Source organism: Scleropages formosus, chromosome 25 (assembly GCF_900964775.1).
Source record: "Scleropages formosus chromosome 25, fSclFor1.1, whole genome shotgun sequence".
Taxonomy (NCBI): Eukaryota; Metazoa; Chordata; class Actinopteri; order Osteoglossiformes; family Osteoglossidae; genus Scleropages; species Scleropages formosus.
The window spans coordinates 13,060,942-13,182,837 of NC_041830.1; the positions used below are offsets into that span (position 1 = coordinate 13,060,942).

Consider the following 121,896-nt stretch of genomic DNA (forward strand, 5'->3'; position numbering starts at 1 on the left):
CCTTCCTTTGATTATTACTCGTTTATGGCGACCGTCCTTGACGAACGCATTTTGCTTATTGAAAATTAGAGGAAACGCAATTACAGGCGTGGAGAGAAAAGCCGCCGCGGCGAAACTAGGCCGGCACTTGTGGCGTCTCCGTGATGCGGCAGGACAGGGAGCCAGGTGCGCGCGCCTCTCGCGATGCCGAAAAAGAGCGCCAGGGAGATGTGTCCGGCCACTCGCACCCCCCCACCCCACTTCCCTTCCCATCCTGACAGCTCTTTATTCAAGCCCTAATTAGAAAAATTAGATCCGTGAAAGGGCGCGAGTGCTGCCGGCCCTGAAGCAGGCCTCCGTCTTGCACAAACAAAGAGGAGGACAACAATGGGAGGGGGGGGGAATAAATGGTTCCATCCGCTGTCTGGTCTTCAAGCTCAACGAAGCAGCTCCGCCACGCTGCGATACAATTGCCGATTACATCGCACCATTACATTATTTAGCTGCTTCGCACATGCTGTCATCCCAAGCGACTTACAGCATAGAGCTCCTATATGTCTATACACATTAACATACTGTATATTTAATAAGTGCACATTTTTACAGTAAAAACTCTGGTTCGGTAGCGTTCGGTCGCCAGAACAGGTTCATAATCATTCACTGCACTGCGGTCACTCTGAGACCACCTGACCCCAATGAGCACCTGGGAACCAAACGGCTTTAGGGTCGCTGCTGTGCCGTGTTTGGGCACAGGTTCGAGGCACCTCCCTGAAATGGGTTCCCTCCAAGGGATCTCTCTCAGCGGTTCCGTGCATCTACTGAACGTTCACCGCGCCTTCGTTTTCAAGAGCAGAAGATGCGCGTATGTTTCTCATGGCACAACTCTACTACTTGCGTATGAGTACTTTGTGTAAAGAGCACACAGAGGCACCATGTGTGCAGGACATGTGTGCCAAAAGTAGTGTGGAAGTAAATGGAAACTGGATGAATGTTAACATCTAACCTGCAGTGGAGGGAAAAAAATTTATATAGATTATACATATACATATATACATATATATATAATATATATATATACATACACACACACACATACACACACAGAGTAATATTCATTACTTTCCTTATAAAGCATTAAATCAGCTGTTGAACTGGAAGCAAATCCAAAATAATAAGTACTACTGGCATTTCTATATCATAGTAGTCAGAGCAGCCACCTTGCAACAGAAGCACCCAGGTTCAAGTCCCACTTCCTGCTGAAGTGATAGTGAAAATTACCCCGCTGTACAAATGAGTAAATTAATGTAAAGGGCTTAGTGCACAAACCTCAGACGCACACCTTGGAGAAAAGAAACATCTAAAGGAATAAAACGGAGCATCGCAGAAAGAACAGCACGGAATATTTTCTTATTTTTCGGACTTTTAGCACCGCGGACACAGGATTTATACTTTTCTTTTATTGGCCTCCATCTGTCCCACGGAGCTGCACAGAGGGAGAGGGAGAGACAGGCCAACACACCAGCCTGTCCATTTCCACCAGCAGCATCATTAGTACCATACACTCTTGTCCTTGAGCGATGCTGGGGCCCTTCAGGTTACCTTCTGTGAATTGTCCCTATTCAAGCATCCTGGACACACGGGATGTGTATTTCTCTTACCGGGACTCAAAACTATATATAGCCACGTTGGTTCCAAAAGCGTCGAGCATGCAGCACCTAATGGTGTAATTTGTATTCTTAATGAGCATTCGAGATCATTTGTTTAATTTTGTGTCACGCAGACACAAGTGGGATGATTTTAATTAGTCCCAGCTACTCAGAGAGTAAGCCAAGCAGGGTTCTGGGTGCAAAGGAAACTGCTGGTACAACAGCGCCCTCTAGAGGAGAACCCACTGAATGTCAGTCGAAACTAACTGGGAAAATTGTGCTCGTCCAGAGCACGGCACGTGTTCTAGTCCCATGTACAGTTGCACTTGGTCAGGGAATTAGTCATTCAAATATACACCAAATTTGTTTAAGTTTTAAATATTTGTTTCTTAATTTAGAACACCATTCATATTTTTTTTTAAATTGTGAATTAAAGAAAGCTTGCAGCTGTTGATCCTGATTTTGCCTGCAAGGAAAGACACGTTCGACTCTGAACACCAGCCCTCCAACATGTAAACAAACAACAGGAAAAAAAAGAAAAAGAAAAATCAAGCTAAAGTGCAGACAGATGGAGGCCTGCGATGCTGGAATTTTTCCACACTTCTCAATTAACCTTGAAGCTCATCGATCCGAATCAATATGGAGTGGACTCTTCTTTTTAATTGAGAGGAGGTAATTATTAGCCTGAATCGGGCTCATTAATGGAGCGACGCTGAAATACGCCTCTGGCTAGAAGATAATTGAGTTTGTGCTTTGTAGTGTTTTTTTCTCTTTTGTTTTTTTTATTTTTTTTTTTTTTTTTTATTTTGTAGAGGCAGTTCCTCGAACTAGATGAAGCTGCTGGACAGTAAATGAATTATGTGGAATCTACTGCAGGGAGTAATCTGACCCTTAATAACTAGAGGGAGAATACGCAAAGTTATCCAATTGCAGCATTGGGGGTGGTGGGGCAGCAACCTCCGCCAAGATCACTCACGCAGAACGATGCTTAATGGTATGTGTTACTTGGAGAGGAACTTGGGAAGTCTACAGCTGCAAGAGGAAGACTGGAGTGTGTCCTTCCCTCAACCAGCCTGAGACTCCAGAGAGGCCCACCCCCCGGTTTCAGGAAATTAAGCACATAAATTAAAAAAAAAAAAAAATTTTGCAATCCCTGTAGCAGCAGCAGTCTTGACCACCAGGTGGCATAGCGGCTAGAAATGATGCCTTACAACTGAACAAGAGTTCAGCTTGCTGCTCCCTCTGCACTTGCCTTTATCAAGGTACTTACCCTGAATTGATACGGTAAAATTCAGCCACGTATGAAGTATACTAATCAGCGGAAGTAGCAGAGTACAACCCTAACACTGTGTCTTGCTGTGGAGTACCATGCCAGATACATGAATAACTAATCTGAGATCCAAGGCCTTCTGTCTTCCTAGAGGAAACGGAAACGCGGTAAAGTAGGAATTATTGTTTACACTCGCGGACCGATTAGACCTTATGCAAAGTTCAAATTTTCAGCTTCACCATTCTTGACCTGCCGGAGGCAAAAGCAAGAGTGTGAAGATGCTGTGTTAGTTCCTGACACACACCCCTCCTTCCCCCCTGTGACCTGTAGGGGGCAGCATTGAGATGACAAGAACACATTTTTGGAGAAAAGAAGGTAAAACCTGTTCGGACATGGTAAATTACAACCTGCTGCCCAGTGAAACGGACACTTTAGCATTATAAAAGGAGAGTAAGACACATAAATTCATTTATCAAACCCAAAACCGGAAAACAAGGCGCTGAACAGCAGTAAAGATCATTTTCAGTATTTCATAATACAGAAAAATTAGACATTGGTGTAAGAAAATGAGGCCAAGACACTCATTTCAGTTTGGTATGTATTTAAAACAGTTTCAGGCAACCAAAAACAGAATGAAGACTTTCAGAGGAGATAAACTAACAGTGGGAGGGTCTGGCAGTCAGACAGGTGGAGCGGAACCTGATGGGAAAGGGGGACGACCTGCACACGGGGGTCCCGAGCCTCACTGACGGCTGCGATGAAGGCACTATCGGGTGGCTCGCGCTTTGCTGAACCCTCCACCCCACCCACGATGCACTGCGAATGGACACATTCGATGCCTGCTGTGGCCTGGGTGGGCCACGCAGCCAGGTGATTCTAAAGTACAGGGGTAAAAGTCATCAGAAAGACTCCTCGTGGGTCCCAAACACACAAACACTGATTGGTGAATTTATGATGGTATGAAGGGAAAACACCAGAAGAAGCATACTGGACCTGTACTTGTCTCAGAGATGTTCCTGATTCCTGCTGTTGTACCGTTTTATATATATAGCCCCTCTTAAGAGACTGCAAGAACAACAACAACAACAATAATAGTAAGAGACCTTAAAAGGGATGGCCCATATTAGTTATTATTCTCTATTGTTCCATATTGTGTCAAACATAGCAGGATTAAACAGGGAGCCAACTGTACCATTTCTTAAAGTACCTTCGCATTGTGTCATTTATCTTCCATAAAAGTAACTAATGTATAAAACGCATACATAAAACATAGGAAAACAACAAAACACCTTCCGCAACTAACCGGTCAACCTAATTTAGTGGAGCAAATCAATGTACATATCGTTTTCCTGTAGGAAATATTTATGGTTTTTCAGCCTGTTTTGCCTGGAAAACCTCGGTGTGTGTGTATGTATGTATATATGTGTGTGTGTGTGTGTGTGTGTGTGTGTGTGTGTGTGTGTCTTACCAGCAGGCTTCAGGGACAGCAGTAGCCCCAATCCCCAGCTTCTACTGTGCGCTTCAGTAACATGCTGCACTGAAAGAGCCGAACTAAACCCACAACAGCTAAACTGTGTGTACTTATTCTCTGTTGCGTGTCTGTTTTTATTGTCTTGTACTCATCGTTTTGATTGTAGCCCTGAAACACACGTGTGGTGCAGTCATAGTTTTTGTTCAAACTGCAAAAAAAAAAAAAAAATTCCCCCTTCATCGCGAAAGAAAGGTAACTTAGCCACAAAAACAAAATCATCAAGGAAACTAGATTAGCTTTAAAAGAAAAACAACAAAAAATTAAGAATCACAAAGAAAAAAGAAAGGAAAGAAACACAACGGACCGCTATTTATGGCTCGAAATATGTGAGCTACGAGAGGCCAGACCCATCAAAGCAGCAACATCTGCAAACTCATCTCTCCTGTAAGGAGTGCCGCTCGAGACGTGATTATGAAAAACAAGGCAACGTCCTGAGGATCATGGGTATGCAGTGGCCTCTTACATCGAGAAAAAAAACAATACTTTCGAAATTGAAAGTTGTGGGACAACAAAGAGAACACATGGTTAGCTCAGCCAATGGCAAAAAACCGAAAGAAAAATGCATGTAAACCGGTCAACAATAGGGGCAGCGTTGAGTTTCCTCCGAAATGTTCAACAAAGTGATTCATGAAGTACAAACAGTCAGAAACATTTCGCCTCATATACAGTACAGCACAAAACTGAATATTCTTGAACCCCTATTCCTTTTATATATAACCATTTGGTCCAAATACATAAAATAAGCAATATTTACAGCGGTAGGTTCAATTTAATCTTTTTCCCCTTTCGTTCTAGATACAACGCTTGTAAACACTTTACAAAGCACCTAGCAAAAATACATCTAAGGGTAAAAGTGTACAAGATGCAGGAAAAAAACTAACGAAACAAACAAAAACAGTCCAGTAAATGTACAATAGCACAGATGTGAGAACGGGAGGCCTCCTCCAGCATCACCCTGCTAAATAATGTCAGTCACCCACTCAATAAGCATGGGATTGTTTTAGTTGTGTTCCTGATTATCTACTGCTGTATCATTTTTCATGAGAGGATTAGGGAGAAAGAGAAAAAAAGAAAAATTCTCCAGTGGTGCCAAAGTTGGTATGATTTCAGATTGAGTGTCGTCTTTTCCCTCGATCCACTGCTTCCTCTCCTATAAACGCAATCAAACCAACCAATTATTAAGACAAAATAAAATCAAAATGAAAACGACAACAAATGGGGAAAACAAAGTAAAAAGAATATCCCTGGTGAGGTGACAAAAACCATATTGGTGTAAAAAAAAAAAAAAAAAAATATGGAGGCGAGATATTAACACGGCGGCATGGGCTGTGACCTCGCACCCTGCCTGTGTGTCCTTGGAGGATGCCACTGCTGCGACCTTTCACCCCAAAGTGGCGAGGAAAAACAAAGAGAAACAGCAGGTCGCAGCGCGGACCCTCAACTCGTTACAGGAGTTCCACACACCGCCCCCTTCAGGTGGCAGTGAGATCCTACAGCCGCGTTCACTAGAGCGCTAGAGAAATGGGGGTTAGGGAAACAGCCGGCAGTCGAATGGGGGGGTGGCTCCTGGCCCCTGGGCTACTGGGGGTCGGTACGGAGAGGAACCCCGCCGAGCCGCCCGTCTCGGTCCCGTCCCGTAGTCAGTGTCCTTCCCGTTGGGAAGGTGGGGCTGAGACCTAGCACACACCTAAGATCCAGTTCCCCCTGCCCACGGCTCTAGTTCATTTTGGGGTAGATCTTCTCGTAGAAGAAGTTTTGGGCCAGGATGTAGAGCTCGCCGTCCTTCTCCCTCACGGCATGGGCACGCACAAACTGGAACTGCTCCAGCGCGAACTCGTAGAATTCGCTCTCCATCTTCCAGATGTCCGACTGCTGGAGCTTGGCGATAGACTCCTTGGTGGGCGGCTTCTTCTCGCTCGTCTTCCTCAGGTGGGACTTCTTCCCTAGAAACAGGTGCCGTTGAGCAGTTACAGCAAGAGGCGTGAGGTGACAGCAATAAAATGCTTACATTAATAATAATAATACGTTTGTCTAAAACATGCAATGATGCACGTCAAGTACAGCCTAATAACAGTGCACACAAAAACAATTACGAAGTAACAATATAACTCTGCAAATTACTGTGGACTGAAGTTATACAAAGAAATTAAAGCACGTTAAAAAAGTGAATTACAGTCAATAGAAGAGAATTAAGAACTTTCACAGCTATAGAGAGGAGGAGGCAATGGAGGGGGTGGATTTTATTGGCAGCAGGAAGTGCAGTGATGAGAGCTTGTGCTTTTGGACATGGAAGTCATAGGTAAATAGTTCTAGGGCCCTTTGGAGAGAAGTGTCTGGCACGTGAATAAATGTAAATTAATTACATTATTATTAACTGATAATAAATTGTATTTATTATTAACTGTTATTCTGCCCATTCATTTGTCCAAAGAAATTTACAATGACAGAAGATCAACTTCACAATCATCTACCCATTTATGCAAGGGACAGCTGATAGCGTAATGGATAGAGCTGCTGCTCTGCTTTGGACCCAAAGGTCACAGGTTCGAGTCACCTCCAGCTGTAGTACTCTTGGGTAAGGTACTTACCCTAAAAACTACTCCAATAAAATTACCCAGCTGGAGGTGAATAAGTCGCTTTGGAGAAAAACATCAGCCAAATGAGTAAATTATGTATACAGCAGAATATTCTTACCGTTTCAATTCAGGATATCCCGATCAAGGGATTTGAACCAAGGATCTTAAGCAACACTGCTGTACCTGCTGCCCCAGAGTGGATGCACATTGTCTGAGAGAGGACACTGAGGGGGCAGTTAGGGGTAAGAGGGGGTTAACTGGGGAATGACCCCCCACCCGACAGCATACCAGTGCGGTAGAGTTCCGTGGCACCGCGGAAGTAACGTGGCAGCGCCGCCTCGAGGATCATGACGAAATCCTCCAGCTCCTCCGTCACACCCACCAGCAGGTACTCGTTCACCAGGTTGTACTTGGCCTGCTCCAGGGCCCAGCGGCTGCCCACATTCCTAACAAAAGGGGCGGAGTCATCAGGTTCACGATGCGATGGGACACTTGCAGCATCAGCGATGACTGGCAGTCATCTCAGCTGCACCATCGCACACCCTTAGATCAGTGAGCGAGGCCTTGAACCCACTACACTGCATCATGCTTCCAGCCGCAGCAGCGCCAATTCAATTTATTCAGCGGATCAGATGGGCCGCAGGTGCATCTCCTGTCAAACTCCTTGCCTCTTCCCATTTGATGTAGAACCCGAAAGGTGTCGCAGCACCCCGGAGACTGGAGACCAGCACTCACCAGCACTCGGAGTAGTGCCCGCAGAAGAACGGGATCTGGAGCCAGAGCTTCTCTGCGGCGCAGTCGGAGCCGCCCGCCGACACGCACTCGTCGAAAGTCTGGAACACAGCATGCACAGAGGTGCCAGGTCAACGCACAAGGACACCTGACTCTGACGCTCCACGTGGGGGTCGGAAACACACACCCTACCAGCAGCTGAACAATGGATACGGATTACCTTCTTGTCACCCTGTTTCCTTCTCCTCAGGCCCGGTCTGTAATCGTCCCCGAAGCGCAGGAAGTAGTAATAGGACACCAGGCGCTCGATGGGGTCCCGGATCACGTTGATGTAGATGGGCTTTCTCTTGACGCCAAACCTGGAGTGGGAGGGGCCAGTGACCCCGTCAGTCATCATTTAGCAGGAAGTCTATCGAGAGCGGAACCAGACCGGCGACCAGAGGAGCGCAGATTTAGTAATCCCTGCAGAAGGGAACAGCTACTGCACCCTTGACAAAACTGACCTGATGTAAAAAACTGTCATAAAATTTTGCTTTGATTAGAAGAATCCTCTAATGCAATGGTGGTGGGCCTAATTTCGAAAACTGTCACATTACCGCAGAAATATGGTATTTCTGTCTTTCTCATCTGGGAAAAATGTTCCTTTCCAAAGAAGCACCTTCATGTGGGGATTTTTTTCACCAGTCGCCATGGTTTTATAAGTGCACACATACCGCACGGAAAATGGATAAGGATCATCTTTAACTCTATAGACGTGGGGAAAAAGTTTTGAAGCCGTTTCACCCTAGGGACACTGCTATGCAATCCAAGCACCCGGGTTCAAATCCCAGTTCCAACTTTAATACCCTAGATAAACATACTTACCCTGAAGTGAAAGAGTGAAAAAAAAATTACCCAGCTCTATAAATGTAATAAGTAAAAGTAATTCTCAGCAGCATAGTATAGTATTCCATTTTAGACTAAGCCATCAGCTAAAAAAACAACTACAATTAATAAACAAACAACAATAATAATGTTTTATGGCAACAAAAGTATGTTTATAAGTGGATGCAGTGCTTCTGTCTGCCATTAGGGGGCAACACCAGCACTGCCCATTTTGAATCTATCCAACTGGGACACAGGTCTGTTATTGTGTGGCGCGCCGCAGAATACCAATGTGTTTCCCTTGTCCGGAATACCAAGGCAGATCAACATGAATAATACCGAGTCCTGCTGTCAGTCTAGAGAAGCCGCAGCAGCAAACCAAACATACGTTTCAGCGCATAGGCACACGCCGCTACCACGGGCAGCCAGACACTGAAACAACGATGTCCGTGAAACACTCTGATCAACGGCGCTCACTTGGAGAAGTCGAGGAAGGACACGTGTCCGTGGTAAAACGCAGGCTTCATCTCCCTCCAGGACGTCACGTTCCTCACAAATCGCACCTATGAAGGAGAGAGTGGCACATCAGCTCCTGGAAGGGTCCCCGCCAGGCCCCCACCCCCTGACACCCACCGGATCTGTACCCCACCGGGAGGTGTGGAGAGCGGGAGCGTCGTGCAGCTGTGTTGACTGGGGGGGGGGGGGAGGCGGGGGTGCCACACATGGAGATGGACCGCCGTTGCTAGGGTACGCTCGCTCACGCGCTCACTCCACAGACGACTGAGTGGGAGGCGTTCGGCCACAGCCAGAGCAATACAAAGAGACACAGACGAAGGTCCGACAGCATCACACTCGCATATAGACTCTAAAACCAGAGCCACTTACTGCTGTAGGGATATTTAATTATTAAAAAAAATGAAAAAGGAGAAAGTTATTAGGGTGTGCCTAAAGATGTAGGTCTCAGTTGGAGCAATGAGTGGGCAGCGTGAGAAGTTCCCAGAATCCCATTCGCGTGAACTTCCTTTCGTTACGTAAACCCAGTTCATTAATGCTCCTTCAAAGTGCGGTTAATTGTATGTTTACGCTGTATGGAGGAAATGTAAAAAAGAAAAAAAGAAAAGAAAAAAAAAAAGATTTAAATGCAGCACTTACATACAAGCCAAATGGACATGGAAAAAAGTCAGTTCCCCTTTAGGCCTCTGATGTCAGAATGTGCCAGACTGTCTTCCCACTTCAATCTTACCCTCCAGCTGTATTCACCTTCACATTTGTTTTACCGCGAGGAGTTTGCTGTGGCAACCGGTGGGGGCGACGGGCGCATGCTGATCACCCCACATGCATTATGGATGACAGGCCACAAGACAGGTAGCAGCAAATTTTCACTGTGATGCGGAGGGACAGCTCATTAGAAGGACCAACTTGGGCCACTGGGACAGAATTCACCCTCACTGAGGTTGGGGGCAGGAAGGCACAACCTCCCTGGACCAATGCCTGTCAATCATAGCGATGACAGCTCCGCTGATGGGACCTTTCTGACAGGACAGTAGCTCGGCATTAAACTAAACAGACGTGACCGAATGGGCAGCGCTAATTTGAAGGGGCGGAGTTAATGCAAAGCAGCTGGGCTTTCACTCATTAGAAAACTAGGAAGCACAGAAAGGAAAGACACCCTCACCTGGTCCTGCAACGACATCACCGGGTTGTTCTTGGTGGTGTTGATGTGCAGGACGTGGTACTTGTTCTTGCCACAGAGGTCGTAGGCGAGGTTGGTGAAGGACGTGCTCGCCGTCTTGGGAACACGGTTGTAGATAACGACCACATCTTCACTCTCGTCGAGCGGCATCTCTCTGGAGCCGTCCAGAGTATGGCGCTGCTCGATCTCCCGCACCTCGTGCCTGGCGATGGCGCGCTCTGCCAGGACAACAAACATAGGACGTTTATCTTGGTTATCCATATTACCAGTGACTGGACAGGAAGTGGCATCATTTACAAGACGTGAAAACATCTATCCAGGAAAAATCCTGATGGTTGTATAATTCCCTCTACTGGTAAAGCTACACCATCAGTAGCAGAATAAAATAACTGAATAAAATTAATTTTCAGATTTATGAGTTAATGAATTCACTGAACGGATGATTAAAAATGCAACGACTGATTTGCAACAAAATTTACTTCAATAATCATTTCCTGTACAATCCCCAGTTTCACCCAAAAACTGACAATGCGTTTGACTGAATCTTTCCCGCCAAATCATTCTCAACCAATGGGGAAGCTGCATTTCCAGGTGAAGAAACTTTATTAAAACCGTCCCCGCTTCGTTGCCGCGGCACCCGGCCAATGGGATGCAGGAGCTCCGCCTCTCGTCAGACCTGATTGGCTGTCCTCAACGCCGCTGCACCTCAGCTTTGCAGTCACCACAGAAAAACAAAACAAAAGCTGCGCAATGACAAGCCCTAATGATGCTGTTTGGATTTGCTTAAAAAAAATAAATAAATAAAGAAAAATTTATGTGACCCAAAAAAAAAAAAACCCCAAAGACAGAAGGACGTTACCGCACTGTTTACGTGACTGACATAATTCCTCCATTGACATTATTCCAAGTGCTCTTGACATAACACTTGAGTGGAAAACAGGAACACAAAGGGCCCCAATTGTACAAACAGAAAAACACCACAGTCCTAAAGTTATATCTTGAAATAGCAAACCAAGGGGTAGCCTTGGCTTTGACACATTTTCCACTACAGATATTACTGAATTGCCTCTGAAACCAGGGATGCCATTTAAGTGACTCTTGCACAGATAAAAATTAAGTGCTATGTGAAGAGCCATTTCCTCTGTTAGCTTCCTTTCAGAGAACGACGTTGTCCGAGTGAGAAATTTGACCAAAATTCACAGGTAACCAAATGTAAAAAAGTATCTTCCCTTAGACGACGGGTGGCTCTAGAACCTTCCGGAACGATCCGCTGCCAGTGCCCCCAAACACAACGTGGTGGCACAGTGCAGCTGGTATAGGGGTTAGTGTTGCAGCCTTGCAATCAAAGGGTGCAGGTTTGAATCCCACCTCCTGCTGCAGTGCCCTTGATCGAGGTACTTGCCCTGAACTGATACAGTAGGAATTACCCGGGTGTAAAAATGGGTAAATCGCTGTATATTGCTTAGAGTGAAAACAAACTTTTTGACTGAATTTGGCCAACTCAGCTCAATTAATTAACAACATTACAATATTTGTTTGACCTGAATGCACACTGAAATATCAGGTGGGATTTTTCACTTCAGCAGTTTCCCCGCAATTGCATGTGTGCAAAGACTTCTTGAGTTATTTGTTTTAATCCCTGGGTCATTTCCACACCTGGCGGGTGTCAGCGATGGGCCCTGACCTTCACTGACACAGGACCCGCTCCACACTGCAGCTGCTGGGGAAACGCACACAAAGAAAAGCCGGAGCGTGCAATTCAGACGACAAAAGCCAGGAACAAACCCGTCGAGCAGCGAACAAAAACCGTCTCGAGCGCAGCCCACGGAGGTTAACGTGACGACCGACGGCCGCTATTCCGAGCTTTCCGAAACTCGGAAAATGAACCTCTTCTGAACTTCGCAGCCTGTACGTGAGAAATGCAAAAAATGTAACAGAACAAAAATCTAAAAATCATCAGCAATCCTTTGTAGCTCAGCTCAGCTCCTCCCTGCTGTTATAATGCACATATAAAAATGCATTGTGGAAAGGGCTCGTAAGTCTTCTAAGCCCTCCTAAGAAGTCAAAGTAATTGCTGAGTACAGGCACAGCCAGCCTAGGCCTTTAATTAAATACTTTTCTGTTATTTTTTTCCCCTCCCAAAGCTGTCAGGGATGCTGTCGAAAGAGGAACAAATAAAACAGGGTTTCAGGGGCCTGGCATGTACAGCAAGATCAATGAGAAGGCACCTCCTAAATAAATAAAAATGAAGAAGTAGGAATAAAATCACACACAAAAACACACTGAGAGGACGTGTCATTCGCACTCTCTGCAGGAAGGAACCGCTGCCCGCTGTGCGCCCCGCTCACCGCCGACGGCCTGCAAAGGACTGACAGCCCGCAGCCGTCCTCGGTGACACGCCACGCTGCCGCCACTGATCCTCATACGATGCGACCTTTCCGACGGCTCTGATCGCCTTCCGCCGAAGCTGTCAGAACTGAAACGAAGAGGACCGTGGGAGCTACTCGGGGTGCGCCCAGCGGTGGGCCCGGCTGCGCTTCTGCAGCTCACTTCCTAAAGGGTGTCCCTTGGTGGCGGACCCCTACAGAGTTGCTGCCTCGCTATGATACAAGACCTAGGGTGGGGGGTGGTGGGGGGGGGACTTCTCAGACTGTCACCTTTCATTCTCATCAAAGCAGCTCATCATGCCAGTCAATAACACAGGAGAAACGGGGTTTTTACAGCTCCGGAGTGAGGGGCAGATCAGGGCTGGTCGCCTTTCTTGAAGATTTAACACACAGTGCACCTGGGAGTCACGCAAAATGGGCACTGCGGTTGAACGTGGTAATAGGAAACGCGTCTAACGTCCACCCCGGCTCGATCGGTGGCGAACACACCTTAAGGGGACTATTTGCAACATGGGGTACGCCACACATAGAAGGGAGACGGTGGTATGGACACGCACATTTACATGGCCCTGACGCACACTATGGCGGTAATTACACAAAGATCACTTTGTTAACTGACCTATCCCTGTCACCTGGCAGGTGACCACTGGCGCATAAAATGACCGTCCTTAAATATTGATCATAGTCCAGTAGGATGCATGGCACAACCGGGGATCATCACCTCACACATCATCTACGGACGGTGGTCTCATGGCGGGTGTTTAACAGCACAGCTACTTGAGCTCTTAATGACTCCTGCGTAACATGAACACACACGTTGCTGCATTCTGCACCTAATGACAGTGTGCATGGTCTTAAATATGACACATAATTCAGATTTTTTTTTTTAATAGACTGATGCTGCATTGTATTCAGATGGTGTAAATGCAGCCCAAGGAGCTTCACACCATCGAAGCCAGGATCTCCATCCAGAGCGAAACCAAATTTCCAAAATCAGCTCCTCCACTGAGTTCACTCAGCTCAAGCAACTCCAATCCTGACGTGAGGAGACATAACCCAACGCTGTTTTTTCCTTTGGTAAATTTAGCCATGGAGATGTTGCAGGTGGCTCTTCATTCCTTATTCCAAACCTGGAGAACATCTCCACTCTTCCCCCGCATCGCCCGACGTGCCTGTAACCTGGGATGTGCGCGCAAGCATTTGCATACATTAATCAGCTGGAGCCTCCTGGTCCTTCACAAAGCACAAACACATTTCCAGGTGATTAAGCCTTTAACGATGATCCTGAGCTGCGGGGGCGTAATTGCTCGTGCCGTTTCTTTTTTTTCCCCCCGTTCAAATCATCATCTGCATCACAAGCAACGGGGGGGGAGAGAGGATGATGACCCAGGAAGCAGCAGACCTCCCCGGACCAGAGACTAAACGCAGCATGTCGTCATGGAGACAAGGTTGTCATCTGGCCGTGGAGACGGCAGGGTAGACATGATTGCGGAACAGCTTAAGAGGGCAGGTGAAGGTCCCTAAAGCATCTCGGTTGGTGGTGCAACAAGTAGGGTGTCACATATGGGGAGTTTAGAATTAGATGTTCTGCTTTTGTCGATTCCTGACACTTAAGGACAAGCAACACCCCCCACTCACCAGCTTGCCTTTCCACCATCCTCCTTACACCACCCCCCAGTGTCTTTTACCACTACAGTTGCAGTGAACTTACAAGCATCTTGATCAATGTGAGGAAATGAGACCACACTCTGACCCCAGAGTGCATCACACAAATGGGCATCATGTCCAAGTGTACCGGGGTTTAAATTAGGGCTTGGGGAGGAAGGTAAGCACACGGGGGCTTCAGAAAATACCCTCTCCTGGACAAATTTACTCATCCATGCTCGCTCCAGCCAAGTCACTGTCAAGTTTACAGACAGCCCTCTAACCCCTGCAGGCTTTGCTCCTCAGCCAGCAGTAGATTAGAGTTATTGATCCCTCATCCTTACTCTCCTTTTCCAAAAGGTCGAAGTGAATGGTGCATGTCCAGGCCTTTAGTCACACCGAGCAGGGGCTAATTCACTGCCACAACTGTTACTTTCAAACACACTTAAGAGATTTCTGTTAAAAGGAATTACAGCCTCTTCAACTCCCGCACATACACTTCTCCTGGGTTATTTACAGTAAATGCAGAATTTTGATCCTCGCTGCAGTTCCGTTACCGAAACGCTAACAGAATAATGGCATAATAGTGGAGTGCCTCATCCATCAAGGTTTGAGTTGTGGAAATGAAGAGGAGCCTGAAAGAGCACTGCTCAGATGTTACTCCACCCCATCCTGAGGAAGGATTACCGGCAACCACCCTGGCTCCTACACTTTGCTTCATAGATCCCCAGCTGTCTGGCAACACTCAAGTTCTGCATATATCGATGGAATCGTGAATAAGTTTGGCAGAAAAATCCAATCGCGAGCAGAAAATATGTACTCCAGATGCACTCAGAGTACTGTGGGCGCCTTTTGAACCTGCCGTCATTTAAAGAGTCACGGGATCAGCTGTTTCAGCATGCATGGAAAACAGCGATAGTGTCAAAGGCTGAGCGACCGGGGAATAGAAGGTGTCAAGTCAATAGAGTGGAGGGGAGACATGCTTGCAAAGGATATTGAGTTTGGTAAGATGTGGAAAACAAGATGGCAAGAGAACATGGCCTGCCCGGTCCCCCCCCAGGTGCCCAATTTACTGCCTTCTGTTACTCCGAGTAAGAGAAGAGGTGTGGTTTTCACACGGCGCGGCCATGCAGCCGCCCCCGCTGCGGGCAGGAGACCTAGGTTTCTGCTTACTGGTACTATTTGCACGGCTGTTAACACGGAAGGAGCAGTGGCTCCAGTTACCCAGCTGAAGGAAAGGGTCGACACGGGGTCACGGTGCCCCAGAGAGGAACACGGTCAGACATCTCGCCTCCGCCGGAGGGGTTGTGTATATTGGAAAGAAATGGCGGCATTGTTGGATGAAAATGTCAAAAACCAAGACGACTACATTTTGCTGGTTTTCAGTCTGTTAGCACTCCTTCCCTCAGCAGACTTACCACAGCTTCACCCAGGTCCAGACCAATCAAGTAGAAACGGTTGCCAGCCCACAGCATACTCACCAACCTCTTCCCAAGTTGATGAAGTGATGAGGAAGCGTCTGCTGGAGAGAGGGGTCGCTCAGCTACGGCCACCGCTAACAAGCCGCCTTGTTATTTTCGTTGTGACACAATGCAGCTTCGGGCGGGCAATTATGGCAGTCCGTGGGCGCCTTTGTCTGATCGTCACATTCTAAGTGCGGCAGAAGTGCGCCTCCCAGACCGAGGTATCCCAGCGTTGTACATAACAAAGACCCTCCCTGCTGCCAAAGGACGAGGACCCCTGGAGATGAGGGACCTGCTGGTGGAACTGCGGATGGATGCTGATCGTTAAGGTTAAAGCTCCTTTTTTGTGTTCCATTCTTTGCTTTCGAGAAAGTTTTGCGGCCATAAGGAGTGTTTTAAGGGCGGCCGAGCTGATACGTTTCCCCTCCAAATCGATGAAAAGCAATTTGGGACAAAACGCTCCAAATTCTAAGAGAGAGATTATGCCAGGATGGAAACCACACAAAAATGACACGCATCGATTTTACTTCTTATTGATTCGCTCTTTCAGATGATGCATTTACCAATAAAACCAGGAAATGGCCTCTCAAGTATCAGATACTAAATGTTTATGACCAGCTAGGGGCCTGACTGAAAATACAAAGCAAGCAATTTAAAGCACATCCAAACTCTTTTTTCTTTTTTTTTGGTTTGACTTCCCGGAAAACGCAGAACAAATAACTGAGTCAAACTTGACTGTGTTTTATATGAACTGTTTTTGCAGTTATTTATATGACCTGATGGGTTGTATCAGGGGAACAAACTCTGTTCCTGGAGTTCTCAAGATGCCTCTTGCGGCTGCTATACTCACACCCATAATCACATAATACCCAGATTTACGTTTTGGTCCACAGGCGTTTGAAGGAAAAAAAAAAAAAGATGATAAAAAAAGAAAGTGGCACTTTTTTGTGTTCGCTGTTGGATGAAAAGTGGCGAGGCTATTGTGACTCAACCCTAGATCCCTACAACATCACCCTTAACCCCCTCAACCCTACAGAAACACATACTGGAAACTCCCTTGAGAGAAGGGCATAGCTGCTGAAATAAGGCCATTATGAAGAAACCAAAGCAGTGATTGACCAGGAAAATTCTTGGGCAGAAGAATCCTCCATTGGGTTTTTGAAGATATGTGGTCAAGAAAAAGAGCGAGAGAGAGAAGAAGTGTATCAGCCCAATTGGCCCAATTAAGATCTGCTGGAGACACTGGATATTTCACCTACCAGAACATAGGACTGACCAGGAGTGAAAGCCTTACGGAGAAATCAGAACTTCTGACCAGCTGCCTTTATTAACCCGATTTGGTAGCCTGCAGCATGTAATGGGGCAAGAGTCACTATCTGTCAAGAATATGTTTTAATTCCATAGCTGAAAGCAGGGAAGAATAATTACACATGAATACTGTAAAGGAAAGTGTCTGCCACCGCAAGGTGGTGGTCTGGAGATCCATAGGGGCAGAGAGGAGGCACATCCGTGACTTCGCTCCACATGGCACCCCTCCACCTCACCATGGGATGGTGTAAAGTGGATTTGTTCTCCATGTATTATCTACTGGCACAGGGGTGGCTCACAAACTTCTGCAGGGATTCTAGTCGGCAAAACCCATTCGGCGAGTGACCCCATTTGAGCAGTAGTGACTGTCTACGCTTCATACTGAAGGGGTGGACCCACGCTCAGCAAGAGCCCGCAGCCAATCAGGATCCGTTCCGGCGTCACGGACAGCGTGACAGCTGTTTTCAGACCAACATGAAAGCACTAGGTGCCAAAGTAATATCTAGTTGTGAAATAAGGTCGGTTACAGGAAACACATGCAGTTGTACTTCATCTGAAAATGGTACAAGACTTTTTTTTTAAAGTCAATTTTTAAAACTAAAATTATAAATAATCACACAACGGATAACTATGCTGGATGATCAGAGTGTCAGCACGATGCAGCTCACCTCCCCGTAACCATGCTTAGACATTGGAAGCCCCATGGCTGAACTCAGATTTGCAAATGTGAGCCAGTCTTGAGGAAACCCTACTCATTATGAACATACCCAACTCAACACTACATGTGCTGTATGTCTAGCTGACATGGAGACCATGGTGCCCAAGGGAGACTGAAAACCATGCTTCCCAGAAGTGTATGGGAGTTGCTGGGTGGCGGTACAGGAACAGCACAGATGGAACCGCTGGTGCCTGTTAAATACCCTGGGGACCGGTAAACACCTTACCTCTGCAAGCATCTCATACAAAAGAAGCTGGTTAAAAGAGAAAAAAAAAAAAAAAAACTGTGGCTTTTAAACAAATAGTGAGAAAATAGCACCCAACCACTGACTCTTCTGCACACTAAGACATACATGGGGTTGAGATCAGAAGTTGGAGAATGCTGACTAATACAGAGCTGAGACAGACAAAATAACCACTGCCACTATAGTAGGACCGATTCTGTCAGCAGGGTTCCTGAGCTCGTTCACCATCCTGGCTCCGCATCAACACGCTTTAGAGGGGCCACGGTAATGGAGCCTTCTCGTTTCGAGCAAACCGCATTGCTGTGCGGGAGGTGGGGGCTTAACTGGTAATGGATCCAGCGACTCCACTTGCTCTAAAGGTTTCTTTTTTTAAACCAAGGACGAGAGATAAGAGTTCAACTCATGGCCCAGCAGTGGCAAAGCGCCGGGCAACTCGTATCGAATATTAATACACAATCCCACCCAAAGCGCAATGACGCACCTTGACTACTTAACGAGGAAACAAAAGCTTAAGAAATCAGTTGTGTCTGTAGTTGAATCCACAACAATAAGGCAATAAATTCTGCATTATGCACTCTTAGTTTTATCCTTTGAACTGCGTTGTATACTTTCATATTAACATAGCAATTTGTTCCGAATAAGGCCATCAATTAAACCTCAAGGAGAATGCTTTGCAGAAAGCAGAACACAGAAAAGATGCACAGATGTCAAGAACAAAGAGGTTCTCATTCTCTGTTGTGAAGGCAAAGCTGAAACGTTACTATAATTTATCTGATGCCAAAGCAGCTTACAAAAGATTTGAGCAGGAGGCTACTTATAATAATTTTTATACAGCTCTTTAATTTTTACCGTATAAATTCAAGGTAAGTAGCTAGATCAAGGGTACAACAGTCTGAGTGGGGATTTGAACCAGGGCGTTTGAGTGAAAGGTGACTGCTCTAACCATTACTCCACCTGTGGTCCATCACCATCACATCTCCTACTGTCTGTTTCAATGTTCAGTTCCATTGTGGAACGTGCAATTCATAAATAGTAGCTTTTCTACCTATTTTGTGGGAGAATTTCCTAGCGCATGCCTACAAACACCAATCCCATCTTTACCACGATTGCACAGCAGCATAATTTCTCTATGCAACTCTAGCTGATAAGCTCTGTATCTGACATATGTAGGCTGCGTGTGTGCGCTTTCGCCGGACACACCAATCCACAACACATTCCAGGCTGATGAATGGAGACCTGACGAGAGGGCGGAAACTTGCCAACGCTTGTTAGCGCAGTGAAAACGCAGTGAGAGGGGAATGTGTGACACCACCTCTGCAGCTGAAACGTCAGTCAACCCCGACACAGAAGAGAATAAAAACGGCATTTTCCCACCTGAGATGACCTCACTGGTTTGTCAAGACTAACTGTACAGAGAAGGAACATTGGTTCACACACTGTCTTCTAACGGAAACAGGTGAGATACACAATTAATGAAGAAATCTTGTTGTATGGGGTATTTCCATAGCAGCACAAAAATTAATATTGAGTTTATTATTATTTTTTACACTGGGGGAAGCATGTCTTAAAAGCATCTTTCTAAAGCCTTACGCCCTCACCCATTTTTCTGAGGCTACCTAATTTCTAGGACACAACAATGGACCAACCACTCAGGCAATAAGAATACTTCCAGGACGATTCTTGAAACGATTATTACACCTGTGGTGAAATAACATGAAATGGCAAAAGTCTTTCAGAACTCTCACGGCTACAAAAATCTGACATTTCAATTAAATTAAGATAAAAGAACACCACGAAATGGGAATGAAAGGCCCAGAAGAGATGCGCACATGAATAAATATGGATGTTAAACACATAAATCTGTAAATACCATTTTGACCTTTCCCACTCACCCACCCTACACTGCTTATTGGAGAAATAAAGTTCAAGAATTAGCTTAATCACACACTTCCATCAACATGCAGGGAAGAAGAAAAAAAAAAAGAAAAAGAAACAATAAGTAAAAAGGCCCTATGTCTGAAATTCAGAAGGAGAGGCAGCACTTCGGCCGTTTTGCAGACTACAGCGAGAAACGAGGCTGGGGGAGCAAGAGAAGTGCCTGACTAAACAAGTTAGCCTCCCCAGCGGTATTAATAAGGCTCAAGGAGGACTCTCAAATCGTTCCGGGCCTTCTCTAGGCTGCCATGACGGCATTTCCCGCAACATGACTAAGATATATCAGGACGCAAAAGCCCCGCAGAAAATATGCTTTCTGTTCTCCAATTTGCTGTCAGCCAAGAAAATTCTAAAGCCATGCTGTGAGACTAATAACTACTCGACTGATGGGTCTGATGGGTGTGTCATTGTTTGTAACAATGACACAGTCACACATGTATAGGAACCAAAAAAAAACAAACAAACAAAAAAAGGTGTTTGATAGAAGAGAACAAGCTGTGGACAAACTGAATAAATATTGGGAGAGCAAAAACTGAGCAAGTTCTGCAAAGAACTGCATTGAGGGCTGGCAAACAGCCAGCTCCAAAAGCATAGCTACAGTCTTTCTCGATTTTTTTTTTTTTATTATACAAGTCATTTTTGTTTACTGGCTGCAAAAAGAAATATACACCCACCATAAAAAAAAAATAGTGGGGAAAGAAATAAATAGACGATTGGACATATTTTGTCATTTAGTCTAGCAGTGGATGTAAACACAATGTTCACAAATAAATAAAACGTTGCTAAGAAAGCTGGAGAAAATCTGCCATTTCAAAGGGTAAAATCTGCAAGGGAGGAGATAAAACATATAGCCGAAGACAACAAAAACCAAAATGGTGCTTGAAAAGGTTACCCAGACTCTCAAGCTTCCTTGACTCCTGTCAGACAGAAGAAATCAAGAGACAAAGAACTTCACTCAAACGGACAACTAAGGTTGAACCAGTCAGTGTCTTTCATTGCATTTAAGATTGTCGTTTCAATATCCTCACGATAAATTGCAGCTATTTCCACCATCTTATTCACCAACCACAACACCAAAATTCTCCCCTTCCTTTAAACCCACCCCCGATTCCTTATTTAATATTAATGTGATGGTGAGCAGCACTGCTATGCAGCTCTCACTATCCTTCGGAGATTACAAAAATTCATTGTATTGCTGTGTACCGAAAGGAGGGCCTTGAGTACATAATCCTCACTGTTTAGTATGAGGGTGAAAACAAGGGAACAAAGGGGTTCCGATGGCATGACGCGTCACTGAGCTGAAACAAATTAAAACAGCCGTTGCTTCCTTTTATTGGCTTTTTAACAGACATCAAGCCACCCCAACCCCCTCAGCCTTCATGGTGCACCAGAGGAGCCGAACGGCAGCGGCGAACACTGAATATTGCCGACGTTCGCTTTGTGTCATCTGCCTCCCTGCACCACTACAAACATTACCGAGAGGCTTAAGAAAGGTCACTGTGCAGTCAGAGCACAGCTAGGAAGCTAGTACAACACAGGGCACAGAGCCTAAAAAGAGGATAAAAGCCGAAGACACGGTTTTGTGCTCCCTTCCATTCCTACGAAAATGAGATTGCCCTTACATTATTTACAATTTAGTAGTTGATTTTTATTTTTTTTTTTTTAAACATACTAGCCAACTTTCCTAGCTTACAATTTGACCTATTAATGGAGCTGGATGTTTATGAATAACTGCAGGTTAAGTACCTTCCCACACTTCACAACAGCACGGCTCCTCTGGGCTTTAAACGCCTCAGTCAAATTCTTAACCTACACACCGCGTGCGACACTTTCGCTGCTACATTTCTGCTTTCCTCACAAATTAGCCTGGATTGTGTGCACTGGGTCCCATAGGCTGAGTGCACTTTTCAAACGTGCTTCATTTGAATCAATGAGTAGCACTTTTAACTGGGCTTCTCTCTTCAGAAATGTGTTGAAGAGCACTGGGGTAGCACCAAGAGTTCATTCCTAATGCATTTCAAACTACTCTCTAATGCACCCAGGCACGAGCTTCTCTTTAATGTCACCCACACTTTCCTACGGTCTATGTCGGGAGGGCAAACATGCAAATGAGGCACAAATGAAAGATATAAACCGTTCATATGACTCGCTCAACGTTTGCTGGCCCCTAAACTTAAACTTAAATCACATAAGCTTTCATCTAAAAAGAACTCTCCAACAACTCCACGCAGTGAAGGTAAGCCTGGAAGCAACAGCTAAGAAGTCACTCAAGATGCCCCAATGCAAGTTTCATTGGACAAGCTGACAAGAAGATCAGAGATCTGAATGAAAACTGAACTTTATACGATGCCTTAGTCATACCGGTGGATGAATTATGGCTGAACGGACAAAAGCAGCAGGAATTTATCACCAGAAATTAAGGCCAACATCACCCGAGGCGGGGACGTGAAAACAAAGGGTGTGAGAATGTTAAAGATCCCGTACGAGGCACTGTTCATCATGTCAGCATTACCAATCCCTACAGCAGCTGTCCCTGTAGTAAGCCTCCTCGATCAAAAGCGGCTAACCCCTGACAGTTTGCAAGCGGTTGCACGTTAATTGGAGTCTCCCACTGCACTGACAGCAAAGCAAAGTCATTACTGCGAAGGGACAGGCTTCCTAAAACTACATAGGTGGTGCTCGTGCGACCAAGTCCTCGGACATTAATATTTAAAAACATACAAAGTCCGTGACGCTTCACAGTCAATTTAGAAACTGGCGAGTTCTGTAAAACTCTCTGGATCATTTATAAGTCAGACCCAAAAATAAAATGTAAGGCTAGATAAATAAAATGCTCCTAGATATCTTCCCCACTCCCATGAATTTACATTCACTTTTACTTATTCAGCTGAAGCTTTTCTCCAAAATGACTAGCGATGGAAAGCTGCTTGCAATGATTCACCCATTATTACTAGTGCAATTTTACAGTAAGTACCTTGAGCAAGAGAACTACGGCAGAAGGTGAGAGTCAAACATGAGTCCTTGTGCAAAGTATCAGCTTTTATTTAGGCGGAAAGTCAATAAATTTCTCTCTTTAACTCAGTGTGAAAAAAACATCACATTGAAGTTTTAGCAGTCAAGGCAGCAGAGGTGGAGAGGACAAGTTGTTCCTAGATTTCAGCTTTGGCCTAGTTTCTCATCCTTACTCATCGATCCCTGCCATGGCGCTTGTCTGCACTACAGCAGGATAATCTACTTAACCATTCCCCATATGAAGGTAACAGCATGCCACGCATGGGCAGCATCTGGAACTTAGCTCCTTCTCAAGAATAAACACGGCAGTATTGCTCTACAAGTGCTAGTAGATGGCACCTCTGTAAAACGGGGGCTTCGTCAAACAAGTGATCTCCAAGTATCTCATCGGTACCCACAAATCCCACAAATATATCCTTTGCATCCTTTTGCGTGCAGCCCATGTGGCAAAAGAATGTTTCATACACCGCCTCGCAACCTGCACTCGTGGTCACCTCCAGCTGTCGCAGCTCGCACCCGACCTGCAGCAAACATGTGGCCCCATCCCCTCCCTACCGTAACCACTCTGCTGTGCTACATCAAGGTGCGACAGACTACTAAAACGTCAAAGCCTGAAGCAGCGAAAGGGCATGTGGGGAATACAAACAGTTCTCCTACGGGAGACAAGTCTAAGTGCTGGAGAAACATGCTGGAACATTCCGTGCAGACCAAATTAACCATGCAGTGCTGCACGCATGCTTCAAACCAGATTCTTCCACTGGAGCTGAACAGGGTAATGGTTACCAATGCGCAACAATGCGTGTGAAAGGAGCACCTGCAACATGCTGAGAACAAGCCAAGCATAGGGTATCCTTTAAATGAGCTGGTCCGAAGCAATGTTAGCCAAACGGAAACAACCATAACAGATAAATCAAAGAACTTTAAGTTAGACAGCAAATGGAGAGAACACACCTGACTGCCTACAGCCCTCATTGTGACTAATAGGCTGTAATATCTCCTTCCCCGATCTTAATTTTCCCAGCATCGAACTGCAGATACCCCTTATCGTACATCTCATTCGACAGCAATATTCCTCAACCGGAATTCACGGAGAGCGCCTTGCTTTGCCACTTAGTCGTTGGTTCAGATCAACACGGCTTCTTCTAGCCACAGCGCATTCAGTGCGAAGGGCTCAAAATGCCCGGGTAAGTTTATCGAAAATGATGACGCCGAGGCCGTACAAGGAATCGACCGCCTGAGCTTTTCAGCATATCCGAGACACGAACGACTGCAAGGTTTGCCGGATAAAGAGACTCGTCACCCGTCATTTAACAGGGCACCGTAAACCACACCGTTTGTTTTGTTACGCCCCACGGAGAATTTCGGAAAACAAGCATCGAGGAAAACCGGAGGCGCCACTCTGTTATGGCGATATGCATCTGAGAAAGTTTGTACAAGATGAGAACATTGTTAGCTGGACAGGTCTTTGCTTATCCTCTCCCTCGAGATGGAATTTAATTCTTTGAAAAACAATGTGTGAGAGGGAGAGATCATGGGAAGAATGAAATTCCAACTGGAATAAAATGCACATTTATGCCAAGCTGGAAGGGGGGTCTAGGAATAAGCCTCACAGAGGGTGGCCTAAGAGCAGCTGTCTGCGCATGTCAAAGTCCGTGTCCTAAGGATCAGTTACATCACCGAGTGACCCAACAGTTCTGTTAGTGCTAGCTGGTTGAGTGTTAATCCTGTCGAGTTTTGCGTAGGGGGAGGGGAGAACTCAAACCTGCTGCTATGAACAGGCGAGTAGCACTCCCATCCACTCAAATCTTAGTATGCACAGGGGCCAGGACAAACCCGTCTTAGTCTATCCCCAGCACCGTCAGTTGCACGTTTGTCTCCAAGTTTATAATGCGGCTTACGAGAACTCTACTTCGGCTGCTTTTAGTAACGATCCGCATAAGTACAGGGACGGACTCGCCTGACAGATTAACTATTTGAGAAGATAACATCTGCTTTAAAAACGGAAGAGAGAGCGAAACAAATTCGGCCGAGAGGACAAGATGCCACGCAAAAATGGTCAGATGTCCATAATAACGGCAGTTGTGTTATTGTGATAAGATTTCAGGCTACTGTGCTGCACAGTGTCAGTCTGTCTATTTATCACCCTAAACACACAGTTCACAGGGCATCTCCACGGTATCTCAGTCTGTCTGGTGACCGTTGAGCCTAAATCAAGTCTTTGTCTCAAGGCAGCAGGTTAAAACAAGAGACTCGGGGTGACCTTCTTGGTGACCTCTGTTGTCTTCAGGGGATAATGAAGATGTTGTCCCCCATATCCACCCCTCCCCTAATTGCCCTCTGGTCAAATGTTGCATTCCAGTGTTCACACGAGACCTGCAGCTGACACTGGGGCTCCTCTGGCACTCCTCCAAGCCTTCCGATTCCATCATTCTCACCCGCCGTCACCGTAGACGGCTCCTCAATGACCATGCTGAGAAGAGGCCAAGTGGCCACGGTTGTCCCTGGCCACGGGAGCCAATGCGCGGCCAACGGCAACGCCACTAAGACCCAGGCGCAGCGGAACAAAGAGGTCCTTTCGTAGGCTTGCTCCGGAGCCCTCTATGTGACGCATCCTCACCGCAGGGACGGATTCAGAACAACGAAGATGTTCAGAAGCACTGGAACTGATGAATAACAGTCCTTCTAACACGGGTAGCTTTCACACTATATTCAAGATTGGCAGCAGGATGCGACGCAATGCCCTTTATGGGTTGACCTGCTCAGAAGATGGAGCTGAGTCAGAGCATCCAGGGAAGCTCTTAGGATTCTCAGGGTACGAGGAACTAAAGCTCTCTGTCTGTCTCTCTCTCTCTCACACACACACACACACACACACACACACACACACGCAAATGCACATGCATACACTCCACATGCCTTGAGAAAAGGGAAGGGGGGCAGAGACAGAGTAGACGTTCCTGGAGTTGGACTGCGAAGACAAAGACCTTGCAAATCTGACAGAAATACTAACTTATGATTTGAATTTGGTTAAATAGAAATGTATTTCCATTTTCATACAGAAAGAGTGTTCCCAGTTCCTCTAAAGCAGCCCCCTTACACACTGAGAAAAAGACCTATGCAGCAGAATCCAGTGTGAAGAGTGCATATTTTAAATCTTTTTCTAACCACAGCTGGTAACTTAATTTTAATTATTTAATCTTAAACACATACATATACATAAGGTGAAATTTAAACAAATACATCACCTAGGAAGAATCTAGAAAACACATGATTATGTACTAAATAACGTACAAAAATAGTATAACCGACAGTCATTGCGGAGTGAGAAAGATTGTATTTTACTGACTGCTTAAAAATGCTCCCTTATTTTCAGTCCTGAACGGAGGCAGCTTCTGCTTTCGCTGTCGAGTGAAAATACGCTAACTCGGAAATTGGGGCCACTAAGGGCTCCCTATTAGTTTTATCCAGAGGACCGCAATAAAGGACCTAATGCCAGTCGGGGCCCTCGCGAGGGGCCCTCCGAGACCGGGACATCAGACAACGGCAGCTGCGGCCAATGGGCCCCTGCCGACACCCCTTTATTACGGGACAAAAGCCCAATCTTCGACAATTAATCTCTCCCGCCAAACAGCGGATTTCCATTCTCTTCGATTTCCCATTTAGCTCCCACACAAGCTTGTCTTTTGAGTGCGACTGGTAATTACAGCCTATTAGGACAACACATGCTTAGCACGGTTATTATGGAAATTCAAATTTTTAAAAACTGTTCACAGAGATAACTGCGGCAGGGGGAGACCATTGCACGCTGACCACGGAAATCCACTCTCCGCACCCCCATAGGCGACGATTCGTATTCACAGCGCGTTGGTTCTCAGCGGTTCGCCAAAAGACAACGCCACGCAAAAACGGACACCGCGTCAAGAGCACGACGGGCAGATGCTAGACGCTCGGCAGGAGGCAAATTAGTCAAATGCGACAGGCTTAAAAGATGATGCCGTTTTTGCTGCTGAAGTCAAGTCAGCTGTAGCTGGGTTGATTTTTCCCCCCATTAGCTGACTAAACATATGCAGGTCACATACCTGACTGGAGAGACTACTCATCACTGAATAGATACTTATTGCCTGTATGCCTTCCGCCCCTGCCGCCATCATAATGGCCCATCTATTGTGTCTTTTTTATGTATGCACTGCAAAGAAGGACCTCACCGAGAGCTATAAAACAATCTAATCTATTCTTCATTATGGCACCATGCCATTCATTTACATTCAAGGGCCTTTAACACCATTCAGTAGCGTTAAAGTAGGATTTATAAATGGTGCGACACATTCAAATGAACAAAACAAGGACTTTTTTTTTATACAAGCCAACGGTCAAAAATTCCTTACAGGAGGAAAAAGGCTGAGTGTAAAATTTTAGTGGTGATGAGCAGTAAAAAAAAATAGCATGGTATAAAGTATAATGGTGTTAAAAAAAAAAAAAAAAATTTATAGCTACAGACAGTAAAGAAAAAACAGAATCCACTTTATGATGACTGAGGAAAAACACACAAACGTCAAACCCTTCAGAGAGGCTGAGATATTCTTACACAAGAAAATGCCCACGTAGGAATGTTTCGATAACAGGCTGCCAAAACAGCTCAACTACAGAGCTCTGCGCCAAGCCCACAGTCCACCAGTAAGACTTATAATTCCGAAGTCTGAGGTCAGCGATCATTAATAACCCATTAAGGATGTTGCCACTCCCTCACTGTGCCCACAGAGACCCTGGAACATGCTGTGACCCCCAGCGACAGCGAGCGATTCTGCCATCCAGCACAATATGGGAAGACCTTAACCTCAGAGATCCGATTGAAGGGCGTGAGAGCTCTGATGTGTGGCGGCAAAGTGATTAAATCCTTCCCTTCTATGAGCCCCACGGGTCTGAAATGGAGTCGAGCCCACCTGGGAGAAGGAGGGAATCGCGGTACTGAAACGGCGTCTCATGTTCATCTCAAGGTGAACCAGGAGCGGCCAGTCAAGAAACATGGGTCCAACACACTGAAGCACGTAGAGACCCATCTATTATCATCATCATCATTATTTATTCATTTGGCTGGCAGACGTCTCCAAAGCAACTTAAAATGTGAGGTTTGCATACTAAGCCAGTTAATGATTTACCCACTGGTTAATTTTTACACTATGATCTGAGGCCAAATGCCTTGCTCAGGGGTACTGCAGCAAGAGTGCTGATTTGAACCCATGACCTTACAGAACTGCAAAGCGGTAGCTCTCACCACTACTTCACCTCCCGCCCGTGATATCCATTTCTACCCCGTAATTTGCACACAGGAAATAATAAGGAACAAGTGTTACCTGTTTACTTATTTAATTCATTCAAACTCCAGTCATAAACGGCACCCTGCACAAAAAAATTACATTCACATCACATGTCTGAAAGCAGAAATTACTTTGCGGTTCCCAGTCGTGTTAAACTGATATACAGTCTTCTTATCAAGTTACAGAATATTTTTACTCTATATGAAAATGATATTAGCTGTGTAGAGTGGAAAGATTTCAAATAGCGTATTTGGAATTCATGACAGCCAAAAAGGTTAATAAGGCGGGTAGGGAAGGAGTTGAGTCTGGCTATCAGGGGGGCGATGTGATATGCATTCCGGGGTTCCGGTTGGATAACGCAGGATTGAGAGATCAATGGAGGATGAAAGGCCGACGCTGTAAATCCAAACACGGGAGCCCGCTCAGCGCCACGCCGCAGCAGAAAGATTCCGGAGGGACTTGTTAGAGGCATGACTGTCGACTCCCGGGGTCCCCCTCCTTCCAGCCCCCAGCCCCCGGTTGAGACGCTGATGGCCGTTGGCAACGGTTGTTTATCGAACATTCCCACCCCATCCGCTTCCCCGTGTCTAGTGTCAGAGGCAAGACGGGCAGGGAAGCGTTCGCTTCAGAGGGCAGGAAGATGGAAAGAGCACGGAATGGTACCCCCAAGGCCCGAAGCCTCCGCTTGCTCCCTTTCAAGCCATGCTTCAAGTACGACGAGCCAAAACGGACAGCCCATTACAAGGGCAGAAATGACAACTTAAAAAAAATACCGAGGCGTAGCTCACCGAGGTCAAAACAGACGGTCATATTCTTAGATTTGTCTTCTTTTTTTTCTGGTTCACGTATAGAACGGTTCAAAAGTTATGATGGGCGAGGAAGCCAAGAGAGCCTCGCATCGCCGCACATTTTCCGTGAAATATTAGCAACCGTCCGGCGCACCCGTGAATTGGAGCTAGACTGGTTGCCAGTCCATTCTGTAGAGTGCTCTATTCATGATAGAGTGGTTTGGGCTACTTCCTGGTATTTGGCAGAACACAATGGCAACACTTATGCTGCGCTGCGAGAGCATTCATTTTAGTCTGGCACCTCTCCTCAGGGCTGCCTGAAAGGCCCTTTGGATGCAAGGTTGCCTTCTGCCCTTGCAGCGAGCCAGACAACCTATTACAAAATGCCAATGTCTTTCGTTAATCAATGCAAACAGATAAATCCTGTAGCAGAATTAATCATTTCCAAATTATTATAAAAACGTGTTTCGAACATTGAACCGGAAGGAGGCGAACGTAACCGACCACGGAAACGGAATCATCGGGGGGGCTCCAGGGGACAGTGCTGCTTCATTTTAAAACAGAATTTAATATTCCACGCAAGCAGGTGCGCAACGGCAGCAAATCGAGAGGTGCCTCGTTCGGAAGGCGTGCAGCCGCAGAAAGTTCCGGAACAATGGCGGTCCCTCCCACGCACTGTTTACATTACAGCTACTGTCACAGCAGTGTGAGGTGCACTAAAGCGGGGGGGGGGGGAGCTTTGCGACAGTCTCCCCATCTCTGTCACAACACTTCTGAATAGCTTTAGTGACATTTAAAAAATGCACGCGTGCTGAATGCATTCGGAAAGCTCTGGAACAAAGCCTGCGATGAGAGACCATCTCAACAATTTGGGAAATAAAGGTGTGCATAAAGCATTAAGTTAAGAAATAAACAGCTTCTGGAAAGCCGCTCGAGCACCATTGCCCTGTACTCTCCTGCTCTCGGTTTACCCCGCCGGGTCCCATCGCCCTTCCCCAGCACACTGCTACAGCGGTCCTGCCTACAAGTACGCGTCACTAACCAACGATCAGAAACGTCCTGTACGGACAGTAACAACAACGAAGTTTCTCAATGAGCAAAGTCTGGCTTTTCCCCATTTAACGATCCGAACGTCACAGATATTTCATTTTTAATAGAGGCGAAGCGAGGAGTAGTCGAGCGTGACTGAGCGCCAATCGTCCGTTGGAGCAATGTTACATTATGCATGCCTTGCAACAACTGCCACTGACAACTTTGATTGCAGCTGGCTGTTCCGATTTACATCCGAGGCCCCCGCGGGCCGCACCAATCACCCACTCATTATAGCTTCATTATCTCCAGTGGATACGGCTAGGTGGATGCAAGCATCATCCGCTAAAGGCCAGTCCCGTTTGTGCGCGTACGTGCAAACGAGCGGCAGCCACATACACCGTTTCCCGCACCACCTCTGCAGAGCCGTACTCTGTCTGTACGAGTCGGCTGGCTCCGCGCCGCATCTCATCTCCACGGTGACGGCGTAGCCAGTCGGCAGATGAGCACGGGGCTCAGCCGCCCCCGCAAACCGACCTCTGCCCAAAGAGAACGAATGTGCCAGCGGCTCCCGAAAAATACGGCAACAGTCCTAAATTACAAGGCGGTTGAAATAATTACGTGCCACAAATTCGGTCCAAATCCCAAGGGGATTGCTTTAATAAATGTATGTTCAGAAGGGATCAAAGCGGCTGGCAGCTACTCCTTAAGGAATTAATATTAATTGAATAAATTAATTCCAGTTATGTGGTGGCAAACTGATTCCTTCAAAGCAGCACACGTGGGTTCAGTCGTGAAGCATGTGATAAAACACTTTGCAACAAAAGTGTCATCCGTGGCACAGTAATAGCTACAGCTCTGATGCTCACTCTTAGCACCCGGCCACAGTTTACGCTCATTACCAGGTATCTTGGATTTGGAAGGTAAACCCATGCATGGAACTGCCAGTGCATAATCTGAAATATTTTACTGTAAAAGAAATATATCTGAACAAAACATTTAGTTATTTACCTGATACTTTTCTCTAAAGCAAGTTACAGTGTTAAGCTACTTACGGTTATCCACTCATTTATACGGCTGGGTAATTTTACGGGAGCAGTTTTGGGTAAGTACCTTGATCAAGGGTCCTTTCAGTGCATTGTGGCAGCTCTATTTGCTATGCTACCTGCTTCCCTGTAGTAATATTAAAAGAAATATTCCTTATAAACTCCCACAAATAGACACAATATTAGAAAGGTTTTTTCGGAGATCTTCAGAGCACTCCACAGGAAAAAAAAAAAAATAAAACAAAATTCAAACAGCTGGCACAAGACAAACTTCTTACCTTCACATTCAGCATCATTTAGATCACGGTTCATTAAGGCGGGATTTAAGGTTGGTGCGAAGGGGGGAGACTTTATTCATCTTTTCATGTCAACGCAGTGCAAAGGCAGGCCACAACCATGCAGCGTGTAATCCCCATAATCCAAATTTTCGTTGTTGCCTAAAAACCGAAACCATGCTATCATAAGAGGACTTCACGAAAAACATATCAGCTGATCATTGCCATATTCCAAATGTGTAAGGCAGTCCTTATATTTACTGATTTTGCAGAATAAATTTTCTCCAATGTGACATACACCTCCAAGAACAATTTAAAAAAAAAAGTGATAAAAGTGAGCAAAAATTGTGAATTTGTATGTTACTTTATGCAATACAATACAATAATACAATAAAGGAGGAATGAGCGCACAATTGGCTAAACAAATTACTTCACCAGGGAACATCCGTTAGTTGTTGCTTACACAGCTGGGCAGCCATAGCCTGTAAATTTGCGGAGATACATCTCCAGCCTCGATCTGTACTGATGGATCCTGCACCACAGGTGACAAGTAAAAAGTCTGAGCGGAAACTGTTGAGATCGAGCATCGACTAGAGTCCATGTCGGGTCCATCTGTCTTACTTATCCGGTTTCCAGCAGGTTCAGAGCAGTATTTTATTCATTTAAATTTTTAAGCCTAGGAAGCTTGCGAGATTTTGTTTTTTGTCCTGCTGGGTAAAAGCAGAATCAGTCCTCCTCTTAGCATATTCTGCCGTCAAAGCGTCACACTCAATTAAAACGATGTGTGGACGGCACGTAACCCACAGCGGTCGTGCGCCTCCGTCTAAGGAGGAAAACGAGCTCACGTAGAGCAACAATACCACTTTCTAGAGGCCCGCCGCATTTAGTTGAGTAAGATGGAAAATTTTCCTTCACAAACTACGTAGCCTCCTTCCAAGAAAGCAAAAGGGAATGCGCTGAAGATAGAGGTTGTCCTTGCTCTCTCGCAGTAAGTCGCTTTTGACAAATTATCCAGCATTGACGATAATCAGCACCTTGGATTACACCCCGAGATAAACGCCTTTATCCCCATTTTTGAATCTTATGAAAAAAAAAAAATGGCTGGGTTTAAGCTAATGGGCGCAGATGTCTGCTGTCGTCCAGGAAGATGGCCTGTAATTTCCATCAATCGTCAACACCCAGAGACAGCCCATTATGTCAGACAAGCCGCCCTTTTGAGGCGCAAAGTGCTAATGCAAGACAACTGGGATAGTGATCAAATGAGGGAGAGTCAGAAGCAGAGGCAGCAGCCTGCTGGTGCGCTCGCCTCTCGATAATTCTCCCAGTGCCAGGGTCTACACCAACTCGTCAGCAGTTACATTGCAGCTGATAAACGCTGATATTGACTTTCTGAGAACTTCTGATTGATAAAACCGCAGGCTTAGGCGACAAGTGAACTCTTCCCACCAGGGAAAAACCACATGGTATGAAAAACACAGGCTGTTAACACACTTTCTGAAACAAATAGGCCAATCGAAGCTGTTAGTCCAGTCCAATTTCACATTATGCGTTGCCATGTGCTGGAAGAGAAAAGGAAGGATGTTTGAGTTTGTTTTTGAGAGGCATACGAACGCGACTAGAATGTACTACGCTTTTCAGCTTTCAATGGGCTGGGAAAGATGGGCAGAGCTCATTCACCCATTATTCATTTACCCCATTGCTGCTATGAGCCTCTGGGCTTCTCAAGTTCTTGACGTGTTCCCACTTTGAATGAATGTCTCAGATCTTTCAGTCAAGGAGTTCAAGAAAACATTAGTTGGGTCCACCGTTAAAGACCCCTTGCAGGTGGTTCTTGAAGGACATGGACAGAAACTTAAGACTTTCTCCAGTCACCCTGTCACTCGAAGGCCAGCCTTCCAGAAAGGGGTGCAGCGCGACAAGCAGTTCAATGAATGCATCAATATTTAAACATGCTGCGCGTAGCACAATGTGGAGATTAATCCAAGGTGACATCCATTTTCAGGCCGTGCGCCTGCTACATTAAGAAGGGCCGCTGTTGGGATCCTTGTAAATGGCCGCAAGGCTCTGTAAAAACATGCAGTTATGTCTTGCACTTAACTTTTGACTGTGTGAAAGACATGATCGGGGCATCAAAAAACACAAGCACAGCTTCCGATGATCGACAAAGAGTGGATCAAGAGTCATTTTGGACCAGCAAGATCAGTTCCGTGGGAAAGGTGAACATTAGGCTCGGTTATGGCCTTCTTTTTTTTTTGGCGCCCACAAAACATAGCGTCTTGCTGCCTTCAGAGCAACTGTTGACTTATCGACAGGTTTACAGTGGTACTACCAGCAGAGAGCCTAATCTATAAAACAGCAGCCTACTTTAGGTGGATCAACTGCTCCTACTCAGAAGAAAAGCAGTCATCCACCCTGAACCAGCGCCATGAGGCCAACTCACCCCTGTGAATACTCAATTTTGAACTTTCTTCCGATTGAAAAAGCATTTGTTGACACGTTACTAATAAAACAAACTCCTGACCCAGTTGTGTTTCCTATCATAACTTGAGCGTAACACAGATACATCTAATAAGAAGAACCATCTCCCCCCACCACCACCACAAAAATAACCTTCGGGATCACGTCAACCTATTTCCGTTCAAAAACTTCCCGAATTTCTCAGGATGCGCATCAAAGTATGCAGCCCCCTTTTTTTCGTCGGTCATGACACACAGACACACACACACATACACAGGAAAACAAACAAAAGAATCCTCGCTGGAACTCAGACAGGAAGACAATCTGGGAGAGCTGTCAAGCAGCAGCAGCAGCAGCAGGGTGCGCAGCGGCAGCTTCGGTCTCCAAACTGCTTCTCAAAGTCCTCCAGCTCAAAGTCGAGAGACCTACCGTCACTTCGAAATCTAACCTTCGCGGTTTCAAAACAGCACCGTGCGCAAGTTATTCCACAATTACACATACCATTCCTGAAGGAATACCTCTCTGTTGCAGAAATAGATAGAAGTCAAAGCGTAAAGAGAGCATTAACAAGTTTAATATTATTTCATTTAAATTATGTGCGCATTTGCAGCTGAGTGGGAGTGGAGAGCAATCGGTTGCACAAATATGAGCACACAACCTGTTTGCTTCAAGTTGTGAGCTGTCAGAGGTCAACGCCAATAATAAAAAAAAATATATATATATGTCATAACCACATAAAATATTTACTCTGTGCACGGTGGATAAAATAAATCACGTATGTGTATAAGGTTGTATTCAAGAAAGGGCCTCTTATCTAATTTGGTCTAATGCTGCTATGACAGCACTGTCAATAGTTTGTCTTCTTCTGTCTTCACTGTAATGCACATCTGACAGCCCCCTAAGATGGATGTTACCGGAGCTGGGACCTGCGGCATGGGGGAGGGGGAGATGGAGAAGCGCATGACATACGCACGCCAACTAAAGACAGAGTTGGTTTAATAGGCTTGCAGCGATCATGTGTATTTGATTTAAGAAGCTTTGGGATCTTATCTTCGCCGGAAGCTCCCTTCCGAAAAACGGTCCGATCACACGCTGCTCCATAACACTCGGAGGGGCCAAAAAAGTAGAGGTGATCGACCAGTATTGGTGCAGATGCAATGACATTTCAATAAAATCGCTGGAAGAAGTCAAGCGCCACTGAAAAGACTCCGCCGTCGCACGTTCGTGGGGCTCCGGAGCTGTGAGAACCTGCCTGCATGAAACCTTCAGGCTTCATTTAGTTCGAGGGAGAGCCTCCATTAGAAACTGTGAAAACGGGCCTCAGCCATCCAAACGCTTTCAGACATAAAACAAGCAGCATAATAAGATTTTTCTGGCAAATTAAACCTGTCAGAAGAATTAAAGTTGAGTGTATTCCAGGCTGGCCAGCCTAATGTGTCCGGCTAGCTAGGGCTGCCGTGAATAATGAAAACCTGGTGACCCGCCACGCTTGCTAATGGCATCCTAGCGGCGTTTTCTCTTTGTGCACCTGACAGCACCGTGGTAACCACGAGTACCCCGGCCAATTACCAAACTCGTTTCTACGCAATAATTCAACAGGAGTCAGTCCCTCATTCCTGTCCCCCGACCCCTGGCGCAAAGAGAGTCCTTTAGGGTTCTACTCTTGTAAGAAAGAGCTAGAACCAATGTGCAATGTTGGAGGACGGGCGCATTAGACTCCCTGCCAACGTGTCTGTTTTTGGCTGCATCTCCTATTGCAACCCTCCAGCCCCCCTCAGCTCTCAATCTACAGGGAAGAAAAACTGGCAGCGATTCAACAGAATCTGCAGAAATACTGTGCCTGACAAACTAAATATTTTTATAACGGAACGAGTTAGAGCAGTTAATATAAATTCAGCATAAGCAGACAAACTTGTGAAATAAATAGGAAGTCCATATGAAATATACATACACACCCACATGCATATCGACCCCCCCCGATTCGGAAATTTCATTCTTGGAGTTATTTAATCCTTTGTAGTCCTTTAGTCTTTTGTCACATTATGTCCTTGCTTTCTTTTCATCGTTCATCTCCATCTCCGTCTTTTTTCCTGTCCTATACTTGCTCCCATCTTGAAAATGTATTGTGGTGTCAAAAAAAACATTTACCCCCTTTCAAATTTTCTGTTTTTAAAGCTTTTTCACGTTGATTTTGATCAGATACTTTTGTCAGTTCTAATGGGTATGAATGGACCATGAGAGAAAAGGTGGCACCAGTATTGCATTTTATGATTTTTCATTTAAGTTGAAGATCATGAAATGTCCAATTAAAATAACTGGTTGCGCCACCTTTAGCTGAAATGACTGCAACCAAATGCCTCCCCTAGCTGTTGACCAAGGTCTCATATCTCACTACAAGTTCTCACCTTTCACCTTCTATTCTTCTACAAACATCTTTTTCCAGACTAACTCCTACCCATCTCTGGTGACCAGTGTGAGGTCCAGGAAGCCGTTGAGGAGTCCCATCTCATGGTGCTCAACCAAACTCTCTCTAAAACCCTCAGTACAAAAGTAAACAGAGATAATACGTGTAATAATAATAGATATTTTGTTGCTTAATTGGCTCTCGACATTTTCTCCATTTATATGCTGAAGTGTTTAATTGGAATCTTTCAGGTCATGCACGTTCCTAACTTCAAGCACTAAAGCAGAGCTTATAAAGGACAGGTGATTTTTTTGGTTTACGTGTTCATTGTGCTACCCACTGTTAAAAAAAGAATTTTTCCAATCAGCCGATTAAAAAAATGAAACAAACAAAAAAAAATGTAGAAGGAGTGTGGGAATCAAGGTTATCAGATGCCGAGAGCTCAGGCTCCTGCTCATCAGCATGGCGAAGGACACCGACAGGAGCTGAGAAATAGCACATCACACCATCGGCTCAAGGTTCCTCACTAAAGCCAACATTCTTCATCTACAGCAAACATTTTTTAATTCTTCCACAAAAATGCTTGCCTCGTCCCCTATTTGGCATCCCACCGTGTTCCAGCAGCAACATGAATTATGTTTTGCTTGCGGAGGAAGGGGAGGGGGAAACCGAAACGGCAGCAAGGACAATACCGCGTGTCCTCTAGAGGAAGCGGCAAAGATATGCCAAGTCATGTCGGATTTGTTTTTTTTTTTTTTAAAAAAAAAAATTGGAATTTGCACCGATTTACAACATGCCTCCTAGGGCCGGAGCGGATGTGACAGTGGAGGTGTGGAGTAAAGCCTTTCGCTGCTAATGTCAGAGTCACAAAAAACAGGCTCTACAAAGTCCTCCCAGTTGGACCTTCATTCGTAATTCCTTAATCTAAGGCCTGCCATGGGCTTCAGAAACATGCCACGGGCTCTGTTCTGAATAAAAAAACACCCCGAAGGCTTGTGGGGGAGTGAGCGAAACTGACTTGGGGAAAAATTAAAATAAACATTAAATGAATACACAGCCACGTCTCCCCACTGCTTTTATACTTGTACACTAGCCAATCGTTTCGGTCATTAACGTTACAAAAACCAACGGATCCAGTGTACCTCTTTTAAATGTTGCTGTGAACAAATCGTTTCATAAATACAAAGTATAGCAAAGTAATGCAGTTTCAGCAGAAACCTGCCCTTTTCGCCGCACTTTCCTCATTCATTAGCGGCCAAAAAATAAACTATAAGGAAATTGCAACGTACTAATGACCTACGCCGAGTCCTTAGGCTAATTACATTATGAAATTTAAAAAAGGCAGCGCTGCATACTAGAGAGAGCTGGACGTCTGTAGCAGCAGAGAGGCCCATTAATCGATAACTGCTAAAAATCCTCAGTGCGGTGAGCAATGACAAGGAATTATAAAAATGCCCAGCTCTGTCCTTTCGCAAACATGATGTGCAGTCATTAAGGACCATTAACTGGAGAAGAGCATTTGAACCCAGGTAAATTGTAATTTCTTCATTAAAATTCCACCTGGATTTCCTCGGTGGCCTTTCCTACGGGGGGCGCAATCTATAGGAGACAGCTTGAGGAAATGAATGGCAGACCTCAGTCGTAGCCCATAAACAAGTCAATGACGCAAACAGTAGCTTATCCTCATGTACACGAGGGCATGCAGCCAGTAAGCTGTATTCGTTGAGTTGGTTCGCTAAAAGGTTTATGCGGCAAGGTTGCAAATTGGTCGAACCAATGGCTCCAAAAGACCGGTTGGGATTCCTGGTATTGCAGTCCACTCAGGGACCAGGAGGATGACCAGTCAGATCCGGATGAGACCGCACAGCTGACAGCTCGGTGACGATCAAGTGCGATGCAAAAATGAAGAAGAAAACATCTAGAAGCATTTTCAACTTCCAAACATTGACATTTCGATCAATTCGTGTCTTCACAATATTCCCATTCTTCATCTGTCTGAATGCCCAAACCATAAAAGGAAAACTCTCAAATTTGAATTGACAGACTCTGGATAACTTTGGTCAATACCACTTTTCTCAAAGCCTCATATGCGCTTGGCTTTCCATATCGTCTCAACAGCATGCATCATTCTTTTTCAAAATCAGCCATTTTTACACTATGTGGATGTTTTAAATATTAATTATATTAATATAGAATGAAATGCCTTTGGTCTAGTTCATATAAAATACATTTGTAAATATTAATGTGTTGAAATATAGATTAAAGCAGGTCATTTCTATTATTCTTTTTATATCCGTCATCTAATATAGTATAACCTACTGTTAGATGCCCTGAATAAGGGTGTCTGCTGAAAGACATAACAACACTTGATTAGTGAAAGGTCAAACCGCTGTTTGATGGAATTTATAAACTGCTAAGTAGCACTGTCGCCCATTGCCTCTCGCTCGTAGGATATGATGATATTTTTTAAGACCATGACAGGAAAGCGGTTTTTCAAAGAGGACACAAAGTGTCTCCGAGCCGAAGCCACGGCCGTGCAGACCGCGATCAGCAAACACCTTGTAAAGTGTTCTGAGATTTATATGACCAGGAACGGTCTTTTTCGTCCGCGATCATTCTTTCCTCGAGAGAAGGGCTGTTGCACTGCCTCCCATCTTTCATTTCACCCCCGTTTTGCCCAAATTTTCTTTTTTTTTTAAACCACACTCCTCATCTGAGGCCATCAATTCCCTGTATGTTTCGGTCATGCTCTGCTGAAGAAGTTTGGACACAGGTGCAAGTGTCTGGAATCCGGCAGTCGAACCCTGAACTGAACAAATGGCGCGGGTCAAATGAGTTGCCCCCCCAGGCTAAATCGCACTGCGATACGTCTAAACCTTAATGGAGAACTGGGTCTCCAGCGAAGGAAACACAATGAGTCTCTTCTTTAGTTAAACCCATCTCGCAGGGGTCAAAATATATGGTACACATTTGAGGTTTGGAACTCTATATATATATTATCTCCTAAAAGACGAGAGCAAGTGATTTTTTGATTAATAGCAGGCGGAGTATTAATGGAAGACAATAAAGTGAGAATATTGCAATGAAAGCGTTTCAAAAATAACAGGAGACAATTTTGCTTAGCTTCTTCCACACCACAAAACACCAAGATGTGATATGAAAATGCTCTGTTAATTAAAAAATGCATAAATGAGGAATTACTGGAGTTATGTGGAATACTTAATTTCATTTCAGTCCTAAATGAATAGTTTCATTAAAATCAAATAAATAAAAATGTGGATGTGTTATTTCCTGTTTCATGGGAAAAGAGGGTTACTCTTTTTTTGTTGTCGTTTTTAAATGTTCATTGAAAAATATCGATGTATGAGATTAGGCTAGTTTTCCGGTGCATTCCGACTCCAATACATCGACTGTTTCGCACGAAGATTGAGACGACGATTTGAAGCCGGCTACGACAAACAAGCACCTTCCTTAAAAGCACCGAATGGAAGTTTAAACACCCGTTGGCAATATTTTAATCCTATCAGGATTTTTCTCCGTTTCTCAAAGCAAAACTAGTCTCATCTCATTTGCCTGCCGTGTCATTCGAAAACAGGGCGAGCGCAATAAAAACGCACTTTCCCAAGCCAAAGGAGAGCGCCACGGAAACGCTACAGAGAGCTTACACTCAATTTTCAAGACGAGTACACACAAGGCTGTTGTGTTCCAAGTGGCTGAGGGCCTACATCGCACGAGCTCTCTGCCAGGCGAACCTAAAACATCTCTAACACGTTCCCTTCCTCCGCAACCGATTGCAGCGACGCCAACAGAAACACAAGACGAGATGTAATCGCTGACCCGTTTCAATCATGTGCCGTGTAGAACAAAAAAGGCGCGCCATCCGAGCACGTCCGCTCACTTGCATTGACGGCGTAAAGCCGTAGCACGTTTCCTAAAGAGGAGAAAGCTACCCCGAGGAGGAAACCTATACAAATTCGTTTTCTAAATCCCGCAAGCAGATTTTCCGGTGGGAGACATGCACTAGCGATTATCCCTAAGGTACCCCCCCAAGACCAGCGGCACCGGCTCGGCCAGACTCCCTCGGCACAGCCACGAGAAGAAGAGAATGCCTTGATTAGCGACTGCTGTCAGCGACGGCATGGTCCCGAGCCGCCTTCGCTGACCCTTGACCTTCACAAGGCCCCTGAGGGGTTTTGCTTAGCAGCAGGGCTGAAATGGTGCTATGACTCCATGTGCCCTTCGAAATCCCACCAGGGAGCAAGAGCTGCTGAGAAAGGGAAATAAGTCCTTTATCACAGCATGTCGCCCGACTCCAGGCTTTGCCTTTTACCCTGCTGCAGTGCAAGGCTTTACCCCACGGTAACCTTCCGTCTTCTTTTGGCCAAAATGTCAATGGGCCTTGTTTGGAAAGACCAAACTCCTAAACATGAATCATCAAAGCAGGAGCAATAGGTACCACAGCGACTGGAACCATCGCTTTGCAATCCCAGGACTCGGGTTCGAATCAACAATCCAGATGCAGTCCTCTTGATCACAGTACTTATGCTAAATTGATACAGTGAAAATTACCCAGTTATATAACCAGGTATGCAAGTGACTTGCGAGTGGATTAGTAGAGGATATTTGCATTGTAAGATGCTTCGGAGAAAGGTGCCAACTAAATAATAGTAAACACAGTAAGGTACAAAATGACTGGGGGGGGGGGTGGTCATTCCGTTCAGCATTCTCCAGAACGCGGACTACTACCGGACACAGAGGACACGGGACATGACATCGTGTGAAAGGGAAAACACCGATCTGCAATCGGATTCAAGGATGTTGCAGGCTGCACCGCACCTAAAACAAACATGTCAGACAGTGCTGTCCCGCGCTGCCTTTTCCAGCAAACATCAATACCGCCTTCCTGCAAAACTGACCCAGATTTCTCTTTCCTTCAGGAGCCGTGGTACGGGGCTGCATTTATCACAGCAGCTCGCGTTCTATTCAACAAAAAAAAAAAAAAAAGGGGAGAGAAAACTGCCGCAGAAACAACATGTTTGTATCACCACCGACGCTCCCGCTTTGATCGCTGTTCGCGAAAAGCTCAGGTTCCGCTATTCATTTCCATGTGTTGCTTAACTCGCAGTTTAACGTTTCCATTTTCTTCCCCAATCTGAGATGTGAGGGATACAGTACACTAACTATTCCCTTTGATTCAACTTACTCTGCACAAAGCTAATCAAAAAATACCTGTGCAGATTTTAAAAAAAAATTAGAACTGAAGATATTCGGTGTATTAATTGCAAACATGCAATAAAGCGTGTCCATTATCAGTCATGGACAGTTCATGTTATTTCAATAAATGTTTAAGGATTTACTCATATTTATAAGGTTCATTCCAAAATTTCCAGAGAAATGTTGTCATTAAACCTACAATCTGTGCTTAATATACCACAAAAGCAGTGCTATAATGGGTAACCTAGTAACTGCGTTTAAGTACATCTGCAGCTCACAAATCCACTGCAAAATTTAAATGTGAGCGCACCCGTTGCCAGACTGTTTTTGCCAACATGACACACTAAACAAAAGCTGTAATTTCCTGTTTAATTAAGTGAGGAAAAATCCTGGTCATGCTAACTTGATGGGATACGAACAGCCGCATGACTTTTGTTGCAGCGCCGCAAAGTTCTTTAAAGCCGAAATGTCTTTTTAGTCAAACTTATTTCCTCCGGATTCTATAAATTACAAAAACAGGAGTTTAAGCTGTATTAATGCATATATTTGAATTCATAAATTGATTATCCTGTTATTGTAGGTTTCAGGTTTTACAGTAGTGCCTGATATTAGAGTTACCGTAAGTATGACATACACAATAAATCCAGCTTCTTAACCATAGCACCCTGTGCTTCTGGTGCCATCCTGCGAGTGAAAATGAAAAGAAACCCTTGGAAGAAGAGCACAATACGAACATCTCTGTAGAACACCTGCATTTCCTTTCCATGTCACTGAAGGCGACAAAGACCTTCACACACTTCACCTGATCCCTGCAGAACACCCAGTTCTTTTCCGACTTGAATTTCAGATAACGTCACACACTCCCACATACCCACCTCCATCTTGCGCTTCCCAAAGGGAGCAAGCGTAGAGATATGGAGGTCGGGCCACCCCCGTCACGCCCTCATAAATCATGGAGCCAGCTGTCAGAGGCGATTTGTAGCGGCACTTGGGCCTACCGTGCCCCATGAGCCGTCAACCCTCCCTGTGAACTGGGGCCCCTACTAGGAGATCTTCCATCACAGGGATGCAGGTAAGTGTGGAGGCAGGGGGGCATTGGAGACACTGCACCGTCCACAGCACTACAAAATAAAAATTTCACCTCAAAAAAGTGACCTACCCAATTTCCTCTTTTCAAAAATCACACACATCATGCTCATGGTAATGATTATGGACAAAGTTACGCCAAGCAGGAGCCTTGCCATCATACCTCTGAGCAACTCTCTTCGGCGGAATTGTTCCAGAAATTCCTCTACGGTGGACGTTATCTTGGCACGTTGACCTCCACACACCCAATCAGTCATAGTTAATCCCGAGCAGATGAAGGGTACAATTATGCGACACTGAAAGCACTGAATGTCAGATAATACAGATACTTCTGCTCTATTGAGCTGCAACGAAAGATGGAGATTTTATCGTCACAATGTCGCGGTTAGTAATTAGCATCTTTCAGAGTATCACAAAGAGCAGAAGGTAGGAATTGGAACACTTTGCGTGACTCATATTTCACTACAGCTGTACTCAGTCAGCCCAACAGACACCAGCGAAAAGCCAATGAAGCCAGACAGAAATCAAGCAATCAAGTCATGCTTTAGAGTCTATTCAAAGAATGCAAAATATGAATGTTGGGTTTTTAAAAAAAAAAAAAATATTAGGAGCCATTCCCTGGGTTGAAATGCAACAAGGACCATCGTGGTCCGGCAACCGGTTGCCTGACACAAAGTGACAGGTGCCAAGAATGGCATTACAATCCCCAAAACGAGCAGACTGGAACGAGTTCAGCAAGAAGAGTCGCTGTGTCGAAAACAATTGGCTGACCGCAAACAAGAACAGACGCACGGAAGAAGGACGGCGGACGAGCATCAGGCCCAGGCTGTATTATTCATGGGCAGCCCATGGAATGGGAGACGGGAAGGGGTCGAAGGCAAGAAGGAGAGTCGAATGATTATTTTATTTCCTTGCTCATGCCTTCAGGGCAAAGCGCCTGGCTTCAGTGCTGCCGAGGAAGACAGAAAGAAAGAAACCGAAAAAGGTTCAAACAGCAGCATTCCTGGAGGAGGGGAGGGGGGGAAAGAAAAAAAAAAAAAAAAAAAAAAAAAAAACCATGTCCGTGACGTGGATTTTCTCCGACTTTGTCAGTGCACTTGGCGAGCGCAGCTCAAGTTCGGAAATCCTCTTGCAGCTTCTAAGAGATTTTCCGTTTGAAAAGCAGTTCAGCAAAAATCACTCTGTAAACAGAAAAGAATCACTGCAGGAAAAAAAAAAAAAAAACTATACTAATAAAAATTTAAACAAAGCAAAAATCAATGCAACTCAACATACAATGACTTTCTAATATAACAAACCGACATTTCCCGACAAAGCCGTTTCATGCGAAACCCGTGCTGCAAGAGGCACTTTGCACCTTTAGCCCCCACAGTACAACACCGAGGACTCAGCCTACAGTCGATCTCCTTGTATCCGTTTCCCCGGAGTGTTCGAATCAACACGTCGCTGAGACTTTCACAGTATCATCTTTCAAGTGGTGCTACTGGTGGCACTTCCTGTTTGCTCAAATTGTGCGAAGTTATTAATGGGGCACTCGATATAGAAGCGATGACATGCATATCTTCCATACAAACCTTGGCTTGGCCAACTCCGAAAGGGGAGAGAGAGAGACACGAAGAGAAATTGGAAATTGTCACAAGGTCAACGTGCTAAAACTTGCTACCGACACCTTTTTCGGGAACACTGATGCCCACCCCCCGTCAAAACGAAAACCACAGTTTTGATGGTACTTTTCCCCTTTCCTCTTTTGTAAAGCGATGTGTGGTCCGCTCCTGTTCCAACACCATTTTTCTGCATATCAGCGGTCTGTTTCCATGGCACCTGACCAGGCAATGACAGATATGCGCATATACTCTCCTGAACCAGGCCCTCAGGCACCGTGGCAGGAAACTGCGAGACTCGCACGCTTAAAATTCAAATCGGAAACTGCAAGGTTTTGAAGGTTTATTCAATAAACATTTTTCTAGTGCAAGCATCGCACACCCGTTCGATTCAATAAAGACTGCTGGCGCTTCACGGAACTCCTACTGACCTTTCCGTGTGCTCGGAATTTCAGGCCCAACGTCTAAAAATCAAGTCTCCGAAAGGTTTAGCAACTGAATCTCCCAGTTTGTAATGTCAATAAAACCATTCATTTAATAAACAGACTGCACATTTAACCAAAAAATAGATTTACGGAAGCCAAGAACTGTATCCGTCCGCGGTGGCTTTCCCTCCTTGTGCTACCAGCCTTTCCAACACTCACCACGGGCATGAGCTGACACCAGTGAACCAGGCAGTGGTAACTGCATACTTTTTGGGCAGAGCACTTCATCGTTGATTCACTGTTGCTATTAGAGGAAGAATTTGAGCCGACTGCTACCAGCCCTGCTGCAACAACAAACGCTTGGAAGAGCATGGTAGCCGTTGCATTCATTTCCTCTATCTTGACGGTTGGAAAAAAGATATTTAGAACCTCTCTGTACCCTAACAGCAGAAGCCTGTAGTACCAGGACCTGCAGTACTTCAAGTACCACGTCAGCTCTGGGCTCTATAGAAGTAACCTGCATTGGTAGGCTCTAAGATCTCCAGTCTTCATTCTGTGATACCAGTAGATGTTCTCACACACACACACACACACACGCACACACGCACGCACGCACGCACGCGCACACACGCACACACACGCACGCACGCACGCACGCACGCACGCACGCACGCACGCACGCACGCACGCACGCACGCACACACACCATCTGAACCGGCTTGTCCCATACAGGGTCGTGGGGAGCCGGAGCCTAACCCGGCAACACAGAGCGCAAGGCTGGAGGGGGAGGGGACACACCCAGGACAGGACACCAGTCCATCGTAAAGCACCCCAAGCAGGATTCGAACCCCAGACCCACCAGAGAGCAGGACTCGATCCAACCCGCTGCGCTACCGCACCCCCCCCCCCCCATAGTAGATGTTCTCTGCAGCCTTTTACATGGAACACTTGTTTCACTTCTGCTTCCTTTTTTGAAGAGAGCAAGGGACTACAGGATGTCCTCGCATATGCTACTTACAGCCACCTAAACTTATGACAGCCATCGCATTGTCCTTATTATATAATTTCTGAGTCTTGACATTCGGTCGTAACATTTAAATGATGACTGCTCCATCTGCTGTACAACAACACTGGCTGGGCGCACCGCAGCAAGGTACCATATTTCTTATTGTTTCAATCTTAGTCAGTGTTTGGGTGCCCCGTGGTGACTGCGCTGTTTCCCAAACTTGCTTTGTGATTCTCTTCAAATTAAATTGCGTTTAAAATGACTAGCAAGCAAAAAAGTGAAATACGACAGATAAGTGAAAGACAGATTTAAAAATGAAAGTGAATATGTGTACCAGAAAAGTATAATTGCAGTACTGTATTAACTATATTAGTATTTTTAACAGGAATACGTATAATCAAATTTACATTTTTTCATTTAGCTGATGCTTTTCTCCAAAGCGATTTACAGTGTTACCTACCTACAATACTTCACCCATTTTTACAGCTGGGTAATTTTACCGGAGCATTTTAGGGTAAGTACCTTGCTCAAGGGTACTAATCAGTGGAAATAATATAGAAAAGCCCTATTACACAACATGGAACACATAAATGTTAATCAGTTATTTATCCTTATGGTTACAAAGACATCCAGCAACGGTATCACCAGAACGGAACCCTATCGTAAACGAGGACTACCTGTACTGCACATATCTTCGGAAGGTGGAAGAAGGAGACTTCCAGATCCCATTTTCTTAAAAAACCTAATGAAAATAAAGGGAGTGGGTTGCTGCGGAAAAGGGAGGGGTTCAGGACTTTGCTGGCTCAGCCAGAAATTCTCCTTCATTGTTCATCTTGACATGGTCCCTGCTTCCAACCAGCTGGATACTGAGCCACAAAAACTCTCCATCCTCCTCTCATAAATAACGTACAAACGCGGTTTGTTCCATTTACAACAAACAAACAGTAGAACGGTGACAAGGAAGAGGGTGCCGTTTGTTAACCGCTGTATTCCAAGTGACTGTAAGTGTGTGGGAGGACAGGTTCATCTGTCCTCCGCACATGCACAATTGTCTTCACCACCGATATTTTGTCAAACAGTCAGAGAGATGCTGATGCACGTATTCAGTCAAATTTAACTGGAACTGTATCAGCTCTACAGGTAATCATAGATTTTCTTCAGAAAGTGCAGTTAATGGTGCACAGAATACTGGTCCAGAGATAAACAGAGGTACCGTGTCCTACAGCGACCGCCATCCGGATGACGTGGGGCGAGTCTACATTTCTAATGAAAACGGCACCCTAGACGCAACCCGAAGATGTGGACACTGCCACCGCGGAGATGCTGAACAGCCTTTCCGGTTCTGGAGCATTAGAGAAGCTCCATTATCACAGCGGTGCTCCAGAAGGCCTGCTGCCTTGAGAGATATCCGTGTCCCTCCACAGCTGAGGAAGGCGATTCTCTCTCCGTGTCTCTCTCTTCTTATCTCTGGAATCAGCTCTCTCTTGTTTGCGCGGAAACAGATGGATCGATGCAGCCTTCCCAGGCCATATGTTCCTCAGACTATTTGTAGATGCCCACCAAAGCGCTGGCTTGTTTGTCCCACAACTCCAACATCCCACCCCCACCCCATCGCTTACGTGCGGTGCTGCAGTTGGCTTGGGTTTCCCGGCGATCGGATGGCGATAATGCACCCGAGATCTGCCGATATGGTCTCCGCAAGGCCTCAGAAGAGCACCTCGTGTTGACTGAAACAATACACATCTCCCCCAGACGGGGCCCTTCCATCGACTACGGAACAAGACAACACTTGACGTTATAACCGTATGCGTGAAAGATGACATTTTCAGCTAAGCACCATGACTGACAAATTAAGGGACTGTCATGAAAACTGGGGATCCTATTTGGGACTAATTACCATCAATTTTCACATAATGTGAGTAAAAACAAAAAAACCTAGATAAAAAACACAAATAGAATCCTCATTCATTCTCATAAATAGTTCCAAATAGAGGCAGTTACTGGTATTCATACATTAATCTGCCTCTACATAAACTTGCCTTTTAAAAATGATAAATTATACATAAACGTGCCTTAACATGGTGCTGATGAAACGTGCTGCAAATTTGCTGCATGTAGAGAAGTTTGCTGAAATCTCCAACCGTGTTGTGATCGACAGAATGGGATGTATTCTGTACCATTTAGATGCGCCGAGGAATTATTTTTACTTTATGGACGGCTTCCGCTCCCGTTTTTGAAGGCCAATTGTTATTTGCAGCGGTCTAGTCTTCGACAATGCTGTTTTTGTGGGATTATCTTTGCCACAGCACAATAGCCCCCGGTAATACCATAAGCGCTGCAAACCATGATAAGGGCTGTGCTTGTGGGGGTGGGAGCGGTATGGGGGGATAGGTGCTGCTCGCGAGCGTTATGCATTCGAGATGCAGCCCTGCCGTCCTGGATCGGGCAACACGTAAAGGGGAGCTGGAATAATTAATTAATCTGAAAAGAAGTTTAGAGAGATTTGCCAGAACGGACAGACAGTCAGAGCTGAACACACGGCCCCAGATATCTAAGCGAATTAATTGTAGGGGCAAATTAGATTTCTCAGAAGGATCTATGCTAACAAGCAAAAAGAAAAGAGGAGGAAAAAAAAAAAAATCTGATTTGTTTAATTGGGAGGCCATTGTCTTACAAATGTTCAGAAATCTGTGTGGTATTCGGAGAACAAAAGAAAAAGGTAATTTAAAAACATTCTGAAACAATGCATTAAAACTAAATTAAGTAAAACCCATTTCAGTTTCACAGTCAATGAAGCGTCCTTTGGACAGGCGAAGATCACAGATCAGTAGAAAATCCATTTTGGAATCAAATGAGCCTACTCCTGAGAATCGGGCCTTTTAATTCCATGTCTATGAACTGAACACAGGCAGTAGGAGTACTGCTATTTTCAAAAAAAAAAAAAAAAAGGGGGGGGGGGGGGTGGGGGGGACTATCTAAAAATCTAAAATTACCAGATTAGATGTAGACAAAATGTTTTAAAAGGGATAAAAGGATAAAGGACTTAAAAAATGAAGGTCTCCGTTTCTTATACGCGAGGAACCTTTACGGTAATCTCGTCTTCCCTTATCATGCCAAAAGCAGTAATTGTGTTTGATTAATAACTAAAGAGAGGAATATTAATGGCTGGTTGTTTGAATAGAACCAAGATGGATAGAAGCGATACAATAAAATACGTATCCATACTCAGGCACAGGGAGCCATTTCTTTCGGCCTGCATCAGAGGAAAAGTATAACTGGTCACGAGCTCAACGCGGCTCTGATATCTGTCCGATCCTCAAGAGCAGATGAGAACAACGCAAGTGATATTCATTCTAGATCCTTCCACTTGCACTGTTTTTTATTTTTAAATAAAGTCCAAAGATATGCTGTTCCGGTTCCCCCAAAGTGTGTGAGTGACAGAGAGACTGCGTTCCACTGATGTCTGGATGAGTGACCCAGTGCAAGTAGTGTATCTAGCGGTGTAAGTCACCGCGGTGAATAAGGTGTGTGGGCTGATACCACTACATAGAGTTCGCTGGAATTGGCTTTGGAGAAAAGCATCTGCTAAAAAAATAAATGTAAAAAAAGATCAGAGAGAACGGCCAGTTTCACCAAAGTTATTTAAGAAACAGTAATTCTACAGGAATCAACACCAATGCAGCATAACATAATTAAGCTGTATAAAATATGCAGAGGCACATGATGTTTCGCGCTCTGGCTCAGCTCAGCTAATTGCACAGCACAAACAATTTGTCACAACAGCACACAAATAATCTGACATAGCATTAAGGTGCATAATATATGTACTACCACACTGTGCCAAACTGATCAGAACTGCAGGAAACCCGGTATATTCATAACCGTGAGTAATATCAGTAAACATGCTGATCTTGTGTCAGTGTAAATACAGATCAATCAAAACTTCGAAATAGTCACTGAATCGCAGTCAAGACGGCGACGAGTTTTAATCCCCTCCCCCCCCAAAAAAAACAGGTTTCCTTTCTCCTTTTGAAGATCTACTTGAAAGAGAAAGGGGTTTGGAGGAGATTGCCATCCGTTGAGCTGAGATGTGAGGCAGCCCCCCGTGAACTCAAACTGTGAGCAGGAGACGCAGGAGATGTTTGTCGCTCAATGAGCCCCACTGCTTTCCAACTGAGGCTTTACGAGCCAAAAACCCCATGCAAGTCCATACACACCTCATAACTGTCTATGCAGAACTCTCTTTTCTGGGCATCGGGCACTGATGATGGTTGCCATGGTATCAGGCTCGCAAAAACATTTTCACGTATTCATCGGTGACATTGAGTCTTCTTCACGCTACGACCTCGTAGGGCTTCTGTTGGCACGTTTGCTTTTTTGCCACAGCAACAATGGACTTTTTTTGGCAGAAAGCTCAAGAACCGTTGAACAGCAACGCAGCTAGTCATCGTTTGTTTGGGATAGTACGTAAGTATGTAATGTATAGATCTGTTGCCTGCAATCAGTTGTTTCAAATCCCCACTCCCCTCCTGTGATATATGATTAAGGTACTAACCCTTAATTCATATGGTAAAATTCACCCACCATATAAATTGTTAAATAATTACAAGGAGCTTGACATAAAAAAAAAAAAAAAATCAAAAAATATTTCACCTTGGACAAAGGCGATGGCTAAATAAATATTAATGATGTTGTAGCCCTTGTGGGACACTGGTGGAAGCAGCGTTAGACATCACGGCAAGACACCACAAGCTGAGGGTGTGGTGATTAAGGACTGCTGTTTCTGGATCAGCCTGACCTTTCAGACAGACAGTTCTGGATTCAGGAAGAGACAGTCAATGACAACGTGTTTATAGAGTCGGAAGTGCCGCCAAAAGGCTGCCGAAACACAGCAGGGTCCCTAATCTGAAGTCTACTCAAAATCAGTCACAGGAGGGATTCGACTGTGCAAATGGGTCAATTTGGACCACGGGGTGTCAGCTATGGATGTAACTACATCTACAGGCCCTCCTGGACAAAGCAGCTAATCCCAGAGGTGTGTAGGAAACGGAAGGCAGAATTTGTCTTTACCACGGTGCTCCAGTCACAAGAGGGGGGACCCCTCCACCTCTAGCCCCCAGCCCTAAAAACAGGGAGCGAAGTCTGGCAACCCGGACACTGCATCTGCAGTTCGGCCACATCATTCATCAAAGCGGCGCGCGACTCGCACAAAAGGTAGCCTCCTGGGAAAGATTAATAGAGAAACGCTGTAGGAGGACAAGTCAACGGGGGCCACATAAATCAAGGGGGAAAGAAATATGTGCGTCGCTCAGCTAATCAATATGATGAATCAGTCGGTGCCAATCTTATTTTCAGCGAATTAAATCTGGCTGCATTGTGACGGCCAAGAGGACAAACAGTGGAATACTTTACCAAACCGGACTTGTAACCCCCCACCGTAAATGCTTAAAGCAGCAGCTTTATAGTTCACATGGGTGTTTGTCTAATGAAGTCTGTCCGCTCCTTTCATGGGCTCAGGCAGCAGGCATCGCGCTTGGAGAATTTAATATATGTAACTCCTCTGTCGCAATATTACCTTTCAGACGCAACCAGAGGGAAAATGGATGTTCGCACTAAAGTACGGATCTTGAGAGACCGGTAGAGAAAACGTGCAACTCTCGAGGTCTCCTCTTAAGGTGGAGTGCTGAACAAACGGCCCCAAAACAAAACCAAGCGACCGTACGCCAATCGACAAATAAAAATCCTCAAACCGTAATGCCATTCTGAAAAATATAAATGACAAAATAAATAGCTCTATTACCCACAGCAATTTGGAAAGCAGAAAAAGTGGGAGGAAATTTTAAAAAAAAAAAAAAAAAAAAAAAAAAGAAAATCCATTTATTTCTTTTATCCTGGTTAACGCAATAATCTCCGTGACACTGGGAACAGGAAGAATGGTTAAGTAACCCACCTCTCCATGGCTTCCTCCAAACATCAGCTGGTGGGGGTTGGAGGGGAGGGGAAAAAAAAATAATAATAAAAATAATCACAGAACAGCAACGCTTTCACCGCCACCCACTGCAGTATAATGGCTTACCTGTATCACATGGCAATATCTACAGCAGGCTATCGTCATTTTGAGTCACTTTGCCACCGTTCCAAAGGAAAGATCGGGTCGGGGGACGTGGGTGGGCGCAGCTTATTCAAAGACGGAGAGCTGCGGATTTAGTGAAGAGCGGATTGTTTTGTCTCGAAATTCAGCAAGAAGCGGATGTTTACGGTGTTACCGTGTTACATTCTTCTCATCTGAGATGCTTTTGGAAGCAGACTGAGTAAAGACTGTTGCTCCTCACATATGAGGGCAGCAGGTGGCATAGCAATTGGATCCATTGCCTTGCAACTGACGGACCCAAGTTCAAAACCCCACTCTACGAAACTTTTCCTGAGCTGGTACAGCTCAGCTAAATGAATATACAACATGCCGAAAGAAATTTCTCAAACGAAAAATGGGGGGGGGGGGAGTGGGTTCCATCCCAGTCTCTATTCAAGGTCTGTAATTGTTCTGTCAAACCACTCTTGCGTCCATCAGTTTGGACACAGCAGATGGAACCGGTCCAGATGGCTTCCCGCCACAGTTATTCATACCTGTCTCCATTATTTGTGTCGTCAAGGGTTACGTTTGACTTGAAACCAGCAGCTCGACAGCTACAGGTGCCATTCCCAAGAGCAGCTATATTAGTCCTTGCTGTCTATGTTATCATCTGCCAACCACAGCAGGCGTTCCATGGTGGTGGAGCATGGTCGTTATTGTCCAGCCAAGGAGGGGGTGGATGAAAACAGCCAGGATCTTTGCTGACCACTCAATGAGCGTCTCCTAGGGAACCGTTAGGTGTCTGCAAATCTCGCTGTACTTTTTTCCACTCCCATCAGGAAAAAAAATGCTCCAACCAATTCATTTATGTCATGTGACAGCAGCAAGCAAAAGGCCTCTCCGCTCCCTCACTCGCTCCGCACACGAACCCTGACCAAGTTCACAGCAGTCCACCACGAGAGGACAAGTCGCTCACGATTAGCTATCATTCAATGTCTGCGACGGGCGATAATCAATTGTGTGCACATGGGGAACGCTCATCGGCAGACTCTGAAAGCAGACTAATCCTATTAATCATGGAGGATTTGAAGGGGATTGATCTGGGGCACCGGGCAGAGTACTGATGTCGCACCCGGCCTTGAGGAAAAGGGACAGAACATTCAAAAGACGAAGACTATTTATTCAGGGACAATCACTGGGTTGCGTAGCAGCTCTAACAATGTACGTGATAATGATGACAATGATGATGATGATAATAGTAATAACACATGATGAAAATTTCAAAAAGAGCCACGGTTCCTGTGAGGAGCTGCTATATTTCTGCGAATGCTCGGAACAAAAAACTGTTACCAAATCCAGTTGGGGAGAAAATAAAACCTACGCGGCTCAGATTCAAAGTCGGAGCATGATGAAGGCACTTCTGAAGCCAAAGCCCCTGGCGGCAGGAGGGTATTAGCTTTGAACACCTGCACAGGAGTGTCTCATTCGATGAATGATGCATGCACTAACTCAACTGTTGGGTCTTAAACACCTACTTTCTTCTTACTTTCCACCGGTGCAATCTGGCAATAGAAACCATTTGCTTAAAGCCAGTCAGTCACCACTAACAAATGAGAAGACAGTAAATATTAGTAAAACTACTACAAAAGAAATTATAAAGCTCCTTTTTGCATACACTTTATCCATTTACTATGTACACACATTCCACAGCAGAACACCTATGGTCTGTGAAGTGAATCCCTTCTCCTCAAAATTTACTTTTGGGTTTAAAGCAGAAAATCCAAAAGGCCACCTTCCTTCATTAGCCTTGCTTATTAACTGGGAGACAGGCCCTCCTGCTTTTTTTTTTTTTTATGCAGTAGCTGCTACCATCATGTCCTCTCTTAAACCAGTTAAAAGCTTGGAGTACCACTGAGGAACCCAAAAGAACTTGTATGGGAAGAGTCCAAGATAAGATTGAACAGCAGTATGAAAGTGTCCTACATCGCCGGGAATGACTGGAGAACATCTGGGAAGACATGGAGCTTTATTTCCTGATGAGACTTGTTAACTATAAGTCCAAATATAGTGACTGGAAACTACTTAGTTGGAATGCTCCTGTCCTCCAGCTGTGATGAGCAATCACTGCATGTAACGGATGGTGGAAACTGCCAGAAAGCTTGCTTTCGTCAAGCCCCATGAGATGGCACAAAACAAGAGTGCAGTGGTTACATTCTGCTGGAAGCCATATGGGCCCTTATTTCCCGCGTATTTATTTATTTAGTGTGGTTGCTTAGTGAATGCTATTGTCCAAACCAAGAGATTACAATTTCACACTTTGCCCGCTGATACTGCAGGATGTTCGCTGAAGAAATTTTGGCTAAGCAGCTTTCTCAAGGGGTAAAACAGCAGGGACCCATCTGAAGACTTGAACAAAGCCCTTGTTCATTACTGCTACTCCTCCAGCTGCCCTTTGACACCAAGCCTTGTGTGTAGCAATGTGCTGGTTACGCCTCCGCAGTAGAATTATAAGGGTGATATTGATGCCCCTTGTTAGCGGGGAAGACAACGGTTGCCCCTGGATGTAGCCACCGAAGGCCCGCGTGAGCACCATGAAGCAAAATGACATGAAGGCTCACCCCACCAACGGTCCGGAGGCTCCCCAGTGCCCTTCTCAGAGAGCAGAAACCCATGCCAGCCCTATTAATCATCTCAAACGCGAAGCACATCGATTCCCCACTTTGACAAGGCATTAATCGCTGCTAAAGAGAATCGCTCGGCTTCACAAAGGCAGCGGTTTAGCGCTGGATTGGATCCAACATCATTAAAATTAACGTTGCGGGGGGGGGGGGGCACTCACAGTAACCCAAGTTCACTAGGGATTGACGGCCCACTCAGGCAACTGAATGGTGGGCCACGGTAGAGGGCAAAGTAGCACAACCCACTGTAGAAACAATGTGAAATACCATCTTGGCTGTAAACAGAGTGGAAACATGTCCAGCAGCACATGAGGATGAAGGGACAAAATCCATTTTGCCACAAGGATAATTTATGCAGCACTAAAATGGGTGTAATTTGTTCAGATGCTAATAAACTTGGTTCTTTGCCCCGACTGAGCGGAGGTGCAGTTTTTTGAGAACAAAAATGTAACTCCACCCCTCCTCAGGAGACACCTGGAGTCGTTGGCAGAAACCACCTCCCGAATCAATCAGGGGAAATGGGTGCTCTCTTACCACAAGCACTGCCAACAGCCGGGTGACTTCTAGCCTTCGTCTAACAGGGGAGGAGGGACAGATACAGGTCTTGGTGGGGTTCCCAGAAATGCCAGTTTACTGGCATGAAAACCGTCTTGTTCTGGCATTCAGTAGGATCCAGTCAGGACATCTGAGAAGTGAACACAAATTATTTTGCTCTCAAAGCCCCAGAAAATATCACCTCCTGATTATCTCAGGAAACCAGCACTCAAGATGCACTCCTTCCACCATAAGACTGTCTTTTCAACAAACCCATAGCTCGGCAGATGTTCTAAAACACCATACCATGACAATTCCCTGATCACAAAATATACCGCCGTGCAAATGGGAACACACATCTAAACTGATGTTGTAACTCCTGGTTGAGCCAAAGCAGGACACCAGGCCAAGAGCGACAGATCCTCTTCTCAGCGACGGGTATCAAAGGGACGGCTAAGGGCTCCGCTTTGGAAGTCTATGCTAATTTTACTTCATGCAGTCATTGTAGTCAGTGGGGTGCCTCCGTCTCAGGTCCTTGACGGGCCTTCCGTGGCTCCAGGCCGTATTTTCAAAAAGGGCATTCTCAAATGCCATTCTCCAAAAAGCACACGTTAAGGAGGAAAGCTTTATGAACGGATTCCATTTTAATTTCTGAAGACTGGCGATGCTCTGAAGAACAAGGGGATGGAGCCCCTTGATGTTCTAAGACATTCTGGGGGTTAATGAGACAATTATGAAGGGGGGGGTGGGTGTCACAAAATCTGATTGTGCTTAAGTGGACCCTTCACACCCTAGGAATACGTAAAGTAAAACTCCATACAATTTTTTTACGCAAAAAGTCAATCCATGAGGGATTTATGTTTGTGATAAAAAGGAAAAAAAACCCCAAATCTCCCCTCCCACCCCATCCTCCCGCACAATATGTCGGCAAATACAAGACATTGAATGACTACAGACCTGTCGCCTTAACGTCTGTGGTCATGAAGTCACTTGAAAAACTGGTGTTGGACTACCTGAAGGACATCACTGGACCCTTGCTGGACCCCCTGCAGTTTGCTTATCGAGCAAACAGGTCTGTGGATGATGCGGTCAACATGGGACTGCACTACATCCTGCAACATCTGGACAAACCAGGGACTTATGCAAGAATCCTGTTCGTGGACTTCAGCTCAGCCTTCAACACCATCATCCCACACCTCCTCCTGTCCAAATTAACCCAACTCTCTGTGCCCACCTCCATCTGTCAGTGGATCACCAACTTTCTGACAGACAGGCAGCAGATAGTGAGGCTGGGAAAATTCTCATCCAATACTCGCACAATCAGTACTGGAGCCCCCCAGGGATGTGTGCTCTCCCCACTGCTCTTCTCCCTGTACACCAACGACTGCACCGCAAAAGACCCCTCTGTCAAACTCCTGAAGTTTGCAGACGACACCACACTCATCGGCCTCATCCGGAATGGCGACGAGTCTGCTTACGGACAGGAGGTCCAAGAGCTGGCTGTCTGGTGCAGTCATAACAACCTGGAGCTGAACACGCTCAAAACAGTGGAGATGATCGTAGACTTCAGGAGAAACACCTCAGCATTATCCCCACTCACCATCATGAACAGCACTGTGGCAACAGTGGAGTCATTCAGGTTCCTGGGCACCACCATCTCACAGGACCTGAAGTGGGAGCCCCACATAGACTCCATTGTAAAGAAGGCCCAGCAGAGGTTGTACTTCCTTCGCCAGCTGAGGAAGTTCAACCTGCCACAGGAGCTACTGCTGCAATTCTACTCTGCAGTCATTGAGTCCGTCCTCTGCACCTCTATAACTGTCTGGTTCGGCTCAGCTATGAAGTCGGACATCGGAAGACTGCAGCGGATAGTTCGGACTGCTGGAAGAATCAGGCACATCCCCCCCCAGCTCTCCAAGAACTGCACTCGTCCAGAGTCAGTAAAAGGGCTAGCAAAATCATTCTAGACCCCTCACATCCAGGCCACTTCTTCGAACCCTTGCCATCTGGCCGGCGCTACAGAGCACTGAGCACCAGGACAGCCAGGCATAAGAAAAGTTTCTTTCCTCAGGCCATCTACCTCATGAACACCTAAATCTCTCCCCTAGAGAGTAAACCAGTGCAATACATAATGCTATTTATATTTGTATTTATAACTATTTATCACATCATATCTCTTACTCACACTCCCTTGCATTTGTATCTAGTGACTATTTTTGTGTATTGGGTACTTTATATTTTTAAATATTTTTTGTCCCTTGTTCACATACTCTATCTTCTCACCTGTCTTGTCACTGTTATTCTGTCTGTGCTGTGGAAGTTCCTGTCACGAAGACAAATTCCTCGTATGTGTGAACATACTTGGCAATAAAGCTCGTTCTGATTCTGATTCTGAAATTTCTGCCATCATAGGATCTGGGGCACTTGGGAAGGGATAGATCAGATTTGTGGGAAGGGGCATAGCAGATAGTCCATTAGCAATGGTGACCCAAACAAAACTGCAGTATGGACTAAACACAAAGAACTACCGCTGCCATTCTCCTCTCGTTTATTGTAACGACAGAAGGTTTGCGAAGTCACTAGTAATAAAGAAAAATTTGCTCCAGTTTATGAAGAGAGTTGAGTTTCTTTTCCATTTGGGTTATTAGATACAATTTGCTTTCTGGAAATAAATGGCCATCACAATTAGAGCAGATTTAAGTGCACTTTACCCAGCAGAACAAGACAATCTGTCTGCAACTGACACGCATACGCATTTCTGTACGTTAAAAAGCCCTCGGCGAAATGGTAGTTTAAAAATTGCGATGAGGCAGTATCGCACGTCCAACTGGACACGTTTTCAGGTGAATCTGAACAATGAAATCTGGCATCAGTTAATGACTTCCTAGGCTTAAAGGAGAACTTGTGCCAAACATATAATCGGATTAAGTTGCGTGTGGATGGCTTGGGTGATTTCCACGAGGGGGTGAGGACTCAGTAAAGACTATTCATTCACCAAGCCCTCTTGCTCACCTCTGTTATTTTTACCTTGGGAAGACAGTATCATACTTCATCTTCCACTTCACGATATTCTCAGCATTTGGATACAGTGGAACCATTTCTCAATCGATAATATACGTAATGGATCCAGATCATGGAATGTTTCAAGTAACAGATGCTTCTTCAACTAAGAGGCACATTTAAAACTCAACAGGGACATATTATGGATGTCGTTGACTGACTTGTGTCCATCCGATATACTAAAGTCCTTGCATATTGTAACCCTGGCAATTTCTCACAATCAGGCAAGCTGACAAAAACATCAAACTTATGCATCTTTGAAGGAATGATGAACGACTCAACATCTGTGAGGGTACCCGCCCTTGGGGCTTATTTTCAGCTGGTTAAGTTCCTCTCATATTCCAGGGTAAAGTTGCATTTCAGCTACATTTCAGAACTTAGGTCAAGTGAAGGTCAGGTTGAACAACCACTCGAGATACAATTTCAACATGCATATCTCTTGACATAATTCTACACCATTAATAACCCTCAACAGATGAAAAACAGCTCCAAACCATCAGGTGAGGGCTAGAGACCCTGAACGCTCAGAGCACTCCAATTTATTGCACCGAAGTACTCAAGTATCAACTGAGACTACATAAAACACTAATAAGTACAGTTGCAGGAGTGTGATATCTAGGATCAAGGTCATGTGGGGGTGGTAATATACTGGAGTAGAAAGAAGATGAGGTACCACAGCTTTCTAACAGACACTTAGCACAGATTATCACTATAACTGCTGGATGCTCACTTTGTCATTAATAATGTCGCTCTCCCGCACGTCAGCTGTCAAACCCTCGAATTTGGGCAACACCCGGTGAGGCTGAGTGTGAACTGCCAACTGCCGCTAATACGTGCCATTAACAGCCGATCAAGAACGGCAGGCACTGCTGAATTGCTCCTGTAAAAGATCCATAAAAAGTGGATAAAAACTAAATTTGAGATTTTATGGCCACTTCTCGTTCATTTTTCCCTTCCTCACTTATAATTATACATCAGGAAGGACAGGCACTGGTATGAGCGAAAAAAAGATTTACCCCGCACCACAGCAGGTTTCAAGTGTGCTGAATGAATCTGCGCCCCCAGCGTCTCAAATCGATGACCCTTGAAGACTTGAGGCCATCCATTAAGTGGGCGACCCAAGCCGGTGCGGCCAGAGCGCACCTTAGCCGCAGTTCCCGGCCGCCACGTTTATTCCCGCTTGCCGGCTTGAGTCGCCGATCGCTGGAATCCCGCGGGAATCGGATGCATGCTGTGCACGCAGCACAGACTGCTGGGAGTCAAGGGCAAGTCAGCACAGATGGAGGAATGTGACACAAATGCGCTTCCCTTTTTCATTAACAGAGATTAAGCGTGGCGGTTAAACAGTGGATAGGGCAGGGAGCGCTAACTTGGTGATGGACATATTGCGAGCATGTGGAAAAGTCACCCAAAACGCACATGAACGGAAAGTGAATTTTAACACGCGGGAATTCATTATTTGCTCTAACAGTACAAGAGAGTACACATACAGCACAGCACCCTAAAGGCTACTTAATTTACCTAAATTAATGCAAACTGTCCCAGGACTCACCTCATCCTCAATAATTAAAATATCTTTTTTAAAAATATTACAGCACAATTGCACGCCGAAGAGAACAATCCACACGGTTTCATTATACACAAGACATAATACGCTATACTGAGCCACTCTTGGAAATGTTCGGTTCTCTTCCAGCGAAATAAATTACACTTGCATGTATTCATGAATTATTCACTGGAGGGAAAAAGCTCTTTTTTTAAATATTGACTTAATGGGACGAATCCCAAAGTGCACCTCAGCAGGTTCACGATCGAGCCGGAGCCTGTCAGGGATGGTGACCCGGAACACGACCAAAGGGACGCGGCTACCAGGAGGTGACGGGTTTACCAAAAAAAAATTTGCGTTTCCCACCACGACTTTCCTACGAAGGTAACGCCATCAGGGAAGTGTATTCATAGCCCATATGTACCATAGTGCTTTGTGTTCCAAGTCATCGTCCAAGTGTACAGGTCGTCAGCAGGTGTGCCAGGTACAACAGACGACGTCAGCAACGGGATGCCCGGAACTTAATGATGTAAGCGCCATCTGGGAGGGCATTACGAAAACACTCGCAACCATGGCGACAAGCTCAACGGACATAAAAGCCTTCAGTCAATTAAGACCAACAGGCAAGTAGTGTAGTGGGTTAGAGCCATTGCCTTGTAATCAAAAGGATCTGGGTTTGAATCCTCGTCCTGCTGTAGTACCCTTAATCAAGGTATTTACCCTGAATTCTTACAGCAAAAATTACCACGCTGTATAAATGGGTGAGTACTTGTAGTTTGCTGTACAAACCTAAAATTCTAAGTTGTGTTGGAGAAAGGGGGCAGCTTAAATAATGAGTAATATTGAATCCTTCCACCACCAGGGTTAGGGAATAAAAGTGTTGCCACAGACAGTGCACTGCTGGAATTTTCCTAATATTTCAATGCAGATTTGTTGCAGAGATCATTCGAGGTAAACCAAGAGCGCAAATCCACTTGTTCGGTTTAAGGCGTAACCAATGTTGCGAGCGTCACGTCCCACAAGCTCACATTAATTAGTTCCGCTGGGTCTTCTCCTGGGCTCCGCTTTCTTCGGGGATGAAATGCGAAGGATCTACAACGGAAGGCATTCCAGGTGAACTGCTTTCGCACCTGCAGCCACTCATCGCCGCAGGAGTTAGTGCATTAAGTTGACATGACTGGCTTCGCCATGCTGGGGCCCATCCGCCCTCCCCCAGCACCCAAACCTCGGGACAGCTCTCACGTTCCACATGGTCAGAATGGCCCATCTGCTGCTGGAAGCCCGAGAGGTGTGCATTCAACCGCGTCCACGTGTCAGCAGGCAACACCCTTGGCGCACCCCCCTCTGCTCCACCCCCCACGGCCAACCTCTTGTTTTCCCCCTTCCACCCCTCGTTCCGTCTTTGCTTAAAGTAGGCGGGCAAAGCAGCCTGATCCGTCAACCGATCCTTTGGGAGAAGGTCAAGACTGGGGGGGGCACAGCTGTAGTTGGAGAGGCCATTTCCCAGCAAGCGAGATAGACACATGGGGGTCCTTTCAGCTGTACGGGGGGTATTGTGTCAATGTGCACCAATGGAGAAAACAACAGCTCCGTTGCTGTGGTTCAGCAGCTGCGGCGAGCTGAAGGAGGACTCTCTCCTCTCCAACACCAACAGGAGTCGATGAAAGCGTGGCGGGACCATCATCTCCCAACGTGTGTTCCCATTCCGCCACCACCCCCCCACATTCAGCAATCCTACCTCCACAAGGCATTCCAAATTCACAAACTGAATCTGGAACCACACAGCTCCGATTCACTCGGCGCGACTCCTTTCCGCTGCTTGCGGACGTCCCGCAGCAGATTTAAACCGCTCAGTCGACGCATGAGATCGATTTGGCTTAAACAACAAACCTGTTAAAAAAAATTTTTTTCCCTACATCTTCAGCTCGGATGATATGGAACTGTTTCTTCCAGCGAGTGCATAAAACGTTGGCTTAAAGCAACGCCGCTTGAGCATAAAGGATTTGACTGCTTCAGATTCATTTCTCGGTGAAGTTGCTCAGAAATGCTGCACAAAGCAAGGTTTTAAGGTACGCCGTTCTTCCAGGAGCTACCGTGTCCCTTCTGACGGCGGCTGTTAATTGCACTTACCTACGATGTACTTGTGTACTGCAGCTTGTTAACATCTTACAGAAAGATGTTGGACAGAAACAAATATAAAGAAAAAAAATTACCAGTGGAAAGCATACTGTATGTATGTGCATATATATATATATATATATATATATATATATATATATATATATATATATATATATATGTGTGTGTAATGCACACGCGCGCACACACACACAGATACATATACACAGGTCCTACAGTTAAACAAATAAAGCCATATGAGAATGTCTAGACAATACCAGTCAGAAGTTTGAGTACATCTCGACATCATGTGTAATACCTATATGGGATGAACTGGAGAGAAGAGTAAAAACACGGCGTCCCAGATGCAGCCGAAATCCGTGCAAACTGCCGCACAAGAGCTGGGAAGGCACGGCAGCTCATTTCCTCGTCGGACTTGCTAACGCCTTGTGAATTAAATCAGTTTCCAGAAAATGTACTCTCACTTTCCACTGGTACTGCCTGTGCAGTTAATAACCTGTGCAACCTCGCCGCGAAGCGAACTACTCAGTAAGTCGGTATGATCCAAGCACCGCATTTCCAAAGGACACTCGATAGACGGCTGGATGTACAGTATTTACAATGAGCATAGGAAAAGTTCATGTTTGTGCTGCTGCTCTGTTACAAGTGGAATCACATGATCATCCTAGGCAATGATGTCCATGAACGCAGCTCACTTTGAATCGCACACCGTGTATAAAAGTACATAGTTCATAATTCTGCATCCACTTCCTGACTCATTAACTACTATTTACCACCTTTATCCAAAGCAACTTACAATTTTGGGTTTGTAAACTAATTAATTATTTACCCATTTATACAGCTGGGTAATTTTTACGGTATCAGTTCAGGTTGAATCCCTTAATCAGTGTTAACTTGTGCTAGCAGACACCTGGGGGCGTAGTGGTTAAAGCTACCGTCTTTGTACAAAGAGGCTGCGTAGTCCCCTTGAGCAGCGTACTTACCCTAAGTTGCTACAGTAAAATTACCCAGCTATATAAATGGGTAAATAATTGTAAGTGGCTTAACACTGTAAGTCGCTTTGGAGAAAAGCATCAGCTAAAAGCCAAATGAACATAAACAAACAGCAAGCCAACAAGGTTACAGTGGATACATATCAACAAAAAAACCCACTGGCTGCACAATAAAGCATTTTGACTGCCAGGTTTAGTACCCCGTCAATGACATCATATCCTGAGTTAAACGAATAAGATCCATAAGCTCATTACAGCCGTTTCCTCGGCAACAACATCAAAACAGAAAAAACCATGTCCGTGGAAGAATCCTTCAACTGTCCCCAAGAACTACGAACAAACGTGCCCAAAAGCCTCCTTCTACTCTAATAGCTGATATAAAATGACAAATAATGAGCTGTTTAAAATAAAAGTACGCCAGTCTAAAGCGATGCAAGGGCAACGGGGGAAATGAATAAATGGCATCAATGATTGCGATTCATAAGTGTGTTACATGTGTCCGTACCTCTCATTATTGTTTGGATCATAATGGGGTTGACCTACATGAGCTCCCACAGCCTGGGGATCCTGCTTATCCACATTCAAATAAAGTATGGAAACATCAAGTTTGTCCAATCTCTATCAGCTCAGTCCTCGGCAATCAAAATGATGAGGGACACTAAAGAAAAAAGCAGACACATTTGCACATTTTGCTAGTGTCCCCCTGCTCATCTTTTACCTCCTTTATATATTTCTGCCAATAGGAGCGACCGTCGCTCACTATCTACTTGTGACCTGACCCGCAGAGAGCAGCTGCGAGACCCAGAGTCACAGCATAAAAGACGCGCTGTGGGTTAATAGATGGACCGCATCCGTTCGCATGAAATTAAACGCAGGCAACATGCAAAATCATGTCGAACGATGTTACGTTCTTTAAATCACTTTCTCCTCTAACATGGGACAGGCAAGGAAAGTTAAACTCAAATTACTGTGGAAATACAGTTTTCCCAAGCACAAAAAAGGAAACTTCACTTAAATTGATCAGTAATACCCCAAAGGATAATTAGCATTTTTGGGGCTTTAACCCAGATTAAATCCCAGGTTAATGAAACAAAGCTTCACTACATCTTCCTCTCAAATCTTATTTCACCTTCTTATTCATTGACAAAAGCTGGAACTCTGATTGATCTTTAATAACCTTATCGCATCTTGGAAGAATGATAAATGCAAGTTAAACCTGATGAGCATTAGGAAGCTAAACATTAAAATGATGAGCGTTCACTAAATTAGTGACACGATGCTTTCTGTTCATCTTGAACAAGATGAATTCTTTGGGGGTGGAGGAGTGGCAGAATAAGTTCATGCCTGATTTGAAAGCAAAAAGCAGCTCAATGAAGTGACTTAACATGAATTCAGGCGTATGAATAGTTTTGAAAGTTTTGCGAGTCCTCAACGCGTGATCTTGAACGTAAGGACAAGACGAGGTGGGATCAGATGCTTTTCTCAACGGCCATCCCGAGGGACCCCGTCAAGGTTCTCCAGCTCGAGTTGATGGGATCTCAACTCTGGGTTCAAACTGGTTTCACCCTGAAGCCACCTTCTCTCAGACAGGTGCCTCCTGATGATGTTTCCATTACTCAGAAAAAAAAAAAAAAAAAAAAAAAAAAATTTTTTTGCTTTTTTTTTTTTTTTTTTTTAAAGAGATGTAGCTGTTCTAAAATACCGCCCGTCATATTAAAAACCGGTTCGTTTCACACACGCTGAAAATAACTCAAAATCCTCTCTTCTCTCAGATATTCAACGGCTTCCTGGTTCTTAAATTTTCCCTCTTCACACTTTGGTGGTTGACACACACAGAGACCAACTCCGAAACGCCAAACGCACTTTTCCAACGTCTCTTCTTGCTTAAACAGAGAGAGAGAGAGGACAGACACACCGGCGCATCAGCTACAGGTAACCAGGAACGTGACTACGTGAAGGAGGGGCTCGCATCCAACACCCACCTAAATGCACGAGGAACACCTCCACGTAAGAGAAGCGGAACTCCATCGGATCCGCAGCACCGGGACGCGGTGCGGCGAAGGACATGCATTTACTCGGAAGCATCACCACACCACCTCCCGGGTCAGCACAGCGGTGAGAGTCGTTTCCGTGGTTCCCGGTTCCAGTCCCGCTCCTGCTGTAGTACCATTGACCATTGAGGTACTTACCCTGAAGCAACACACTGCTGTCGAAATGTGTAAATCACTGTGAAGATCATTATCAAGGCTGCAACTAAGCTGCCTCGAGCCAAGGTTAATAGCGACGCGGAGAAGCCGCGGCTGGTGGGCGACCAGCAGTTTGGCGGCCTTTTCCAGCGGAGGTGGACCCCACGTGGGCCGGATTATTGGCGCGACTGTGCAGAGAGGGGTCACCGCAGGCGGCCGACCGCTCAACGGGATGCGGTGCAGGGTCGGCGGTCGCATCGCGGTTGCGTGCGGGTTCCCGACCCGAGGCACACGTTGCCGTTGCGGTGCGCAGGTGACACGACCCCAACGCCCCGCCAACACCCCACTCCCCCCATCTCACCCAGCTTTCCCCGGGACTCCTCCAGCTTCTGGATCTGGTTCTCCAGGAAGAGCATGGCCACGGCGAACGCCAGCAGCGCCAGCAGCTGAAACTTGGGCGGCATCATAATCCGTAGAAGCCCCATCAAACAGCCGAAGTCATACCGCAATCAAATTATAGATTTTTTTTTTTTAAAAAAAAAAAACAACAACAAAAAATGGTAAATTAAGGCGGGATAGCGGTGAAGGAAGGGCTACGCGGCTCCGATCTCCCCTGTCCGGGGTGGAAACAGTGTGCCTGTGCGGGGAAAAGCAGGCGACACTGGTCCAGGGAGAAGGGCTGTCCGGGATCGGGACGCGGCGGTCCGCGCGCACGTCCCGCGAGCCACGAGACGCCGACCGGAACTTGACCTGGGTCCGTGTCTCCGAACACAGCTCGGATCAGGACATCGCACACCAACGCCGCTGCCCTCGGTGCATAAAGGAGCACTCTGCGTGTGCGTGCGAGTGCGTGTGTGTGTCGCGCAACAGCCACTCGATCCCCTCGCGTGTCCTCCCACTCCCCCCCCCCACGAAAAAACCCCGTGCGACTATTGGACGCAGCGCCGGGCGCGAGAGCGGCGCGCCTCGCTCCTTCGTCTCTTCAAAGGTCTGTAAAGCATCGCGCGCGTCGATTGGACGGCGCTCGCCGTTGTGAATAGCACCGGATGGGCGCCTCTTGGAGGTGCCTACAACGCGTGCCTGAATATAATACGCACTTATGCCGCAGAAACTGTCGGTTCTGAATTCGGTTTTCTTGTAATCGTAAAATTATTCGAAATTCCACTCGAAATGTTTAGAGATGTTATAAAATATGGTGGGAATTGTCATTTACTTAGTTAGAATCGGTTTGAATGGCGAAACCAAGTTTGAGCTTTTCAGGCGTTTTACAGGGACACCTTTTCTTCAATCGGTCCGTGTTCAGGCCCTCCGGAAAAAAAGAGTACATTCGAAGATGGCGGGGGAGGTGTACCTATTGTGGCTCCTGTCGATTTTACAGGCGGTAAATATAGAATTGCTGCGCTTTGATAATCTTACTCGGGTTCTTGGAAGTTTTTAATTGCAGATACCTGATGTTTCCGACAACATATGTTATCATATAATCAGCGTTGTGCAAAACATGTTTGATGCCTCGAGTGCGGAAGCGAAACCGGCGGAGTCGTGACGTGGCTTAACGGTTACGCGTTTCTCATGTTTAGTTTTCTGTTTACACTTACTATTTGAGTCTATTACCTACTCAAATTTTCTATGTGATTGGCTAATTTTATATACTGTTTTACTGTATGAATGTGCTATAATTTAATCATAATGAGCAGTTACATGACGTTTTGTTAATGCCGACCAGTCCAAGTTCAGTAAATAATACGCCTTTGGTTTGGATCTAAGGTCACAGGTTCGAGTCCCACCTCTGGCTATAATGTACTCTTGAGCAAAGCACTTGGCGTGTAAAATTGCTCCAGTAAAATTGTCCAGCTGTGTAAATGAGTAAGTAATTGTAAGTCTCTTTGGCAAAAAAGCATCAACTAATCCGTTTAAATACAATAAATGTACGGTGGAATATGTGGGTAAAATATTTCAATCTGTTTTAAATGAAAACTAAGTGCTGAATTAAAATAGCTTGCACTGTGTTGGCTGGTTTTCCCTCCACTTAGTTAAATTACAAGATACAGAGATTAGAGTTGTTTTAGGCACACATATGCTGGTATAATTCTTAAGTGGCTCAAATTCAGGACAGATTTTTATTTTTGTTTGCAGTGGAAGCAGGTAGCAATGTTTACATATGTTTACATAATATTGTGTCTTCCTTTGACATGTTCACCCTTGCTGTGATGCATGTGCTGTTCTCTTTATCCTGAAATGCACCACCTTTGTCTTCTTGGAGGTGTATTCAAATCATATGGGAACTTAGGATAAGGTGTGTTTTTTTTTTTTTTTTTTTTTTTTTTTTTTCTCCCCTTTGTAGATCACAATGATTTTATAAATGTAGTGCTTTGGTTGATTTGTAGCTGGAAATTGCCTTTTATGTTCCAGACAACAGGATTGTTTTGGTTCTGCATAAATGTAGTTTTTATAAAGCATTAGTTCCTTATTTAGGCTTAAAACATCATACAGGTGAACAACTATATTATTATGATTTATTTTACACCTTTGTCCAAAGCCACATGCATTGTTAGATCATCAGATTTACAAAAATGAACCATTTACACAGCAGCAACGTTCAGATTGAAAGGCATAGATTCTAACTGTTAAACCACTTGCTGTGTCTCTTCTCGAGGATCAGAGAGGGCAGGTTTTGGCTGAATTTCTGAACATCATTAGGCAGTCTATTTGAGTTGTTGATTCAAAATTTTAGGTGGCATACAAGTTAAAAAAAAAAAAAAACCCAGATCTAGAGGCCCTCAGACCAAGTGGGTCTTTCTAAGAGTTGGCAGTGTGAGAAAAAATAGAACTGTTGAACAGCTAGATCTTTGAGAATTTGGACAGCTGTGTTTAATTTCGGTAGAGTTTAGAAAGGGATGTGCACTTTGAGGGAGGTCAGGCATTTTTTGTACTTCAGCACCATATGGGAGAACTGAGAAATTTGCAGAGTGGTTCTGCACAGATTGCTCACTCTGCCTTCATGTCCTCAATTCTGCTAGTCAGCTTCTACCACAAGCAGGGATTCTAATAAGAGCAGTATGAAGGGGAGCGCAGAGGGCACAGCCAACAAAATACTGATGGGGATGCGGTTCTGTTCAGTAATCTGTCATTCTGAAGCAATGACACCCAACTGTGGCAAAGGCCCACTCGTCACTGCTTAGAAGTTTTGGGTGTCGATAAGGGAAGGTTTTCTCACTGTCCCATTTTTCTTTTTTTTTTTTATTAAATTTTTTATTGAAGATCTCTACCTATGGAGCCGAGCTTTCCTCGGAGGCCTGCAGGGAGCTGGGTTTCTCAAGCAACCTTCTTTGCAGTTCCTGCGACCTGCTGAGCCAGTTCAGCCTGTCTCAGCTGGACCCCTTCTGCCGGCAGTGCTGCCAGGAGGAGGCCCAGGTTGAAGCCAGGAAGGTAAGTGGGGGACTGGCCTCCAGCTTCACACAGGAGGCTACCTACTCTGTGTATACCAACTGTATGGATATTGTTATTAATTGATGTATATATTGCCAAAGTTAGTTTAAAATAGGTCTCGGCTCATGTTTTTCTTTTAGGGTTCTTCCAAACCTTCAGATTGCCAAGGTGCACCCGCTCTGTCCTTCTTTCCAAATCTCGCTTACAAGTGTAGTCATTTAGTTGTAATTTTAACCACTGGTACTTTGTTTTATTACAATCCATAACCCAGGTTGTTGAATGGTTAATTTCTGCATAGTGCTTTTATTCACACTGAAGCAAATCTGCAAGGTGTAATTAGTAATGCATAGCTTTCAGGGGGTTCTGTGTAGGGGCGGGGTGGCAGTGGGGCAGTGGGGTGCCAGAACAGCTCATTTGATTTTTAATTGCTTTTTCTGTCTGCTGTGAAGTAGAGGTTCTACAGAGTGTAAGGATGTGCCCTCAAGCATGTTCCGTTTTGTTTGCCTGTAATAGGTTGAGATATTTATTCTTCCGTTTTAATTTTACCTTCCTGGAAAGATCATTTGAAAGTCACAACCTTTGGATCAGCTCAGGTTGTGATAAGGCGCCACACACTGTCACAATTTCATGTTTTTTTTTTTTTTTTTTTTTTTCCTTTCTCCCATTTAAGAGTTTGTTTACAAACAAAACTAAATGACTTTGGTTCTTGCTCCCATTTTGTGTTGTGTTTTAAAAATGCATTATTAATGTTATATTTATGTGGCAGTATGGTATTATGGTCTCATAGATTATGTATAAGACATTGAAAATGGACATAAATATGGAATATGACAGTGAAGGGGTAGCACCTTTTGCCATCCTTTTAAGTTTTGCTTGACAGATGGCTATATTCTAATTGGAAACATGCAGATGGTTACTAAATAACCCCAAGGCAATACGGAGTCATGGAGTAAATGTACTCTCAGCACATCTCTCAAAGAAGTATTTGAACCTGCAGTATTTCCACTCATTCAGAAAGCTTTTTACATGTTAAGAAGTCTTCATGCAGATTTTTTCCACTCTTTCTCTTTCTGGTTTAGCATAGTAATTAAACATGAAAGGGCAAAATGAAAAGAGTGCTCCAAAAATTTGTAGTTTAAAAAAATTCATACAGAATGTAATAAATAGACATTCTAAGATGTGAGAAACTGTAAAATAATTTGCCACTTGAACAGAGTCATTGTCAAGATGGACTGGCAGAAAATAAACCATGCAGGTAGACTCGGAGGATACTTTGTTTTTATATACCGTGTCCTAAAGTACTTTGATCATGTTCTTTCATTTACATGTATAGCTTGTGGGTAAATTACTTTCTTAAAATTTTGCATGAGCAAGAAAAATAATTCTATATTTCTAATGCACTGCCTTGGTACTTACGAATTCAGACGGTGGGATGATGCCCTACCCAGCAAACCTAAGGTGAACTTGTCCCCAGAGTGCAATCACTAAAGCATTTAATTATCCTTGATGCTCCGCATTCGAGCAAGAAGAAATGCAGCATTTCTCCATATTCTTTGACAGGAGCTGGCAAAATTCATTTGTATGCACACTAGCCACAGAGCAGTGGGGAAAGGAGCACTAGTCTGTCGGTTCCTCTACAAAGAGATGATCTTAGTTGCTCATTTCGGTGGGTGGTTAGCTGCTGGCCTTGCAGAATCTTCCATCGCTGCCCTCTGACTTCTTCCTTATGTCTCACTGCTTAATGATAAGCATGTTCTGTTCATAGTTCTGCTGTAATTAGTTTTTTTAAATCTATCTGTAATTCTCTGTATCAAAGTATTCTTGGTGAGCTTTTACTTTCTGCAAAGCAGCTTTTATCTGAAGTCATTGGCATTATGCACGTGTTTGCTTCTGGTGAGCAAAGAGCATCATACGTAACATTGTACTGTTTTTCCTCTATCTTCACAATCACTTTGTGTATGAAATTGTACTGTGTGTGTCAGCATTTTTAATTCTGTTAATAAGTTGCAACCATGTAAAGTAAATGAGATCTGGTGTAAAGTAACACAGGTTGGCGGTCAAGATGACCTTTACAAGATGTGTGTGTTGATTAGCCCAAGGCAGGGGCACACCAAAGACATCTGCTTCCTCTCAATTAGCTTCAGCAGCCTGGAAGTTGGCGAACAGCACTTGGAACGTGTGCTGTAATTTGCCGTCTCTGTGTAAACCCCCCCATCAGTACCAGCTCAGTGGAAGGCTGTCAGGTCCCACTGCACGCTAGCAATTATAGCCATTACCTTTATCTGACCGCCCTTCCCAGTTTCCTTGTCGCATTTTCAAAAGACCATTAAGGCTTAATGGAAGCTCTTGGGTTTGGAGGTATCATGCCAAGGTCAGAATTAGAAAAACTTTTGGCTGTGCTTTAGCTGAAAAACCATACATTTACATATTTATTATTTATTTACTTGGCTGATGCTTTTATTCTGAGCAACTTGCAGTGGTACATTTTGTATACTAAGGCTACTTACAGTTCACGCATTTACACAGCTGGGAATTTTTTACTGGGTCAGTTGAGGGTAAAAGGGTACTAAAGCAGGAATTGAATTTGAACCCAGGTCCTTCTAATTTTAAGGTGACAGCTCTATCCAGTTTGCTACCTGCTGATCCTATTCATGTAAAACTGAATAGTTTTACCACCCATTGTTTGTAAAGATATATACGGTACATGTATTTCATAGATGTGCTTTTGTGGTGTCAAGTCATTGCATGCCTCAGTACAGTACAATTTTCAACGGATTGAAAGTCTTAGAAGTGGAAAAGTAGTTTGTGTATAAATTTGAACAATGATTATCTAATGTTGAAAGCACCCCTTGATGTCAAACACAGACCAGTGGTTAGTTATATGTATTTCTGTATGCTAGGTTTCATGTGAGATTCAGACTGAGATGCCCTGCTCATAACAAATAAGTGTGTGTTGTATGTAGCCTTGAAAACAGGACCATTAAACACATTTTGACCAGGGTTATTCATAACTGCTGTGCATTTGTAGAGCGTAACTTTTTTTTTTTTGGTCATTGCTGCATGCTTATGTTTTATTATCTTGTATTACACTTGTAACCTTTGGAAACTGGAGAAGTTAAAGGCTCTATAAAATCCACTTAACCCTTTCCATTTTTGAGCACTTTTTCCTCAACATCAATAAACTAAGCCTGACCATAATTGGGCCGGTTTGAGCTGTATTTCCTCTTTTATAATGCGCACAGTTGCAGTGTCGAAAGTGTTGTTGAAATACCAGTGTTCCCTTGTAGACACTGCAGTGCTGTCTTTAGGTCCTTGTGTCACATTCAGATTGTTTAGTAGACAGTTAATATGTGAGTTCACCCTGACAGCGGCCAGCTGTCCTTGGTGCAGTTTTCCAATGATGAAAAGGCAGCTGTGCAACAATGGCTGTTTCTTTGTTTCTCTCCTTCAGCACTATCCTGGTGCTATCCTGGAGGTCTGTGGATGAAAACTGGGGAGGTTCCCTCAAGTCCAAGGTGAGTGTCTTTGTCTGGCTTCTTCACGGCTTTTAGCAACACGCAGCAGCTCAAACTGAGCTATTCAATTCTGTGTGATTTTTGAAAAAATCTGTGGCTAATGTTTAGGTCCCTGATTAGTCATCTTGCCTTAATTAAATGCGGTGGACTTTGGCACTTTATGGATCAAAATGGGTATCAGACTAAATGATGCAAGAGAAGAGTCAGCTAACCTGTGTAGTCCATATTCTGCTAGTCTGACAACCATCCATATGTTGCCTCTAGGTTTGTGAGTTTTTTTTAAATCTTCATTGCTTCACTTTTAGTGCCCCTCCCATACACCATGTTTTCTGTGTATCAGAGTGTATCAAATAGCAGAGGTTTTCCCTCTTATCTGGGGAGCTGTCAGGATTCAGAGAGGTGTGTGTGTGTGTGTGTGTGTGTGTGTGTGTGTGTGTGTGTGTGTGTGTAGGCACTTATGCACATTTGCTCAGTATGAACACACGCTCACAGGATCCCTGAGCGTTTCCTCCCACTCTTCAGCCCAGAGCAGGGATACACTGGCTGTAAGACCTTCCAAGTTTTCAGTTACTCTTTCTTCTTAGTTTGATGGTTGGATTTTCCTATTTCTGAAGGCATCTTAAGTTCCTTTCATGTCTCCACAACTGCTGAATCTGTTTTTTTTTTTTTTTTAATATAGGCGGTTTAAAAGGTAGTTAATTTTGATCCACTGTGGCTATAGCGCAGCCCCTATGTGAGTTTTGTTTAGGTGCTGGGAAAGAACACTTAGTGACTTTATTTGCATAGGTTATTCTGTCATTACCAGCCCTTTTTTGTTTAAAACCACTAATATTTTATTAATATTTTCATTTTTCAGTCAAAGCAGGGTCAGATGAAAGTGTTAAAGCCCTTGTTTGGTGACACAAAGTGCCTGAAGAAAAATATGATTTATTTCTATGTATTATTTTCTGGATGGGGAGGTAGAATCAGAGAGAAGACTTGATGGCATCTTAATTCTAGATCATGGCAGAAATAAACTTTGTCACTTGGTGACCACCGAGGTGCCATTAATCGCAGCAATAATGGCAGTGCTTATTCTCAAAATGTCCCGTCTGGTTGATAGAGGCTCCCACAACCCCCATTTAGTGCTTCCGGCATCTCTTAAGGCTCCTGCAGGGACTCCGTGTTGCTCCAGTAAATGGCCCACCCGAGACTTGAGAAGCGTGGTGCGATTTGCGTGCGGAGTAAGAGGAGGAGGTGGAGATGAGACGGCAGGTCCCTGCTGGGTAGTACACTTCTTACAAGTCTTCAGATGGAGCATGGGCCTCTGGGAAGGACTGCAGAGCACTCTGGTCCATGGCCATCTGCCTGGTACCCCTCCCCCCCCCCCAAACCTGACTTACTGGTTCGCCAGTGAAACACAGTGTGTCCAGATGCCTGTAATTGGCAGGAAGCAAAACCACTGCAGCTCAGCTCCTGGCTGCCAGGGCAGCTCTGATGCACTGAAGGCTCTTTTAGATTGATTGACACTGAGCAATTAGGTGTGTGTGTGTGTTGGGGGGGGGTTTGGGATAACACCAGCACAAACTGCTTTCCTAGTATTTGATCAGTTCAAGTGTTTGTGGAGGACTCTTCTCTCCCTGAACTGTATGCTGCAGAAATGTTTGTGTTTGTAGCTGATCATTTCAGGAAACTGGTCATTTCACCTCCAGCAGGTCTTTCTACCTTTTCTTTGTGTGTGTTCCTGTCCCCCAGTATTAAATGTGAATCCACCTGTGTGCATTTTCCTTTTGTGTTTCCACAGCTTTTGTCAGGAGTGATAAGCCCAAGATGTTCAAAGGTCTTCAGATCAAGGTCAGTGGGGAGATAGTGTCCAGACCATAGTTTTTATCCATCACACTGTAAAGAAATGGCCTCCAATATTGCAGGTCTAGGGGCATCATGGGTAATTCCACACATTTCTAAAAACAAAGAGTAATGGGCCTGATCCATCAGCCCTGTCCGACAGTGTAATAACAGGCGGTAAGAGGCAGGGCGCCCCGGGCTACTTCCTGTGTGTGGCCCCTTCATTGCTCCGAATAATGTGGCGCTTTCTCATACCCTGTGCTCCTCATAATTACTGTGTATTAGCCACTCCAGTGCTCAAAACCAGGTGGCTCCTCTACTGAAAGCCACAGAGATGTGTAAATGCCTGTTCCCTCGTTTTTAATCTGAAACGCACCAAGCTGCGTGTGTTTGCCAATGCTGCGTGTGTGTATGTTCCCCGGACGAGGGTGTCGTACAGTCCATTAGGACACTGGAAAAGGAGGCTCAAGTGGACTGTGTAAGAGTGGTGTTGCTTCTTAACACAGCAAATTGACTCGGGATTGTCTCTGAAATGACAACATGAAAGAATGACTCGTACAGGAGGTTCTCAGTGGGGTTCCTTTCCAATAACCTTGCCATAGTTCATCAGTTCACTTACATCGTAGTGCATCAACCATGAGGATTTAGTTGCAACATGAATGAATTCTACGTAGTGGGTATTGTTACATTTTTTCCACTAATTTCACATATTTTTGTTAAAATTGTAAAACGGTATAATAATCATGCAGTATATTATATTTTCATGCTGCACTGCTGTTTTTATTTTTATTTCTAAAAAGTTTTTTGCTTTTTCATTTCCCCACCATCAGAACACTGCATGGTGTCACTTTAGTTTGGTAGCCAGTATAAAAACAGTGACCTGAATGAAATCATAAAACATTCTGTAAATAAAATGCAGTTGCTAATAGACTCACTGAATGAATAAGTATAGCGGCCTGAGGCAGCGAAGGTAGCCCCTGTTATTGCACAGTACGTGGAGCAGTCGATGTTATACATTAGAACCGAAAATCGGGACTTAAAACACTTAATAAGGTTGATGGGATGACCATCAGTCGGACGTGTCATAAATACTACCTGTATAGGTAAACCTGAGTGATAAAAGTGCTGCTTTCATTCTGAAAACCAAGAGCATTTTACTCCTTTTTAACATTTGCGGTTACTATGTAAACATCCAGAACAAGAGCAGATTAGCACTCAAATGATGGTGTTTTGGGCCACAAGGAGACTTTCTGTCCCAGCGTCATACTTTTAACACCATGTTGTACACACACACACACTCTGCACCGCCACCGTAGTCCTTCGAGCAGCACAGGGGTTTGCTGGCCCAGCCTACCCCACCGATGGAGCCCTGCAGCTAGCCAGGGGCTGCGAGCACAGGGACGCTCCTGAGACAAATTAATCACCATTGAAATTTCTCCGCCAAATGCAATTACCCACAGCTCTTAAATGAAGGAGGGCAAAAACTACGATAACAATAATTAGTTTCATAACAAGCAAGAGGCTCAGGATGTTACAGGGGTGTTGACAAAGCAACATGACAACTAATTCCTCATCGTACTTGCCCACCTTTTTGTTCATCTTCTCCGCTCTCCTCCATGCTACCAGTGAAATGAGTTGATGCTAAAATCCGATTAGGTGCCATTTTCCAATTTTTCCCTTGCTTAATTGAATGGACACATCTCCTGCTGTAGGGTTGAAGGCAGCGAATGCACACAAATGTTCATCTCATATTTACGACTGGTGTCTGAAAGGTGGTGGAAAAACCTAGGAGGCACAGAGTTTGTTCACTAGGAAACTGCAGGAATGTGTAAAACTAAAAATAAATGGTTGCTACGATGGTGAAGTTATTGGAATTTGACTTAATGGTAAAATAACAGCATAATTTTTAAAACTTGATTTTATTAGTTGCTCATTAATTTGTCACAGAAGGTGCTGTTGTAATTGTGGTGCTTCAGCAGTCTGAGAGTGGAGTGTGTTTCTATAGCGACGGAAGCTCCCAGATGTTGACCGTTGTCCTTCCTTTCACAGTACGTTCGAGGCTCCGATCCTGTGCTCAAGCTGCTGGATGACAACGGGAACATCGCTGAAGAGCTCAGCATCCTCAAGTGGAACACAGACAGCGTGGAGGAGTTCCTGAGTGAAAAACTGGACCGCATATAAATCGTCAGAACAACCAAAGCATATGACACTTTACTTGTGCCCTCCATTTTTTGTGTCACGTGTCAGTTTGCTGAATTATCTTCATGGCCGGGTTTCCCGGAACCGCGGTAACACATTGCTCTCGGTTGTTGGTCTTTCCAATGATGATTACACAAGCTTTCTTTCTTTTTTCCAAAGAGATCCACACATTGATTGGCCTTTAATACATGAACAGAAGTCCTTTTCGTACAAGTGATGCTGTGTGCTTCTCATTGGTTATTAATGTTTTATTTTTTGTGTAGCTCTGTACAGTTTTATAACTGTTTTTGTGGCTGAGTTCAGACAGGCTGGGATGTCACTGCGTCCCCTGACCTGCCGGGGTGCCTCGGAGAAGTGCACATTAGTGAGGGCCTCACAGTAAACCAGCCCTGGGTTGTGGGGCCTGATGTCCTTGTGTGCTAACCTGGACTCTCCTCTAGGGGGCACAGTGGTGTTTCCATGTGTGAAGAATTTAGAAGGGAAAAAACAGGTAGATACAATAAAAGTCTGTTTAATGGTAACCAGTGTTTTGTTGGCTTTTGATTTCATCAGCTGATGTCAGCACTCTGAGCTAAACATCTCAACACCTTGGATTTATAAGTGTTGTGATTGAGTGTGCTCTCTGAATTTTATTCTTATTTACTCATCATATGGACGCCTTTGCTTTACATAGCCGCTTGTCCACAAGTCAGGATCCCAGACCTCCGGAGCTTCATTCACTAGGAATGAACTGCCAGGTGCAGCATGGGTAGTGGAATGACTGTGTACAAACACACAGGTTCTTGCCACATTTAAGTTGATTTCTTAATTCTGTACCACTGGGTGAAGCTTCACCCATGGAGAAATATGTCACTTTAGCCCCCTCACCTGTTTGCAGTGCAACACTGCACTTTCCACAGTGAAAGCAGAAATTCTTGCATGCATAAATATTGGACTAATAGAAGGGGGTAGCAGTAGGATCCTTATTGGGATGTGAAAATTTAAACTAGCAGGAGTTCTCACTGCAGACTTACACTGGGGTCACTCATCCATACATCAGTGGAACACACACCACAGGTGAACCTGAACAGCATGTCTTTGTGAGGAAACCCACACAGACATGGGGCAAACATGCATACTACACAGCCTGAGTGGGGATAAAACCCACATCCTCTCTTTCCACCCAGGCACTGTGAGACAGCAGTGCTACTCACTGTGCTGCTCTTGTGCTGGGCAATAACCTTTGGACCCTGATTTCGATATACATTTTTTTTTCTTTAAAATCATGACATAAGTTCCAAAGGTGAGAGAGTTCCAGCATATTCAATAACACAGGAAGCTGTGTAGATATGTTTTACATTTTAAATGTTAATTTTACTTTCTGTTCATAAAAATCACCTTTTCTGTTGTGTCCTAGTTTTGCCTTCTCCATATAATCTCTTATAGGCTCAGGTATAGACATATCTGTTCATCATATACATATTCAGGGTGTGAGAATAACATCATTTGCACCGGTGAAAAATTTCAGCAGTTTTCTAAAACAAATAACACAGGGGAATATTAATAGCATTTATTAAAAATCTGCTATAATAAAACAAAGTTCACATTTACTGAATGCTTTTTTGGGCACCTTTGTGGCCTTCACTTCAAAGCAGCCCTGAGCTGTAGGACTTCATGTCTGGTGTATTAAACTGGGAACCTCCGTTAGGCGATGTCATATTCCCACAAGTGAAGACTTATGAACTGAGTAAAAGCAGCATCAAAAAGTCAACTCTGCAACAATAAAGCGTTTATCTCTCATTACATCTCCTCAGCTTCCAAAAGACAATAATTTGCAAAGATATACAACATAACTTGAGTTAAACAGTTAGAAATATTTAAAATTTTGCACTCTCAAGGTTGAGGACTTATGCAATAGTGGACCTTGCCCTCGGGCAGCTAAAATTTAAAGAAAAAAAATCTCTAGAAAATAGTTTTACATTTGCTTTTTATTTGTTTAGCGAAAGGCTTTATAAAAACTGACACCAACAAATTTTGCAGGATCAGTTACATAAACCAACAACCTTAAGGATACAAGTACTGGAGAGTCCATGCTGTGGTAAACTTACTTAAAAATATTCTTCTCAGTGATTTTTATTGATAATAGATTTAAATCTTTGAAAAAAGTTGAAATCTTTTTAAAATTCCACTGCACCTTATGTGATCATTTAAACTTTTAATTAAGTTACATCAACATGTCAGTGTCATATAAAATCTCTAAGATGCTTTACAAGAAGTAGTTGGCAGAGTTACTGGGGATGTTGTCTGGTAGCGTAGTAGTTAGACCTAAACACGGCAGGTTTGAATCCCACCCCCAGATATAGCAAGCTTGACTACTTACCCTAAATTGCTCCAGTAAAAATGCCCAGCTGCATAATTGATTAAATAATTGAAGATAGATTAACATTGCAGGTAATGTTGGAAAAAACACCAGCTAAATATGTAAATTCATTACAATATCACTAAACAGCAACCCAGCAAGATTACAGGGGATGCACAAACTATAAAAAAAACAAGACACACACAATAAAGCATTTTAACTGCCAGGTTTACTTCCCTTTCAATCATATCACGAGAAAAAAGAATAATATCCATAAGGACATTACAGCTGTTTCCTCAGCAAGAAAAATCATAGCAGACAGTTTAACAGTAAGTTGCTTTGGAAAAAAGTGTCAAGCCAATAAACATAAATGTAAATTGACAATGCATTTCTCTATGACTTTGATACGAACACTTTCATGGAGCATATTTGCAGAGGAACAGTGGGATCAATAGAAATGAACAACGGAAAAACCTTCTCAGTAAATCTGTGTTTAAAAGTATAAAGAGGAGTGTTGTGACTGAGGTCAGAGAATGACAGTTGCCCCTTGTCCCAGTCCAGCTGTACCCTGATCTTCTGGGGTTTCTTCACCACTGTGAGAAGGGTGGGGGGTGAGGTCACTGCTTCGTAATTCCTATGGAACAGCAGGACACTCCACACTCCTTCCGCTGGAGTGTCAGGGACATCCCCCTTCCTCTTGACGGACTTTTTAACTACACCCAGCCTCCAGAAATCTGCCTCCCCAACATGTACATCCCAGCTGTGTTCCCCTGAGCTGAATCCTTCAGAACCTAGAACGCATACCCATCGGTTAAACCTCTCTGGGTTCTCAGGAAGCTGTTGGGTCTCATAACTGAATCTCATACTGGTCATATCCTCAGACATTACGAATTTTGGATGTGCTGTATTGGGGTCCAGAACCACAGGAGCTGGAGGGAAAGAGAAACAGAGACATCAGTAGTGACCAACACAGAAGGTAATTAAACATATATAAATAAAAGAGGCTACGAATAAATTACACAAACCAGTAACAAGACCTCCGGCCAATAGCCTGAGAGACTACAGGGAGCGCAGCAACCTCAACACACACACACACACACACACACACACACACACACACACACACACACATATACCTGTGTCACATTTAAAAAACAATATAGAAACTGAAGCTCAAAGCACAATCAGTTCCGGAATGCCTTTGAGACCGACCGACCACTGAGTTGCTGTAAATGTTGTGGTCCGAAGAGCAAGGCATCAAGCCCCTTGCTGTTTGGATAAAGCCCTTTCAGAGTAGGAGCCCTGCAATTCGGACTACGACCTGGACCATGATTCAGACTCAGGTCCATGCCAACAAACCCCATCTTGACTGTGTTCTCCTCTGTGGGGAACGCTCTAAAGTCACTGTTTCATCACCTACCTGCCTCGGCAGGTCATGCAAACATTACTGACTCAGCTCTGCACTTACCTTGTTAGTACTCCATGCAACATTGTGACAAACATTAAAAGGTAACATGGAGTGAGCAAAAAATTTCATAAAAAAATGTAAAAACCATAAATATGCAACTTCAGAAACACTGCATTAAACTAAACCACTCAGTGACCCAGAGTCATGGACTGTGATTTTCTCAAGTTTATAACAGGACTGTAGTTTGGAAACTGGTCAAATCCACATCCATTGTGTAGAAATGTACACCCTGTAATACTGATGATAAATCTCTGCTCCCTGAGCATTTTTGAAAAGGAATATGATGACTTTTTATTAGTTATTGTTCCTTCCTCTGGATGATTCATCTTCACAGAACAAGAAAAGATGGTTGTGAAACACCTGAACTGTGACACACAAACAGAAGCAGTATGACGTGTGTTTATGATGTAGTCAGTAAAGTGTGAACCTCCCCCCTGTACACTGAGAGTGTGTATCTGCACCCAGGACTCACTGTACTGAACAACGTCCAGCATCTTCTCCCACACTCTGTACTTCAGGTTGCCCAGGTGTTTGGCCACATTAATCAGGGCTCCTGAAACCTCCTCTGGATCCTTCACCCTCACTTGGGATCTGCAGTGATGTTCAACGGTCACTTCTGAGTTTCCTGTCTTTTTGACTTCATTACCACAATTTAGTTCAGCTCAGTATCTTTATAATGAATTATACTATTTTTCAAAGTAGTGTTTTTATTGTGCTCTTCAAGATTCAACCAGTGTGCTCACCTTACACCACACACACAATAAATCTGAATCATGGTTACATGTGAAATATGTGCTATGAGACCTATTTCAGACCAGCAGCAAAGAGGTACTTTAATTACCTTCCTTTAATGTCCTTGTAGTTCTGAAAAGGGGTAAAAGAACAGTTATTATGGGTTTACCTTCAGAAATAAGAAAAACATAAAACACTGAATAGCTGAATAATATGAAGACAATTTGACACAAACACAAGATGATTAATGACCTGCAGGAACGAGATGTCTTCAGCTCCCAGCTCCCGTTCTATGGCTCTGATGGTCCCTGAAAGGGATGAAATCTCTTGTGTCATCTTCTCAATCTTCTCCTTCATCGTGTCACTCTTGTGCTCCTCTTCCTCCCTCAGTTCAGCTATCCTGGCTGCCTCTTCATCCTTGAGGAACTGGTGAAGTTTCTCAAACTGCTCCTTTATCTGTCTCTCTGTGTTCTGCTGTTGGTTCTGCAGTGAAAACCATTCAGTGTCATCAGGTCCATGTCCATCACTCTAACATGTATTTCCACAGTGAACACGGTAAACTGTACCTTGATGTGCTCTGCTATTTCTTCCCATGTTTTCTTTACTTTAGTAAAGACTTCCAGCTTCTCCTGCAGCGGATTCAATGTTGTCCTCAGTTCCTCCTGGAAGAACGAAATGGTTCAGTAAATGTATTAAAATTTACACTGAGCACAGTGAACACAGACTGTACCAGAGCTCTGTTGTGGACAGAGAGGAATTACACTGGTCAGGTCACTGTTTCTACATTCTGTAAACACAGTATCTGTGGTAAAAATCAAGAGCTGTGAGGGGAGCTTCCGATCGTCTGTGAAAATGACTGTTCACTTTGATGTCAGAGCAAATAAACTTAGAGAACAGCCATTTAAATTGATCTTCACTCATCTTTCATATCGTTCAGACATTTATACCATATTATACTATTTTTTTATAAGACTGTTGAACATGTTCATTCCACCTTGTATTTTTCTGTTGCTTCCTGAACTGGTTGCAGTTTGTGGTTTTCATGAGTTTCTGAGGTTTGACACACAACGCACACAAGAACCTGGTCGTCCAAACAGAAGAGTTTGAGTTTCTCGTTGTGCAGATGGCACAGAACTTCAGATCCTGCTGCAGCTCTCTGACTTCTCTCATGTAAGAAGGCCTCACATGTGTTCTTTAGAGCCAGGTTGAGAGGAGGCTCATCCATAGAAGACTCCCTCCTACACACTGGACATTCCCGAGAGCTCTTCTCCTGCCAGTCCTTCTCCAGACAGTCTTTACAGAAGCTGTGGCTACACTTGAGGAGGACAGGATCCCTGTAGATGTCACAGCACACGGGACAGGAGAGCTCCTCTTCCAGAACAGAGATCTTGGATGCCATTCTGATTCTACACGTAGTGTGTGTGTATCTGTCCGTCGCGGCGCTGACCTCTGATCACTGTTTCACTTTCATTATTGTAACCGAGCTCTCGTGTAGGTTTGGCCTAGACACTTAGGTAAAGAAAACAATAAACGATACTCTTCAGGGTTGATTCCAAACATTTTCCAAGTTCTATTGGATCCAACACAAGTGAAACTTGGGAGGAGACTGACTGATGCACGCCAGTGCGCATGTAGAAAATCCCGCCTACGGCAAGCCCCGAGGGGAGAAATACTCAGCTCATACACGTACGCACAACTAGTGAAGTTACCATATCCAAACAATATCCAAATTTAAATCTTTCACACTATTTTCTTCCCTCTTTGAAAGAAAGTTACATATTAGAAGTCTTTAAAGAATCTGAAGTTTAATTTTCAAAACAATGTAGTCATTTTAACACTTGCCCTAATCTCCGTGAAACATGATCAGATCACGTTTTACGTTCATTTGCCAAGTGGTTCTTTATTTTAAAAACACCTCCGTCTGTCCAAATCCAGTTAAGATCACATAGCCAAACTCCAGAAAGTACAGGCCAGACTAATAAATGTGAACACAATGGAAAAAACTATTGTCATATCAAACATAATATTTAAATAAAACATGATACTTCCTAATGATTAAATAAATATTATCTGGCAGTAACTTGCATTGCACTCTTCCTTTCATCTGCTATACAGTATATAACATACCTTGCATTGCTGATTCATTCTACAACTCTTTGTTTTACACTCAGATATTGTGATCATAATATTCAGACCTTATAAATGCAACAAGAAAAACTTGATGTGGAGGCTGGAAGAAAATTGATATTTACAGAATATACAGTAACACACCTGCTCTCATAGCAGAGCTCTCATAATGTGCTGACATGAGCAGGGTTATGGAGAAGGTCTGAGAAAAGGCAACGGGACACAAGTGATTGAAGTGTGAGGTCAGTATGGACAACGCGGAAACCTCCGGAACATGGGGTTCCATCGGTTATAGTCCTTCAATGATCACGCCACACTGTTTCGGGTGAGATTGCAGTTTTTATTTAGGCAGGTGGGTCAGTTCATTAATGGAGCAGCTTGAACTCCGGGCTTCGTTCATAGTGCCGTTTGGTACTTCTGTCTGTCCTGTATAGGGATGTTGGACCTAAAAACTGCTGATCTCTTAGATACATTTCAGTCTGAGGTCAGAGTTCAAATGCCACACTCAAAACAATCACTTTTATTTATTACTTCTCATTCATCACATAAGGAAACTGAATTCACATAATTTCACTTCTGTCAGTTCCATCTCCAAGTGTACAGGATTTTGAAGTAAAGTGAATGGGAAGCACACTAAGTCCCTGTAACAGTGGATAGTGGGAGCTTATAAAAAACACAGATGACTTTTTATTTATTTATTTTTTTTTAATTGCATCTGTTCACCAGGTTTCACTCGTTTGCTGTGAGCACCACATTAAAATTACACTGAAAAATATTAAGGACTATTGAATCTCTTTTTTATGGTTCATGCCATCGCATTTGTGAGGTTTTCCTCACATGTACACTTATTTATTTATTTCACATTTACCTTCACAGAGAAGATGTAGAGAGGAATAGAATCACTCCCACAACAGAAAATCGGAAATACCTTCTCAGTAAATCTGTGTTTAAAAGTGTAAAGAAGAGTGTTGTGACTGAGGTCAGAGAATGACAGTTCCCCCCTGTCCCAGTCCAGCTGTACCCTGATCCTCTCGGGTTTCCTCCTCACTCTCAGAGGGGTGGCAGGTAAAGTATTTGCCCTGTAACTCCCATAGCACTGCTCTACAGTCCAAACTCCTCCTGCTGGGATCATACTAAACTCCTCCTTTCTATCGATAGACTCCTTAGCCACACCCAGTATCCAGGAGGTTTTTCCTTTTACTCCAACATCCCAGTAATGTTTCCCGGCACAGAACCCCTCTGAACCCAGCACACATGTGTATATACCACACCTCTCTGGGTTATCAGGAAGCTGTCGTCTCGTTGTGTATCTCACACTGGTCAGATTGTTGGTCAGCGAGAGATGGGGACAGGCAGTATTTGGATCCAGAACCACAGGAGCTGAAGGGAAATTAACAGAATGGTAAGCGAAGTCTTGCACGAACACACAGGGTCAGATGTGATGGAGCATTTGTGGCGCGAACTGCAAATGAGCAAACAAGTTTTTGAAAAACTGATTTATATTTCATGGAAATAAAATAAAAAATCTGTTAGTGTCTTGTAGTGGTGGCACAGTGGGCTTGGCTTGTGCCTGCTCTCTGGTGGGTCTGGGGTTCGAGTCCCGCTTGGGGCGTCCCATCCTGGGTGCGTCCTCTCCCCCTCCAGCCTTGTGCCCTGTGTTACTGGGTTAGGCTCTGGTTCCCTGCACAAGTGGTTTCAGACAGTGTGTGTCGTGTCTTATATTTACTATTTATTTTGTCTCATAGAGTCATAGAGAAAAACACTACTGAGAACACCAATATTACAACAGCTGCTGATGCTGGAATGCAACAACCACAGTTTAATTGTCACAAACGACACACTTCCATGGACACCAGTACAGTGAGAGTGTGCATCTGCCCCCAGGACTCACTGTATTCAATATCGTCCGCCAATGACTCCCACACTCTGTACTTCAGGTTACCCAAGTGTTGGGCCACATTAATCAGAGCTCCCGAAAACTTTCCTGGATCTTCCACTTTGCTCTGGATCCTGGAATGACAATGAGCGGTCACTTCTGGTCGTTGTTTGGAGAAGAATACACAAACTATCAGAGGCTTTTGCAGACCATCCAAACTCATTGGTCACTGACACCGAATTCTGGAATTATTGACATCAATTTGAGGGTATCGGTAACATACCTTTTCTTTGTGTCCTTGTAGTCCTGAAATAAAGATGACAAAATTACTATCAACACACAAAGCCCTCAAATAAATGAAATTGAAACAGTAAAAAGTAAATCTGGATTTTTTTTAGACCACTATGCTTAAGATATATTGCACTTTGTTGTTTCAAATCAAATTTTTCCACTTTTTAAAAGCAATCAGCAAAACTGTATGATGTGTAAAAAAACAGATTGTTAATCTTTTCCTGCTCTTATACGTTATACTCACCATCAGGAATGAAACACCTTCAGCTCCCAGTTTCTGTTGTATGAGTCTTATTTTTGATAAAAGGTTTGAAATCCCTAATGTCAACGTTTCGATCTTTTTCTTCACCATTTGAGTCTTGTCACACTCTTCAGCCCGCAGTGCAGCAAGTCTCTTGTCCTCCTCATACCTCAGAAAGAGGTGAAGCATCTCAAAATCGGACTGAATCTGCTTTTCTGTCTGTTTGGCTTGACTCTGGAATATAGAACGATGTCACTATCAACCACATATGCAAATGTTCAGATGTGGAGGGATTATTGGAAATTCACAACCAGCGTGATATGACCACTCCTGCTAAATATTGTGACCTCTTGCCCTTGTGCTTTTTTTTTTTTTACATTTATCTTTATTACTTTTGCATTTTCTTGCTGTGTTGGTTTTGTTTCTGAGCTGATGTGACCCAGTTCTGCACCATTGTGTTGTTAATTAAATAAAAAAGAATGTAACACAGTCTTCCGATGGTACAACCTTGATGTGTTCCGCTGTTTGTTCCCAGGTTTGCTTTACTCTGTTAAAAACTTTCAGCTTCGTCTGCAGGGGCTTCAGTGCTGCCCTGAGTTCCTCCTGGAAGAATGCAAATGCAGAACAAATCATCTCAGCAAAAAAAGCACTACTCTAATAGGCTCCATACGCAAAATTTACAGTAATAATGTCAGATATAGAATGTAATGATAACTTATTCGTGACAAATTATTTTTTATTTGCCAGAGGACAGAGAGATGTGAAGATAATGTAACCTGACAGTGAGAGAGAGTTTTCATAAGGACTCCTATGTTGTCGAGAGCTATTTGAGTACTGAGTATTGAATACTATTAGAAAAGCTACATTCAAATATGTACTTGGATTTTGTTAGGATAAACACTTAAATCAGTGCCGCTGAATTAATTTTCATACAAATCTAAAATTTTAAATAATTAAGTGTACATGTTATTTACGTGAAAAGTATAACTCATAGTGCATCATCTCTGCTACGCTATATTGCAGTGTATTTCCTGTGCAATGAAAGTTTACACTGCTAAGTCAGTAACCGGATCAGAAGTGAAATCATTTGAGTTATAAATGCGGAGACAACATACTACTGCATAATTCAATTTATTCTTGCCTGCAGGAAACAAGAAACCGGACACAGTGTTGTATTTATAGTCCCTCTGTCTCAAAGTCTACATATAAGTATCAGTATTAACGCAGGTTGGGAAACAACCTAATGACCATTCCTGAATTAAAAGGAAAAAATATATCAGAAAACAGAGAACAGAAATATAGTCAAACCTTATATTCTTTGGTTACTTCCTGAACTGGCCGGAATTTATGATTTTCATGTTTTTTTGAAGTTTGACAAACAAGACAAACAGGTGTTTGGTCGTCCAAACAGAAGAGTTTGAGCTTCCCGTTGTGCAGATGGCAGAGAAATTCAGTCCCCGCCGCAGCTCCCTGACGTCTCTCCTGTAAGAAGGCCTCACACGTGTTCTTCAGAGCCAGGTTCAGAGGAGCGCTGAGGGAAACACAACTTCTCCTGCAAACTGGACATTTCCAAGGCCCATTTGCTCTACAGCATTGCTGTAAACAGGTCCCACACAAGCTGTGGCTGCACTTCAGCAGAACAGGATCCCTGTAGATGTCACGGCACACAGGACACGTCAGCTCTGCTTCCAGGAGAGATGATCTTCCCGCCATGACTGCAGAGTTGCGCTCCGTCTTCTGCTCGGTGTCACTTTCTGTTTCGGTTTCAATTTTACTCTTTTAGTCATTTTACTTGTTTTCCCGCATTAAAGTTTAAAGCATTTCCAATTAGGATGTGAGATAGCTCTTTCTTCAGCATCGAGGATCATGTTTGTAACTGCTTCCTTCTTCCTACTACACACGCTTAAGAAACGTCAGTATATTTATACAAAGTCCATAAAGAGACAGAGCGCTTTTACAAACTGCACAAACTTACTGATTGTAGCATTAAAATCTGTTAACTGTGAAACACAAACATTTACGAACTGCAGCGCACGTGGCCAGGGAGGGAGGATGGAGGTAGGATGACCTGTGGACACCAGCACATCACGTTCCCTTGATTGCCTTTTCAAACCTCCGGCACTAGCAGGTCGACCCAGAGAGAGAAGGTGGAGGACTTGTACCTGCCTGACAGAACCATTCTCACTCATATCCAAGACCACCGCACACATAGCGACTCCTTCTCACCTATGACCGTGTGTTGTGAGGACATCGCTGTAAGTCCACAGTTCACTGAGTTGACATCTGTCGACCTGCCTGTATCCGAGTGAACCTGCCGTTTCACGTGTACCGGTGCCACGTGTCATTTAAAACACACAGACACACACACACACACACACACACACACACACACACACACACACACATTTTCAGAACCGCTTGTCCCATACAGGGTCACGGGGAACCGGAGCCTACCCGGTAACACAGGGCACAAGGCCGGAGGGGGAGGGGACACACCCAGGACAGGACACCAGTCCATCGCAAGGCACCCCAAGCGGGACTCGAACCCCAGACCCACCGGAAAGCAGGACCGTGGTCCAACCCACCGCACCCCCTGTCACACATACTCCTCTTGTTGAAGTTGTCTCCTATCACACAACTCCTGAGAGAGACTGAGCTCCTCAGACACCTGGGAGACACACAGTTGACAGTGAGTGACCCTTCTGCTAAAAACCTGGTAATACAGGTAATACTGAGTTAGAGTGAGTGACCCCACGGAAATTTCACAATCCTTGCCGATTAAAATAAAATAAAAATGATTTTAGAAAAGAACATCAGCTAAATATGTACATTTATTAATGTAAGTGAAGAGCAGCACAAGATTACAGTGGATGTGTCACGACCCACAGGGACAGTACCCCTACGGGCCAGAGGGGGCGCTACTCAGTGCCACTAACCCAGACCCATCGTGCACCTCTTCGTACTCTGCTATTTAGTGACGTATAAAAGGAGCAAGTGGCGGAGGACACGTCGCGGATTCTTCATCAGCCTTTCATTGTGTTCAATAGCGATCGTTACTTCCCCGCTTCCTCAAGTTTTGTTCCATAGGTGTTTATGTTCCAGTCCCGAGTTCCCGTTCTGTCGACTCCTGCCTTTCGTGCTCCAGTCCAGGTCCAGCGTTCCAGTCCGGTTTTTCGTCACACCTCCGTATTTAAGTTCTCCTCGGATTCGTCCTTCGCTTTTCACCCCAAAAACGCTGTCTCCTTGTTCTGCCTTCATAGTTTCATACCTTTACACTGTACTTTACACTTTGTACTCTAAACTTATAAATACTCTGCACGTGGGGTCATTTACTTTTCGTCCGGACGCTAACATACACACACACACAACACACACATTCATTGTGACACAATGTTGAATCATACGTTTCATGTTTTACACGACAGTTATATATATACTTTGCAAATTATTTAGAAAAACAAGGGAAAAGCATTTTGACTGCTATCCGTTTAGTTCCCTGTCAGTTAGGGTGTTTTATTTTTAAATAATATCCATAAGCAAATCAGAGAGCCGTTTCCTCGCAACAAAAATCGTCGTTAACAGTTAAACGTCGCTTTGGATAAAAGCCTCAGAAGAATCAAACGTAAATTGACACCAAAATGGCATTTAAAATGCACTTCTCTATGTCTTTGATACGAACACTTTTATGGAGCATATTTGCAGAGGAACAGCGGGATCAATAGAAATGAAGAATGGAAAAACCTTCTCAGTAAATCTGTGTGTAAAAGTGTAGAGAGGAGTGTTGTCACTGGGGTCAGAGAACGACACTTCCCCCCTGTCCCAGTCCAGCTGTACCCTCATCTTCTGGGGTTTCTTCACCACTGTGAGATGGGTGGGGGGTGAAGTCTCTGCTCTGTATTCTCCTTTATTCTGCACGACACACCACAGTCCTTCTGCTGGGTGTTGAGGGAACTCCTCCTTCCTTTTGATGGACTCTTTAACCACACCCAGACACCAAAAATCTGTCTCCCCAACATGTACATCCCAGCTGTGTTTCCCTGAGCTGAATCCCTCGGAACCCAGAACAGACACCCATGTAAGCCTCTCTGGGTTCTCAGGAAGCTGTTGTGTCTCATCACTGTATCTCACACTGGTCAGATCCTCAGACACTATGAGATCTGGATGTGCTGTATTGGGGTCCAGAATCACAGGAGCTGGAGGGAAAGAGACACAGAGACATTAGTAGTGACCTGTACAGAAGGACACTGTCAGACATGGAGTCACTGACAAATCTGCACCCAGGACTCACTGTACTGAACAACGTCCAGCATCTTCTCCCACACTCTGTACTTCAGGTTGCCCAGGTGTTTGGCCACATTAATCAGGGCTCCTGGAACCTCCTCTGGATCCTTCACTCTCACTTGGGATCTGCAGTGATGTTCAACAGTCACTTCTGAGTCTCCTGTCTTTTTGACTTCATTACCACAATTTAGTTCAGCTCAGTATCTTTATAATGAATTATATTGTTTTTCAAAGTAGTGGTTTTATTGTGCTCTTCAAGATTCAACCAGTGTGCTCACCTTACACCACACACACAATAAATCTGAATCATGGTTACATGTGAAATATGTGCTATGAGACCTATTTCAGACCAGCAGCAAAGAGGTACTTTAATTACCTTTCTTTAATGTCCTTGTAGTTCTGGAAAGGAGTAAAAGAACAGTTATTATGGGTTTACCTTCAGAAATAAGAAAAACATAAAACATTGAATAGCTGAATAATATGAAGACAATTTGACACAAACACAAGATGATTAATGACCTGCAGGAACGAAACGTCTTCAGCTCCCAGCTCCCGTTCTATGGCTCTGATGGTCCCTGAAAGGGATGAAATCTCTTGTGTCATCTTCTCAATCTTCTCCTTCATCGTGTCACTCTTGTGCTCCTCTTCCTCCCTCAGTTCAGCTATCCTGGCTGTCTCTTCATCCTTGAGGAACTGGTGAAGTTTCTCAAACTGCTCCTTGATCTGTCTCTCTGTGTTCTGTTGTTGGTTCTGCAGTGAAAACCATTCAGTGTCATCAGGTCCATGTCCATCACTCTAACATGTATTTCCACAGTGAACACGGTAAACTGTACCTTGATGTGCTCTGCTATTTCTTCCCATGTTTTCTTTACTTTAGTAAAGACTTCCAGCTTCTCCTGCAGCGGATTCAATGTTGTCCTCAGTTCCTCCTGGAAGAACGAAATGGTTCAGTAAATGTATTAAAATTTACACTGAGCATAGTGAACACAGACTGTACCAGAGCTCTACTGTGGACAGAGAGGAATTACACTGGTCAGGTCACTGCTTCTACATACAGTAAACACAGTATCTGTGGTAAAAATCAAGAGCTGTGAGGGGAGCTTCCGATGGTCTGTGAAAATGACTGTTCACTTTAATGTCAGGGAAGATAAACTTGTTATAGAACAGCTGTTTAAATTGATCTTCACTCATTTTTCATATCGTTCAGACATTTATACCATATTATACTATTTTCTTGTAAAATTGTTAAATGTTCATCTTACCTTGTATTTTTTTCCTGCTTCCTGGACTGGTCGCAGTTTGTGGTTTTCATGAGTTTCTGAGGTTTGACACACAACGCACACAGGAGCCTGGTCATCCAAACAGAAGAGTTTGAGTTTCTCGTTGTGCAGATGGCACAGAACTTCAGATCCTGCTGCAGCTCTCTGACTTCTCTCATGTAAGAAGGCCTCACATGTGTTCTTTAGAGCCAGGTTGAGAGGAGGCTCATCCATAGAAGACTTCCTCCTACACACTGGACATTCCCGAGAGCTCTTCTCCTCCCAGTACTTCTCCAGACAGTCTTTACAGAAGCTGTGGCTACACTTGAGGAGGACAACAGGATCCCTGTAGATGTCACAGCACATGGGACAGGAGAGCTCCTCTTCCAGAACAGAGATCTTGGATGCCATTTCTTCAGAGGTACAGTCCGTCTGCAGCTGTTTAATGGCCTCTGGTCATTGTTTCACTTTCACTTCTTCTATTTTTTGTCTATGCAAGTTACAATCAAAAGAGTATGTTTTCAAGGACCTGTATTATTTGTGATTTCCTCCTTGTTTCTTCTGGAAACACCTTTGAAAAACAGGTGTAATCTACAAAGTTGTTAAAGGAACAGAATCATTCTGTAGCTGCTGCTTTTTTAACGAGCTATTCTTTCATAGGGACAGCCTGTAGCGTAGTAGTTTGAACAACTGCCTTTGGACCCAAAGGTGGCAGGTTTGAGTCTCATGTTCAGCTGTAGTACCCTTAAGCAAGGTACTCCTTCTCAATTGCTCCAGTAAAATTACCCTGCTGTATAAATGGGTAAATAATTGTAACCTGAACATTATAAGTTGCTTTGGAGAAAAGCATCAGGTAAATCTATCATTATAATGCTGCAACCTTTGCACAAACAAATACTTTTCCAAACCTCTGCAAAATGTCATTTAAAATTCGTGCATCACTCATACTCCTTCTGTGCAATACACACACTAAACTAATGGTTTGTGTGAGGTGTGTGTCTCTGTGTTTTGAATCTTTCTCTTTCACACTGAACTGTAGAGGGAGTCTCGCCTCCTCACCCACCAGGGAAACTCCACTGGTACAAATGTGATGATGGAAATAACACTGATTTTCAGCAAGAAAGCAAACATGTGCATCATAATAAAAGTTTATTACAGGTAAACTTGTTCGAGCTGTGTGGACACACAGTGTAAAGACAGTATTTAGAATTCTTAATGAGTAAGAAGGAAACATGGGATTACCAACATTTCTACATGCGCAAAGAAATATTTAACTGAGTTTGAAAACGGTTGCTAAACAAAATGTTTAAAGTGAAGTGGTAATAATAATATCAGTGAGAATATACTGTCATGGTTGCGCTTAGCAAGGACTGACTCAAGCGCAGAGTTGTCGTACACCGATGTTTAATAAAGCCAAATCAGAATCCAAAAGCAAAGTCGAGGGACAGGCGTGGAACAGGCGATCAGTAAACGTAGTACAGCGGGCTAAGCAAAGAACGTGGTCGGGAATACACAGGCAAAGGTCGATGTCGGAATAGGTTCACAGCGGCACGGTTCGAGGGGAAACAAAGGAGATAAAAAAAAAACAAGGTTCCGCAGCTGGGCTTCTTCGGCTTCCCTCTTTATTGCCGTTCCTATTAGGAAACGGCAGGTGTCGCCGATGTGCCGGCTGCGGGAGACGTGACAGAATACATTGTTTTACATCACTGTCATGTGCAATCATTTACTGGGCAAACTTTCAGTGGTATAGAAACACTACCGGGAAAGAAGATGGGAAAAACCTTCTCCTTAAATCTCTGTTTAAAAGTGTAGAGAGGAGTGTTATGACTGGGGTCAGAGAACGACAGTTGGCCCCCGTCCCAGTCCAACTGTACCCTGATCTTCTGGGGTTTCTTCACCACTTTGAGACGGGTGGGAGGTGAGGTCAGCGCTGTGTAGCTGGTATCAGACAGTCCGATACACCACAGCTCACCTTGAGGGTTCCAATGGGCATTTCCTCTCCTGTTTACGGATTCTTTAACCACACCCAGAAACCAGTGGTAGACACCCCCGACTTGTACATCCCAGCTGTGTTTCCCTGAGCTGAATCCTTCAGAGCCCAGAACACATCTGCATGGGTCAAACCTCTCTGGGTTAAGAGGAAGCTGTTTCCGATAACTGCATCTCACACTGGTCAGATCCTCAGATAGCCTGAGGTTTGGATGTGCTGTATTGGGGTCCAGAATCACAGGAGCTGAAGGGAAAGAGACGCAGAGACATTAGTAGTGACCTGTACAGAAGGACACTGTCAGACATGGAGTCACTGACAAATCTGCACCCAGGACTCACTGTACTGAACAACGTCCAGCATCTTCTCCCACACTCTGTACTTCAGGTTGCCCAGGTGTTTGGCCACATTAATCAGGGCTCCTGGAACCTCCTCTGGATCCTTCACTCTCACTTGGGATCTGCAGTGATGTTCAACGGTCACTTCTGAGTTTCCTGTCTTTTTGACTTCATTACAATAATTATCTTAATTGTGAAATGCATTGTTTTTCAAAGCAGTTCTTTTATTGTTCACTTATTCATAACTCAACTAGTGGCTTCACCTGACACCACACACACACACATTGACACACACACCATAAATCTGAAATCATGGTTACATGTGAAATATGTACTAAGGGACCTATTTCAGACTAGCGGTAAAGAAATACTTTAAATATCTTTCTTTAATGTCCTTGTAGTTCTGAAAAGGAGTAAAATACAGTTATTATGGGTTTACCTTCAGAAATAAGAAAAACATAAAACACTGAATAGCTGAATAATATGAAGACAATTTGACACAAACACAAGATGATTAATGACCTGCAGGAACGAGACGTCTTCAGCTCCCAGCTCCCGTTCTACGGCTCTGATGGTCTCTGAAAGGGATGAAATCTCTTGTGTCATCTTCTCAATCTTCTCCTTCATCATGTCACTCTTGTGCTCCTCTTCCTCCCTCAGTTCAGCTATCCTGGCTGCCTCTTCATCCTTGAGGAACTGGTGAAGTTGCTCAAACTCCTTCTTTAAGCGATTGTCTGTGTGCTGGTTTTAAGGAAACAAGAAGTGTTTGTCTCTATGTCATAAAGTCTGACTTTATCAAATTTGACCCTGAAGTTCCTGCATTAATCACCTGTTCGAAAGAAGCATCTTGACACCTGAACTCCTCTCCTGTGGCTCTGCTTTTTTGTGATGGTTTCCCAAAAATCATCATATGAATCTCCTTCTCTTCCTCCCTCAGGACAGTTATCCTGGATTCTTCAACATGCTTGAGAAACTGGTGAACTTTCTCTAACTGCGCTTCTATCTGGCTCTCTGTGTGATCCTCTTGTATCTGAAACGCAGAACAGTTTTCACAGTATGCTCATTTATTGCGTGGTAAAACATGATTTAAGAAATTATTGTTCAGAATACCTTGATGTGATCTGCTATTTCTTCACAGATCTGCTTTGCTTCGGTAAACATTTCCAGCTTCCCCTGCAGCAGGTTTAATGCATCCTTGAGTTCTTTCTGAAACATAGATTTAATAAATCCGTCATGTCTAGAATAATAGAACCTAAGACAAATCTTTTCTGGGTGACCAGACAGCATTTTTTACATGCATGTAAAAGACAAAATATGTTTCTTATATATAGGGGTGCAGTGGCACAGTGGGTTGGACTGCAGTCCTGCTCTCCGGTGGGTCTGGGGTTCGAGTCCCGCTAGGGGTGCCTTGCGACGGACTGGCGTCCCGTCCTGGGTATGTCCCCTCCCCCTCCGGCCTTATGCCCTGTGTTACCGGGTAGGCTCTGGTTCCCCGTGACCCTGTATGGGACAAGCGGTTCTGAAAATGTGTGTGTGTGTTTCTTATATGACTTCAAAAAACATGAATGAATTATTATTAAAATTTGGAAATCTGGAAATAGTGCGGTGAACTACATATAAGAGCTTATTCTATTTTTTTTCTTACACGATAATTTCTGCAGCTGGGTAAACTGGCACAAAATTAACCTGAACTGATACATTTCAACAAGTAGGAAATTCAGAGTGTTGTGACAATGTACAATAGCACTGTATTGTATGTATAGAGCAGTTTCAATAGTGAGAAAATGAAAGTGAAAGCAGGAAAAAAACTGAACCAAACGTACGTAACAGCGATGACTGGCAAACACTGAAGGGAAATGATGAAATGAATATGATACATGCACACAGTTTCTAAATGGAAAACATCCCCCAAAATAGAGGCAAAAATCTTATTTGTGATGACATGTTCAAAAACGGAGAAAAACCTATCCCTTCGTTGTCCAAACTCATGTAACCTTGGACCAAAATATATTTACAGAAAAGTAATGCTAATATTAAAATACATAGCTTTATAGGGAAAAGATTAATCAACTCAAACCTTGTACTCATCTGCAATGTCTTGGACCGGTTGCAGTTTGTGGTTTTTGTGTGTTTCTGACGTTTGACACACAAGACACACAGGAACCTGGTCGTCCAAACAGAAGAGTTTGAGTTTCTCGTTGTGCAGATGGCAGAGAACGTCAGTCCCTGCTGCAGCTCCCTGACTTCTTTCCTGTGAGAAGATCTCAGACATGTTGTTCAGAGCCAAGTTCAGAGGAGGATCATCTGTAGAAGTTCGCCTACACACTGGACATTCCCGAGAGCTCTTCTCCTCCCAGCTCTTCTCCAGACAGTCTTTACAGAAGCTGTGGCTACACTTGAGGAGGACAACAGGATCCCTGTAGATGTCACAGCACACGGGACAGGAGAGCTCCTCTTCCAGGACAGATCTCCCGGACGCCATTCCTCCACAGGTACAGTCTGTCTGTAATGACTTCTCATATCTCACAGTTTTAGTTTCACTTGCAGCCATAGGTGGGAACTAAGTGCAAGTGCAATATTTGCATAGTTAAATGACATTGTTCTGCTTGAACTTTGTCCTATCCTCTAGGTCATATATTTGTCAGTACAGTAACTAAATAAATATTAACCACGCAGAAGACATTTGATACACTTGAATGTACCACTTCTTGAAACAGTGAACGTTTTATTTTCAACAAGCATTGTAACAGATTTTTAAACTTCATGTATTTCACTGGCATTTTTCTTCAAGCTGACAGTTTTTTACTTATAGAGCTGGGTAATTTTACTGGAGTAATTCAGGGTAAGTACCTTTCTAAAACATACAACACCGGAGGTGGGAAGTGATCCAGCAATCTTTGGCTCTCAAGGTAGCAGCTCTACCCATTGTTGTATTTGGTGCCCCAGTAACCCATACTTCAAATATTTGCATTCAATTATAAATTACATTTTAGTGAGAGCCACACATGGATTTAACAGATTTACAAGTGAATATAGATATTTGGGTTATGTTTACAGGGATTTAATTGTCATGTCATTAAAGATGATTCCTTGGGACACTATTTCACTGTAATGGATACTTTCACCTGGCAGATTTGTAGGGCAATAGAACTACTATGAGTAAAGAAGAGAGGAAAAACCTTCTCAGTAAATCTGTGTTTAAAAGTGTAGAGAGAAGTGTTGTCACTGGGGTCAGAGAATGACACTTCCCCCCTGTCCCAGTCCAGCTGCACCCTGATCTTCTGCGGTTTCCTCCTTAACGTGAGTCGGGTGGGATGTGAGGTCAGTGCCGTGTATTTCCCCGCACAAAACCACACACACCACACTCCTTGTCCTGGATTCAGGGGAACGATGCCTTTCCTTTTTATTGACTTTCTCGCTATACCTAAACACAAGTTATCCACCTCCCCGACTTCTACATCCCATCTGTGTTTCCCTGAGCTGAATCCCTCAGAGCCCAGAACATAAGCAGATGGATCAAACCTCTCTGGGTTCTCAGGACCCTGTTGATTATTGTTACTGTATCTCACACTGGTCAGATCTTCATACAGTATTAGGTGCTGATTTGCTGTATTGGGGTCCAGAATAACAGAAGCTGGAGGGAAAATGAGACGGAGACATCAGTACTTATCAGCACAGCGAAAAGGGTTTTAATTTGTCTTAAATTTTAATTTAAAAGTAAGTAAAAAGTCAAAAATTACTCAGGTATTCATTAATTTTTATTCAAACAAGAATTTTTAAATGCTCTGAACAACAGACAATGGTAACAGCTTCAAAGTACAGTTTAAACATAAAATGTATATATATGTTTTTATTTATTAAAATGCTCATTTGCATCTTTTAAATGGATTAAATCTGCTGTAATGTGCAGATTGTCAATTGGACTTATGAAATAAATACAAAACAAACTGATAAAGTGTAGTACAACTGTAGCAGGGATTCAAACTTCTTCATGATCTTATCAGGGGGATGAGAATTTCCCCCCTGTGGGAGTGTGTTTCTGCCCCCCGCCATGATTCCCGCCCCCAGGACTCACTGTACTGAACAACGTCCAGCATCTTCTCCCACACTCTGTACTTCAGGTTGCCCAGGTGTTTGGCTACATTAATCAAGGCTCCTGGAACCTCCTCTGGATCCTTCACTCTCAGTGTGCACTGGGCTCTGAAATGAAATTCAGCAATCAGGTAAATGTTTCCTTCACATTTATTAACATATATGATCAGGTGAATCAACGTTAGATTATCTGCATGGTTATTAATTTAGTTATCTGACGTAACACTACGACAGAAGAACTGAAGCATCACATACCTTCTCACTGTGTTCTTGTAATTCTAAAATTAAAAAAAATTATATTATACTTTATCTAAAACCAACCGTATGATAATAATATAACTTTAGAGCAATTACATTAAGGTCTCTAATGAATTGTTTCCATGGACGTAATAAAAGGAACACAATGTAATAAAAGTAGTTTATTAGTGAGCGATGTAAATTAAATTAAATGAATGTTGACCCTGATTTCTGTTATTACCTTCAGGAATGAGATATCTTCAGCTCCCAGCTCTTGTTCTATGGCTTTGATGGTCCCTGAAAGGGATGAAATCTCTTGCGTCATCCTCTCAATCTTCTCCTTCATCATGTCACTCTTGTGCTCCTCTTCCTCCCTCAGTTCAGCTATCCTGGCTGCCTCTTCATCCTTGAGGAACTGGTGAAGTTTCTCAAACTGCTCCTTGATCTGTCTCTCTGTGTTCTGTTGTTGGTTCTGCAGTGAAAACCATTCAGTGTCATCAGGTCCATGTCCATCACTCTAGCATGTATTTCCACAGTGAACACGGTAAACTGCACCTTGATGTGTTCTGCTATTTCTTCCCATGTTTCCTTTACTCTCGTAAAGACTTTCAACTTCCGCTGCAATGTTTTTAGCATCGTCTCAATTTCCTCCTAGAAGAATGAAATAGTTCATTTTAAATTATGATGCTGAAATTAGTTGTAAGTAGCCTATGTTTTACACAATGATCTTGAGCAAATATTTAAGTCACCAGAGAGCATAACTGTTAGACAGGACAGTTCTACAGGATTTAACTTTTTTAAAACATATGCACAGTTCAAAGTCATCTTTCTTGTTTTAACAACGTAAATGTAATGAATATAAATGTAAATGTGAGTACTAAAGTACTTTTCTTGTAAAACAGTAGCAAGATGACTAACCTTGTTTTTTCTAGTTGCTTCCTTTGCTGGGCGTACTTGATGGTTTTCGTGTGTTTCTGAGGTTTGGCAGATCACACAGACTGGAGCTTTGTCATCAAAGCAAAAGAGTTTGAGTTTCTCGCCGTGAAGATTGCAGAGTTCTTCAGCCTGCTGATCTTTACCTGCAGCTCCTTGACTTCTCTGCTGTAAGAAGGCCTCACATGTGTTCCTCAGAGCCAGGTTCAAAGGAGGATGCATCGCAAAAGAAATTCTTCTACACACTGGACATTCCTGGTATACCTTCTCCTGCCAGCTCTTCTCCAGACAGTCTTTACAAAAGCTGTGACTACACTCCAGGACAACAGGATCCTTGTAGATGTCACAGCACACAGGACAAGAGAGCTCCTCTTCCAGGACAGAGCACCTGGACGCCATATCTTCTGAGCACCAGTCTCTTCAGCTTCACCACGGCTTCCTAACTTTCACTTTGTTCTGTCTTATTTCACCCATTTCAGTTAAAGAAGTTAAATCTTAGACCTGTTATTCTTTGAGAATTTGAAATGAAATCCTTAAACCCTAGTTTTAGTCAATCGTACTTTGGTTATTTTTGTTTTTCTTTTTTTAATTTTTTTACATATTTTCAACAATGAATGTCAAGTGTCATGCTTACCTTCCCCTCTTCCTTCTTCCTGTTTCAGGCTCTTCAGACAGACATCATTCAATGCCTCTTTGAAGAAAGAGAGACATCCTGCTGTGTGAACATTAGAATTTTATTTAAATGCAAAATATATTTACAGAACCATTTTCTGTGATTGCAATCTTATTTATCTAGGTTGAAATAATCACAGTTAAAGCCCAACAGGAAAGACGAGTACAAACCACTCTGCTCTAGCTTGCATGGTGAACATAACACATGTTCACATATCTGCAAAGAATACATGCAATTGCATTTTACATGTACATATATTCATTTAGCAGATGCTTTTCTCCAAAGTGACGCACATCTCATAGAAAATACAATGTGTGCGTTACATTATGAGAAAGAGACATAGCTGCCGATGCGTGATTCTTAAGTACAGTTAATTACTTTCCACCATATGCACCAATGTTCATCACATGAGTAGCTCCATAAAACTTTATCCAAATATTGACGATTCCTAATCAACTTTCTTGTATTTTTTTTTTTTTTGAGATACATATGAACATTTGCCTTACATTACAGAAATAGCTGCATAAAGGTTTCTCTAGGCATGATCTTAAAGTTACAGTGCATGAACATTTAAACCTACCATGAATTTTATTTGCCTTTGTAGCATGTATTGTGCATTAATTTTTACATATACATCTAGCAGACATAAAAAGAACTGCAGTACATTTTAAACAGTTGCTCAAAAGAAATATGTGCAGCTATAGGAAACGCTCCACCCCTGATCTTTAGAAAAGTTGCTTAATAGTAGGCAGATATATTCATTTGAAAAGATATACTGAAAACCATACATATCTATAAGCTACGTTTCACAGGATTGTGAGACAAGAGTACATTTTATCAAATCATGTGTCAAAATGTCTCAGCTATGGTTATCTAGCTCTTCCATTAATAAAGGTTAGTGTTTTAAAATAAAGGAAAGACATGTCAACAACTCACAGCTTCTTTGATTAAAAAAAAAGTTTAAAAGAGAGCTAACAAGTTGTTTTTATTCTAAGAGGAAAATATTTTCATCTGTCAATGTTATAAAAAAAAGAGGTATCTCAGGTGGGTATCCTGCACCATTAGTATAACTTTGACATTTGTGAAGATAATACTGTAATGTTTCAAACGTGAGTCATGGATCTCCATTACAGCATAGACTTGGGTTTCAGCAAGCTCACACTGATTTCCTTCAGAGCTCAGTCTTGGTGTTTGATCTTTGCTCCCTTTGCAAAGTTTAGACTTGAGGTTCAGGAAGCACTCTTTGGCCCGTTTCAGAGCTCAGACTTGGCACTCAGTGAAATGTCATTGGTCCCCTTTAGCTCCCCAGTTACAGCAAGTGAAGGCCTTTTCCCATCCCCACAGAAGATCCTTCGCAAGCTGCCCCGGAACTTCTCTGCCCCTAGAAGGTACACCAGTGGATCCAGGGCTCCATTCAGGCATGTGAGGGAGGAAGTGAAGCGATTGCCCAGCATCAGTCTCCTCCTAGCAAGGCAGGAGGCACTTGGATGGCTGTAGCCCAGGATGTAGACAGTGCGACTGGCATGGTAGGGCAGGAAGCAGAGAACATAGATTAGGAGAACCAGGCTGACTGTCCGCAGGGCACGCAGCCTGAGAGCCGGTTCCAGCCGTGAGCCCCGCCGCAGGCTGTCAACAATGAGCAGGTAGCAAGAGAGTGTGGCCAGAAAAGGTGGAGTGAAAGCCACAGCCAGAGAGACAAGGGCCCTATGGGAGGCCTTCTCCCGGTATAGCTGCAAGCACACGGTGGCCCCGTCCACCTCAGCAGTCTGTCGGCTAGCCAGTAAGGGCACCATGGAAATGATGACCAGTGCCCACAGTGCAAAGCTGACAAAGTGGGCATACCGGGCCCTCCGCACCTTGATCGACCTCACAGCATGCACCACAGCAAGATAGCGGTCGCCAGCAACACAGGCCAGGAAGTAGAGGCTGGCGTACATGTTGACGTAGAAGAGGAAGCCGGCCAGCCGGCAGGGCAGCTCCCCGAATGGCCAATGGCCCCCAGCAAGGTGATAAGTGGCTCTCAGTGGTACGATGACCGCATAGGAAAGGTCGGCGACAGCCAGGTGCATCAGGAACACGTTGGTTGGGGTGGATGTCCCTCTATGGCAAGAGAACACCCACAGGGCCAGACTGTTCCCATACAAGGCCATGAAGAAGACCAGAATGTAATATGCCCCAAAGGTCATGTTCTCCACAGTGGATTCCCTTCCACAGCTCTCAGCTGATTGGTTGGAGGACATACTGGAGACCTCGAGAGCCATAGGGTCCATTTTTTAACAACTGGAAAAAACAAACCAAGACTATCTTACTTTGATTAAATTTCAAAAATGTTTTCAAGTGAACAGATACCTGTGTTATTTTATTGGTCTGGGGTTCGAGTCCTGCTTGGGGTGCCTTGCGACGGACTGGCATCCCATCCTGGGTGTGTCTCCTGTGTGTGTGTGTATTTATCCTATACCAAGCTTTTTAATACAAGAGTCCCATTTAAAATATAAAATTATATCGCCCCCTACTGGAAAGACCACCATCCATATGTTTCTTCAGAGCCAATCAAGGTCTCCAATGGAGCCACAGCCACACCCCCCTCAAAAGAACCATATCTGATTGGTTAATTTTCTGTCAGGCACTAACCTTACGTATTGAACTTCTTTGGTTCATCTGTTCAACAAGCAAGAAATTGCAGACGTCATCAATAAAAAATCTTACCTAACTTCAGTTAGTAATCTAGAGTCTCTAGTTTCTAGTTTCAGCCTACGGAAACAACCCATCAGAGCTAAGAGTTTGTGCCACAGGAGTGAATAAATGCAAACACCTCCTAAAAAAGGTGCCCATTTAATACACATGCTGACACCACAGCAGCAGGAAATTACTGAAACGCATAAATGAAGAACAAATTCGTCACTTCAGCTTTTTAAATGCAGATTAGCCTTTCCTGATCAGAGGCTCTACAAATATAATTTTGCTGTGCAGTTATGTGGATGGTTCTGGCTCCATGCTCCGGCTCAGTCGAGCAATGAACGAGACCAAAATAACACCTGGGGGATGCGCCCCATGCAGTCAACATAGCATTACACAGCAGACTTCAATATCAATGTGCCAGATTCACATCCCATTTCTGTCTAACATTTATGAAGTGGCACTGCACGTTGACAGGCTGTTTGAAGGAAGTGATTTGGAAAGACATGCAAAAATGATATAATGCCATTTTGCAATTTTATTCATATCTGTGAATCCATAATCACTCCAGTAACAGCATCAAGTTTCATAAAAGGGCATAATCGTGAGCTACTGTGTTTGGGTCTAAGTCAAGCAACACAATTACAACAACACGATGATAATAATAACAGCAATAATAATAATAATACTAATAATTTTCAACCAAAGTGAAAGACTTACTCGCGTGACTGTCTCCAATGGACGTTTGCCACCAGGGTGCTGCAAAGAGAACCAGCCGAAAGCTAGCGGATCAGAGACCTCATGCAGAATGAGGGACGGGGCAGTGCAGGAAAGGGTGCAATGAGGTGGGGCAGGAGGGCGGCTGTAGGCACACCCCAAAAGTCCATCTGACGGAGGATGTTGTGTGGGACAAACCGATGGGCTCCACAAGAGTTTCATCACAAGGTTTGCACCACAACACTTTCGGCTGGAACACATCCCTACCTATTTTGTACTTGGCCCCTCTGTGAAGGCCACTTGTGCAATTGACAATGACCTGAAATCTACAGAGGGAGGAGGGGGGTCTCATTATATTTGGAAGAAAGGGGTTGTATGCCCCCCATCAGGCTGCACTGCCAGTCATGGTGCCATGGAAACCAGTCTTGGTCATAGGGGTTCCTGCTCTGACACCAGAACCCCCACCTCCAGCTCCCCCAACCCCAATAGATAGAGGGTCGATTGTGTGGTTAATTGCGCTGTCGGAGGATAAATGCACAGAGGCGATTCCTCATAGGCTGTCTGAAATCAAAAAAGCCCCCTGTGCTCCTGGGAGGAAGGATGGGTTGGGGGGGGCGGCGACAGAGACAGGCCTTCTTTTTGCCTTTCCAGCGCAAGCAATGCCTTACAGCTGAGGGGTTTATAATAACCAGCTCCACTCACGCCAGACGCATGTGGCATACAATGCGACGGCACAGATAACATTTCTTTCAAAAGCAGCAAGCACAGCTGTACGGCCGACATTTTGCGCCATTATCCCGATCGGACACATCTGCATGTCAGCGGGACTCGGTGGCCTGAATGAGGGTACTGTCTAACAGAGCCCATAGTCAGTGTTCAGTGCCAGACCGCATACCACGCTCAGTGGCTCACGTTGTCCTCTCTGTAAATTCTAACAACCGATTTTCTTCATTATACGACTTTTACCTGCGCAAAGCTGCTGTGGTCTACAACACTTGAGGAGAACAACAGAAAAATCCCTCAAGCGCAGCAAACCATTAATTGAAAGTATACATAATTTATAATAATACAATAATATAGTATATTATTATACTTTATGTTAATGATACATTATAAAAATTAGAATATCTAAGCATTTACTTAACATGACTTGTACATATACGGCTGCAGAAATATTTGGTGATTTTTTTGTTACTGGTTTCAGTTGAGTTAATGAAATCAAGACTTTTTCATACTGTAATTGATGGTGGTAATGACACACACACACACACACACACGCACACCGAGTGGGACCTGGCCAAGCCTGCTGCACCACCATGCCCCCATGGTAATGACATGTGAATTAAATTTTTAGTGTCAAATGATCCAGCTCATTAACCGCAAAAACAATGTATGGATCTGGGGGTACATGTGTGCCACACCTCAAAGATTAGCTCAGAAAATCATGACGGTGACAGATGCCATACTGACAGTGGGGGTGTAAAAAAACACATAACACATGGGTTTGTGGGATCTCATTCATTTTGTCCTACTCAGAACTCAGCGTTCACATCATTCACACAACAATGTGACGTTCTCACAGATTGATCATTTTTATTTGTTTTTTCTACAGATCTTACACAGCACACAAAGCAATATTTTTAACTGTAAAATTTCACTGGTATTAAATAAAATATATAGAAGAAATTCTTTCCAGAACATAACATAGCATGCAAGTTATAAATGATTATTGAACTGATTGCACTTCCTCAGCAATTCCATCTGGACTCAAGAAGTAATACAAAACACAACCAAAAAAACTACTAATAAATAACTGTTCAAGCTCCTGATATAACATCGCACTCACACCAGCCTAAAAGACATTTTGATGATGAAATCCACCAGTAGGGTAGGGTGATTTGTCCAGAATTATCCAACTGTATAATGTGGGCCAATATATAACAATTAGTGCACCTAATAGCTATGCTGAAACGCTACATAAATGTGTTCGCTGGAATTTGTACATTGCGTTCCTGCATGTTTACCCAATATATACTCCATTTTACATGAGCTTTCATTCAAGGGTTCGTAAATTCGACACCAGATTGAGGTGGCTTCACGAAAACAACGACATGTGGATTTGATGGGGCCGATCAATAACGGACTCTAACACATAGGCTAAGCTACGCTTCTCCCAAATTCTATGGACTGATCAAGTGCTGATTGATTGGACAGGTGTGGCACCATCGAATATGAGTGGTACGGCTGCGAACTCAGCATAGGTATGTGGAGACACCGTCTTGCTGCCAGCCCCCTCATCCTTGTCCAGGCAGGTCTCAGGAGGAGAAGAAATTATTTCTGGGAAGAACTGTCCTCTCGTTGTGGTACATGTTGATGTAGGACTGCAACAAGTCATCTATTTTGTAGCCCTTGAGAAAAGAAAGACATGTTATAACCGGTACACAGAAGTCCTTACATGAAGACAAGTTAACGGGTCGTCCCCTAAAAGAGGAAAAGATGACTGGCCAGCCGTTGCAGAACGAGCAGCTCGTTTTGTACTGTGCGACTACAGAAGATGGGATCTTACCAAGGAAGTCTCACAGAGGATTGTGCTGCCATTGACCAGATTTCCAATGGTTATGTGAAAGTAGGTGCTGCCGCTGAACCAGTTTGTAATGCGGTTAAAGGGGTGTGTTGCCAGAACCTCCTAGTTTGATAGATTAGGAAGAAAAACAGTAGCATAGAGATTCAATATGGACATGAGACTGATGAATGGGTCAAAAAAAGACATAGCGCTGCCATAAAATTAAGTATGACGTATAATTACAAGGTGGAAATGATGTCTGCTTTTGAAAGAGACACTAATTATTTATATATATGACACAGCACTGCCATTAAATTAAACATGAAGTATAGTTACATGGTAATAAAATAAATGATAATGTGTGGTTTGGTAAGACACTATATATAATAGATAAATACACATAGCTATAAATTCCAAGTAAATTAATCTTGTAGAAGTACAATTACCTTGGTTTTGGGGTGGATGAAGAGGACTCCTTGTTTACTGATTGCAATCATTATGATACTGGGGAAACTGGGCTCAGATGTTTGCTGTACAAACAAGACCAGATGTTTCATTATTAACAATAATGAAACCTGTATCCACTGTAATGGTCCTTCATAATCCTGTAGATTGCTCTAATTGTGTATGTCTGTCCCTTCGAAAACCCGCTCTCACCTTCACTTCAAAGAAAGCACAACCAAATGTGGGCCACCGGCAGATAGCTCTGAGAAATTCCACTTTTGATTCATCCACACTCATCCCGGCTTGCTTGTTGTAAGCATTAATTATGTGCTAAAACGATAAGAAGATGCATATATTCCTCATGGGATCTGGAATTTTGCTTCTGCTGAACACCTAAAAATGTACAGAACATCAAAGAAACATCTGAAGGTCTCATCTTTAGTTTCCCCTCACCTTTTTCCACTCTTCAGCAGACATGATCCTCATCTGGTCAGCAGGCACCAGGTCCTTCAACATTTTGGGGATCATTACAAACTGTGACCTGTCTGTGTCCACCTTCACTCTGAATAGGAAGCCCGCCAAGTTCACCATGTCCTCCTTGGAACACTTATGGTACCCACGCAGGTATTTGGGCAGCTCCTAGGGAGCGACAGGGCGAAGAACCAACATCAAAACAATATCCAATAACTTGAAGGAGGCTGTCTCTCAAAATGTCAAAGAGCAGTACATGTCAATGGTGTGATCACCAACATGATGAAGCTATTTCATAAGAAACAATTAATCCATCTCATCGACAGCCACTTCTTGTGGAAATGATAAAACGGACCAAGAGGGGAACCAAAAAGAAGCCAGGGAAGACGAAACTGATCTTGAAATAAGTATTTGTGTGTGTAGCCCTATTAAATCGATGCTACCTTTTGTGTCTTGTTGATTCATGGAATGTGAAGTAAGTGTCACACTTACTGTACCTGTGGAAAGTGGAATGTGAAGTCAGCCTGCAGGTCTCTCCCTGGGATCACGTTAAACCAGAGCTTTCGCATGAAGAATACGAGATAGGGCATGTTGGTTGGAATTCCTGTGAGACCAAAAGGCCAGTTACAGGTGAGAACTGACAGGCGAGTAAAAGAAAGGGGTTCTCCGATAATAGCAGAACACCAGCTTGTAAGAATTCTGCATTTCTGCTATACTTTACCATCTTTGGGCTTTTTGGATTTCTTTGGGTTGTCAGTGATTTGCTTTAGACTATCGAAGAAGTAATCTGTGTCATTCAAGCTCTGAACCTGAAAGCAGAAGAACAACGTCACAGCCACACACTGACGCAAAGCACTTACTTGCATTAGAGCTTGTTCAGTGTGGAAGCAATACTACGTTAAAAGTAGGAGGTACCCTGTCAGTGGTTTTCACAAAGAGGCTAAAGCCATCAGCCGACGCCAGTAAGAGTTTAGCAGCAATGTTGCGGCAGAGGTCCCGTATCCTGGTGGTGGTGGTCACTTCAAAGATCTAACAGAAAGGTAATCACTGAATTTGCAGGAAAGGGTTCTCAATGGATTGGTGGATGTTTCTCTAGTGAGGCTTGGAAGTCTCCCTTACCTCCTCCGTTTCATTTGGGAAGTGGACTTTGTGGAAGATCTGGGTGCTATTCTGCTGGATGGCATCAACCTCCACTTGGTGAGGGGCCCGTTTCCGGGGCTCCATTCTGCAGCAAGGAACCCCACGATTTCTCATCAACACTCAACCATATGGACTCAGACAGAGCAACTGAGATCTCTACTTTTAACCAATGAATGTACACAGTCACGGTATGGTTGGTAGCATAGTAATAGACCATCAAACCTAAACATTCAATGTTTCTTGAAAAATACAGAATTTCCAACATCTCTTCTAGCTGGGAGGCCTTACCTCATCATTCCCTTCATCCTCTTGAGGCACTCAGATGCCAGTGGCTCACGGGGCCGGGTCTCCAGGAACCGCAATGTGTAGCGAAGCAGGGCCTGGCTTGGGGGGAAGAGGCCACAGCAGAGCCACAGGAGCTGCCAGCCATTGTTCATGCTCATCCTGAGAAGCACAGGTACCTGCTGAGGTCAGGGCTCAAGGCCGCCTGTAGGCTTACCATCCTACTATCTTAATATCTTCTTCCGTACTCTCACGTATGCTTTGCAGAGGTGCCTCAAACAGCTTAAAGAACTGGTTTAGAAATTACCATGGCAATCTGCCTCAAGATTTCTGCTACAGACTTGTTGCAAAACTATATTTCTGTTACTCACTGTCAAACACAGGGGATTGATACTTGGCCACAAAGTAGCTATAAAGCAGACCTGTCACCTTCAGAGAGCAAAGATGTGTAAAGACTAGGTCAATAAAAGGTAATGTAATGAGACACTCCGAAAAAGTGTAGCATCAACAACTGGAATGTCTGAGAAAATTATTGTCTTTTGCTGAGAACATTACTGAAAAGAGCAATGGTTTCTAGAAGTTAATTGTACATATCTTAGTAGGGTTCTGTGTCAAAGTGAAACACAAACCTGTTGTGGTTGTTTGTCATCTGCCTCATGATCTGACAGAAGACTTCATCTCTGAGGTCCTCATTCTGCATGGCAGGGCCAAAGATCTGGTCCGTTAGTTCCAGGGGACTGCGGACAAGCTTGGTGGGGTAATCCCCCATGTATTTCAGAATAGGTGCAGACAAAGTCAAGGAAAAAGAGTTTCCCCATAAGAGACAAAACAAAGCCCTAATTATGAGCTTGGGATGGGTTTCCTCCTACTCAGTAACATTATTTACACTCTCCCAAGATGTTGTCTTTAATTATGCATTCTGTCATATTTTGCGAGGTAAGTTTAATGAATCTGCCACTATTACTATAAACGGTGTAATAATACTTCAGTTTACTGCCATCATTTGTTTAGATTAAGACAGCTCTTCTAATGAAGCTGACACTCCACTGTTTCCTGATGATATTATCTCACCCTGGAAGGATATCAGTGAAGCATAGGCAGGCCTGCTGGCAAAGCTCTGAGTTGCCCTCTAGTCTCTTTAGCAGTGGTTGCCTGAGGGGTTCCTGGGAGCAGGCCCAGAGCTTCTCCTTAGCTCCACCTTTACTCCGGTCCTTGCCAGGTTGTCTAGAGGCCCAAGATGGAGAACAAAGAAAGATCACTGAGGTTCACCTCAGTGCTTGAGAAATGAAGTTTGCAAAGGCAAAGCAATTTTCCATCAAGTGTCCCTACCTAAAGTATTCAAAGGAGAACTCTTTTAGCGAGACAGGTGCCACTCGGTCCACGGTAGTTTCTCCTCCCTGGGTGGTCTGCACAACGGAATTCTTTTTCTCTGAAGGCAGGTTCAGCAAGCTCTATAACCAGAGCCACACAAAGCAATTAATAGGGCTGCACCATGCAGGCCTCATCATACCATTCTGGTGACTGACACTCATTACATGTAGCGATGAAGTGAACTATACCAGAAGCTCATTGGTTGGCTTGTTAAGGATTGGCAGGATCAAGATGGCATCCACTGAGATGGCCCCTGTTAGGCCAGTCCGTTCATTTTTCCCCTTAATCCAGCCGCGGTTATGCAAATTCTCACTGTCTTTGATGAGGAAAAGCATATCTCCTTTCTTGACACTGAGAAATGTGGGGTCATCTACAGAAAGGCAAAAGTAGTAATATTATTTCATGAAAACAAGTGGTATAGCTGCTAGAGTCTGCAATCTTTCCCAAGAGACCAGTACCAAGTCATTATCTTGGGTAGGGTCCTCAAAATCCTACCTTGTCTGCTGGAGTCCTGCAATGCTACAGCGTAGTGAGATCGCTCTTTAAGTCCTTCCAGAAACATCCCCACCAGCTGCCCCATTTCCTCCACAGAGGAGGAGCAGAGAGTGATGTTTCCCTTCAGCGTGGTCAGTGAGAGGAACTGTACGGCCGCATTGCCATCGCTGCAGTGGGCAGTGGTGAGAGGCAGGAAGAGCAGATATACATGGAAATTGATTTTTCGGTTCCAGTGTTCATTGTCTAACCTTTTTCTATTTATGAATCTACACTATACAACGATTGTTCATTTCCTCTTTTATCCTTATGTTTGCCTCAATACCTTATCATGTCAACCCCAGTAATTTCAGGGAAAGGGAATTCCTGGAGCACCTCTTTGTCATCCCGGAAAGAGATCCCAGAACAATTAACAGTGGCAAACATCTTGTCTTTGAGTAAATCTGGACCTGTGGATGCATGACCTGCTAAATTAGTACACATAAAAAAAAACAGTAAAAAGGCCCATAGAGATAACAAAAAGGTATGTTTTACCTGAAGATTTTTCAACTTCAAAAAATTTGGAGAAGGACATAGACCACTTCAGGTGAGCATAATCTACAACTTCTGCCTTCACGGTGTCTGCACTCCTGTTTGACTTTATGTAAGGACCCTAAAAAGATATAAAAGTCCAACACATTTTATAGAGAGCTTTATGACAGTAGCAGAAATATGTAATATGTAAATATTTTAAAACTATCCAGGAAGGCTGAAGATGGTTTCAAATGGTGTTTTGCATACCTTAAGATATTCTGTCTTAATGTGCTGAGCCAATTTAGCCTGTGACTTGGTTTCAATTAAAGTGATGTTCATACATTCCTGAACCACTTTCTTTGCATTCTCGTCACTGGCATCTGCTCCAAACTGCACATAGAAGTGTTTCGCTGCAAGCTGGATATAATCATCCTCCTGGAGGTCACACATGACATGAGTGTTGAGTGAGACCCACTCAGATGTCAACTAAATTCACATTTGACTTTGTAAATCAGTTTTGCTTTTAGGTTGGTTGATTGGTATAAGAAACTTGTACAACATCAACAGCTCAAAATATTGCCGAAACAAGTTAAAATGTTGAACAGCATGAGATGAAGTTTTCCTCTTCATTCTGGACATAATGCGTTAAACCTATGCAGCAAAGATTGCCGGAGAGTCAGGTGGGGAGCTATAGGTCTGTAGTCTCAGTCACCTTGTCTGACTGGTATTCTCCTTGCTTCAGACCGTGGATGATCTGCTTATAGATGAGGTTGGTGCTGATGGGGTCCTGACTGCAGTCGTGCCAGGGCGTAAAGATCTCCTTGCGAAAGTAGAGGCGCCAAGGTGCATGCTGCTCCTCCTCACCTCTCCTCTTCACCTCCTGCTCACACTGTGAGATGGCATCCATAACGTGTTGCTTGCCAGAACCCAGTGACCACAGCTGCAAACACGGACAGCATTCCTTTCAAAATTAGTGGGTTGTGCTCGCTAACAGTGTACTACAGGACATCCCTCCAGGTCAAAAGTCATTCATCTTTTATGAGGAACCTATTACCTTTTCATAAAGACTAACGTAAACTGAGAATCCAAAGGTGTCTTTCAGGTTGAAATTCTGTGCAATTTCTTGGCAAATTTCTGCAGAGTTGGTGGCTGAATCCATGGTTAAGTTGATGCTCTGTCCATCCGTGAGTGTCACAGACAACACCATGGGTTTCTTGTTCTCTGCTGCCTGATGTCAGAAGAAAATGGTTAAGGTTCCAACCAGAACAAGAGAGTGCTGTTAAACTGTGCTTAATTGAACCAGAAAGATTCTTGACTTTGGCTACTTACCTGTAGCTCTCTCCAGCAAGGCGGTTCAGATCGATTTCCATTAGTAAGAGTTCGTCGCAGCCTTTCCAGACAGTACTGGGAATGGCCAGCAGGACCAGAACGGATGAAGCTTTGTAAGTACTATGGGTGGATTAAAATACATCTTAAAACCTCACCAAATATTACAGCTCAAACATAATCAACAAGCTCCAGTCTATTTGTAATGACTGGTCAACCTGCCTCAGTGAAACGTTCAGATGGGGTGAAGATGCCAAGGCAGATGAACAGGAGAACCCAGCCTCGATGGACACTTTTTGGGTTGTCATTCCCTACCAACTGTTTGCAAATCTGGCAGTAAATCTCATCCCTGTAAAAGGCACACAGAGAAATTAAAAAAGGTCAACTGCTGTCCACGCAGTCTACACTTTTTATAAATGATACATTGGAATTTTTTATTTTCTGTTACTTAAAAGTGGTGTCAGTCTAAAGGATATACACTTCTTATGATTCTAGCTCCCCTAGAGCTGTAAAACTCTAAAATGTTCAAGTACCTTATATTTTTTCTAACAATAGCATATCCCACTATGATGTGGAGTTTTTCAAGGGAAGACATTGGTCGATGTAAGGTGGGCCCTTCTCCAATAAAGACCTCTTCCTCTTCCCTCACTGTTTCCACGGGCTTTGAAGGGTTCTCTGTTACTCCCTGAAACAAGTGACCATGGGGTAAGCTGGTGATCATTTGATATTAGTTGATATATGAGGTTCTCTATCATTCCAAAAAAAAATGCATAGAAAGAGGAAACTTGGAATCTAACATTAAATATGACCTCTAACACAGGCTTCTGCCTACCTCTTCTGGGATTGCTGAAGGTCTTCGGTCTCGGAATCCACCCTTCTTTTTCCCTCTCAGCAGTTTCTGTAAGAAAACAAATGGTTAATAACAGGGCTTACCAGTCCCCCAAGGTTTTTTGCATAAACAGCCAAAAAATTGACTGGAAGAATCAGTTTTTTGTGGGACAACACACATGATCAAGGCCAACCAGACTGCTGAGGCGCCGACCCTGCCTCTGGCCCAGATTCTGTTGAATGGACTGATCTGCCGCAGACGGGACCTTATCTTGCGCCTGCTTGGGCTCAGGGATATCTCCCATGAACCTCAGGATGAGCCACCAAATAGTCAGGCAGGCCTAGGCAGAAGGGCAGTATACATGGCAGATACATGGACTTGAAAAATGACATTGATAGTTTGAGCACCACTCCCAAATAATATGAATATAAATAAGTAAAATACTGTATGTTTCCTGGACTAGACACATCATGTGAGCATAAAAAATAGCAATATTTACAATAAAGGGCACTGCTTTGCAGGAACTGGGTGTGTGTCCAATGTCACGGCTGGGCAAAAGACTTAAAGACCAAAATGCACAAGAAACAAGCTGCTATTGTTACATTTTGAATTTATATCAATGCATCTATCCCAAGCTTAGCCAACTGAGTTGCCTGGCCTTTTCATATTTTTCCAAAGCATGAAATGAATTCATAACATGAGGGGTAGCTTCCTGTGGCCTCAAGCTATGAGAAAGCAGTCAGGCTCAGGGTGTGACATTGTATTAAAGACAAGCTAAAGACTTCCAAAAGATAGTGGAAATGGTGAGTTACCAGGGCATCTCCTTCATCTTCATGCGGCAGCAGGGGGTTACGCAGTCGCTGGCGGATATGGGAGTGTGTGGCCGACCCTTGGAAGTAAGCGGAAGCAAATTTGGCAAAGGAGTATTCGTCATCAGCTTCACAGACTTCCTCCTTTGGAGTTTCTTCTACTGTTGGGATCTCATCTAAATTTATCTCCTCGGGCATGATTCTCGAGCCTTCTCGGTCCTGAAGTCATGGAGACAGAAATATATTGGTATAATGCTGCTGCGGATTATTATGTCAGAACACCAAACTAAGAGGTCAAAGGATTATGGTCAAATTGTCCCTTTGAAAACTTTGGCAAAACAGACCTCGGATTCCTCTGGAGCCGAACCCTCCTGGCCACCTACATTAGGGGGCAGGAACCTAAAAATGTTCTCCAGCATTTTCTCTTCACTGATGGTTTCAGACTTGGAGTTTTCTTCCTCCTTTTGGCTCTGGCGGAGGACCTCCTCCAGTTTCCGCTGGAGCTCCATGGCAGCTTGCTCCTGAGCTTCACGTTCTTGAGCTGAAAGCAAGGCCTGACCCAAAACAGAGAAAAGTCACACAAGAGCAAACAGCTTTCAGTGGGTTTAGAGCATAGGGACTCCTGTGAGTTTCTGTACTCAATGCATATCAAAACACATTTGTCATCACACACACACACACACACACACACACACACACACACACACACACAGACACACACATACATCGCCTGAAACCACTTGCCCCATATGGGGCCGCGGGGAGCCGGAGCCTAACCCGGCAACACAGGGCGAAGGGCTGGAGGGGGAGGGGACATACCCAGGACGGGACACCAGAGAGCAGGACCCGGTCCAACCCACTGCGCCACCGCACCCCCCCTTCATTTGTCATCTGACTAAGCCAAATCCTTAGTGTAAATTTTTTAGAAATCTTCAAGCACACTTACAGTATTTAGAATACTTAATGGAATAAGCTATGGCTGACATACGACTGTGCTTTTTAAGGAATAATCTTGTCAAGAAAGATCCCCCACAGGAACTCACATTTTTCCTTATCTTGGTGACAGCTTTCCTGGCCAATAACCCCCTGATGTGGGCTTGCAGGACCACTGCTGCCTCTCGCTTGCTTTTCCAGTCCTTTCTGTTCACATATCCTCGAATCCGGGCCTGCAGCACAATGGCAGCTGCCCGTTTTTTATCATATTGCAACTGAAGCTGCCGGGCTCGGACCCTGGCCTGCAGGCGTTCAAAGCCGATTTGCACCTAAGAGAAGAAGAAGCAGAGTGAATTTTAACACCTTACATCAACCAACCTTTTTGAAATGGTATTTGTGTGAAATAAGAAACAAATTGACCACCATTTTGGGATTATTTTACCCTGTACGATTGCACCTATTACAACTGAGCATTCCATTGCTTTTAAGGTTTCCTACCACTCTGTACTGTTTCCTGATGCTGTACCCTCGCCAGTGCTTCTGCAAGACCAGTGCAGCCCTCCTCTTGTTTACAAATTGCTTTCTGCAGGCACAGATAGACAGAACCTCTTTGGCATCAGAAATGATCGGTCATCAGGTGGCCAGTTGGGAGTAAAAGCAACATAAAGACGCTTCTTAGACTGTGATGTTGTACCTGAAGTTGTAGACCTGCAACACTCTCTGGATAAGAACGGCTTTTTTCCTGATCTCCCTGTCTCGCTCGATTTCCAGAAGACTATCATGGAAATCCTGGCATGGAAAAGGCATAAATAATAAATGAAGACCATTAATTTTCATTCACAATTAGAAGAGAATATTTAACACACTTGTTTAAATTTGGCAACGCTGAATTAAGAAATGTCATGAAAGTTATAGTCTGATGTGAGCAACATATTTTTAGTCCATGGTTTTACTCAGTTTTCCCATTGGCAATGCGATTCCATGGTACCTTGAGAAAGATTTTTGTTTTGCCGATTTTCCAGTCACCTTCTCCTCTGATGTAGGCTTTGCAGATGCAGTCACAGCATTTGTCAACTGGTTCCTATAGATACAGACCAAGAACTTGACGTGAGACTATTGCATCCAATAAGGCACAAAAACTGCCTTGCATTAAAAAAAGCCTGAGACAAATTGAATTATTTTCATCAACCCAAATTGTAACAAAGTCACACAGAAGGCATCTCTCACAGTTTTGGGGTCACAGATGGAGGTCCGTAGTAACACCCGATAGCGCTGCAAAAACTCCTGGAAGGTGTGCCTTATGGGATAGCCCATCTTCCGTATTCGAATGGTTTCTGTCATCCCAGAGTATCTCAGTTGACTCATGCAAAGTTCCCGGTCAAAAACCTAACAGGAGCATAAAAAAGCAGTTACAAATTACAGTTTATCTACAGGAAACTTTTCCCTGATCCATTTCATTGATAGTATGAGAAGAAAAAGATGTTCTCTACCATCATTGATGGAGTTGCTAGATGGACCAGTAGTCCATGTAAGGATTTTGACAGGGTTTGCAAAAACCAGGAAAGGCTTTAGTAACCACTTCTATGAAAACCAGCAGGTAACTGGAAATATTTTGAAAGTTTGTGTATGACGGGGATGCAAAGAATCAGGTGGTAGCCAAGGTTCATGGCCTGCAGAAAGCAGAAAGCAAGCTGTGTGCTACAGAATGAAGGCAGGTATGCTTCACGAGAATATCAATGGCTGAAGAAATGTTGAGGTATTGGAGGGTAAGAGAAGAATATTTGCACTAATTTTCAAAGAAGGTATACAAAAATATTGGGGGCACATACAGCTTTCTTAAAGATTGGTGGACATACCCTCACCCTCTTGTTAGGCCTATGATTATGAGAATTCTCAAGTCTTTATTAAGCTGTTTGGGGGCCTCAAGCCTTAAGTCTTTTTGGGAGCCTGAATACAAAATACTACTTATTCCTACTTCTTGCCATAAAATGATATGAAGTGATGGAGAGAACTCTTAAAAGTGCCCATTTTAGTGATAATTACCTTGGGCTTCTTGTGGTCATTGGGTTTGAAGCAGCGTATGAAGTAGGGCTGGCAGACAGAGAGAGTCTTCATCAGGGACTCCAGGGACTGACGGAACTGGCCACACAAGGTGGGCGTCTGTCGTTTCATGTCAGGTGTGTGCTAGGGATACATATTTCAAGTAAGTGATTTCAGTAACCCCCATTGTCGATGCAGATATTACACATTTAAGGGTTTTTCATATATTTTTCTAATGATGTGACAGTGGAACCACATACAGCTGCTACTGACCCGCAGGGAGTTTTTAGGAGTCACTAGTATCCTGCCATTGGGCCTGGCAATCAGTGCAATGGAATTGAGCTCAGCTTGGAAGATCTCCCTAAGAAACTTGTTAGAGGAGGTCTCCACCAGCTTGATGAGGTCTGAGCTCAGGGCATCTCTGTTCTTCTCAAGGAAATCTGAAAGAGTACCAGACGAAATGATAAAGGTTACGGACGAATATCAAAAACCGTCATCGCTCTGAAGGTTCTAACTGAAAATTATAATGCTACAAAAACTGCAATCTGCAGGTTTAACACAAAGTTGGCATTATTGTTTAATATCCAAATACATACATCCGTAAAGACACATTTGCTTTATCTTAATCCTGCAAGGTTTATGGACTGAACAAGCCCCTTATGTTTTTGGATGATCCACAATATTAAATCCTTCAGCCTGAGAGGCTGTACCTGTGGCATCATAGTAGACGACCCCTGCGAAATGCTGGATCCCAAATTCCATGTCATGGCTGCTCTTGGGAGGAAGAAACAGGTTGTTTTTTCTATGCACCTGGGCCATCTTATTCAGCATTGTGGAGTCACTGCCCTGAATGAAATATAAAAAACACTCAGCAACCGTAAGGGACTGAAAGAACTCAAGACTATGAAAGCACACACACACACGCATTTTCAGAACCGCTTGTCCCATATGGGGTCACGGGGAACCGGAGCCTACCCGGCAACACAGGGCGTAAGGCTGGAGGGGGAGGGGACACACCCAGGACGGGACGCCAGTCCGTCGCAAGGCACCCCAAGCGGGACTTGAACCCCAGACCCACTGGAGAGCAGGACTGTGGTCCAACCCACTGCGCCACCGCACCCCCCACTATGAAAGCACTTTACCATTATTATTATTATTAGTGTTATTATTATTATTAAGTAGATATTTTAAACCAGTGAACCCTGAAAACTTATCAGAAATAAAGACCACGAAAAAAATTCAGTTAATTGAGAAATCTATCCATCCATCTATCCATTGTCAATAACCGCTTGTCCCAAGGTAATTTTCTTGAACAATATTTAATATTATATACAGGACTAATAAAATTTTGTATACATTTTTTAGATCCCTAAGACCACGATATGTTGCATGACCAACAAGGCTGGCTGACATTAGTTTCTGTTCTTCTCTTCCAGGTAAAGGTGGGCTTGAGAAGCAGATGCCAATGCAGTCACCTTTGGAAAGTGGCTCTCCTCATCGATGAGGGCCAACATGTTGAGGGGCTTGATGGCCAGCAGGTCCAAGGTGCACTGATTATCACTGAACGCCATATGCTTCCAGGGAATGTTCTCGAGCATGTACTCCTCCTGCTCCTGCTTGAAGATGTGCTTGACAAAGAACTGCTGCAGCTGCTCGTTGGCGAAGTTGATGCACAGTTGCTCGAAGCTGAGTCGCACACACACATAAACACACTAAGGAAGGTCACATTCATATGGGCTGATTCTGTCTCTGGATTGATACACAGCTACCACCAGTGACACACAGAGCTGCTTTGTCACACATCCACCCCACGTTCTGCAGCAGACCTGAAATAACCACCACCGCTAATCTTAAAATTGTTCATTGGTGATGTTAGGGGACAAAGCACACATAGTTTTCAGAAATAATAAAATGCAACATTCTTTTCTCACACATCACACATTGAATGGGAATATACACACCTATTTATGTCAAAGTTCTCAAAGCCGAAGATGTCCAGCAATCCGATGGACCGGTGACTGTTTCTGTCATTGCCCGAAGGGGCCTTGTAAATCGCGCTGTTAATTTTTCCCACAATCCACACAAACAGCCGACCATAAATTGCCTGAGTAAACACACACACGCTTAGAAACAGCCAGCCACAAATGGTCTGAGCAAAGACACCACGCAAACACAGATTATGTGGATCACAGCTCATCGGTTATTTCAATGCTTGTATTAATCCAAACAACTTGTTTGGGTTAATAGTTAATGGCAGCGAAAAATAACATAGCATTGATCCGCAACACTGATTTCTTTTTTACTCCATTTTCCGTCACTGACTTGACAATTATCCATGTGCTTTACAGGAAGGGCAATTTAGCAGTGAGTGTGACCTCTGATCCGATTTGTCTAGAAGCCGCACCTTGGCAAAAGCGTCCCTGCTGTCCGCAGCCTGTTCTGAGTTTAGTGGCTTGGTGACACGCTCCCTGTTGGTCATGAAGGAGCGATGTGTCAGGCTGGTCTCCAGATTCCTGGTGTCCACCTGGGAAAACATGAATGTTGACAAAACTGACTAAGACCAAATAGCCTGCAATGTCTACCCATGAAGTATCTAAGTTTGTAATGTAAATCGCTCTTCTGAAAATTATGATAAAAAAATTTTAAAGTATCGAACAAAGTAATGATTCATAGATATAAAACAAAGTACCTCCAGCAAGTTAGAAGCCATGTTCAAATGGAGGGATGCCTGGATGTCACAGGTCTCCAGGTTGTTTGAGACAGTTCCTAAACCATGAAAATAACATGACACTTTGTTCAGGCAGTGCTTCAGTAAACTTCAACTTCTAAATCCAATGTGCAGACAATAGATATCAATTTCCCTCAACCCAAGATTCAAGGTTGGCCACAGCACCTTGATGACTTCAGCCAGCACCAAGCTCTCACCTTTGAAGTTCATGTTACCCAAGTGGAGCAGAGCAGCCAACAACTTGAAGATCTCCCAGGTCTCTTTCTCCCTGAATGTGAGGATCTTCATGGCTGAGCGGATGTGGTTGTAGTCTGCAGTGTCGTCTCGTCCATCACAGCTGGTACAATTGCCCTGGAAGAAAAACTCATGAAATCATTGAATCCACCAGAACTTGATTCATGTTCATCTAAAATCAGGACCATTGCTTTCCTGCTTTGCTTGAGACACAAGGATTGGTCCTGAAGAGAGGTGGACCTTACCATGGTGAGATAGTTGTACTCTGTTGCACTTCCCAATGAGAGAATCTTCTTCTGCTCTGCCGGCATGCCGAGCAATATGCAATAAAAGATGTGGTAGTTTCTTTCCTCTGGCATCTACAGTGAATACAGTCAAATATATCAGTTTGAAAAGACCCTCAGTCTCCATGTAAAACAGTTGAAAAATTTCCAGGACAGGTGATAAAACCCACTTCTGCTATCGCTTATTCAAAATTCAGGGTAATCAGTTAATTAAACTGTGCTGTTTTAGAGGAAGAGTCGAGAATGTGTTCCTCCCCTTTCCTCAAAGTGCACACTAAGAGAAGGAAGGAAAGGTAGGTTGCAGTAGGTGTTAGCCAAGTGCAATCCACAGCAAGCCAGTCCTAACCTGCACTGTCATAGCTGTCAGACAGCGGAAGTTCACAGAAAGAAAGCGGGACCTCACCTGGTGGCAAACACGAGACTTCTCCAGCAGGTACTGCTCCACACGTGCCCCTTCAATGGCGCCCGCCTTGTTGAAGTTGATGTCAATGTACTTTCCGAAGCGGCTGGAGTTGTCGTTGCGGATGGTCTTTGCATTGCCAAAGGCTGTGGAAAAAAGCAGGTGTGGATTACGGTAGGAGGGATGAGGAGTGACCAAGAGAAGTTGCAGATGCACGAGCAAGATGTGCTCTGAGTGATGGTGAAGTATCCTACCCTCCAGGATGGGGTTGGCCTCCAGGACCTGCTGCTCTATCCAGGAATGTTGACCACTCACAGCTGCCAGGAACTGCAGAATGAGCTTGGTGCTCTCTGTCTTGCCTGCACCGGACTCCCCACTGCCACAGGAAAAATTATGTTTGAAGGAGTGCACTAAATATTCCCAAGGACCATGGCACCATTTTGACCAGAAAGATCTTTTATGGTGAAGACTGTGAGATACCCATATTGAACATGTAAGTATTACATAGTAGTGCTGTACATGGAAAAGTGGCACATAGAGGAAGAGGGCAGAGAGCAGCTATGAAATATCTGAAAGGGTTCAACACAAGAAGACATTCATGATATGACACCTGATGATGCAGCACTGGTCACGCTGGTTCCTGTACATGTTATAGTAGCAGCTGTCAGCGATGGCAAAGACATGTGGTGGGAGTTCGCCCAGGCGCCGGTTGCGGTATAAGTGAACGTGTTCTGCCGTGTAGATGGGCAGCAGCTGGTAAGGGTTCATAGCCATCAGGATGGATCCTGTATACGTCTACAAATGAGCAGAGTAAACACCTCCTAAGCTACACCAGAATAACCAGGTACACGATATCCTGTCTACTCATGGCACATAACATTTATATGTCTATATTTATTATTTTGGCTTAAGGTCAAATGTTTCCTACAATAAAAGGACGAGTTAAGTAGAAGAACTGAATGCGTTTTCAGGAATCAAAGAAGAAATTAGTTTGAGCGGGACCCACGTAGATTATGCCTCCTCTGTGGCGCACAAGAAGGTTCCGGAGCAGGCCGGCCTCATTGAGGTCTCCCAGGCAGATCATGTCGTCAACGCCTTCCACAGAGGTGGGGTGCATGGGTCGAAGGGACTCCTCCTTCTTCTTTGTGACTTTGTGCACCTAGTGGGACATTTGAAGAGGGTATGGCCAAGGAACCTCAGGCTCGGCTAACGTGATGAATACAAAGTTGGTGGTTCATCACATACCTTTCCCTCATCATCGACGAGTTGTCTCTGTCCGTTTTCCAAAACCTTGACCTGAGCTCCAATGGGTACGCCACTGTTATTGTCAAACCACACGTAGTCACCCTGAATGACAGCGGAGGACCCTGATCACTCAGTGTGTATGACAGCAAGTGTGTAACATCTCTGCTCAAATTTTCATGCGCAATATCCCAGAGCTGTGTCTTTCAGAAGTAAAATAAGATCATTTTGACTATGAAAAATGTCCACATGTATGGTGAAAAAATTCTTTTCTCCTCCAACACCATAAATTACCCAACAGCCAGGAGAGCATTATTGCAGTATGGCACCTTACCTGTCCAAACACAACCATTTCCTTCTTTTTTCCCTTGCAACCTACACATAGAAGAAAACACGTGAGCAGTTTGAAAAACTCACTTGATCCTCAAAAACAGATGAAACGACGCCAGTTCCGGAGTCGTACTGTAAGTGAACTGAAACATGTACCCTTCTTCCAGAAGCCAGGTGTATGGAGTTCATGTTACCTAATGCAGGCGTTTCATAACATTCATGACATTCAGTGATGATGCTAAATGGTGACCACACCTTGAGTGTATCTAACCAACACACCAATTCCTCTAAAACCTCTATTTGTATACTACAACCGTGTTTACTCCATTCATTTCATTTCATTCATTATCTTCCCATCTCTTGACTAAAAACGATGACCAACATCACTGTCAAAACCCAAAAAACTAGGGTTCACCCTACAGTCAAGTAGTCCCTTTTTTTGCAACAACACTTGTGTAACTCACAAAATAATATTAGTATCACAAAATCAGCATCTCTGACTAAGAAAACAATTGATTATATCCAAATATCGGAACTGCACAATTCATTATACTGTCATTTAAACTGTTCACGTTTTGAACACCTGTTGTTACAGACCACATCTCAGCAAGAGCGCCTTTTCTACGCAATCTATAAAACTTGTCAATGTCAAGTCAACATTAATAGCATGTGAACTAGATAAATAAGAGTGAAACTATACTTTACCACTCCTCTTCTCCTAAAAATGTCTTCAAATGTTTGTTGAAAGCAATCGAGCTCGACCTTGGAATACGATCCCTCATCCAGATGTAAATGAGGTGAAACCATGGACAAGTGGCTGCCCTTACAGATCCCCTTGGTGGTGGTTCCCCAGCAGCCTTTCAGTCTGGGTTCTGGAGTCTTAGTATCTCAGTGCCACTGGGAACCAGGAAGTGGCTGCGTCTTCCCACAGAGTGTCTCAGCGGCCCTTAGACTTTGTCCTGTGCGTGCCACCATTGAGCGAGCTCTTTCATCAGCCCAGGTCTTGCATGTTTTTTAAATGCCAAACCTTAGAGCCCTCCCTATGACAAACACTACACTCCACCTCAAGGCCCATGTGACACCACTATTATTTCACCGCCATATCTAATTTTGTGTTTCATTTTCGAGTTCCTGCAGGGCAAACTGTACGACACAGAAATTGCTCTGGTCAAGAACATCCCCTATTCAGATACAGAGGACTAAGTATTTCAAACCATGGTCCCGGGGCACGATCACATGCATTCCAGACTAAGATCTGAATGCATTTTTGATAATCTTATGTGGGCCATGAGCTGACCCTTGTACCTTTGGACCCCATCATTGGAAGAAGCACGCAAAGACAACTCTTCCTTGGGCAAACAGATGAGCAATTATGCCGTAAA

At 44.1% G+C, this 121,896-nt stretch overlaps 9 protein-coding genes across 9 annotated transcripts; 1 reads left to right on the forward strand and 8 right to left on the reverse strand.

The window, feature by feature from the left end:
- Window positions 1–3,498: 3,498 nt before the first annotated feature.
- On the reverse strand, window positions 3,499–65,835 carry hs2st1a (heparan sulfate 2-O-sulfotransferase 1a). The gene is made up of 7 exons (XM_018731412.2): window positions 65,215–65,835; window positions 10,274–10,509; window positions 9,076–9,161; window positions 7,955–8,093; window positions 7,738–7,835; window positions 7,291–7,448; window positions 3,499–6,369 (listed from the first exon to the last, which is right to left on the reverse strand). The coding sequence occupies exons 1-7, from the start codon at window positions 65,336–65,338 to the stop codon at window positions 6,143–6,145; spliced, it is 1,068 nt and encodes a 355-aa protein (XP_018586928.1). The 5' UTR covers window positions 65,339–65,835; the 3' UTR covers window positions 3,499–6,142.
- A 267-nt stretch (window positions 65,836–66,102) lies between these two features.
- On the forward strand, window positions 66,103–76,265 carry selenof (selenoprotein F). The gene is made up of 5 exons (XM_018730784.2): window positions 66,103–66,234; window positions 68,112–68,279; window positions 71,731–71,794; window positions 73,578–73,627; window positions 75,668–76,265. Exons 1-5 carry the CDS (start codon window positions 66,187–66,189, stop codon window positions 75,797–75,799), a joined length of 462 nt encoding a protein of 153 aa, XP_018586300.1. The 5' UTR covers window positions 66,103–66,186; the 3' UTR covers window positions 75,800–76,265.
- Window positions 76,266–78,027: 1,762 nt separating this feature from the next.
- On the reverse strand, window positions 78,028–81,979 carry LOC108921636 (zinc-binding protein A33-like). The gene is made up of 6 exons (XM_018731183.2): window positions 81,350–81,979; window positions 80,922–81,017; window positions 80,608–80,838; window positions 80,465–80,487; window positions 80,096–80,214; window positions 78,028–79,084 (listed from the first exon to the last, which is right to left on the reverse strand). The coding sequence occupies exons 1-6, from the start codon at window positions 81,752–81,754 to the stop codon at window positions 78,549–78,551; spliced, it is 1,410 nt and encodes a 469-aa protein (XP_018586699.2). The 5' UTR covers window positions 81,755–81,979; the 3' UTR covers window positions 78,028–78,548.
- Window positions 81,980–83,147: 1,168 nt separating this feature from the next.
- Window positions 83,148–86,603, reverse strand: LOC114909507 (tripartite motif-containing protein 35-like). The gene is made up of 6 exons (XM_029249404.1): window positions 86,199–86,603; window positions 85,398–85,493; window positions 84,894–85,124; window positions 84,642–84,664; window positions 84,374–84,492; window positions 83,148–83,862 (listed from the first exon to the last, which is right to left on the reverse strand). The coding sequence occupies exons 1-6, from the start codon at window positions 86,601–86,603 to the stop codon at window positions 83,336–83,338; spliced, it is 1,401 nt and encodes a 466-aa protein (XP_029105237.1). The 3' UTR covers window positions 83,148–83,335.
- Window positions 86,604–88,517: 1,914 nt separating this feature from the next.
- LOC108921640 (zinc-binding protein A33-like) lies at window positions 88,518–90,953 on the reverse strand. The gene is made up of 6 exons (XM_018731186.2): window positions 90,434–90,953; window positions 90,005–90,100; window positions 89,691–89,921; window positions 89,548–89,570; window positions 89,179–89,297; window positions 88,518–89,083 (listed from the first exon to the last, which is right to left on the reverse strand). Exons 1-6 carry the CDS (start codon window positions 90,839–90,841, stop codon window positions 88,551–88,553), a joined length of 1,410 nt encoding a protein of 469 aa, XP_018586702.2. The 5' UTR covers window positions 90,842–90,953; the 3' UTR covers window positions 88,518–88,550.
- Window positions 90,954–91,830: 877 nt separating this feature from the next.
- Window positions 91,831–95,541, reverse strand: LOC108921639 (nuclear factor 7, brain-like). Its single transcript, XM_018731185.2, has 7 exons — window positions 94,833–95,541; window positions 93,866–93,961; window positions 93,585–93,785; window positions 93,278–93,496; window positions 93,127–93,158; window positions 92,759–92,877; window positions 91,831–92,663 (listed from the first exon to the last, which is right to left on the reverse strand). The coding sequence occupies exons 1-7, from the start codon at window positions 95,304–95,306 to the stop codon at window positions 92,140–92,142; spliced, it is 1,665 nt and encodes a 554-aa protein (XP_018586701.2). The 5' UTR covers window positions 95,307–95,541; the 3' UTR covers window positions 91,831–92,139.
- On the reverse strand, window positions 95,536–98,479 carry LOC108921466 (zinc-binding protein A33-like). Its single transcript, XM_029249403.1, has 6 exons — window positions 98,003–98,479; window positions 97,640–97,735; window positions 97,326–97,556; window positions 97,103–97,125; window positions 96,831–96,955; window positions 95,536–96,389 (listed from the first exon to the last, which is right to left on the reverse strand). The coding sequence occupies exons 1-6, from the start codon at window positions 98,414–98,416 to the stop codon at window positions 95,854–95,856; spliced, it is 1,425 nt and encodes a 474-aa protein (XP_029105236.1). The 5' UTR covers window positions 98,417–98,479; the 3' UTR covers window positions 95,536–95,853.
- Window positions 98,480–99,943: 1,464 nt separating this feature from the next.
- Window positions 99,944–100,960, reverse strand: LOC108921638 (uracil nucleotide/cysteinyl leukotriene receptor-like). Its single transcript, XM_018731184.2, has one exon. It carries the CDS (start codon window positions 100,958–100,960, stop codon window positions 99,944–99,946), a length of 1,017 nt encoding a protein of 338 aa, XP_018586700.2.
- A 3,438-nt stretch (window positions 100,961–104,398) lies between these two features.
- myo7bb (myosin VIIBb) lies at window positions 104,399–120,536 on the reverse strand. The gene is made up of 47 exons (XM_029249250.1): window positions 120,519–120,536; window positions 120,188–120,289; window positions 119,949–120,101; window positions 119,553–119,737; window positions 119,197–119,318; window positions 118,946–119,088; window positions 118,504–118,617; window positions 118,222–118,375; window positions 117,986–118,062; window positions 117,701–117,820; window positions 117,258–117,400; window positions 116,772–116,982; window positions 116,007–116,142; window positions 115,570–115,736; window positions 115,300–115,440; window positions 114,484–114,642; window positions 114,245–114,337; window positions 113,951–114,045; window positions 113,755–113,839; window positions 113,270–113,585; window positions 112,668–112,864; window positions 112,327–112,542; window positions 111,693–111,854; window positions 111,518–111,583; window positions 111,219–111,358; window positions 110,908–111,034; window positions 110,689–110,808; window positions 110,414–110,587; window positions 110,072–110,299; window positions 109,627–109,794; window positions 109,381–109,498; window positions 109,172–109,295; window positions 108,850–109,016; window positions 108,543–108,724; window positions 108,313–108,434; window positions 108,068–108,207; window positions 107,613–107,766; window positions 106,990–107,145; window positions 106,681–106,786; window positions 106,477–106,590; window positions 106,283–106,370; window positions 106,059–106,165; window positions 105,544–105,729; window positions 105,304–105,420; window positions 105,093–105,176; window positions 104,650–104,769; window positions 104,399–104,491 (listed from the first exon to the last, which is right to left on the reverse strand). Exons 1-47 carry the CDS (start codon window positions 120,534–120,536, stop codon window positions 104,399–104,401), a joined length of 6,510 nt encoding a protein of 2,169 aa, XP_029105083.1.
- Window positions 120,537–121,896: the final 1,360 nt, after the last annotated feature.

Bases quoted from the DNA above. Each gene is read 5' to 3' on its own strand.
- LOC108921639 (XM_018731185.2), bottom strand. From the start codon at position 95,306: ATGGCTGCAAGTGAAACTAAAACTGTGAGATATGAGAAGTCATTACAG. The intron at 93,159-93,277 runs GTCATTAATCAT...ACTCCTTTTCAG, and splicing joins AAGACGTCTCGTTCCTGCAG to AACTACAAGGACATTAAAGA. The intron at 92,664-92,758 runs GTGAGTCCTGGG...CTTTCCCTTCAG, and splicing joins GCTGGACGTTGTTCAGTACA to CTCCTGTGATTCTGGACCCC.
- hs2st1a (XM_018731412.2), bottom strand. From the start codon at position 65,338: ATGGGGCTTCTACGGATTATGATGCCGCCCAAGTTTCAGCTGCTGGCG. The intron at 10,510-65,214 runs GTGAGATGGGGG...TTGTCCTGGCAG, and splicing joins GGAGTCCCGGGGAAAGCTGG to AGCGCGCCATCGCCAGGCAC. The intron at 7,836-7,954 runs GTAATCCGTATC...GCTGTGTTCCAG, and splicing joins GGAAACAGGGTGACAAGAAG to ACTTTCGACGAGTGCGTGTC.
- myo7bb (XM_029249250.1), bottom strand. The intron at 117,401-117,700 runs GTGCGGCTTCTA...GTGTTTACTCAG, and splicing joins GCAGGGACGCTTTTGCCAAG to GCAATTTATGGTCGGCTGTT. The intron at 113,840-113,950 runs GTACAACATCAC...CTGTGCCTGCAG, and splicing joins TTGCAGGTCTACAACTTCAG to AAAGCAATTTGTAAACAAGA.
- LOC114909507 (XM_029249404.1), bottom strand. From the start codon at position 86,603: ATGGCGGGAAGATCATCTCTCCTGGAAGCAGAGCTGACGTGTCCTGTG. The intron at 85,125-85,397 runs GTTGTACCATCG...TCTATATTCCAG, and splicing joins AAACAGCGGAACACATCAAG to AGTCAAGCCAAACAGACAGA. The intron at 84,665-84,893 runs GTGAGTATAACG...TCTTTATTTCAG, and splicing joins AAGGTGTTTCATTCCTGATG to GACTACAAGGACACAAAGAA.
- LOC108921638 (XM_018731184.2), bottom strand. From the start codon at position 100,960: ATGGACCCTATGGCTCTCGAGGTCTCCAGTATGTCCTCCAACCAATCA.
- LOC108921640 (XM_018731186.2), bottom strand. From the start codon at position 90,841: ATGGCATCCAAGATCTCTGTTCTGGAAGAGGAGCTCTCCTGTCCCATG. The intron at 89,571-89,690 runs GTCATTAATCAT...ACTCCTTTCCAG, and splicing joins AAGACGTTTCGTTCCTGCAG to AACTACAAGGACATTAAAGA. The intron at 89,298-89,547 runs GTAATTAAAGTA...ACATCACTGCAG, and splicing joins TACAAGGACATTAAAGAAAG to ATCCCAAGTGAGAGTGAAGG.
- LOC108921466 (XM_029249403.1), bottom strand. From the start codon at position 98,416: ATGGCGTCCAGGTGCTCTGTCCTGGAAGAGGAGCTCTCTTGTCCTGTG. The intron at 97,557-97,639 runs GTGCAGTTTACC...TTTTCACTGCAG, and splicing joins AAATAGCAGAACACATCAAG to AACCAACAACAGAACACAGA. The intron at 97,126-97,325 runs GTAATAACAGAA...TTTTAATTTTAG, and splicing joins AAGATATCTCATTCCTGAAG to AATTACAAGAACACAGTGAG.
- LOC108921636 (XM_018731183.2), bottom strand. From the start codon at position 81,754: ATGGCATCCAAGATCTCTGTTCTGGAAGAGGAGCTCTCCTGTCCCGTG. The intron at 81,018-81,349 runs GTGGAATGAACA...TCGTTCTTCCAG, and splicing joins AAGCAACAGAAAAATACAAG to GAGGAACTGAGGACAACATT. The intron at 79,085-80,095 runs GTGAGTCCTGGG...CTTTCCCTCCAG, and splicing joins GCTGGACGTTGTTCAGTACA to CTCCTGTGGTTCTGGACCCC.